General features: G+C 31.5%; 5 protein-coding genes across 6 annotated transcripts; 3 read left to right on the top strand and 2 right to left on the bottom strand.

The window, feature by feature from the left end:
• Positions 1-1064: 1064 nt before the first annotated feature.
• LOC139510490 (ctenidin-3-like) lies at positions 1065-3999 on the bottom strand. The gene is made up of 4 exons (XM_071297064.1): positions 3988-3999; positions 2989-3055; positions 1618-2055; positions 1065-1225 (listed from the first exon to the last, which is right to left on the bottom strand). Exons 2-4 carry the CDS (start codon positions 3047-3049, stop codon positions 1212-1214), a joined length of 513 nt encoding a protein of 170 aa, XP_071153165.1. The 5' UTR covers positions 3050-3055; positions 3988-3999; the 3' UTR covers positions 1065-1211.
• Positions 4000-6190: 2191 nt separating this feature from the next.
• LOC139510489 (ctenidin-3-like) lies at positions 6191-9055 on the top strand. Its single transcript, XM_071297062.1, has 4 exons — positions 6191-6270; positions 7180-7246; positions 8171-8554; positions 8950-9055. Exons 2-4 carry the CDS (start codon positions 7186-7188, stop codon positions 8961-8963), a joined length of 459 nt encoding a protein of 152 aa, XP_071153163.1. The 5' UTR covers positions 6191-6270; positions 7180-7185; the 3' UTR covers positions 8964-9055.
• Positions 9056-57796: 48741 nt separating this feature from the next.
• LOC139510734 (keratin-associated protein 19-2-like) lies at positions 57797-62126 on the top strand. The gene is made up of 4 exons (XM_071297258.1): positions 57797-57814; positions 60377-60443; positions 61216-61743; positions 62113-62126. The coding sequence occupies exons 1-4, from the start codon at positions 57797-57799 to the stop codon at positions 62124-62126; spliced, it is 627 nt and encodes a 208-aa protein (XP_071153359.1).
• A 5564-nt stretch (positions 62127-67690) lies between these two features.
• LOC139511506 (uncharacterized) lies at positions 67691-74095 on the top strand. The gene is made up of 2 exons (XM_071298298.1): positions 67691-67986; positions 72556-74095. The coding sequence occupies exons 1-2, from the start codon at positions 67735-67737 to the stop codon at positions 72664-72666; spliced, it is 363 nt and encodes a 120-aa protein (XP_071154399.1). The 5' UTR covers positions 67691-67734; the 3' UTR covers positions 72667-74095.
• Positions 74096-76204: 2109 nt separating this feature from the next.
• On the bottom strand, positions 76205-129188 carry LOC139511530 (heparan sulfate 2-O-sulfotransferase 1-like). 2 transcript variants are annotated; one of them, XM_071298347.1, is made up of 9 exons: positions 128772-129175; positions 117548-117624; positions 115943-115966; positions 111764-111937; positions 105355-105440; positions 94713-94851; positions 83938-84035; positions 82552-82709; positions 76205-81423 (listed from the first exon to the last, which is right to left on the bottom strand). In XM_071298347.1, exons 1-9 carry the CDS (start codon positions 128914-128916, stop codon positions 81203-81205), a joined length of 1122 nt encoding a protein of 373 aa, XP_071154448.1. In that variant the 5' UTR covers positions 128917-129175; the 3' UTR covers positions 76205-81202. The 2 variants fall into 2 exon arrangements, with proteins under 2 accessions (XP_071154448.1, XP_071154449.1); XM_071298348.1 differs by lacking the exon at positions 115943-115966 and having other exon boundaries at positions 128772-129188.
• Positions 129189-144179: the final 14991 nt, after the last annotated feature.

The following is a 144179-nucleotide window of genomic DNA, read 5'->3' as shown; positions in this document are numbered from 1 at the left end:
TTTTTCAATTATTTCATCCTACTTCTGTACCAAACGTCAAAGCTTTGCAGCTTTTTATAAAACGGCTTGCATTTTGATGTTTAACTATTTATAAAAAATTTAAAAAAAAACATGTTAACATGACTGATTACTAGTATATATTTTTGACATCATATTCTTAACAAAATGAAAGTGTATATTTCAAATATTTGTCACTGCCCAAGCATGTCAATTGTTGCAAAATGCATTTATATATCCTCTTTGATTCTCAGAAATCCGTCATCACAAGTATCTAGGACTAGGCATTTATATCGATTGGAAACAGCCAGTACCAAAGCTTTTTGTGCTTCAAGAGTATAAATGTTATTAACCCACCTTCAAGTAGTTTTCTAACTAGAGTTCGCGAATATAATTTCAGGGTCTTTTTTTTTCGTATAACAACTTCTTAAATATGTGTCTTTCAAGAAGATTATAATGAAAAATAATTCTTGTTCAGGTCAATCGCAGCAACAGCTACTATTTATTCTCTGTTTGCTTTATCTATAATTCTAGTTTCATCCTCAGATTTTAAAATGAAAACGGCAGTTTAGAATTGTTGATTTTATTTAAAATTAAAAAGTCATCTACAGTCCTTGAAATAAAATGAGTAATTTCAAGTAATAATCTGCTTAATGTAAAAAAATGTAAACGATCATACACACCATAAATCTACAACCACTTACCATCGACTAGGAAAAGGCGTTACATAAGGTGGCCGGGTCAAAATGTTTGCGGCGCACAAATCTGACCTTCCAAATAATCTTGGACAAGATTAAGTTTGTTTCAGGCACGTACAGAATAAAGCAGTGTTAAACTAGTTTACTGGCGCCAAACGATTGATTGTTTGACGTCTGACAGCAAAGTAATACGTACAGCAAATACCAATTTCAAAGTTTTCGGTTTGAACTGTTCAAAAAAACAAAAACAAAAACAAATAGCAAAAATTACGATTTCCCAGGAAATCCATTACGGAAAGTGTCGTTCATCACATGGGGAAATTAAAGCCTGTAACACATCAAAAGAATGTACAGATGACTCCCCCAGCATGTTACAACTCGACCACAGGGGTAGAAACGGTTAGAAATAACATTAATAACAAGGTGTGTTGCAAAGTTTACTAATATCTACTAGTATATATGGTGTATATATAAAAGGGAATTCCATATCTTCTGTGTCTTTCTGGATGGACCAATCTAGTAAACACTCGCTGTAAAATATAAGTATTGTTTCTAAATATGTGTTTATGTTACGTCACAGGGACTCTTTTCAAAAAAAACCGTAGATAGAAAATACTCGTACGAGTCATGAACATATTTCTATAAATTACGATCAATTTTTAATTTTTGTCTGAGAATTTTTTGTGCAGAGTCCCAGACTTTTAAAGACGCCTTACACATATCTAATGAAACATGAATTGTTTATTTTCTAACAAAACAGAGCTTTGTCATTTATATTCTTGCTTTATTTTCTTCTAACCTTGTTTCATTTTAGATTTTTTCTTTCTGCATGCAAAACTGTTAAAAATGTAAGTAGTTTTTCTGGAGTATAAATAATAACGACGAATAGACTACAAAAAAATAAATTAAGACCATACTATACCTTTTTTAGTGCGTGGCCAATATCCTCCATATTTTCTTCCGCCCATTCCTCCATATCCACCCATCATTCCCCCGTATCCTCCCATCATTCCACCGTATCCGCCCATTCCTCCGTATCCACCCATCATTCCACCGTATCCACCCATCATTCTTCCGTATCCGCCCATTCCACCGTATCCACCCATCATTCCTCCGTATCCGCCCATTCCACCGTATCCACCCATCATTCCTCCGTATCCGCCCATTCCACCGTATCCACCCATCATTCCTCCGTATCCGCCCATTCCACCGTATCCATATCTACTGCCTCCATACATCATTCGTCTGTATCCACCGTATCCCATTCCCCCGTATCCGCCGCCCATTCCACCATATCCCATTCCCCTGTATCCGCCGCCCATTCTACCATATCCCATTCCTCCACCATACCACCCTCCTCCTTTTCAAAATGTAAAATAGTTAAATTATAATAATCATCTAATCTCAAAATGTTTTTTTCAAATACTATAAACTGATACAACGACATTTAATAGACATAATATCAATACACTTTGAAAAATTGATAATTTAGAACCAGTTTAGATATTGATAAGTTCAAGGATGTAGTCCTGTTTGTAAAATAAATGTCTTGATTGAATTGAACAAATATTTGATATATCACAATAAATGTCCTTTACCTTCCAATTTAATAACAATATATAAGAACTCCATCAACTTGCGACTGATAACTATAAAAAGGGGGTGTCTGATATCTAAATCAACAGTTTAATCGCTGGAGCTTGTTTCTGTACTGCATGTAAGCCATCTTTGCTAAAAGACACTTCGTCCATATTATAGTCGAAGACGCAATCTATTCAAACGTATATCTGATTTTAGTTCGTTTTGTAGTTTCTGTCTCATTTACATCTTTTAAGATTTCTTTTGGTGAATTCTTTTAATTTCTTGCATCAAATATCAACTTCTCTCAATATTTTGTGGTTTCAAACAATAACCAAAAGAAATTACAATTTGCTCCTTTATTATTTTAAACATTTTCGTCGTTTGAAAATTCATTAAAAGATAATGTATAGAAAATATATTTTGCAAAGGCTGATGAGCGCGTGGATGAAGTGCTTGAGTTTAAAGATTTTATCAAATCTTTGAATGTACTCAGGAAAAGTAAAAGTTATTGGATACCGACAAATCGAAAATATATAAATAAAAGTGTTATTCAACTGTTCTTCATTCCAAAGTCATTAACCTGGCAACGATAACAAACGATACGAACATATGATCTATAGTATGCATTTTATTTAGAACAGAAAGGGGATAATATCATAAGATCAATTTATTAAAATCTTGAGAAGTAGGTAGTTAGTCAAATATTATTTACCCATTTTTCCATAATTAGCAGCTGCAACAGCTATGGTGATTAAAAGAATTAGCAGCTTCATCTTTATCTGTAAATAATTAACGATACCTTCAGTGAAGAAATACAAAACACAAAGACGTAAAGCAATTGTATTTACTTATATCAACGTTATTATTGACTGATGTATAATGTTAAGAGAGTGATCAAAGCTACGTTAAGATAGTATTTACTGAATTTGGTTTTGTTTGTTGAGGTTTTTTTTATTTCGATTTAAGACGAAATAATATCAATGAAAATATAAGGTAAAAATCCGAATCAGCTTTTTCCTGCCATTTAAAAAAAACCAAATATCTTGAAAAGGAGCTTTTTTTTATTTGAAACAATGACTAATAGGGGAAAATAAATGGTGGTATTACACCTAAAGGTATTTTTTTTTTCTGTTTAACTAATATCGAAATATAAAAAGAACTAAATTATAGAAATGGCTAAAATTTTCAATTCATTAGTTTAAGTCACTGACAGCTTATTTAAAAATAATAATATAGCGCACCGATGAGTTAAAAAAGATATTTCAATTTTAATGCGAAAAAATGGAATTTTCGCACCAAAGGCAGATGATTTGAAGCTTTTTAAATTATATGAACATGTTAAAATTCATCTAGGGCCAAAACGAAATCGATTTTTTTTTGTTATTTTTTGTTCCATATCAGAAAGTAACAACTACTAGTGTAACAAATAAAATTTGTAATGAAAAATAAAATGTTTAAAATTTTGCTGAAATTTTTCTACCCTCGAGCCTCCATCAGAAAAATAAAATCTATTGACTTATGATCCTCAATGTTTAATACCATATTACCTTATATAGTGATAAAAAGATCCCCCCTTTTTACATACTAACCAAACAAACAAACAATGACAAAAGAACACCAACGTATAATACAATAATCCTCTGCCGTTATTAAAATAAATTATTAAAGTTTCAAATATTTGAAGAAATTAAAGAAATTTAAAGAAACCTACCTTCTATCTGTGAATACGTTTTCCAGAGAAGTTCGTGTTCAGCAACATTGCAGGATCCTATTTATATACCTCAGATCAGGAAATATACTTTAAAATACACAATTACGTTTGACATTAAAATTTGTTGACACAAGTTTTCACAATTTTCAATGACTTGATTCAATTTTAATGGACAATACTGACAAGACAGTTCATGTTTAATATAATTAATATCATATTTATAAACCACATTATCTTGTGAGTTTATAAAAATGATTGACAGCTTTTAAAAACAAATTCTATATTTTGTATAATTTTAAAAATATATATCATTATTTTTGCAATATTACAGATCTTATTTCTGTTTTTATTTTTGAAAACATCATTTTTTTCATCTCTTTTCGTTTGAGAAGTAATTAAATGTAACTTCCGTTAATAAGAATTTCGGCAGTAAAAGATATGAACATTTTCGCCTTTACTTGTTTTTACTAAAACGTTCAGGAACAGCGGGCACATGAAACGTAGTGGCATTTTGTTTTAATTTTATAGCAAACCATCTAAATGTTAAAAGTATTCATGTAGATGTATTTCTTAATTATTGTGTTATTAACCCCTATGCTTTAAAAATAAATGATTTACAACTGAAAATAAATCCGTTTGGAAAATTCGAATTTTATATGTTGTAAATATTTTATGTGACGTAACCGTACCGACTAATTAAATGCAATGTATATAGATATAAGAAGATGTGGTTTGGGTGCCAGCGAGACAACTCTCCATCCACGTTAAATGTACATGAAAGACAATTCATAGCTTAAGTTTCGATAAACATTTGGTTTTGGTTTGGATTACTCTTGATATTAATTTTTGAGATAAATACTTAAATGACAAAATCTATTGTTCAAACGGTTTATTATTAAGCCATCCATACTTCATTATAATTTCAATTTATGTTAGGAACCTTATATACTCTGATGAGATCAACCTCAGTTTTTGGTGGGATTAGTCTGTTTTCTGTACTATTATTTGTCTGTTGGTCTTACAGGCATTTACTGAGTACATAATATCACTGCAAGAATCGCATAAATTTTTCATACTTATAAGATGGTAAGTGTTTTTCTAATATACCTTTATTTTTTACTTGCATCTTGATATTCTGAAATGCGTCTAAAATTGAATTAGACATATCCCGTAATGGTGGTATGTCGTGCACGTAAGGACATTTATTTTTATTTTTCTGTAGACTTAGTTTTTTTTTTTATTACTATGTACTGTCAAGCTTGGTCTAATAATTGTTTCTCAGTCACTGAATGCATGAATATCGTTTGTTTTCCGAAGTTTTTTCTTCATTATGGATGATGTTTTTTTCGCGGGAAAATCGCGTAAAGACGTAAGGTGCTTGTCATTTTGTAATTCTTAAATGTACGATTTGCTTGGACTGTTAAATCTGCTATCAAGATTGATGACGCTTATTGGAATGTAAACAAAGCAATGGAGGCCGGAAGAAGGGTTTTCTGAAGTCCGGTTTGAAACGGCCATTAGAAAATTGGCATTTTTGTACTATACTTAATAATAACAACGAAAACATATCTTTTTTTTTAATTTAGAAGAGTAAACACGTATTATGCACTAATTTTAAGAATATACGTAAAATCTACTAATACTTTCTTTTTAAATATGAAAACAACAAAAACGATCCAACAGAACAAAAAGACTCAAGCATATTTGCACAGGTAACACACATGGACTTTTCTATCAAGCGACATGCTGTTGTTAGAGTGGAACCTTTGGTATCAAAGAGGAAAAACGTAAAACAGGAATACAGGAAGTGTGGAGTCACAGAGGAAACTTCTTTCTTTTGGAGGTTGTGGACATAACAAATAATAATTTTTAAAAAATAAATTATTAATTACTTCTCAAACGAAAAGAGATGAAAAAAATGATGTTTTCAAAATTAAAAACAGAAATAAGATCTGTAATTTTGCAAAAATAATGAAATATATTTTTTAAATTATACAAAATATAGAATTTTTTTTTAAAAGCTGTCAATCATTTTTATAAATTCACAAGATAATGTGGTTTATAAATATGATATTTATTATATTAAACATGAACTGTCTTGTCAGTATTGTCCATTAAAATTGAATCAAGTCATTGAAAATTGTGAAAACTTGTGTAAACAAATTTTAATGTCAAACGTAATTGTGTATTTTAAAGTATATTTCCTGATCTGAGGTATATAAATAGGATCCTGCAATGTTGCTGAACACGAACTTCTCTGGAAAACGTATCCACAGATAGAAGGTAGGTTTCTTTAAATTTCTTTAATTTCTTCAAATATTTGAAACTTTAATAATTTATTTTAATAACGGCAGAGGATTATTGTATTATACGTTGGTGTTCTTTTGTCATTGTTTGTTTGTTTGGTTAGTATGTAAAAAGGGGGGGATCTTTTTATCACTATATAAGGTAATATGGTATTAAACATTGAGGATCATAAGTCAATAGATTTTATTTTTCTGATGGAGGCTCGAGGGTAGAAAAATTTCAGCAAAATTTTAAACATTTTATTTTTCATTACAAATTTTATTTGTTACACTAGTAGTTGTTACTTTCTGATATGGAACAAAAATTAACAAAAAAAATCGATTTCGTTTTGGCCCTAGATGAATTTTAACATGTTCATATAATTTAAAAAGCTTCAAATCATCTGCCTTTGGTGCAAAAATTCCATCTTTTTTAACTCATCGGTGCGCTATATTATTTTTTTTTTAAATAAGCTGTCAGTGACTTAAACTAAAGAATTGAAAAATTTAGCCATTTCTATAATTTAGTTCTTTTTATATTTCGATATTAGTTAAACAGAAAAAAAATACCTTTAGGTGTAATACCACCATTTATTTTCCCCTATTAGTCATTGTTTCAAATAAAAAAAAGCTCCTTTTCAAGATATTTGGGTTTTTTTTAAATGGCGGGAAAAAGCTGATTCGGATTTTTTTCCTTATATTTTCATTGATATTATTTCGTCTTAAATCGAAATAAAAAAACCTCAACAAACAAAACCAAATTCAGTAAATACTATCTAAACGTAGCTTTGATCACTCTCTTAACATTATACATTAGTCAATAATAACGTTGATATAAGTAAATACAATTGCTTTACGTCTTTATGTTTTGTATTTCTTCACTGAAGGTATATTTATTTATTTTCAGATAAAGATGAAGCTGCTAATTCTTTTAATCACCATAGCTGTTGCAGCTGCTAATTATGGAAAAATGGGTAAATAATATTTGACTAACTACCTACTTCTCAAGATTTTAATAAATTGATCTTTTATGATATTATCCCCTTTCTTTTCTAAATAAAATGCATACTATAGATCATATGTGCGTATCGTTTGTTATCGTTGCCAGGTTAATAATGACTTTGGAATGAAGAACAGTTGAATAACACTTTTATTTATATATTTTCGATTTGTCGGTATCCAATAACTTTTACTTTTCCTGAGTACATTCAAAGATTTGATAAAATCTTTAAACTCAAGCACTTCATCTACGCGCTCATCAGCCTTTGCAAAATATATTTTATATACATTATCTCTTAATGAATTTTCAAACGACGAAAATGTTGCAAACTGCAATTTCTTTTGGTTATTGTTTGAAACCACAAAATATTGAGAGAAGTTGATATTTGATGCAAGAAATTAAAAGAATTCACCAAAAGAAATCTTAAAAGATGTAAACGAGACAGAAACTACAAAACGAACAAAAATCAGATATACGTTTGAATAGATAGCGTCTTCGACTATAATATGGACGAAGTGTCTTTTAGCAAAGATGGCTTACATGCAGAACAGAAACAAGCTCCAGCGATTAATCTGTTGATTTAGATATCAGACAACCCCTTTTTATAGTTATCAGTCGCGAGTTGATGGAGTTCTTATATATTGTTATTAAATTGGAAGGTAAATGACATTTATTGTGATATATCAAATATTTGTTCAATTCAATCAAGACATCTATTTTACAAACAGGACTACATCCTTGAACTTATCAATATCTAAACTGGTTCTAAATTATCAATTTTTCAAAGAGTATTGATATTATGTCTATTAAATATCGTTGTATCAGTTTATAGTATTTGAAAAAAACCATTTTGAGATTAGATGATTATTATAATTTAACTATTTTACATTTTGAAAAGGAGGAGGGTGGTATGGTGGAGGAATGGGATATGGTAGAATGGGCGGCGGATACGGGGGAATGGGATACGGTGGATACAGACGAATGATGTATGGAGGCAGTAGATATGGATACGGTGGAATGGGCGGATACGGAGGAATGATGGGTGGGTACGGTGGAATGGGCGGATACGGAGGAATGATGGGTGGATACGGTGGAATGGGCGGATACGGAGGAATGATGGGTGGATACGGAGGAATGATGGGTGGATACGGTGGAATGATGGGTGGATACGGAGGAATGGGCGGATACGGTGGAATGATGGGAGGATACGGTGGAATGATGGGTGGATATGGAGTAATGGGCGGAAGAAAATATGGAGGATATTGGCCACGCACTAAAAAAGGTATAGTATGGTCTTAATTAATTTTTTTGTAGTCTATTCGTCGTTATTATTTATACTGCAGAAAAACTGCTTACATTTTTAACAGTTTTGCATGCAGAAAGAAAAAATCTAAAATGAAACAAGGTTAGAAGAAAATCAAGCAAGAAGATATATGACAAAGCTCTGTTTTGTTAGAAAATAAACAAATCATGTTTCATTAGATATGTGTAAGGCGTTTTTAAAAGTCTGGGACTCTGCACAAAAAATTCTCAGACAAAAATTAAAAATTGATCGTAATTTATAGAAATATGTTCATGACTCGTACGAGTATTTTCTATCTACGGTTTTTTTTTATGAAAAGAGTCCCTGTGACGTACCATAAACACACATTAAGAAGCAATATGTATATTTTACAGCGAGTGTTTACTAGATTGGTCCATCCAGAAAGACACAGAAGATATGGAATTCCCTTTTATATATACACCTTATATACTAGTAGATATTAGTAAACTTTGCAACACACCTTGTTTTTAATGTTATTTCTAAGCGTTTCTACCCCTGTAGTCGAGTTGTAACATGCTGGGGGAGTCATCTGTACATTCTTTTGATGTGTTTCCCCATGTGATGAACGACACTTTCCGTAATGGATTTCCTGGGAAATCGTAATTTTTGCTATTTGTTTTTTTCGTTTTTTTGAACAGTTCAAACCGAAAACTTTGAAATTGGTATTTGCTGTACGTAATACTTTGCTGTCAGACGTCAAACAATCAATCGTTTGGCGCCAGTAAACTAGTTTAACACTGCTTTATTCTGTACGTGCCTGAAACAAACTTAATCTTGTCCAAGATTATTTGGAGGGTCAGATTTGTGCGCCGCAAACATTTTGACCCGGCCACCTTATGTAACGGCTTTTCCTAGTCGATGGTAAGTGGTTGTAGATTTATGGTGTGTATGATCGTTTACATTTTTGTACATTAAGCAGATTATTACTATTGAAGGCTGTACGATAACCTATAGTTACAAACTACTACGAAGTTTTGTTCACTGGTGGAAAGTTGTCTTATGGGTAACTATACAAGGATTATAATTAAGTACACCAGACGCGCGTTTCGTCTACAGAAGACTCACAAGTGACACTCATATATCCTAATATTTTAGCCAAACAAGTACAACGTTGTAGAACATTGAGGATGTTATATATTGTAAGTAATATCCTTTCAAACGTCATCAGTTTCTTGACGGACACATACTTTTATTGCAGATTCTGCACCACTATTTTAGGTTGTTATCACCCTTGATGGGGACCGACACATTTTTGTGATGTGGGATATTAAGGACGGATGGGGTTGAAAAAAAGTCGGATCTGGGGAAAAGTCGGAAGTTGAATCCATGATTTTGGATGCGGGGGAAACCCCAAAAATAACAAAATAACAAAATGCATGAATGGTCATGATGTGTCTTTACCATTGAGTCAGCAGCATGATGTTAAACGAGGACATTACTTTTTTAACATTGGTAGAAATGGGGTGATCTCTAACATCAATTGCAGACTTTTGAAACCGATGTCAGTGTTATCAAATATGACACATGTAGTCCACATTTCATTTCACTTTGACATAGCCGCATATATTTCACTGAAACAAAGTCCAGCCAAGTAAAGGGTATTGACGAAAAAAGGAGAATTTCATCATGAATGGACTTGTTTTCCTTGATACGAGACAGAACGGTTCCTCAAGATACACTTGTGGGAACTGTACTTTTTTTTATATTGTTTTGGTCATTCGGGAGACTGTCAAGCGGGGCTCCTACATTCTAAAAAAACCAAGTTGCTTGATGAAAAGTTTGATGAACTCTAATGTTACTATAAAGCGTTTCTGCTTTTAAGTTATGGTAATCAACACATTCTATATATAAATATGAACCAATCATATAATAACAAAAATGTGTCCATAGTACACGGATGCCCCACTCACACTATCATTTTCTATGTTCAGAGGAACGTGAAATTGGTGTCAGAATATGTGTACTAAAAGAGGGACGAAAGATACCAGAGGGACAGTCAAACTCATAAATCCAAAATAAACTGACAAGCCATGGCTAAAAATAAAAAAGACAAAAAACAATAGTAAACATGACACAACAAAGAAAACTAAAGAATAAGCAACACGAACCCCAACAAAAACTGGGGGTGATCTCATGTGATCCGGAATGGTAAGCAGGTTCTGCTCCACATGTGGCACCCGTCGTGTTGCTCATGTTATAACAAATCCGGTAAATAGTTTAAGTTTATTGGACTTCATCAAAAACTACATTGACCAAAACATGAAGCGGGACAGACGAACGAACGGGCGCATAGACCAGCAAACATAATGCCACTCTACTATCGTAAACAGAAAGGGTACATGTGAAAATTATGATAGCAGCGATTGGTATTTCGAGGTCGCTTTTGTGCAGTTTTGATCGATTTACTCGGAGCTCCAACCAGTCTAAGGAAAAATATTTAGGTGCATGTAACGTAGATGGGGCATAAAAACGATACATGCATCTAAATGTCATTATTTTCACATGTACCCTTTCTGATATATCGTCTTTCATGTCTGAAAGTTTAAAAGCCATTTTCCCAGTAGAAATCCAAATATATACATTTTCTCAATGTCGGATATTTTTAAAATTATTGTGAAACTGCCTATTCTAGAGGTGGCGTGAATCAGATGTGGATACTTAAAAATTCCAAAGATCTTTTAGAGTACATACAATCGAACTCTCTTTCATCTTGTAACAGTATTAAAACATTTGACTTTTCTACTCTTTACACAAGTATTCCACATTCCAAACTAAAAGACAAATTGAAAGAGTTGGTATTACTTTGCTTCATAAAAAAGAATGGCCAACGTAGATACAAGTATCTTGTCTTAGGGAGGGATAAATCATAATTTGTAAAGAATCACTCTGATTCAAACAAGAAATTCTCTGAAACCGATATTATCAAGATGCTTGATTTCTTGATTGACAACATATTTGTAACGTGCGGAGGACGTGTTTTTCAACAGACTGTCGGCATCCCAATGGGAACTGTGCCCCTCTACTTGCCGACTTGTTTCTTTATTATTATGAGGCTGACTTCATGCAGGAACTTCTTAGGAAGAAAGATAAGAAGTTAGCAATATCCTTTAACTCTACTTTCCGCTATATAGATGACGTTCTTTCACTAAACAATTCAAAATTTGGTGACTATGTGGAACGCATCTATCCCATCGAATTGGAGATAAAGGATACTACAGATACAGTTAAGTCGGCTTCATATCTTGACTTACATCTAGAAATTGACAATGAGGGTCGGTTGAAAACAAAACTTTACGACAAAAAAGATGATTTCAGCTTTGAAATTGTGAACTTTCCATTTCTAAGTAGCAACATTCCAGCAGCACCTACATACGGGGTATATATCTCCCAATTGATACGATATTCCTGTGCTTGCATTTCCTATCATGATTTTCTTGATAGAGGGTTACTGCTCACAAGGAAGCTATTAAACCAAGAGTTCCAAATGGTGAAGTTGAAATCATCTTTTCGTAAATTTTACGGACGCCATCACGAGTTGGTTGACCGTTATGGAAAAACCGTTTCACAAATGATATCGGATATGTTCCTTACGTCGTAACTACAATCCCCTTCCCTTTCATGAATGTGACCTACCGAATTAGACTATTTACCGGATTTGTAATCACATAAGCAACACGACGGGTGCCACATGTGGAACAGGATCTGCTTACCCTTCCGGAGCACCTGAGATCACCCCTAGTTTTTGGTGGGGATCGTGTTGTTTATTCTTTAGTTTTCTATGTTGTGTCATGTGTACTATTGTTTTTCTGTTTGTCCTTTTCATTTTTAGCCATGGCGTTATCAGTTTGTTTTAGATTTATGAGTTTGACTGTCCCTTTGGTATCTTTCGTCCCTCTTTTAATGACTAAAATCGCTTGCGAGTTTACTGTACAATGAATTCTGAATGTGTCAGATGCAGATTTCCCCTATTGCCTCTTGAAAACATTATTGAAAAAAAAATATTGCATCTAGTTTTAGAGCAGAAGAGCACAATATGAGGAAATTACCTATTTTCAAAGCGTAGATCCGAAGAGGCATGCTATTTGTTAAGATAGACTAACACCTTATGTAGCTTGGAATATTGTAAAAAAGAAGAGCTGGTTTGTACATGTATATAGAAAAAAATAATTTGTATATTATAAATATAAATAATTGATATATTTATCATTGCCATAAAAACGGGAGGTTTGGCATGCCACAAAACCAGGTTCAAAACACCATTTTTGTCTTCATTAAAATATCCTGTACCAAGTCAGGAAAATGGCCATTGTTATATTATAGTTCGTTTCTGTGTGTTGCATTATAATGTGGTTTTTTTTTTTGTTGTGTCGTAGTTCTTCTCTTATATTTGATGCGTTTCCCTCATTTTTAGTTTGTAACCCGGATTTTTTTTCCTCAATCGATTGATGAATGTCGAATAGCGGCATACTACTGTTGCCTTTATTCATGCGTGGCGCTAAGATGAAAGTCATCTGGAGTGTATCAAATTTGATGAAAATGTGTTTAAAGACATACAAACAAAACTAGACATATCTTACTTTTATAATTTCCTTTAAACATTATTTAAATGTGTATCAGATGTGAATTTACTGGTATTAAATTTGTATTTCACAACAGGAGTTTTAGGATGGTATTTACCAGGAAATTATCTTATAACTGTAAATTGAATTAAAGAGTGGGGTTACAACCTTTTAAATAATTGGTTTAGATGGGTCGGTAAATAAGTTTAAATATTCACTTGTTAAATAATATATATGAATGAAAATAATTTAAAATCAAATATTTTAATGGTTAAGGAGTAACATTGAAATACAACAGCATTGGCACACCTGTTAGTTACTTTTCTCAAATGTTAAGGGCGTCTTCCACCAGGAAGGTGTGGTTTGAAAGATAAATGTCAAATATATTTTTCTCCTTTAATGTTAAGAGGAAAAAGTCAGGTTTCCCCTTTTAAAAATTATGATTGGTCAGTGCCTTAGTAAATTTTTGTTTTGCTTGCAAAGAAAGTTTGTTAAACAGTATTATTTTTATATTCCTTTAATGTCGTTCGCAATAATGAGCATCAGTTGATCAGGGCAATCAATTAATTGTATGATGGAAATCGAACAGAAGGAACTGAGGCATTTCTAAAAATTCCATATAGACCATTGGAAAATATTCCAAACAAAGATATTCAAATTATTGTTTGGTACAATTTCAATGCCTAATTTATGAACTTAGAAAAAACTTGATGAACTAATTCCAGGTCCTCGAACGAATTTCAGATCTGTGGCCACTGCAATAGTTGACATTTTGCGTAAAAAAAGCAGCCTGTTAAGTGTTATCAGTAAAAGTCGGAGCTTCTGTGATTTTTATCCGAAATAATTCAGGCCTGTATAATGGATGCTTAGGACACATTCCGTCCATATCAAATAAATCCATAGTTGTCAGTTTTAATGGGAAGCTAGTTCAAATGGAAAGATGTTTTTATGTGTATAACCCAGCAACTAAAACTATTTAAGCATCAAGAATGTAATATCCATTGAGGTAAGCTTATGTTTTAACAGTGCACAGGGCCATTCGCCAAAGTATCAAATACGTCGATATAGACTGCACCCGACCAATTCGGAGTAGCTATAAAACGTGCCATATCAACAGATGGTTAATGTATTATGAACTACAATCCCTTGGCTGCTGTTATGTTAAAACATGGCGATGTTGTATGATTTTGCAAATTAAATTATCATTATTTATATGATTTAAACAGTACACCACTACTTTTTACAGTGGTGGCAAGGTAAAAGGATAGACGTACAGTTGAAAAATCGAAGATGAAATATTAAATTTTGATGACAATGTAATTTTTAATTTGAGCAAAAACACAAAGAAGATGATGAAGAAAACCCGGATTTCCTCAAATTATGTATGTGGACAGTTAATCAGCAACAATCATTTAATTAAAAACCTGTAAATGAAGCAACAACAAATTCTACTGGCTTAAGTAAATTGAGATATTTAGCTGAAGACTGTATTTTCAAGATAATGAAACGGCTTAGAACTTCAGTACTGATAAAACTTGGTAAAAACAAAAAAATGGAACGGCAACTGGCATGTATTAAGCAAAAATCTCAATATTAAGAATATCTGAGGATGAAATAACATTTACAACCAATTTAGCGTCGCCACCACAGTGTGGGTATATACTTTCAAAAGTTGTCGACCTGTTACTATTGCTTTAAACTGTTTTGGCTTATCAAGGACATAAAACTAATAAAAGTTTACAACCTGTTTATAACTGTATTCGGGTACAACATAAAAGTTTTGACACTAGTAATAAATTATACTATAAACTTTATACGACATTATATGATACTCAAATGAAGCCCCAAGAGGATACATAGAACTTAAAAAATCATAAGATTTATCGATATCCTAGTTAAGTTGATATATTTTTGGTGATGTGCAGTGGCACCTGAGATTTAGATAACGTTACGGTAAAAATGAGGTGCTGTTGTCCCAAGGTTTATAATTTAGCTATAAATGGTCATTCCTAAAAAGTATCCCATTTTCTCCCTAGCTGGCAGCAAGTTGTGACAGAAAGATATACACTCAATAAATGGTGCCATCTTTATGTTGTTGACAATCAAGTGTTCTGTTAAGCAATTACAGGAATGATGTTCTTGCACAAAACGTGTTTATGATAGCTGGACATTGAAAACGAATGATAATTATTATCACCAACTTAAGATGCAGCTTGCTGTAACTGGGTTAAAGTGGTGCTATTTTTATGTGTACCGCTGAGATGAAAATCTAGAGTGTATCAAATTTGATGAAAATGTGTGGAAAGACATGCAAACCAAACTAGACATATTTTACTTTTATTATTGCCTTTAAACATTTTTTTAATATTTTCAGATTTTTTTGGGATATCTTAAAGAAAAAAAACTCAAAAGTTTTAGTTGAAATCACTAAAACATATTATACCTACAAAGAAACTTTTATTCAGGTGGAAAATTGTATCTATAACATAATTTTTGTAACTTTTGTACACAAGAAGAACACTTCTTTTTACTTTGTCCGTATTTAGAACTTTTTGGAACAAACTAAATGAAGTGTTATAGATGAGTAAAATTACTTTTAAGATCAAATTAAGACATTTGATATTTGGTTAAAAAACTTATATTTTGACTTTCAACTATTTATTAACAATTGTTGGTTTTTCAATTTACAAAACCTATTACATATCAGATCAAAAAACAAAAAATGTCAATGTTTTCTCAATTTTTCTTAATGACTTGTTTGACAATTAAAAGTAATGTTTTAGCAACCATAAGAAAACATATGAATAATCATTATGAGTGAAATTATGTATAATATATATTTGATGTAATATGATTTTTAAAACTAATTAATTCCCTAAGTGATTAGTGGATTGTAACAGTGGACATCAAGAGAAACTTGGACTCCTGGGCCCAGTTTCACGAAGCTGTCTTAGGACTAAGACATGTCTTATGATGGTCTTACGACATATCTTAGTCCTAAGTGGGTTTCACAAAGCGGTCCTAAATTAGGACATCTCTTAAAGTTGGTCATAAAGTTAGGACAACGCGAGAGGTGTCTTATGATGGTCTTAGGATAGTTATACGTTTATTTATATAAATTACACTCATTTTTTATATTAATTTTGAAAAAAAATACCTTATTATTATCTAATTATCTATTCTCCTGTTTCTGCTTAAAACATATATACATTGACGGATTATCAGGATTTGTCAACCATGAAAATTCGATGTATTGATATAAAAATTGCACGATTTTATCTCTTAACCTTTTATAACCAATAAAGTCGAAATTGAATTTAACTCACTTGTACCAAAACAATGTCATAATTTTTTATTCTTTTTTCTTAATTTTGCATTGAAAATTTCATATTTATATTGATGTATTGTTTAAAGATATAAATTTAAATATAAATTACTTTTATTTTTTTTTATATTTATTTTGCAAATTATGTCATTATATTAATCAATACGTTTAGAATTTATGGTAAGACATACTACATTTACATGTTTTTTTTTCCGTAGATCATATTTTTATTTGAAAATTTAAAGAACTTGCGACATGTTTAGGATGTCTTAGCTAAGATGATCCTATGACAGCTTCGAGACGAGGTCTGAGATATGTCCTAGGATAGTCATAAGAGGATCACAAGACATGTCCTAAGATATGTCTTATGACATGTCTTAGGATAGCTTCGTGAAACCGGCCCCTGGTGAAAATTGTAACAAGCAAGCCATTAATTGAAATAAATATTTAATAATGTTGTTAAAAAATGTAGTCTAGATTACAATATTAATCATTCGTCACCTTAACTTCTCTTATTATTTTTACGAATTTATTATTTCTGACAGAAAGGGATTGTACTTTGTGAGCCTGACGAGAACGAAAGGAAAGCGAGGGCACAGGAAGAAAAGAATATGGAAACAGAAATCTTTCTTACATTGGTAAAAATAGAAGGCAGACGGAGGAGAATAATCAAACTATAAAGAAGAGGAGAACAGAAATATACAACATATTAAATTACGTTGCTAAAAATAGAAGACAGACGGAGTAGCATAACCAACCTAAAAAGAAACAAACAAAAGATGGACCAAACATTAAGAAGAAACCCACCTTCCGAGATTTCACCGGATTGTTGTTTTCCTGCTTCCGAAAAACTAAAAAGAAGAATCACTGTGATAAAACAATTTTAATTCTTTATACTGGTCGTTTCTTTTCTTTATTTTACTGGATGAATTAATGTTTATTTTCAAAAAAAAAATAATATTGAAAACACTTCCTTCGTAAGTTCAAAAATAAAAATGAACAGCTGGAATTATGGTAAAAGGCCAAGGATGCCATAGTGCCACATACAAAAACTTGTGTTATTCAATTATACACAAAAATAACTATATGCTCAGTAGAACAAAAAAATATTCTATTACACATAATCATGTGCAGTAAGTATTATTAACAATATACATACTCTTAAATCCCATAACCTCTGAATACATGATTGGATGCCACAGGATTGTGTAAATTTGCATGAAAATATACATTTGTAATGGTCTACTCGCCACTATATGCAATAAAAATTTAATAATATTCACCTTCATTCCCTTTACGTTGTGATTAATCATTTATTGGTTTATTTAACCGGATAATTAATTTTGAAGAAGGCGCCGTCAGGGATGGAGTTACATGATCCAAAAAATACTTCAAATCTTAAAACTATTTGATCTTTAAAGAAAGGTGTGTATTATGTCACTGGTTGAGACGTACTTATAAACATATTTATTTCTGTGACTGTATCTTACATTTATTTGTAGGATCCTTTACTATAGATAATTTAGCTGATCTGTTAAAATAATATCTTCATGCTTATATATCATTTAATACTGTAGTACGACGCTAAATTAAAACTGACGTGGAAAGGTAACATCCTTAACGAAGCTAAATAAGTTATCACGAAGAGTCCCAATGGAAGGATGAAATCGATTGAACTGGAACTGTTAACTTGTTACTTATTTTACTAATTATTTTATGAATATATATATCTGCACATGTGAAAACATTTTTTTTACGCCTATATATATATAGAAGAGTAAAACTACTATTAAGATAAAATTAAGACATTTGGTATTTGGTTATAAAACTTCTGATGAAAAATATTTTGACTTTCAACTATTTATTAACAATTGTTGGTTTTTCAATTTACAAAACCTATTACATATCAGATCAAAAAACAAAAAATGTCAATGTTTTCTCAATTTTTCTTAATGACTTGTTTGACAATTAAAAGTAATCCTTTAGCAACCATAAGAAAACATATGAATAATCATTATAAGTGAAATTATGTATAATATATATTTGATGTAATATGGTTTTAAAAGCTGATTAATTCCCTAAGTGATTTGTGGATTGTAACAGTGGATATCAAGAGGAACTTGGACTACTGAAGGATATTGTAACAAACAAGCCATTAATTTAAATAAATATTTAATAATGTAGTTAAAAAAATGTAGTCTAGATTACAATATTAATCATTCGTCACCTTAACTTCTCTTATTATTTTTGCGAATTTATTATTTGACAAAAATGGATTGTACTTGGTGAGCCTGACGAGAACGAAAGGAAAGCGAGGGAACAGGAAGAAAAGAAGATGGGAACAGAAACCTTTCTTACATTGGTAAAAATAGATGACAGACGGAGGAGAATATCGAGCTAAAAAGAAGAGGAGAACAGTAACACATAACATATTAAATAATGTTGATAAAAATAAAAGACAGATGGAGGAGGATAACCAATCTAAAAAGAAACAAACGAAAGATGGACCAAACATTAAGAAGAAACCCGCCTTCCGAGATCTCATTGGATCGTTGTTTTTCTGCTTCCGTAAAAGTAAAAGGAATGACTGTGATTAGACAATTTATTTATTTATATTGGTCGTTTATTTTCTGTTTTTTACTGGATGAATAAATGTTTATTTACAAAAATAAAAATAATCTTCAAAATACTTCCTTACTAGGTCAAAAGAAAACTTTACAGCTGGAATTATGGTAAAAGGCCAAGAATGTCATAGTGCAAAATAAAGCAAAACAAATGAAAATGATATTCAATTAAACTCAAAAATAACTATATGCTCAGTCGAACAAAAACATTCTATCACACATAATTATATGCAATAAGTATTATTAACAATATACATACTCTTAAATCCCCTACTCTTTGAATACAAGATTTACAGTAAATGGCCGAGGATGCCACAGGACTGTGTAGTATATTTTTCATGAAAAATATACATTTGTAATGGTCTACTGACCACTATATGCAATACTGAACTCTGAGGAAAATTCAACACCAAAAGTCCCAAATCAAATAATAAAACTCATCAAACGAATGGACAACTTCATTCTTTTTATGATTAATCATTTATTGGTTTATTTATCCAGATATCAAATGGCAAAAATCAAAAGCTCAAACACATCAAACGAATACATTACAACTGTTATATTTCTGAATTGATACAGGCATTTTCTTATGTAGCTGAATTGAACCTGGTTTTATAGCGCTAAACCTCTCACTTGCACGACAGTCGCATCAAATTCCATCTATTGACAACGATGCGCGAACAACACAAATAGACAAAATTGGTAAACAAGTCAAAATAAGGGGTACAGCAGTAAACATTGTGTCATGATCTTAATCACAATAAAAACAAACAAATATTTAATAAAGAAGCACAAAAAGGCATATATCAAATTTAACAACCTCATTTATTGCTAAATGTTCGGAACTTCATCGAAATCAACAAGTTATGTTTCGCTCTCCAGAATTTCGTTGTTTTTCTAAAATATTCTTGGAACGGCGCTCCAATGTCCTGCAAGTATGGGTTTCAGCTTCAAATCCATCCTAGTAACGGCGCCAATATCGTTAAGGAAAAACCCCAAGGTTGACTGGAGAAAGAAATACGGTCACTTGGTCTTCTTCCAACCGGCAGTAAAACGCTTGCCAAAGTGGGGCGTTCGTTTGGCTGTGCGGGATGTATCAAGTTTGCAGCCACGTCCGGTCAGAATGGGGACGTTAAATCCGATGCCTCGTGCAAGGAGAATGCCACACTCTTTGAAGGTAAGGAACCCTTGCAACTCTTTGAGGGGTCCGTAATTAACCTGATGCAAGGCAAAATTTTGTCCCTATCCAATATACCCTAATTTTTCAGTGGCAGTCAAAATCATCCCGGATGGCCTCTATTGCAAAATCTACCGATTACATTTATTGTTAACTTGTTTTCGTCCTGAAAATGCATGTAATATTTGCCACTGGCAACCAACCATTAATCAATCAATCATTCAGTGTGAAAATCGGGCAACAGTATGGCTAATAATAACAAAGGAGTCTACAATGTATGGATCTCTATTTAACGTCACACCTTAAGTGACGTTACAATGAAAAGCCGCAGCGGGAACTTTTTGCTGTTTTTGGTTATTTCCAACATCTTTAGTATGTCAGAAATATGCCAGGACTGTTGGTTTTTTTAATCTTAGTCCTACTTTGCCTCGTCTTTTTAGATGACAATCTTCGCCAATAAGATATTAGAACCAGAAAAGAAAAAGCGAATTTCTAAGCTCAAGAATGAATCGATTACAAAAGCTGAAATGATGTTCTGAACAAAGACCCAACAATTCCAAGACTTTTACTGGAGATAGTACCAAGATCTGTATAGAAACGGGTCTTTAATTTCAAATAAAAAATAACTAATAACTCAACTAAACTGGATAAAATAATATTTTGTGTAAATGTCCATTAGAAGGTCACTATAGAAACAGCTTTATTTATATTTAAGGTAGCCGATTAACCAGCTGTATAAGTAATATTTACTTTCTTTTTCGCTATAGTTTTAAAATCTGCAGACGGTTGTGAACTTTATGAGGATTTTCTCATGGCATCGTAATAGAATGACATATTTTTTTCTAGACCAAAATTTTTCTAATAAGTGCTGTAGCTACAGATCTTTTCATCAAAATGAATTGCCGTAGCATCTAAACTTATTGCATACTTAGATACTAGCATCTACCGTGAAATTAAACAAGACATACAAGGAAAAAGTAGACGGAATAAAATTAATGTTAATAACGACCACTAAGTGTCCGTTGGTTTTTTGTAGTTGGGTCGCTGTCTTATTGACGTACACCGCACAATTTTATTTTCATATCAGTTCTTTAAGATTAAAACAGTACATGAGGTCGGGGGAAAAGATGTGTTTTGTGGCTTCGTAAAGGTTAGTCGATACCATTGTGTTGTCATAGTATCCGCAGTAAACTCATTAAATCAATAGATACACAAAGCATTGGAGACTAACAGGATTTTCAACAACAAAAAAATAACCAAGTAAACGACAGATAGTTGCTTTTACAAAACAATTGACGAACACCAACCAGTGTCAAAGTTCACAATAAAATGCAATGCCTCTCTAATAGTGTAAAGGACATACCAAGCTGTAGATAATGCTACGCTTAATACGTAACTTTTCATATGCAAAAATCAAAAGCAAAAAAGAATATCGTAATGGTATATTGTCGAAAAAAGCTAGAAACTGAACATGGTCGGAAAAATTAAACTAAATTATCGGAAGTTCAATCATCAAAGGAATTGGTGCTAGAAAAATGCAACATGTGCTGATATACAAACAAACAGGAGCGACAGTCCCAATATAACCGAACAATATAAGAATGTCTAATTAACAACATTATATAAGTATACTTATAGTTCTTGGTGAAAATGATGTCTTGTCCAGATTTCAACCAGAAGCCTGAAGAGAGAACTCATTCGGGCTCACCTGATATTTTACAGTAATTAAAAAAGAGGGACGAAAGATACCCGAGGGATAGTCAAACTCATAAATCGAAAATAAACTGACAACGCCATGGCTAAAAATGAAAAAGACAAACAGACACACAATAGTACACATGACACAACATAGAAAATTATAGAATAAGCAACACGAATCCTATCAAAAACTAGGGGTGATCTCAGGTGCTCCGGAAGGGTAAGCAAATCCTGCTCCACATGTGGCACCCGTCGTGTTGCTTATGTAAAAACAAATCCGGTAAATAGTCTAATTCGGTAGGTCACATTCATGAAAGGGGATTGTAGTAACGACGTAAGGAACATATCCGATATCATTTGTGAAACGGTTATTCCATAACGGTCAACCAACTCGTGATTGCGTCCGTAAAATTTACGAAGAGATGATTTCAACTTGGAACTCTTGGTTTAATAGCTTCCTTGTGAGCAGCAACCCTCTAACAAGAAAGTCATGATAGGAAATCTAAGCACGGGAATATCGTATCAATTCGGAGAGATATACCCCGTATGCAGGTGCTGCTGAAATGATGCTACTTGGAAATGGAAAATTCACAATTGGAAAGCTGAAATCATCTCTTTTGTCGTAAAGTTTTGTTTTAAACCAACCTTCATTGTCAATTTCTAAATGTTAGTCGAGATATGAGACCGACTTAACTGTATCTGTTGTATCCTTTATCTGAGTCAGACAGTATCAAAAACAAAAAGTGCGTTATTCTTTTAAAGGATAATTTATAGGAAAAAATAAAAAAATCACTACAATAAAAGAGAAAAAAACTAACGAAATATTGTATTGCTCGAAAAGAACTATTAGAAACTTAGCAAAGTTATATATTTTACTGTCAAAAAGACGGAGGCATAATTTAGATATTTGAAATTTTAGCTTCTTATTGTATGTTTATAAAAGCACAAGGGGAATAACCAGAACATTTAAATTCAGTTTCCTATATTTTTTAGGATCACTGTGTTTGTCAAAGTTGAAACATGATACATTGTTTTATAAATATACATTAGTGTGTCTTTCTTTTCTCTTCATTGTCATCATTGATATAATTGTATTCAAACCATTGTATTCATTATTGTGCCTGTAATGGACGTCTTTAATGGACAATCAAATATATTTGGGTTTTTTATTTGTATCGCGTCGAATCACACTTGGCGTCACAGGCTGCATCATCGGAAGTAAACATGGCGTTCTCTTAAACAAAGTGTTGAAAATAAATCATTGCATGCGTTTCATTAGTTCTGCTTTGGACACTTTAATAGTAACATACCGGAAACTCATTTTTTTTTTAATTTTTCACAAAGCACAGAATGAGAAAATATGAATCAACTGATTTATCATTGTTATAGACTGGGACTTCTCATGACAATCCTGGGATATTTCAGGTTTACTAGTCCTAAAAAGTTTTTTTTTTTTAAGGGTTTTGAAGCCACTGAAGGCCCAAGAAGCTATAGAACAAATGATGCAAAATCATTGCCTTCTGGATGTTCCGAAAAACCCTTTTATAATCTGAAAATGCAAGTTTGTTTTTTTTATTTTTTTGGACCATATTTTGTTCTCAAAGCAAAATGTATAAATTCAGTGTAAGACTTAAGTTTTAGTAGCATCAAAATGATAAAGCTAAAAAGGAATTCACATAGTTAAGTTTGTGTCTGCTGTTTTTTTTAAACTCGTGATCAAGTTCATAACAAAATTACTAGATTACAAAAGGAATGCAACACTAACAGAATACAGAAGGACAATCAATGAACAAAAGACAAATAAATAAGAAACATTGATCCCGAAAAATCAGGGCTACGTCTGAGGGAAAACAGAACTTGCTTCTTGCAAGGCACTCGCAGTGAACACAATTTGATATGGAGACAAGCGTTTGGTTTTGAAATTTCCTACATGAGGCATTTGCCTCAATGTAGTTATGGCGCTGTTAAAATAAAAGTGAGGTAAGGTTTCCTGAGAAAATATACATGTACCTCAAGTTAAATGAAACCAATTTTTTTTAGACATTTCAAGTCTATTCAAATAATAATTATACTTTTATTATTAAAAAAATTGGGAAGTGTTTCCCGATTTTTTTTGGGAAAAAATATGAATTTATGAAGAATCTGGTGCCATCTCATACTTTCGATTAGACCTGCTGAGTTATTTTTTTTCAATACATTGCATGTCAGGTAATTTATTTTCACATCTATTTTTGTGATTATCAAGGCTGAGTTATGTATTTTCGTTTGATCCATTTTTAGGGATATTCTTTTGGTGTTGCTCAGTACTTATACATCCAGCCGTTGTGTTATCGTGCTACAGTAATTTTTGTGCTCGTCTGTTTCATTTTCGCTCATGTTCTTTGTCTATATGCCGTTTATTTGATTTTAAAAGAATAGTATTATGAAACAATGTTGATTGCTCCACCCAAATAAGGACTTATTTACACATTATTCCTATTAGTTTTTTTTACATAAGGAAATGTCTGTTCCAAGTCTGGAATATAATTTATGACCGTTCTTAGCAATTAATTTGATGTGCTTGAGAATTTAATTACATATTGCCGTTTGCGAAAAGACTCCGTATTCAATTTTTCCTGGTGTTTTCGTTATGAGGGATATGCATGTCTTTGTTGAGAAATAGTTATGCTGTTTTAGAATTTCAAATGTGACGCCATTTTTTGTGCTTTTTTACAATTTCAAATGTGACGTCACTTTTTGCGTTGAGGCCTTGACTAACTCGGGTGTGTCTATTTTTTTATGTTGGATTATGTAATGTATCCGGGTTTTTTTTCTGTAATTAGTTTATACTTCAGTTTTATCATACATGTATATCTTTTATATAGTAATTTTATAAAATTTACTGTTTGCAAAAGTTTGCGCGGTTCAATTTTGTACTTGTTTTGGCTTTCGAACTTTTGTATCTAGGCGTAACTAGTAAGTCTTATGTGGACGAAACGCACTTCTGGGGTATTAAAATTTAAACCTGGTACCTTTTGTTAGCTATTATTCGTGTTTCTTTGCCCAATATGTTCTCATATTTATATGTATTGTAGTCCTGTAATGTTATGTTGTCATTTTAATGTTATATTTAGCATTGCCATTAAAACGGTAGGTTTGGCATGCCACAAAACCAGGTTCAACCCACCATTTCTTTCTTTAAAAAAAGTCCTGTACCAAGTCAGGAATATGGCCATTGTAATATTATAGTTCGTTTCTGTGTGTGTTACAGTTTAACGTTTTGTTTCTGTTGTGTGGTTTGTTTCTTCTTATATTTGAGTGTGAATTCACATTACCATAAGACGTGTCACGGTACTTTTCTATCACAAATTCATGTAATTCGTTTTTATGCTATATTTGTTATTCTCAGCGGATTTTGTCTAATGCTTAGTTCGTTTCTGTGTGTGTTACATTTGTTCTCTTATATTTAATGCGTTTCCCTCAGTTTTAGTTTGTTACCCGGATTTGTTTTTTATATCGATTTATTAGTTTCGAACAGCGGTATACTTCTGTTGTCTTTATTTGAAATTCATGTTTTATCTGAAATAAGCTACATTAGTTTTCTTTTCAACTAGACATGCTGCTGGCTTGGCTATATAGAAATACACAATAGTTAGCATAATCAATATATTTTCGCACAATAACAATTCCGATTTATAATGATTTCGAAAACACGAAACACTAATTTCCTTTCAAACAAAGGACAACTGTATAGAAATGAAATCGGGTACGGATATCTATATTTCCAGTTTCGTGTATGAACGGCAAATTAATTTTATTCAGTTTACCCATATCAACGCGTTACCCATATAAAAAAAAACTCGCAGTATTTCGGTTTCAAATTTAGGTAATAAGTCTTATAATACACGAGTTACCGAAGAATAGAACATAGTTATTACATAATCGACAAAAGAAATATTGACCAGGAACATCGTCCGCCATCTTTTGATATATGTAACTGCAGAAACGGATACCGCTTTTACCCCAGTGCTTAATGCATTTATAAGTGTGACAATTTTATGGAACAAAGGTGTCGTCATGTCCTTTACGAAAGTAGCTTTACACATGAATTTGGATGGGACATTCCAATGCCAGGGTTATTAAATATTGAAATAAACGCTTGCAAAGCTCATCTTTGAAATGAATTGGGATATAATTTTGGAAGATTTCTGTATGAATCTTGGATTCAGAACACCTAAATCCTAGATTATGCTAAGAGGTATTGTGACTATCGTAAAACATTTTTAGTTCTAGAAATCATGTATGTTGGTGTTTCTGGTGAGCTTTTAGTCCCTTTTGTCAGACACTAAGGAAAATCAGGAAATCTAATTTCCAAACTACTGGGCATGGTCAAATGAAATTAACGATCCAAATTATGTCTACATGCAACAGATGATGTTTGCTTTCTCGCATGCAACCATGTTGTTTTGAAATAGTTGTGGGAAGGGAAACCGTGATGCTCTTGTTGCAGGCAGAGATAAACTATCTCTCCTATTGTATGCTAGACAATCCTCGTTATCAACGAATCTTAGGTTTGAATAAATACATATCGAAACTGTTGAGCCACCAGGGGTTAAAGCGATTGTTCAGTCCTCATAAAGTATTAAACCGAACTGGTAACAATGGCCATCAAGGGGGCGATGCATGTCTGGAAGAAGCAAACAAAGAGGCTAAGCATTAATTTAAGCAGATTGGTGATCCTTGGTTGAAAGTCTTTAGGAACTTAGACAAGTAAAAATAGGAATATATACTCAATAATTGATTAAAAAATGCTTTACTATACATATGATGGAATTCGATATGAAATCGAATCATCTGAATTAAAAAAAAATATGACCATATGATATCAATAATTAAAATACACCTCACATTTATGTTGTCAGGTGAGGTTTTGAAAATTTGACACCTCAGTTTTTTCCATAAAAAAACATGTTATGGTTTTGCCCCATGGCACCCACTTTTCTATTCATAGAATTAACACTTCAATTGCTCATAAAAGATCATTTAACAAAACATTAGCTGATTGTAGGTTTTCTTACTTAAAACCTTATTAATTTTAAACTGAAGCTTTTTAAAATTGAACCGGACTACATCCTTAAAAAGTAATGAACAGAAGGAGTTTTTGTCATAATTAGAGATGCTCAGGACAAAGAAATGGAATAGTCTTGGAACTCTGAAGTTTTTTAACTGTGATGTCGGCACACGAATCATGAGACCACACATCACAACTATCTGCATCACAGCCAAGCCATGCTGCTTCCTATCTGCCATGTTTTTCTGAAAGTTTTGTCACCAGCAGGTTCGGATATTATGCGGCAAAAATTACATTTTATTTTATATATAATTATTGACGACAACACCAGGAAGCATACTAATTTCCTTCCGTGACGACTGTCTCTGTACAGGTTGTTTCTTCTTGTCTTTAACAGTCTTTGGAGCTACTGGAAGTTTCTCCAAAGAAAGTCCAACTTGTGTAGTCACAGTCCTGTAAGTGGTAGTTGTGGGCAGAAACAATTTGTTTGTTTTTCTTTTGATTTTGATCAGTCTGTTATCTGCACATGGAGTTTAGTCTTCTGCCCTACAAAGTACAATAATTAAACATTATATAATTGAAATTGCACAAATATGTGTTTTAAGGATCGAGGGCTTGGAAGACTTTTTTTTATTCGTGATTGGTTTTTGATTATTCTGTTTGAGTTTTGAACTTTCATGTTTCTGATAAAGAAAAGAAAAAACAATTAGAAGATGCATCAAAAAAATAACCAACTGTTTACTGTGTGATGTCCAGATTCCTAATTGCTGTCTCAGCTTATTTGTTATGTTCCGTACGTTTTGTCATTTTCCCATTTCATCCTGCTTCTTATCGAAATGGTCTTGTTGATATTAGGCTTCATCTTGTTGATTGCTGGATTTTAGTTTCACGGATACGGTCCCAGATTGAACGTTGCCGGCTTAATTTGCCATTACTTCATCTAAAATATATGTACTAAAGAGGAACTGATATTTATTCGCACATGTTTAATCCCATGACAAGGAAAAGTCGCAGAACTGTGAGTGTCTTGTTTTTAAATTTTTAATGCTTCCTAAAAAGTTAATTGAAATGGGTTTTCTTAATTAATAAGAAACGCTTATTGTTAGACAAATCAGGAAGATAACAGATGCATTCTAACTAAACAATTTCGCAACTTTTACCAAATGTTTTGGTTTTGACCGGTGTTCCTGATTCAATGTGGGTTTTTTTTGTCTAGAGATTTCTTTTATTTCAGTGCTATCCATTCACTATCACTAACTCACTTTCATCTAAGCATAGTAATTATTTTTACCAACCTAGATCTTTATATATGAAGCCTTCTCCCTCTGAAGACTTATATTCCCCTCTCATCTGTTCAATTTGAGTCCAGAATTTTAACTCTGACGTTGTATGTGCCTCTTGTTTAGTTAACATCTAAGCATAGTAGTTATTTTAACAAACCTATTTCTTCACATATGAAGCCTCCTCCCTCTAGAGACTTATATTCCCCTCTCATCTGTTCAATTTGACTCCAGAATTTTAACTCTGACCTTGTATGTGCCTCTTGTTTAGTTAACATCTAAGCATAGTAGTTATTTTAACAAACCTATAGCTTCACATATGAAGCATCCTCCATCTGGAGTCTTGTATTCCCCTCTCATCTGTTCAATTTTGTTCCAGAATTTCAACTCGGACGTTTGATGTGCTTCTTGTTTAGTTATCATTTAAGCATAGTAGTTATTTAAATAAAAAAAACTATATCTTTACATATGAAGGCTCCTGCCATTGGAGACTTACATTCCCCTCTCATATGTTCAATTTGAGTTCAGAATTTCAACTCGGACGTTGTATGTGCCTTTTGTTCAGTACATTCCCCTCTCATCTATTCAATTGAAGTCCAAACTTTTAACTCTGACGTTCTATGAGCCTCTTGTTTAGTTTACATCAGAGCATTGTAGTTATTTAAACAAACCAATATCTTAACATATGAAGCCTTTTCTCTCTGGAAACTTGTATTCCCCTCTCATCTGTTCAATTTGAGTCCAAAATTTGAACTCTGACGTTGTATGTGCCTCTTGTTTAGGTAATATCAAAGCATAGTCGTTATTTTATAAACCTATATCTTCACATATGAAGCCTCCTCCCTCTGGAGACTTAAATTCCCCTCTCATCTGTTCAATTTGACTCCAGAATTTTAACTCTGACTTTGTATGTGCCTCTTGTTTAGTTAACATCTAAGCATAGTAATTTCTAACAAACCTATATCTTCACATGTGAAGCCTCCTCCATCTGGAAACTTGTATTCCCCTCTCATTTGTTCAATTTGAGTCCAGAATTATAACTCTGACGTTGTATGTGCCTCTTGTTTAGTTAACATCTAAGCATAGTAGTTATTTTAACAAACCTATATCTTCACATATGAAGCCTCCTCCCTCTGGAGACTTATATTCCCCTCTCATCTGTTCAATTTGAGCCCAGAACTTTAACTCTGACGTTGTATGTGCCTCTTGTTTAGTTAACATCTAAGCATAGTAGTTATTTTAACAAACCTATATCTTCACATATGACGCCTTCTCCCTCTGGAGACTTAAATTCCCCTCTCATCTGTTCAATTTGACTCCAGAATTTTAACTCTGACTTTGTATGTGCCTCTTGTTTAGTTAACATCTAAGCATAGTAATTTCTAACAAACCTATATCTTCACATGTGAAGCCTCCTCCATCTGGAAACTTGTATTCCCCTCTCATTTGTTCAATTTGAGTCCAGAATTTTAACTCTGACGTTGTATGTGCCTCTTGTTTAGTTAACATCTAAGCATAGTAGTTATTTTAACAAACCGATATCTTCACATATGAAGCCTCCTCCCTCTAGAGACTTGTATTCCCCTCTCATCTGTTCAATTTGAGTCCAGAATTTCAACTCGGACGTTTCATGTGCCTCTTGTTTAGTTATCATTTAAGCATAGTAGTTATTTAAAAAAAACTATTTCTATACAGATGAAGCCTTCTCCCTCTGGAGACTTGCATTCCCCTCTCATTTGTATTATCAGAAAAAAATAGTATACATGTAATAATTCTTATATTCTTTTATATGACAATGAGTGAAACAGCCTTAATTTTTTTTTCATATACCATTGATACTCTATAAATAATAATATATTTGAAATGTGAACTAAAAAGTTTTAGGAGAACCTTCCAATTTTAATAACTCCATTCTGTCTCCAAATCACTATTTTAATCCTTGGGGAAAAGTTTATATACTAATTTAAATATATAACCACAACCAGTAATCTAATTATCAGCATGGCCTGCTTGAACTGTAGTATTTCTGTGTAAAGTTATCCTCCATCTGGAGACTTATATTCAGAGAAATACATGTCAAATAAAGTTTTGACCCTGATGTCATGATAATACAGTGCACTTTTTCAGCCTCCTGCTTCCCGGATTGTTGGTTAAAATGTAAACGGGAATCCACAGTTTGCATCCTGGGCAACTGAGGAAATTGTAAATAGGAAATATTTGGAATGAACAAGTATCAATTTAAAAAAAAAAACAAAGGCTGTTTCTCAGCTACAATCTCATCCAAGGGCCAAAGCAATAAATCCAATAAGGAGAAACAGACTAGAGTTTGAAACACAATGGGTACTATGTTTATCACCTGTTTTCTTAGGCACGGTCATTGACTTATTACATCATATAATTGTCTTTTTACTCAACTGAGAAAAATCATTTCACTTAAGGATGTACTTAGGTGAGGTAAGGTGAAAATTAATAAATCAGTAATTTAAAATTGATACTATAAGCTGGTAGTGCATTCTTTAAGGATAAAAATAAACTAAAATATTGATAGGTCATGGACCTCCTTTTCGAGATATTTGAGATTGAAAATATGGCAGGAAAAGGCTGTCTCGGACTTTTACCTTATAATTCCTTGGTATATTTGGGTCTCAAAACAAAAGAAAGAAAATCAAGAAACTTCTAAAATTTTGGTAAAATTACCTTTCATGAGCTATCAAGTTTCTATGAAACTAGAGGCTCTAAAGAGCCTGTATCGTTCACCTTGGTCTATGTGAATATTGAACAAAGGTCAATGATTGTAGCCAAGTTTGGTTTAATTTGGCCCAGTAGTTTCAAAGGAGAAGATTTTTGTAAAAAAAACTCATCATAGATACCAGGACTAAATTTAGTATATACGCCAGACAAGATTACTAAGACTTACGAAAAATGGTTAAAAATTGACTATAAAGGGCAACAACTCCTTAAAGGATCAACTGACCATTTAGGTCATGATGACTTCTAAATTTAGTATATACGCCAGACAAGATTACTAAGATTTACGAAAAATGGTTAAAAATTTACTATAAAGGGCAACAACTCATTAAAGGGTCAACTGACCATTTAGGTCATGATGACTTATTTGTAAATCTTACTTTGCTGAACATTATTGCTGTTTACAGTTTATCTCTATCTATAATAATATTCAAGATAATAACCAAAAACAGAAAAATTTCCTTAAAATTACCAATTCAGGGGCAGCAACCTAACAACGGGTTGTCCGATTCATCTGAAAATTTCAGGGAAGATAGATCTTGACCTAATTAACAATTTTACCCATGTCAGATTGACTCTAAATTGGTTTAGATATAACCCAAAAACTGCATTTTACCCCCTATGGTCTATTTTTAGCCATGGCCGGGTCACCGGACACATTTTTAAATCAAGATACCCCAATGATGATTGTGGCTGAGTTTGGTTTAATTTGGCCCAGTAGTTTCAGAGGAGAAGATTTTTGTAAACGTTAACGACGACGGACGCAAAGTGATGATAAAGGCTCACTTAGCCCTTCGGGCCAGGTTAGCTAAAAATAAATGGGTGTTATGGGGCAAAATATTTTACCTTGTGTTGTATAGAAAAACACCAAGGAGGCAGAACATTTGACACAAATTTTAAAACCTCACCTAAGTACATCCAAGTACGTAGCATAATAAAAGAATTATAACAAACATTATTACATTTTCATTCATAGAAAAACTGCATCACCAAATGTGATCAACCTGGGATTATCCTCAAAAGAGAGTATTTTTAGTTGTGATACCAGACTCAACGACGTGTCGCAGGAAAAAGAAATAAGAAGAGGAAAACGTGGACATGGGTTGGAGGAGTCTCAAAATGAGGATGTAACATGAGTGCTACTCTTTCGTTAAATATTGATGAAAAACTGCATCACCAAAAGTGATCAACATGGGATTATCCTCAAAAGAGAGTATTTTTAGTTGTGGTATAGTTTTTAATTCTAAAAACGCACATATGCGAAGTTCGTTTTCTTCAACATTTCGAAATTCTCTACTATCTATAGTATATCTTCAGTGGAATCATTATTAGATATATTTTCGATTAGTTGCCCTGCCACCAATCCCTAATGTTTAATTATTGTACTAGTGAGTTATTGCTAGAACTTTTTAATTTATTTTTTGGACAGATTTTACTTGTGCGGGTTAATTTTGTAGGGCCCGCAATTGTGTATACTCTATGTCATGTATGTGTATAAATTATTTGTTAATGCCCGCGTCACACTGTCCCGATTTTTATATACGATGGACACCCGAATGCGAAAATTGTAAGTTCGTACGAAGTTGGTCCCGATCTCGTTAAAATACCAAAAAAGTGACCGAAGCAAGCACGATGAATAACGAAGTCTATACGATGGTGCCGAAATTATATACGATAGCAAAAGATGGACATACGAAGGTTAACCGAAGACGGGTATTTAAGCTTCATATCACAGCCGAAGCCTACACGATGGATCACGAAGGCTACACGATGGATTACGATGATGGCGCGATGGCCATACGATGTCTAAAAGAGTGTACAGCTTACGATGCATTTAAATTATACACCGAAGGCATCACGCGTTTTAAATTGTTTGATCAATTTTGAATATATATTATATTGTACATTTAGTTTCTGGTTTAATCATAAGACGGAAGACCGTGGGATTGAAGGGTAAAACTTGACTCTGATTCTGCATATATAATGCCACCAAAATCAGGGAGAGGAAGAGGAAGAGGGAGGGGTATGAGTTGCGATTTTAACCACATTTTGGTATATTGTTCCTCCTTTTTGATCTGACATTTTTTACGTTCAAGGCCAAGGTCATGCAGATGGACTTGTTTTTTCTCCTTGAAATAGCATAATACACCGGAAATTGGTTGCTCATTTTTTTACCTGCTGGTTCTAAAGAAGGCATTTGCAGTTCTGAATGTTTTGGTTGATTTCTAAAAAAATAGTTTATGTATCAAATATGCATATTCAATTAACCATTTTCTGCATGTGTCATATACAAATATAGTGTCCATATTTGTCCCCAATATGTTACATACGAGGGGATGGCACGCTCGGCATTGCCTTGTTTGAACTGTAAAATGTGTCCACTAGTCTGAATAATCACCCATAATTATGCCCATGTTTACTGATCTATCTTTAAGGTAAGGTAATGAGTTCGTTGATCCCTTTTATTCAAAAAGAGCTCTTTCCAGGAGAATATCATAATAATATAGACCAAAGGAAGGATGTGGGGAAAGAAACAAATGCGGCAAAATATGACATATAGAAAACAAAATTGTTATGAAGTAAACAACTCAGACGATACATAAAAAATCAGAATAATGAAGAAAAAGTTGGTTTCCCTATATACGTGTACCTGCAGTGTTGGTGTACGAGGCGCGTTTATGATTTTCATTATGTTACTTGATATGAAAAATTGACAAAAAATAATATTTTACTTGTAAAAGTAAATCCTGAGCCTGTAATATCTGCTCTTCTTGTTCAATTTGAATTAATAGAAACAACGATGTCGCCTTTCTTGTTCTCATAGAATCATATGATATGAGCTCCATGTTTTGTGAACGTCTTTCTTAACTGTCGTATTAGACTGACCAGTGCATATCGCACATGGCACTTTAGATGTATTTTAGCGCGAAAATTAACTTACATTTAGCTTGATTTATTGCCGTCGTAGTTCCATCTTGTCGCCTTCGTACTTTTATTCGATGGCAACACGACGGGATTACGAGGTCTTCACGAAGTCGTGTTGTCATCGTAAGACCTTCGGGTAGCTTCGTGATTCGTTCGTGTAGACATCGTAATGTAAAAACTGCCCGATGGAAAAGATGGAAACACGAATGCAATACGATGTTCAAAGATGCATTCCCGGCGACATTACGATGGCGAGGTGGTGATACGAACTCAATACGAACCCTCAACATCGGACGCACCTTCGGAGATTTTTTAACATGTTAAAAAATTTAGAACCCTTCCCGAAGTTTTCCCCGAAGGCTAGAAAATGTGGCCGATGGTTAAAGATGGCACTACGAATAGCTCGATCTGGATACGATCAGTCCCGATTTTGAAAATTTCCATAATCGTGTTGCCATCGGCGTAAAAATCGGGACAGTGTGACGCGGGCATTAATGAACAATAATTTTTAAGAAGAAGAAAACATGGACATGTTTTGGAGGAGTCTCAAAATGAGGATGTAACATTGAGTGCTACTATTTCCTTAAATATTGATGCTAACATCAGCCAGTATACCATGAAGAGAGGAAGTTCTGTAACCATCCAAGAAAATGAGCTTGCTCAAATCGATGATTGGTTGCAATACTTGAATGAGAATTAAAATGTAGGTCCAAACATAATACCATGTGATCATTAATAAAGATTGTTAAACACCTTCTGCTAATGAATTGTTATACTTTAAAAAAAAAAAAAAAATTAAAATTCTGAGTTGTATACTGATATAAAAGGTGTACAAGTTCCAATGAAACAACTCTCCTCCATCCAACTCACAATTTATAAAAAGTAAACCTTTGTAGGTCAAGGTACGTTCTTCAACACGGAACCTTGGCTCACACCGGACAGCAAGCATGATTTAGAACAATTTTTATGAATCAATATTGTGTTATCGTCGCCAAATACTGCATATTCCTATATGCACAGACAATCACATCAATGTAATTTGCAAGAATAAACGGGACATTCGGAGTAATAACTATTGAAAAAAACAGACAATAACAGGTACAAACAGAAAACGATTAAATACTAAGATTTGTTTGTGTTCATTGTTGTATTATAAATCAAGACGTTGTTCATTTATTTTTTTCATTTATTGATCAAAAATGGGAAAGTCATCACTTTCGTGAAAAAAAACAAACAATATCTAATTTAAAGAAAGACAATACTTTAAGAAAACAAGGAATACAAATCTGGCAAATATGACACACATATTCCTGCTGACAGAAGGATGGAGTTCCTTGTTAAAAGAAGTAAAAACAAAAAACATATAAAAATGCAGACAACTTTTCGAATCTTATTAGTATTACGTTATTAAAACATTCCAACAAGTTCTTTGAGGCAGATGAACTGGCTACTCTAACACATTCAAGATATATAAGACCTTTAAAGACTAGACAGACACTGCTCTACTGCTTCATTTAATCGATATAGCGATCCACGATGTTATAAGAATATGACGTGCTTTCCAATCCGGAGCACCCGGTTTTAACTTGGTTCGTGTTTTTCAGTCTTTACTTTTCTCTGGTGTGTTTTGAGTACTGTTATTAATCTTTTGGTAGTTTCTAAATTTTTTTGGCCATGACGTCGTCTGTTTGTCAACGTCATACGGGATTGAATATCGTTTTGGTATATTCCACCCATTAAAAATTAAATTGAGAATGAAAATGGGGAACATGTCAAAGAAACAATTCAACAACCCGACCATAGAGCACTAAACAGCTGAAGGCCACCAATGGGTCTTCAACGCAGCGAGATATTCCCGCATCCGGGATACGGAAGTTGATATATAGATTTAGGAACAAAGTCACATTATTGAGGAAAATCTTTGGAGCGCACATTCTATTAAGGTTATCCTCGTATATAGTTATGTATACAACTATTATTTTTTTCGTGTGCTTATGAAAAGAACAAGATCCATCAAATATTGAACAATTGAATACGTTTGAAGAAGATAAATAAATTATAATTGATGTTGGAAGAAAAAAAGGATGTTTATTCTAAAATTACACATGGCCGATACACTTGAGGAAGAGCTTGATTATATCCATCCAGAGCGTTTCACTTTTGATGACGCAAGAACAAGCTTAATTCATTGAAAGAAACATTCAAAGGTGTACAACGAACAGAGGGAAATCAAGCAAATAACACGCAATTCAATAATAGAAAAATTGAATAATTTCGTAAACAAGACAAATATCCGAAAAATGTCCCTCATCTTAACAAGGTAACAGTGGCAACAGAATTCTTAAAACATATATTTAGAGTCGCTTGGTGAATCTTTTTTTATGGACAATACATAGTAAATTTCCGAATTAAACCATATCGACAACCAGGCCCACACCAGAGACAATGTTAGTCATCGACTATTCAACCGGAGAAGGTGTTTTTGGTACGGTAGAGATCACCAGGCCATCATTGATACAGGTGATATGAAATTTGTTTCTAAAATTTCAAAAGACCAGCTACTGTATTTGACTGGATTAACTGATGTAAAAGTTGTGTATTCAATAGATATTCCATGATCAAGATGTAAGCTGAATTGGATGACCTAATTAATTATCACCTATAAACTCCAAGTTTGATAGTCAAAGTTAACTTTGAAGAAAATCAAATGAGAAAGACAAAGGGTGATACCGCTGCAAAACTAGGAAAACATAACAACCAGAATAACTGTAGCTTGATCATAAACAGAAATAATATATATGTTGAGAGCTACGAAATACAATGAGCAAGTGGTCCTTAGAAGGAGATAAGACAAGCTGGTGACATGAAACAGGGATATCACGCTAATGCTAAATAATTATTCAATGGAATCAATACCTATTGATAATGACAGCGAAATAAACAAAAAGCTTCCTGTGGAGCAGGATCTGCTTACCCTTCCGGAGCACCTGAGATCACCCCTAGTTTTTTATGGGGTTCGTGTTGCTTATTTTTTAGTTTTCTATGTTGTGTCATGTGTACTATTGTTTGTCTATTTGTCTTGTTTCATTTTTAGCCATGGCGTTAATTGTCAGTTTATTTTCGATTTATGAGTTTGACTGTCCCTCTGGTATCTTTCGTCCCTCTTTTATGCGTTTTTAAGTCTTTTAGCATGAAATCAATTTTTCGAGGGTATTGTACGAAAGTATGTCACAGTTTTTCATGGCGGATGGGCGATGAAAGTGTTTTTACAGAAAGAAAGAAAACATGTATTCAGTGTGGTGTAGTACAAAAGTATGTCAGTTTTACATGGGGGATGGGCGATGAAAGTGTTTCTCTAGAAAGAAAGAAAACATGTATTTAGTGTGGTGTAGTACGAAAGTATGTCACAGTTTTACATGACGGATGGGCGATGAAAGTGTTTCTATAGAAAGAAAGAAAACATGTATTTAGTGTAGTGTAGTACGAAAGTATGTCAGTTTTACATGCCGGATGGGCGATGAAAGTGTTTCTCTAGAAAGAAAGAAAACATGTATTTAGTGTGGTGTAGTTCGAAAGTATGTCACAGTTTTACATGACGGATGGGCGATGAAAGTGTTTCTATAGAAAGAAAGAAAACATGTATTTAGTGTGGTGTAGTACGAAAGTATGTCACAGTTTTACATGGCGGATGGCCGATGAAAGTGTTTCTCTAGAAAGTAAGAAAACATGGATTTTATGTGGTGTAGTACGAAAGTATGTCACAAATTTACATGGCGGATGGGCGATGAAAGTGTTTCTATAGAAAGAAAAAAACATGTATTTAGTGTGGTGTAGTACGAAAGTATGTCACAGTTTTACATGGCGGATGGGCGATGAAAGTGTTTCTATAAAAAGAAAGAAAACATGTATTTAGTGTGGTGTAGTACGAAAGTATGTTACAGTTTTGCATGGCGGATAGGCGATGAAAGTGTTTCTCTAGAAAGAAAGAAAACATGTTTTTAGTGTGGTGTAGTACGAAACTATGTCACAGTTTTACATGGCGGATGGCCGATGAAAGTGTTTCTCTAGAAAGTAAGAAAACATGGATTTTGTGTGGTGTAGTACGAAAGTATGTCACAAATTAACATGGCGGATGGGCGATGAAAGTGTTTCTATAGAAAGAAAGAAAACATGTATTTAGTGTGGTGTAGTACGAAAGTATGTCACAGTTTTACATGGCGGATGGGCGATGAAAGTGTTTCTATAAAAAGAAAGAAAACATGTATTTAGTGTGGTGTAGTACGAAAGTATGTCACAGTTTTGCATGGCGGATAGGCGATGAAAGTGTTTTTCTAAAAAGAAAGAAAACATGTATTTAGTGTGGTGTAGTACGAAAGTATGTCACAATTTTGCATGGCGGATGGGCGATTAAAGATTTTATATAGAAAGAAAGAAAACATGTATTTAGTGTGTAGTACATTTTTGACACTCCAAGATAACACATTTGTGTCCAATGTACGGATATACAGCCCGTAACAGAGTAATGATCGAATTCGCGTTTCTTTACCGTCAGAATAAGTTACGTTACCGACAAACTTATTTCAGAAGTGACATAATTTAATTTTCTTCATCGACAAAATATTTCATGTCCAACGTGTAAGTTTTCATTGTTGAAGTCGAAGTTTTTTTCACCCAGTAAAACATTTTTTATAATCAACCTCTGTCATTGGCATTTTCATTTTAACGGTTAAGGATCAAATACGGGAGGGATCTCCGAAATTTCTATCATTTGTTACGAGGAAATCATTATTCAATCGAACATATGTCTTTGTTCATGACACATATTATGAAATACCGAGGAGTTGAAATGATCAAATACTTTCGAACTGACGGAAACACAAATACATAATCTAGAATGTGTGTTCTGTCATAAACAATGGCTTCGTTGTGCGAATAGACGATATTATGTTACATGTAACTGATCTTAGCTGTAGAAACAGTTGGTGCGAACTCGATAAAATCTTTATCAATTTAATATAAGTGATAAATATTCATGACTACAATGATAATGAATTTATTGGAGTCACATCCACTGTTTCTACTGTAAACATGAACTCGTCGGTTAGTGCAATGAAGAAAAAAGTAAAATCACAAAATTACTGAACTTAGAGGAAGATCAATAGGGAAAGTCCATAATCACATGGCAAAATCAAATAACAAAACGCATCAAAAACGAATGGACAAGACATGTCATATTCCTGACTTGGTACAGGCATTTTCAAATGTAGAAAATGGTGGATTAAACCTGGTTCTATAGCGCTAACCCTCTCACTTTAATGACAGTCTCATCAATTTCCGATATGAAAAGATTGAGATTGTTGGTTTATTCTTTACACCTTCGAGGTATTAAAATTATTTCAGTGTTTATTTAAAGTTAAATTTATTTTCAAATCTCTTCTGTTGAAAATTATCGAAACTTCCGTTTAAGATTTCTGTGGTAAACTATCTATTGTATAGTTAGGACCATTTTATAATAAATACCCTTTTGTACAAGAATACTTTCTTTATAGAAGTATAGATCTGTTGGTTATAGATTTTTTTTTATAACTTTCATTTTTGTGACGACGCGCTATGAAATTCAGATTAATTTATAAATGAAGTTGTATATAAACTTTTGGTCATAAACACAAATCTTTTAAACAGTTCGACGAGTGCGTCAATGTTACAGTGGTCTGTTTACTGTAAGTAACTAAGCTTGGTCCGATTCATCTGTCATTTATGGAAACTAATTCACCACTTTCTGAGACATTCATTTTTATTTCACCATCAGACATGGAGCTACATTTGTAACTAAAGGAAAACTCTCAAATTAAAGAAATTTGACATGATATCAAGGCCGTAACTACCCTTGAGGCAAGTGAGGCAATTGCCTCACTAAAATTTTGACACTGATTTTTTTTTATAACACATATATAAATATTATAGTCATTTGTTGTTCTGTCTCAACCTTAATTTCTATAACTTGTCATCATTCCATTCCTTTTAAACTATTCTTCCTGGATATAACCGGCTCAGCATCTCAACGGGTGATGTTTCTCAATTACATTAACCTAGTAACGATAATCATCATGGATCTTTAGTTAAAAACAGGCTCTTGCAGAAAAAGGAAAAGCGACACTAAAAGTAAGTAAGGAATAATTGTAGTAAACTAGTTTTTTGTGAACAGAGTCTGAGTATTGCATATAACTTCATTAGGATAAGTAGACTGACAAATCAAATACAGTGGTCTTCGGAAGGGGGCAGTCCTGTCTGCGTATTCATTTCACGAACTTTAATCTTTCTCTCTACAGATAAATAAATTTAAATATTATGAAACATGAATGCATGAATTAGCTTTTATCCATAATGATGTTTCTTTAACCTTTAAAATTGAAAGTATATTCCATATTCCAATTTAATATTATTGAGGAATGGTAGAACCTTTAACACAGGATTTTGTCTTTACTTATTTGGGACTACGGAATTTCGTTTCTTTATATTCGGGGTTTCGGAATCGGACATCCCCAACCCCTAACCCCTAAATTTATATATTCTGGAACTAAAATACCACCAACTATTTCCAGAAATAATTTGAAATTACGGAACTAGATGTAAACGTCAAAAACTCCATTCCAATTCCCCTGTACCCATATCATATATACTTACTCTATAGATAGAATCATATACATGTATCTTATCTCATTCTATCCCTAGTTTGTCTACTCTTTGTTAGCATAAAAACGAGTTTAATATTTTGTAACTGCGACTGTATGATGATGCGTACAGGAAAGCTTAATTCCCTTTTGCAACCAAAACTGTTACTACCGATGCTGCTACCGAATTGCTGATGGAGAAGGAATTGGAAGAAGACATTGATCATTATGTTGATAATAATGTGCTACCTTTAGAAACACAGACTGCCCTGAAACGACTGAAAACTTGGAAAAGGTCATGCATGAGTGGCGAGAGATTGTGCGGTCTTGCCAAGCTCCATGTTCATCGCGATAAGGATATCAGCAGACCAAATTATGATTCTAAAACGATTTGACTGAACCGGCCATAGAAAAATTTGACAAACTCTACTGAATCGATGTGTGTTCTATGTTCTAGCAGCAGACTCAAATCAGTGATATTTGGATGATTATCTTACATAAAAATTTAAATAAAGTTGTTAAAAGTTAAAAATTTGGTGTTAGTAATTTTAAAAAAAGTCTTAAAAATATGAAAAATTTATATAAAAAGTGTTAAAATTCAAAACATTATCAAACTCTCTAAAAATGCCTAGAATGCAGGATTTTGCACCATTCATTTCATACCCTTCAAAAAAAAATTATTTTGCCTCACTAAAATAAGATGCCTAGTTACGGCCTTGGATATACTGAAACTTTCTTATAATCAATTAAACGACTGCTTTTCTTAGATATGTGATTTTTCATGGTCAAACTTTTTCATTGTTAACGGACATTTTGAGATTTTTTATTGTAAAAACATGGTGTTTTTTTTAAGAAATCAACATTCAAAATTTAGAACTTCATGAACATGTACAGGAAGCTGAATTATTGCACATCTATGTACTACTCAAAATTGTACTTCGATCTGTTGCGTCCTTAAAAATTTTCTCTGTGTGTGCCATTGCAAGAAATAGTTTTGTTCGTTATTTTGTAATATTAAAAAAATTCTTAACAAAATTTTCCCGTTTAAACTGTACTAGAAAAAAGTTTGGCATGTGAAACGGACGAAGACATATTCTAACAGAAGTACAAATACCAGTCCTCCCTTTTGTGTATACATATGAAAAAACATTTCAAAGTTATTGATTGAATTCAAATCCATCACACATACGGTACAAATTGTAGTCTGAAAAAATAAAGGACTTCATTCCTATCAAACACCTTTTTAGTTGTTTACCAGTATATTTCTTTTAGTTTTGGGTAAAATTGTAAAGGAAATAATAATATCAAGACTCTTTTTTTTTCTGTTGTGACTTTGAAGAAATGACTACTTTTCGCCCACTCGAAATGGTGCATGGACATATTTTGTTTCATATTATTAGAATTATTTTCAATATTATCTAAAGTATTAAACTTGATTATCGACACATGAAAGTTTGTCAGCATTGTCAATCTTTTTAACGTTAAAGTACCAATAGTTCGATCACTACTCAATTAAGTTTGTTGATAACGTAGCTAATTTTGACGGTAAAGAAACATCAATTCGATCACTTCTCTGTTACGGGCTGTATCATACAAGTTTTAGACCAATATTAATTTTGTATGCCTCTGAGCTGTCGAAGAAATACTAAATTCCAAAGCTTTCGTTACACAAAGTTTTGTCATGATGACAATATTTCATCATGGAGCGTTATAACAGTTAAACCTGTCTGGGAGTTTTTATCTGAACCAGACCTCATGTTGGTCAATATATAGTTTTCACTGTTTGTTCGGTTTCTTCTTTGACGGTGCGGAAGGTATTTTACAGAATAGAGAAGTTCTACACGATTTATCAATCTAGTACTGAATCCGAGGTTTGGAGTTACACACTGTCAGGAGAAAGGTCTATTGATTTGAGTAGTGTGAACCAGATTTATATATATAAAAAACGTTTGGGCATAAGTTGTTGTTTTTATTATATGATCTTATATTAAAATATTTTTTAGTCCAATGGAAATTTACGTTGAACAAATTGTTCCAACATGCGTAGTTTTCAAGAATTTGCTTTGTATTAAACATAAAATAATGGATCTTTGGGCAACGTTTTAAAATTTCCATTGATTTGTCCGTTTAGAGTTAAAATTGAAAAATAAACGGCGGAATACGGGAGTCTTCGGACAGAGACCAACAACATGTCAACACCAAGAAGATCAAATTTTCAAAAAGACGAACTAAAGGCACTAACTGGTGGAATAAAGACAAAAAGTGCTATTTTTATTTCCATCTTAATAATACAGATACATATAGCAAACAAACGCGGCTGGCAATAAATTGTAGAAGAGATAAATGTTGTATCTCAAGTAAAAAGAACCAAAGAAGAAATAAAGAGAAAGTGGACAAATATCAAAAGTGAAACCAAGAAAAAAAATCACAACATAGAAAATCTATGAACAAAACAAGAGGCGGACCAGTAAATTTAAGTTGGGATCCAGATGAGACTGAACTTGTTGTCTTAGGAATTCTCGGGCCTACAGCCATCCATGATATTAGTGGTTTAATAGAGTCGGAAGATTTGCCGAATAAAATGAAAGAAGAGGCGAGATAAGTTTTTTATTATAATTTATAAGGTTCACTCCGGATCCAGAGTGTTAGTTAAATCCATAAGGGGTGAGGTCCGTAGGGGTCAGTAGTGAACCGTATAACGAATTCATCGCACGCATTACTTTTTCTGCTGTGTTTTGTAGAAAAATAAACAATGAAACACAACATAAATATATGACGTCCCCATTCACAGTAGACGTGAAGTCATAAACCCCTATGGAAATTACATCAATTGGAAATACAACTTTAAAATTTTGATGGATTCAGTCGAGGATTATGCCAGGCAATGGGCTAAGCGCGAGAAGGTAGACGTAGACACTCTTTTAGAATGGATTAAGGCAGTGAGGTCGTTGATACAAATCAGAATTAAGAAACCCAAATTTAACTCCTTATGAATATTTTGAGAAATTCATTAATGAAGATAACAGTTTGTTTGATATAATAGTATAAAAAAATAGGTATGCTACAACCCCATCACACGCTAATGAAGAGGAAACAACTTGAAACCAGTTCATAGCAGGAAATCAGTGTTTTTTTGGTTTTATGTTGGCAATTAGAATTGTAAAGAAACCTTCCTATGCTTAATATTGGGAAAACAGATATCGAAATGTACGGACATACACACTGATACTAAATAAAGGCAACAGTAGTATACCGCTGTTCGAACGTCATCAATCGATTGAGAGAAAACAAATCCGGGTAACAAACTAAAACTAAGATAAACACATCATTTATAAGAGGAAAACAACGAAATAACAGAAAAAAGTAAAATCACAAAAATACTGAACTCCGTGGAAAATTCAATCGGAAAGTCCATAATCACATGGCAAAATCAAATGACAAAGCACATCAAACGAATGAAGAACAACTGTCATATTCCTGACTTGTAATGTGCATTTTCGAATGTAGAAAATGGTGGATTGAACCTGGTTTTTTAGCGCTAAACCTCTCACTTGTATGACAGTCTCATCAAATTCTATTATATTTACAACGATGCGTGAACAAAACAGACATAATAAATAAAGTTACTGAAGTGCAACAAAAAACCAAAACGACAATACATTTTTTATAGCGAGGACAAATAAATTTTATATTTTACTGCACTGTAAGAATATTGTTGGTCTTAAAATCATGACAATTATGATATCTAACTGTGATACAATCAGTTAATTATTTTCCTAAAATAATCTGTTTTAATAATTTACTCTTTTTCATTAAAGTTTGAAGAGACAAACATTACTCAGACAGAAATATGGACTACCCTTTTTACAATGCCGTTGAGTTGCCTATAGAAAGTTAGCTTCAACTAGAAGGTTCTGCTGATCATACCTTTATAGGAAGTTTTGAACTATCAAATGGAGTTTTACTGGAACTTGCATTTTTGGGATAAAACAAATCAAACGAATGGGCAACAACTGTCATATTCCTGACTTAATACAGGCATTTTCAAAATGGTGGATTGAACCTTGTTTTATAACGCTAAACATCTCACTTGTATGACCGTCGCATCAAAGTCCATTATATTTACTACGATGCGTGAACAAAACAGACATGCAAAGTAAAATTGTCAAAATAATGGTACAGCAGTCATCACTGTTAATAAGCTCTCAAAAACACAAGACTTATTGGTATATTCACACAAAAAAAAAGTTAAAAAGTACTCAACAAACGCTCATATCAAAATATTTATAAAGCCAAACAAGTACAAAGCTGAAGAGTATTGAGGATCCAAAATTCCGAAAAGTTGTGCCAAATACGTGACGTTGTGCCAAATACGTTAACCGTGACGGTACAACATGACGCAAGATAAAAATTGTTCATACAATAACATTAGATTCTGGTATAAATGTAATGAGTTTAGGGTTCAACGGAATTGCACATTAAACTGCAGCAACCAGAAGGTTACACAAGGTAATTTGTCCGAGTAAGCTTATTTAATAAAATGTTGCAAATAAATCTATCCCCCCCCCCCTAAATATGCTGAGTGTGTGGCTCGTTCATTGAATAAACTTACATATACAATGATTGATAGAACTAGTAATGAAAAACTTGCAAACACATTGTTGAATGAATGGCGCGACGAAATATTGCTGATCTTTGAACTTAATGGTGACACGCAAACTATTTACAGTTTTCATTGTATGGCACATGTGTTGTTAGGGTTCCATAGTTATGTTAAACCTGAACATAAACAATATGAAACAAATTTTTATATGGCAACTCATCTTAACAGGAGGAAATTCCTTGCTGTCGAAGCTGTTAAAATCTTTTTTTATATTTATAAGAAAATAGTTAATAGTTATCAAAGGAACCAGGATTATAATTTATAGTACGTCAGACGCGCGTTTCGTCTACATAAGACTCATCAGTGACGCTCATATAAAAATATTTATAAAGCCAAACAAGTACAAAGTTGAAGAGCATTGAGGATCCAAAATTCCAAAAAGTTGTGCCAAATACATCTAAGGTAATCTATGCCTGGGATAAGAAAATTCTTAGTTTTTCGAAAAATTCAAAGTTTTGTAAACAGGAAATTTATAAAAATGACCACACTATTGATATTCATGTCAACACCGAAGTGTTGACTACTGGGCTGGTGATACCCTCGGGGAAAAAACGTCTACCAGCAGTGGCATCGACCCAGTGGTGTAAATAGTTATCAAAGGTACCAGGATTATAATTTATAGTACGCCAGACGCGCGTTTCGTCTACATAAGACTCATCAGTGACGCTCATATAAAAATACTTATAAAGCCAAACAAGTACAAAGTTGAAGAGCATTGAGGATCCAAAATTCCAAAAAGTTGTGCCAAATACATCTAAGGTAATCAATCTATGCCTGGGATAAGAAAATCCTTAGAATATGGGTACAGCAGTCATCACTGTGTCACAATCTCAAAACAAGCAAATATTTAACAAAAAAGCATCTATCAAATGTAACAACCACATGCATTGCTTCGCGTGTTTGACGTCATGAAATGTAAACGTCACACATAGAAATATAAAATATTTTTGCCGTTTAATGTTTTTTCTTAAAAATAATAATTTCACATGGGGAATGGTGGTATACAGGGTTAAAAAATCAAAAGTATGTTAGAATTTATTTAAGAAACAGACTGAGATTTAAAATTATCCAGAAATGTTTATTATTTATAAGAATCAACATATGTTTTATGAGACTGTCATCAAAGTGAGAGGGTTAGCGCTTTAAAACCAGGTTTTATCCACCATTTTCTACATTTGAAAATGCCTGTACCAAGTCAGGAATATGACAGTTCTTGTCCATTCGTTTTTGATGCGTTTTGTTATTTGATTTTGCCATGTGATTATGGACTTTCCGAATTGATTTTCCTCGTAAGTTCAGTATTTTTGTGATTTTACTTTATATCCCTACACGAGTAAAATATAATTTGTGTTGTTCAAAGTATTTTCAACTTTATAATAGAACAATAACACATTGGCGGGATCTATAAATGTACAGAGTCATGTCATATGAACCAAGGAAACACAAAAAGTTGTACATATAAACACACCAGCAAAAATGAAAGATAATACAAACACATTGATGGGATGTATATGAGTACCGAGCCACGTCAAATGGATATCACAGAAAACAGACCAATCTGTCAAAGTAATACTAATAACACTTTTGGGGATATAAAATTAGTTTAGTGCTAAAGGAAAATATTCACTGAATCGATTCATATAAGGTAGGGATTTTTTGCATTAATTAAAGGGTACAAAAAGCGTCCGAAGCGGAGACTGTCGTGACCTTAAAAAAAATCGTTAGCCACCTTTTTATATTTATATGGATAGTAGACCTTCCTATGGATAGAAACAAGTGCCTGTGAAGCTTATCCATGGAAAATTTTTAAAAAATGTTAAAAAAAAAACGAAACAAAAGAACAATACCTTTTGATACTTTTTTTCAATTACTCATAAACATTGATGCACATGTAGCAAAATCATTTAAGGTAGCACAATACAAAGATTTTTCATCCCCAATTAGACAACTTTGAATTGATGTAATTCCTATTGTCCTTCTTTAAATTTTATAAATGAGGTACCAACAGAAAGAAGAAGGAAGAATCATTATGACAATTATTACATAATTAATTGTTATGTAATTAGATGCTTTATTGGGATGTCCACACTTGAATGAGCTTCATTGTTATTCATAGGCTATCATAGAATCTCAAAATATTTTATATATTCTTGTACAACAAAGCTTGACCTCCAAAACCGTGTCTGTCATTTTAAATAGTGGAATAAAAAATTCATTTCCCTAAATCACAGGAAATAAATTTATATGATTGACAATGAGACAACCTCTACAAGAAAACAAATGACACAGAAATAAACAATTATAGGTCACCATACGGCCTTCAACAATGACTAAAGACCATACCGCATAATCTGCTATAAATTGTCCGAATCGACAAAAGGTAAAACAACTCAAACGAGAAACATAACGCCTTTATTTATGTATAAAAAAAAAATAATTAAAAAAAATACCGGACCGGTAACCAATGAATTACAGGCTCCTGACTTAGGACAGGCACATACAGAATATGGCAGGATTAAACATGTTAGTAGGTGCTCAAAACTCACCTAACCTGGAACAATAGTGTAACAATTCGACTTAAGAACATACTGTTAAATTAATCAAAAAGGCTTAACTCATCACATGGATACAAATAAAAAGGCATCTTACATCAACAGAGTGGATGTGGGAATCATCATCCCAACAACAAAAAGACAGATCTAAGAGTACTCGGAGTTACTGATGGCTTGTTCAAAGCCAATAACACTAAATAAAAAAAACTCATGAATCTAAGACTAAATTACTATCCGACATCCAATGAATTTAGTTAAAAACGTCATAAACAGAATACATGATGATCATGTATAGATTATAGGTACTAACTTTGTTTATCATTTTAATGACGTGTTGTGTTCTTTTTTATTTGTCTGTTTATTTGTAATCTTTACTATTTAGTCAATATTTTGTGACTATTCTTTTGGCGTGGCACGGTACTTATACATTCCGCCATTATGTTATCGTGTTACAGTCATTTTTTTTACTCTTGTCTTTTAATTTCGCTCATGTACTTTGTCTATATGCCATTTTGTTTTTCTTGGTTGTAAACAGTTATTTATTTTATAGTGATTAACATTATAAAACAATGATGGCTGCTGTATCCTAATGTTAGACATTTTTACATTTTAACGTTGTGTCGTTTGTTTTCTCTTATTTTTGAGTGTGAATTCACATTACTATAAGACGTGTCACGGTACTTATCTATCCCGAATTCATGTATTTGGTTTTGATGTTATATTTGTCTGTCTCATAGGATTTTGTCTAATGCTTAGTCCGTTTCTGTGTGTGTTACATTTTAATGTTGTGTCGTTGTTCTCCTCTTATATTTAATGCGTTTCCATAAGTTTTAGTTTGTTACCCCGATTTTGTTTTTTTGTCCATGGATTTATGAGTTTTGAACAGCGGTATACTACTGTTGCCTTTATTTACCAATTGTGTCTGCTTGTTTTGCTCACACATTGTTGTAAATATTATGTCATGTTATACGTCTTTCATACAAGTGAGAGGCTTAGCAAGCTATAAACCAGGTTTAGTCTACCATTTTCTACATAAGGCAAAGTCCTGTACCAAGTCATAAATATGACAGTTGTTATTAATACGTTTGGGCTTTACATTTTGCCATTTGTTAAAAGACTTTCCGTATTGAATTTTTAAGTTAGAAAAAAATCACCCATCTCATCGCGTTTTATTTTTTTGCTTGTTTTTTTGGACGGCCGATTTCTCAATTTAGCAGTTGAACTATGCAGAAACACAAAGTATTTCAGATTCAAATTAAGTAAATTATTTTAAAAAGACACGAAATACCGAAGAATAATACTTAGTTATAACAAAGTCGACAAAAAAATATTGACTAGAAACGTCTTCTTCCATTTTAAACTGCAGTTATGGATATCACATTTACCCAAGTTAATATTTACAATTAGAAAAGGTTCTCTTTTTGTAGTATGTTATGATTGCCAATGATAAAAACCTTACCTTTCGGCCTTCAACAATGAGCAATTGCATATCGTATTTTAACCACACGTTAGAATAAGCCATTAAAAGTTAACAAGTGACAAAATGTAAAACAATTTAAACGATAAAACTTGCGCCAAATGTTAAAAACAAAAACAAAATTATGATAGACATCGACCAACGGCAACCACTGAATTACAGGCATTGCAGTTCAACATTCATCATGTGTATTGATAACAAGGATTCATTGCAAAATAGTAGTGTATAGAAAATGTAAAATCTAGTTATTGAATCGTTCGGAAAACCAACAAATGGGAAAAACCTACGATTTGTCTGCACAAGAAAGCGTATGCAGCTTGGATTTCACGTTTAAAATGTTTAGAGTATGATTGTTTTTGGCTTAACAGTAACTGTTTTATAGTCCACTTTATGTATTTCAGGTGGACTGTAGAAGAGGAAATCAACATTCCGAGATTTAATAAAATCACTTCTGTCCGGTGTTAAAAGACCTAAACATGCTAAAACAGTAGAAGATCTCTGAAAAGACGTTAATATTTGTTATGTCGTTTAATTCTATATTACACTTGTTCACTTTTTAAATAGATGATTACTCTATAATATATATGTAAATATTTGTTTTGAATAGAATAATGATGTGTAATGTGTAAAACCAAACAGGGAACAAAAACACTGAATTCAATTATAGGTTGTGTCTTTTTAAAATTTATATGAACACGAACTGGTCTCGGGGAGGGGGGGAACAATTAGTGATATATCAACTTATCAGGGTAAATAAGAAAATTTCAGAGGTAAAAAATCTACCCCTTTATTCAATTCATTTCTTTCAAATGTAAGGTGTTTTTTTTCGTGTACAAACGATTGGTTGATCGACGATTGGGGACTGTCGGAAAGTATTACATAAATCAAATACAAGTCGTTTTACCCGAAATAACCTACGTCTTCCTCCACAAACAAGACTAGCATGTTACCATGTATTCCATAATTTGGTAATAAAAAAACGGTAAAAAATAACAACACAATAATATGTGTTGCAAAGTTAACTAATATCTACTAGTATATAAGGTGTATATATAAAAGGGAATTCCATATCTTCTGTGTCTTTCTGGATGGACCAATCTAGTAAACACTCGCTGTGAAATATAAGTATTACTTGTTTAAGATATTAAGTGATTTAAAAATTACGAGATCTTTACAAGTTTTTATGGTTTGACAAAGTTTCTTTAAAACTTTCACCAAGTATCTTTTACTTGACGCAAAACAAAACAAAGATTTATTTCTTTTTCTCGTGACTTATTTTTTTCTTTACACTTATTTTTTTTTCTAGTCTTGTTTTACTTCAAAAATATGGTGTAAATAATTTATTGAGAAGCAATTACGCCGCATTATCAATCATGTTTATGATGTGACTACGACTAAAAGAATTATTACGATAGATCGTACTATTTTAGAAGGGTTAAATATTTCGCAGTAGTGTCTTGACATGGCTTTGTTTGGACTTGTTTGTTTGCTTTGTGGCCTTGAATGTTTGTCCCTAATATTTTATTAACCGTGCATTTGCATTCAGATATCGCAGATCAAATTTATTCGTGCATAGTGTATTAATGTACGTTTTTTGATTGAGTTAAGCCTGCCAATTGATATTTTATCGCGTGTTTTTCTATGTTGTGAAAAAGGGAGAAAGGTTTGGATCAATTAAAACGTTTAATCCCGCTGCAAATGTTTGCACCTGTCCTAAGTCAGGAATCTGATGTACAGTAGTTGTCGTTTGTTTATGTAATTTATACGTGTTTGTCGTTTCTCGTTTTTTTTTATATAGATTAGACTGTTGGTTTTCCCGTTTGAATGGTTTTACACTAGTAATTTTGGGGCCCTTTATAGCTTATTGTTCGGTGTGAGCCAAGGCTTCGTGTTGACGGCCGTACATTGACCTATAATGGTTTACTTTTTTAAAATTGTTATTTGGATGGAGAGTTGTCTCATTGGCACTCACACCACATCTTCCTATATCTATATACCTTTCTTTGGGCGCCACCAATTACCACCTCCAATTCTTCTACCATATGTCAACCAATATTTACTACTACCTGGCCAATATCCTCCATACCCGCCTCCAATTCCTCCGTATCCACCTATCATTCCTCCGTATCCTCCCATTCCACCATATCCACCCATCATTCCTCCGTATCCACCCATTCCTCCATATCCACCCATTCCGCCGTATCCCCCCATTCCACCCATTCCTCCGTAACCCATTCCGCTGTATCCATAACCCATTCCCCCGTATCCGCCGCCCATTCCTCCGTATCCCATTCCACCGTATCCCATTCCTCCGTATCCCATTCTACCGTATCCCATTCCTCCGTATCCCATTCCTCCGTATCCCATTCCACCGTATCCCATTCCACCGTATCTCATTCCACCGTATCCCTTTCCACCGTATCCACCGCCATATCCTCGACCTTTACAAAATTTAAGACAATTTTAATTATGGATGAAATTATCTAAGTAAACTTAAAGTGAAACATATAATCTCAAATTGTTTTTGAATACTAAAAGTGTAAAAACGATATTTAATATGCATAATAGCAAACTTCTTTGATAATTAATAGGTAAGATTAAGTCCAATGGTTAATAAAATCTATAATTAAGTTCATTTTGATAAAACAAATGCCCAGATAGAAGCAAAAAATATATAAAATGTCGCAAAAGTATCGCTTCTCTTCCAATTTAAAAACTTTAAATTAGAATTAATATTCATAAAGTTTTTCTTCAGATGACATTTCTGGCTTTAGTTTTAATGGTTTCTGTCTCATTTACATATATGGTACCTCTGTTAACTACTATAACAAGCATATATAACAGAGGGAAAGAGTAAATAACATATTATTTTTATAACAACTCGAGGAGAAAGTGTTTAGTAAAAATATTTTACCCAGTTTTCCATAATTAGCAGCTGCAACAGTTATGGTGATTAGAAGAATTAGAAGCTTCATCTTTATCTGTAAACAGAAAAAAACATGACCTACAGTAAAGAAATAACGTCAAAACCAAAAGCTCGAACACATTAAACGAATGAAAAATTTATCTCCTCTCTCTCTTTATATGCTATAGCGGAAATGAAGAAATCATCTTGTTCCTATGTCATTTTTTCTCTGTTCTTTCCGTTCTTATATTCATCTGAAAGTGTATGAAATCTTTTTATTGAGCAATTTTGTCCTCCGACATTGCTAGGTAGATTTTAGTGAAGTTCAAAGTTTAAAGTGCATTTAAGGAAATTGTAAAATATCAAAAATACTGAACTCCGAGGAAAATTCAAAATGGAAAGTCCCTAATCAAATGGCAAAATCAATGGATTGTTTTTCATAGTACACTTAATAAAATAGAGTTAAAATAGTAAGCACTTCAAATTTAACAGAACATACATGCTTATCAGCTATCTCATAAAGTCAATACCAATCTAAATAAAATGTAGATCTCGGATTTTGTTATTTTCATAAGATATGAAAGCAGGCGAGTCATGATAGATCCGAATTTTATTCAGATCGTTTTAACCTATGATGTTTACACTTAAACACACCATTTTGTACGGTTTGTTTTCATGTCAATTAATATCACTTATCATTGTTGTGAAATCTTCGAACATTTAGAAACCAAAACAGAAAAAATGTGAAAATAAATTGAGAAAAAAAACAAACAAATCGATGTCAGATGAACAACAAAGGGCTTAGTGCAAAATGTATATCTACTTAAATTATTTTTAAGTTTAGATAACATAAAACCAATTGAAAACCAGAATGTGTCCAAAGTACACGGACGTCCCATTCGCTCTATCATTTTTATGTTCAGTGGACCGTGAAATTGGGGTAAAAATCTAGTTTGGCATTCAAATTACAGGGATCATATCTTAGGAAACATGTGTATTTAGTTTGAAGTTGATTGGACGTCAACTTAACCTCAAAAATTGACCAAAACTTTAACTTGAAGCAGAACAGACGGACGGACGATTGGACGAACGAACGAAAGGACGGACGCACAAACCAGAAAACATAATGTGGGGCATAAAAATAGATAGATTCAACCAAAAATTTTAGTTCTATTAATTGTTTAAATTTTTTAGAATAAAAAAATCAATTTTAGTCATTCATATACATTCTTAATGTACATGCAATATCTTCAATATGCCAATGTTAAATCATTGCTTGACAGATGATATATTAAAATAGCGCTCTGTTTTTAATGCCTTAAATGAAAGTATTATGTAGCATATTTACATTGAAAGTTTAATGCAAACCATGCATTGCCAATTAAATCAAAATAAAAGTGGTTCAAATACATTTATATTCCAGTTTCAATTCAGCAATTTTATTTATCACATGTATCTGAAGAAAACATTAATATCTCAAATACTCTGTTTGGGAAGATGTTTTGATGAATAACAATTGTATCACAGACAAAAAGGTTTTCGCGCATTTTTATCATTTTCACTGAAAGTGCTGGAAAATGGCGCTACTAATCTAACATATTTTCATACTTCAATACACAGTATTATAATTCAGAAGACAAAATATGTATAAATGCTGAAATCTTGTAAAATAATAAATTTTCTACCCTTTTCATTGTGATTTGACGGAAACTGCACCATACAAATATTTGACGACCGGGCAAAAAAGATAGTACAAATGATGTGCTTTCGTATATTATGTCATTAAGCCGTATGTTAGGTGGGTGCATTACAAACTAAATTGTACTGTTAATGTCACTCGTCTATAATGACATGGAAAATAATTTATGCGGTTATTTACCTTAACTTTGTTTATTAAAAAAAAAATGTAAATTATTTTCAAAAGACCACGTTTTTTCATCTTCAGACGTAAATGACGGAAGCCAGAATTAGAACAATTGCTTTTGGATTGTTGGTTTTCAATACACTCTAACTTCAGGGGAGTTTTACCTACCACTGGTTCTAATTTTTAACATCACGGATGAATCTTGTAAAGAAAACAATGCACGTCTGGTTTATTAAATCATAAATGTTTTTTTTTTTTTATAACATACTAAAACGGGCAGGCTAGAGATGCCGTAAACCGCATAACTTTGGGTTGACCTGACGTTCACCGAAATAGTTCCTATATTCTAGTTTTAATTTATTTGACTCGTCATTTCAATTTAAGAATACAAAACAAAGCGTAAAAAATAACCATAGGAAGTTTTGATTAAAAACAACGCGACTATAATAGAATGATTTATTAAGGTAAGATTACACGCGATTCTGATAACTGTGTTTGATTGACACGTGTTCTATCAAACTCGGTGAACAATGAAATCGACATCAAATCATTTTTGAACTACAAACAATAAAAGTGTTTTCGATATAACCGTTGGAACAGGTTGAGAAAAAGTACAATCTAAGCGTTGATATGTATTTGGGAAATAAACTATTTTTTGTATTTCTTTACTGTAGGTTATGTTTTTTTTCTGTTTTTACAGATAAAGATGGAGCTTCTAATTCTTCTAATCACTATAGCTGTTGCAGCTGCTAATTATGGAAAATTGGGTAAAATATTTTTACTATACACTTTCTCCTCGAGTTGTTTTAAAAATAATATCTGATAATGGAATTTTTCTTGGAGTTTTGTATTTTTTTATTTGTTTGAAAGAAGGAAGAAAAACACGAGAAGGCAGTCTCAGACTGTAGTCAAAGTAAAATGGGTTACAGTTTGACTAAGGCGAAAATGTGGGACAGACAAACAACACTCCTTAAAACTCTTCTACACTACATAAACCCATTGGTAGTCGCATTTTCTTTGGAAAGGAATACAATCTTCAACATTACATATGTTCAGTCATATTGATAAAGCAACTAATAAAGTATATAAGAATTCACTAAAAGTGTCATTGAAAAGCGAATGATACAAACAGTTGTCATTCGTATATTGAACGAGAATAACCTTCGTAACATGTCTTTCGACATCAAAAACCTATTATTCACTAAATATATCTTCCTTGAAAATGTTCCTCAGGTACTTCCTTAACCCTTTTTAAAATGTGGTTTATCATTTTCTGTCGATATTGACATGATTATCTAGCCAAAAAAAGAAAAATGATCCCTATTTGCAGATGATTGCTTTATTGTGCAACTGCAAAAGCGTCGTTAGGAGGCTGCATCCTGACTTATATCATATCAATCTCTGATTAAAATGACTAGAAAATTCCATTGGCCTATAAAGGATAAATCGATTCTATTTTTGACACATATAGATATTCAAATCTCAGGATACATTAGGCTTTTATTGCAATTTTTCATTTTGGAAGTTTTTCCAAGAAATGCTATTTTCTGTAAATATTAGACAATCAACAGTGTAGTCTGAATTATATTTGGAATTATGATATTTTGCTTTATAAGATTCAGATATTTTTTAGAAAAAGTATATCATACAAGAATCAGAAAACTGCATTTTGTTTAATTCTAGCAATATTTGGGAATGCTCATTAATTGCCTTTGAACTTGATTGAACGAAAATGCTACCGTACGAATGATTGACGACCGGGGAAAATTAAAAATAGAGGTAAAAAGCTTTCCAATGATATATGATATAGCCGTATGTTAGGTGGAAGCATTAAAGATGTTTACTAAGCGTTCTTTTGAGAACTGTCATATTGACTATTATGCTGACCCTCTATTGATAGACATATTTTGGAAGTTAAATAAGAGCTTGTGTACAATTAATTACTAGGTTTTAACAAGAATTAAGTTATAAAACCTAGGAAGTTTATATTTCATTCTTTCTTGCTGTCTTTAAAAATAATTAAGTTTTCTAATTTATAATTAAGAAACCTTACCTACTAACTGAAGATACCATTCCCAGGAAAGTTGGTGTTGAAACTACATTTCAATGCCATATGTATATCCCTTATAAAAGAAAAAAAAACTTTGAATTACATAATCAAATTTGACATTAAATTTGTTAACACAAGTTTTCACAAGTTTTAATGACTTATAACAATACTAATGTACCATTCTTACAACACAGTTCATGTTTAATAAGATTTATTTATTATTCATAGACCACAACATCTTATGAAATTATATAAATCTGATTGAAAAACTGTTTTGGGGAATAATTAATTTCTAAAGTTGTATAATAATGTTTGAAGCAACCGCTAGTTTTTGTTGGGTTTTTTTGACAATATAACATATACTTATTCAGTTAAATTCATTTTTTCTTTCTTTTTTTCATTTTGTTTGACAACACAAAGTTTTATACAAATTGATTGTTAAAGTACTATGAAATTGTAAAACAATACATATCTGTCGATACCTGTATATTGGCCTTGCACAAGGTCATGTTATTCTGACTGTTTGTGACGTCTTTACGCTAAATCCATAAGATGTTGGATGTGTGCTGATTGACAACTAATTTTAAATGCATGGTTTTTTTTTATATTAGATGTGAGTGGCTTTGAACTAGCTGTCAGTAACTGCGAGTACTCTCAGATTAGTATTTAGTGTCTTTTCGTTGTTGGGTTAAACAAGTACCCGGCCACGTCCACTCTATGTGATTGTTAGATGTATTTCTATTTGTATCCGTCTGATGAGTTAAGCCTTTTCAACTTTTTATGATAGTTCGTGTTTATGTTGTACTGTTACACCACTGTCCCAGGTTAGGGGAGGGTTTGGATCCCGCTAACCCCGCCACTTGCTGTATGTATGTGCCTGTCCCAAGTCGGGAACCTTTAATTCAGTGGTTGTTGTTTGCTGATGTGTTACATCTTTAGTTGCTGATGTGTTACATCTTTAGAAGATTTTAGAAGCCAGGTCATTTAATTTCACATTCAGATATATTAACGATGTTCTTTCCATTAACAATAAAAAAAACTTTTCTTATTGGGTTCCATTGCTCATTTTTAGACTTCTACCTCGAATTTGACATACACTGACATCTAGTACCAGAATCTTTGTCAAACGAGACGATTTTCATTTCGAAACTATCAAGTTACCCCACCCTAGTAACAATTTACCAATTTCACCTGCATATGAGATATACAGTTCCCAACTTATATGGTATTCAAGAGCATGCAGCAACTGATCAGACTTTGTAAATACATCCCGTCATTGTGTTATTGTTTTATGATAATTTTTGTAATCTTGTCTTTCATTTTTTCTTATATGCTTTTTCTGTATGCCTTTTTTGTGGTTCTTTGTTTAATATTACGGTGCTCTATGCCACCATTGTGTTGTTGTGTCATGTTAAATGTTTGTTTATATATCTATTTGTTTTTAAAGTGATTAAGATAATAACACAACGTTGACTGCTGTATCCTTTTTTTTACATTTATCCCTATTATGTCTGTTTGTTTTGTTCAAACATCGTTGTCAAAATAATGTAATTTTATACGACTGTCAAACAAGTGAGAGGTGCAGCTAGCTAAAACAAAAGTAGCTTTATCCAACATTTTCTACATGAGAAAATGCTTTTACCAAGTCAGGTATGTGACAATTGTTGTCTATTCGTTTGGTAATATTTAGCTTTTGATGTTGTCATTTGATTAGAGACTTTCCGTTTTCAATTTTCATCGGTGTTCAGTATTTTTCGGGATTTGGCTTTGAACTGCTGCACCCCTATTTTGTTATTTTACCAATTGTGTCCGATTTGTTTTTTACACATTGGTGTCATTAAAATTGAATTCATTCGACTTTATTTCTATTCATAAAGCAAACTTTTTGTTATCTGTTTTGCTTTGATATTTTGATAACAGGCGGAATTCTCAGTCATAGAATGTATTGCAAAACTTACTTAGTTAATTATTCATTCTCTTTCGCACTTCTCAATGTTCTCAATATAATTGGTGTGAAGCAATGAGAGAAATGAAAAAAATTAAATACATTTTTCAGCATTGGAATTCTGTATTTTATTCAGGGCTTCAAATAGTAAATTGTTCATCTATCGAAGCAATTGCTTGATATAATATCAACTTTAAATACAGCCTCAGATTTTAAAGTATCTGGAGTGAAATATTGAGGTTTATCCTACAATTAATTTGATTGGTTACACGAGTCTTTTTTTACTCCATATCCCCTGTGAAGAAAACAATATATCGAAATGATTTGATTTTAATTTTTCTTGTTTTAACGCCACTTTTAAGCACCGCATTAAGGCTATTTTGTGGCTGTATGTTTTTATTTGTGGAGGAAGCCGAGTGTCCGGAGAAATCCACCAACCTTGGAGTCGAATGCACCCGCACGAGCGGGGTTCGAACTCACAACCGCAGTGTTGACTGGCTAGTAATTACAGTAGTAACTACTTAGACCACTCGGCAACCGCGGCCCCCTTATATGTATATCAAAATAATAATAAGCGTTGAAGTCAGAACACTCAAATATAATGTTAAACATAATTGTTACTAGATTATTTCATATCATCTTGTTAAGATCGATTTTTCATTTCGCTTTCAGTAACTAGGTGCATTATTATAAACAACATGATTTTTTATTACTCTGTTTGCAGTTGTGCCTCTATTCTTTTTCTCTGTTGTAATAGACTTAAAAGATTTCCAGGTGCTAATTTTAGATTTCCAGGTGCTATTGTTACTGTTCATTCATTAATGTGAATATTTTGTCTTTCTGTAACCATGTCAAGAAAGGAAAACAATATTATCTGAAAATACAAAGTAAGTACATATAAAAAGTAGTTTGACAACAATAACTTACGACATTCATATAGACTTTCCCAGTTGTTATTTGAAGAATAAACTTAGTTTTATTGTACCATTAGATTATTTTTTTGGCAAGTAATTGTCTCTTCTTGATTCATTGTTTTATTCTAACACTGATGTCGCCTTATTTCGTGTGATGGTAAAGATTTAAGAATGTCATTGATGCAGTGACGATGAAGATGTCCATATCTTTACCTTACAACCAACCACGACCTTGTTAGGTGAGACCAATTTTTGTATTTTGTCATATCCTAATAGTACTCTTTTTCTACATATTACCTGAAACTGAATAATTGTATTGCTTTACAATTTACAATACTTCTTTGACAATCAATTTGTATTGAATTTTGTGTAATCAAACGAAATGGAAAAAATAAAAAAAAATTGAATTAGACTGAATAAGAACCTGTAATATTGTTACACAATAAAACAAAAAAATAGCCATTGTTTTAATCATTATATAAAATTAGAAATTTATTCTTTCCAAAAAATAGTTTTTCAATCAAATTTATATAATTTCATAAGATGTTGTGGTCTATGGACATTAAATAAATCTTATTAAACATGAACTGTATTGTAAGACTAGTCCATTAGTATTGTTATAAGTCAATAAAATTTGTGGATACTTGTGTTAACAAATTTTATGTCAATTTTTTTTTATTATGTGATTCAAAGTGCATTTTCTTTATAAGGGATATAAATATGGCATTGAAATGTAGTTTCAATACAAACTTTCCTGGGAACGGTATCTACAGATAGATGGTAGGGTTTCTTTAAATAGATATGGTTTAGAAAATTTAAAAATGTTTGAATTATGTTAAAGACAGCAAGAAAGAATAAAATATAAACTGCTTAGGTTTTATAAACTTTTTTCTGGTTTAAAGCTATTAATTTTAATTGTTATTTCACTCGTCTATTATGACATGGAATACAATTGATGCGGTTATTTACTTTAGATTTGCTTTTTTAACAAACAAAAATGTAAAAATCTTTTAAAAGATTATACGGTTTTCCATCTTCAGACGAAGATGACCAAAGTCAGAATTAGCAAAATTGTTTTGGGATTTTTGGTTTTCAATACACTCCAACATCCGGTCGTCAAGTATTCGTAATGACACATGTTCTATCAAACTCGGTGAACATGAAATCAACTTCATAGCATTTTTGAAGTCAAGTACAACTAATAAAAGAGCTTTCGATATAACCGTTGGAACAGGTTGAGAAAAAGTACAATCCCAGCGTTGATATGCATTCGAGTAATGAACCATTTTTTTTCCATTCAACGTTGTGTTTTGTATTTCTTAACTATAGGTTATTTTTTTCTTTTGTTTACAGATAAAGATGAAGTTGCTAATTCTTCTAATCACCATAGCTGTTGCAGCTGCTAATTATGGAAAATTGGGTAAAATATTTTTACGTATACAAAATCATGTTATTCACTCTTTCCTCTCCTGTTTAATATGCTTGTTATAGAGCATATGTGCGCTTTAGGTAGATTACACAATTCTACTTCAATGCATTTATATGTTTTTAATTGGCGATATTCAATAACTAAGTACACAGTCTGTATTTTCAAATCATTTTAATTATAATTATACAAACAAGCTTCAGATGCACTTCCCTGAAAATCGAGATTGTCTATATATTACGATGAAATTGTCTTTTTTTTTAGAAAAACAATTATCTGTTTTGTGTAAAAATAATGAAAGAGCAAATTGCTTTTCCATTTGTTTATTGTTTATAAACAGAAAATGTGGATAAGAATTGATCTCTGATATTTGGAGAAATACAAAATAACAAATGAAAAGAAATCTGGATATAAGTTAATGGGACAGAAACCAGAAAAACCAAATATGGCATCTGAAGAGAAACTTTCTAAGTATTAATTCTTATTTACAGTTTTTAAATTGGAAGGGTAGGATACTTTTTGTGATATATTTTTTTTTACTTCAATCAGGACATTTTTTTATCAAATTGAACTAAATCGTAAATTTTATTAAAAACGATTTAACTTAATATAAATTATTAGTTTTTAAAGAACTTGACTATTATGCACATTAAATGTCGTTTTTATACTTTTAGTATTTTACAAAACAATTTGAGATTATATATTTCACTGTAAGTTTACTTAGATAATCTCATCCATAATTAAAATTGTCTTAAATTTTGTAAAGGTGGAGGATGGTATGGTGGATATGGCGGCAGATACGGAGGAGGCATGGGATACGGTGGAATGGGGTACGGAGGAATGGGCGGCGGTGGAATGGGATACGGGGGAATGGGATACGGAGGAATGGGCGGTGGTTACGGGGGAATGGGATATGGTGGATACAGACGAATGATGTATGGAGGCAGTAGATATGGATACAGCGGAATGGGATACGGAGGAATGGGTGGATACGGAGGAATGGGCGGATACGGAGGAATGGGTGGATATGGAGGAATGGGCGGATACGGAGGAGTGATGGGTGGATACGGTGGAATGGGAGGATATGGTGGATACGGTGGAATGGGAGGATATGGTGGAATGGGTGGATACGGTGGAATGGGAGGATTCGGTGGAATGAGTGGATACGGAGGAATGGTAGGTGGATACGGTGGAATAGGTGGCGGATATGGAGGATATTGGCCCGGTAGTAGTAAATATTGGTTGACATATGGTAGAGGAATTGGAGGCGGTAGTTGGATACGCCCTAAGAAAGGTATAGTACGATCTAACTTGATAATTTTATTTTAGTCGTAGGCAAATCTTAAATACGATTTATAACGCAGCGAAATTGCTTCTCTTGATTTTTTCATTTATATAGCTATAATTTAGAAATAAAACAAGACTAGAAGAAAAAATAAGTGGAACGAAAAAACAAGTAATGAAAAAAAAAGTTGTTTTTTTGTTTTGAGTCTTGTTAAAAAATAAACAATATATATTTCAATAGATACTTGGTGAACAGTATTTGAGAAAAATTGACGAACCATAAAGACTTGTAAATATCTCATAATTTTTCGTTGATAACACAATACTTTTCATTGTATATCACTTAATTTCTTAAACAAGTAATTCTTATATTTCACAGGGAGTGTTTACTAGATAGGTCCATCCAGAATGGCACAGACGATATGGAATTCCCTTTTATATTACATCTTATATACTAGTAGATATTAGTAAACTTCGCAGAACACCTTCTTGTTTTTTTGTTTTTTTTTATAATTGTGTCTTCAAATACGTGAGAACAAATTTTCCTGTTATATATTGTTTTACAAATATCATTTTGGGGCCCATTATAGCTTGCCGTTCTGTGTGAGCAATTTTAAAATATATGAGATAAAAAGATTAACAAAAAGGTAGTCGAATTTTTCACAGGTAATTGTCTCTGAAAATTTGTATATTATCTTAAATAAACAATAACAAGCGTTTATGTAAAAAAAACAATTCAATAGTCTGATAAAATTTTCAGTGTTTTATGAACCGCTTAACACAAATGGATTATACAAGCACACAGTCTTTTTCTCGCATATTTCTATCATAGTTCCATGACTATAGTCTTATAATAAGCATTGATACATATAATATCATAAGAACACCGAAAGACTCTATATGGATTTGAATTTGGTACAAGGAGAATTAAAACCATCAAAGTATCCTTATTTCCAGCTTTAGGACAATGAAAGAAAGAAAGATTCAGAAAGACAAATAAAAGAATACTATAACACGTTATTAAGATTGAAACCATAGTTATTATCTAGATTCTTGACTTCAATACCATCGTGTAGTATATGCGAAGTTGATATGAAATATTTATCAACAAGGTCTTGGTGTCTTCCGATGAACTTTTTTAGAAAAAGGATGTGGCATTCTTTGGCATACCCCTGTTTCATCAACTATCTGCTCATACACTTGTGACACTTTACAAAGTCTGAGTAGCATCTGCAAGCTCTTAATTACGGAATAAGTTGGGAAATGTATGCAGGTAAAGTTGGTATATTGCTACTAAGGTATTGATAATTTCAAAATAAAAATCGTCTCGACTGTTATAGATTTTTGTACTGAGATAACTGCGAGTACTCTTATATCTATACTTTTATGTATTTTATAAATACCCTGTTACGGGAGATGGTTTTACTATTGTAATATTATGCTGTTTTTGTTAGACGTTTTTTTTTTTTAATTGGTCTGGGTATAATTCAGTATTTTTTTCAGAATTGGAATTCTACTAATAGGTGCAAATAATCGTCTAGTTTCAACTATTTTTCGCTTTTCTTCACATTATATACTCTCTTCATTATTCGGAACATAATCCTTCATTCTGACCAGGGGTGGTGTTCTCGAAGCTATCTTAGGTAGCAATACACAGTTAGGAAAAAACTTAAAATTGACACTCATAGTTTTTAAACACCCTCTTTCCCCTCCTGTCTAACAAAGAAGGCTTTATGTGTGTGTTATGCATGTATATACTTATAGAAAGAGAATCTTCCATAGATTTGATTTCTGGTGGTCATAAGGGTGAAATATAATCCCTTTTGGGTGTAACCATGGCAACAATCTGCATTTCTTAGATACAAAATATAGCAATAAAGGGGGGTGAACATGTCACAAAAGTCTCCAAAATTTGGTCTAAAGGAAAATTTCAATCAATTGCAGTGATACCTTTCCGGAATCCATAGGTTTATATCTATCAAGTGGTCAAAAAAAATCATATGCCTATCTGCTCGTTTTTCCATAAAATTGAATTGAAAAGATCGAGCGCAAAATCTTTGTTGATAAACACTACAATAATTTATGGACCTAAGGACGGTACGGATAGGAAAATACGGACTGTCAGTCATATAAATGGCCTATAAAACATGTTAAAAACAATCTAAATGTTCATATAAACCCACTAAGAAGGCTATATTATTCTTCAATTATCTAAAAATCAATTTTATTGTACAAAAACTTTTATATTTAAAAAAGGGGCCATAATGCGAAACTAAACTTCTAACTGTGTATTGCTACCTTAGGACTAGGACCTAAGTCCATCTTATGACAGGTATTTATCCTAAGTCGTGTTCTCGAAGCTCTCTTAATTTACAATATATCTCAGTTTTCGTCCTAACTTTATTTAGGACACCTAATTAGGTGTATTACTTATGATCATCCTATCTTCATCATAACATAATAAAGTTTGGATTTCGCTTTTTGTTCACTTTTTTACCTGAAGATTAACATGAAATGAAACGCACCATCGGTTTTGACTCGTATATAAAGAAATAATGCATGATTTTAAACTTTGAACTTCGTTTTTACGATTACACTACCAATTCAATTCTCATTTCAAAACAAGTTGTTTTCCAGTTTAAATTACAATCCTTTTTGGTATAATTTAAGTATTACATTTAAAATCATGGATTTAATTCTTTAATTGTAATTATAAAATTCCTAAACAATTTTTAACCGGATTTTTGTGACAAAAATGTCGGTTATTGATTTGGGGATGTACGGCGGGCGGCCGGGCGGGCGGTCGGGCAGTCGGGCGGGCGGGCGGGCGGCAATCAAATGTTGTCCGTGCATTTACTCATGAACCGTTCGACCAAAGCTTTTAAAATTTTAATATGTTGTTACTGACAACTAAATGAAGGTCAAGTTCAATAATGGCGATTTTGACTTTTACCGTTCAGGAGTTATGGTTCTTGAAAGATTGAAAAATAAAGTTTCCAGTCATGTCCCTGCATTTACGCATGAACTGTTCTACCAAAGCTTCCCAAATTTTAATATGTTGTTACTGATGACAAAATAAAGGTCAAGTTCAATAATGACGATTTTGACTTTTACCGTTCAGGAGTTATGGTTCTTGAAAGATTGAAAAATGGAGTTTCCAGTCGTGTCCGTGCATTTACGCATGAACTGTTCTACCAAAGCTTCCCAAATTTTAATATGTTGTTACTGATGACAAAATGGAGGTCAAGTTCAATAATGACGATTTTGACTTTTACCGTTCAGGAGTTATGGTTCTTGAAAGATTGAAAAATGGAGTTTCCAGTCGTGTCCGTGCATTTACACATGAACTGTTCTACCAAAGCTTCCCAAATTTCATTATGTTGTTACTGATGACAAAATAGAGGTCAAGTTTATTAAAGACGATTTTGACTTTTACCGTTTAGGAGTTATGGTTCTTGAAAGATTGAAAAATGGTGTTTCCAGTCGTGTCCGTGCATTTTCTCATGAACCATTCAACCAAAGCTTTTGAAATTTTTATATGTTGTTACTGATGGCAAAATAGAGGTCAAGTTCTATAATGACGATTTTGACTTTTACCGTTCAGGAGTTATGGTTCTTGAAAAATTGTAAAATGGTGTTTCCATTCACGTTGTTGCATTTACTCATGAACCATTCAATCTAAGCTTTTCAAATTTTAATATGTTGATACTGATGACAAAATGGAGGTCAAATTTGATATTGACGATTTTCACTTTCACCATTCATCAGTAATGGTTCTTGTGATATTGCCAGGACACAAATAAATATTAATAAATCCGGTTTGCTGTCGTTGTGACAGCCTCTTGTATTAATTGGTTTAGTCATTATTAAATGTTTTATCAAAAAATAAATTTGAGGATTTAAAATTTCGACTTAGGATATGTTTATGACGTCCTAACATAAGATACGTCTGAGATAGCTTCGAGACACAACTTAAAGAGTGTCCTAAATTGATCATAAGTCTATCCTAAAATTGGTCTTATCTATGACTTAGGACGAATCTTAGGATACTTTCGAGAACACCACCCTGAGTATTTTACATTTCCTTGTTGGTTTAATTCCCCTCTCTTTCGATTTTGCCAATTTTTGGATATCCACTATCGTCACCGTTTAAACTTTTTAGCATTTCTTTAATTATTGCTTTTTGAGGGAAGTACCTAGCTTTACTGGCATTTTGCTCTCCGAAACGATCATAAGCGGTCATCACATGACCAGAATCTATGCCGGTTTCGATTTTTGAAATTATCGATTTTCCCCCACCTCAGTATCAATATACCAACTTCTCTTGCATTTGGAATATACATTTTCCAACTCATTCGGTATTTAAGAACTTGCAGTTGCTACTCATAATTTACAAATAAAGTCATCATAGATACCAGGACCAAATTTAGTATATACACCAGACGCGCGTTTCGTTTACAAAAGACTCATTAGTGACGCTCAATTCCCAAAAAGATAAAAAGGCCAAATAAAGTACGAAGTTGAAGAGAATTGAGAACCAAAATTCCTAAAAGTTTTGCCAAATACGGGTCGGCTCGTACAAAACAAATACAGCAAATACAAAACGTCCCCAGTATCTGAGCAGTAAGTTGATGAACCAGGATCATGTCACAAAAATGCTCTTCCTTTTTTCTAGAAAAATTCATCGGAAAAACCATGGAAGTATTATATTGACAGGGTCAATATAATACTTCCATGGAAAAACCAAGACCTTGTTGATAAATAATACGCATCAACTTCACAAATAGTACATGACGGTCTTTACTAAAGTTTCTAGGTCCTCATATGGTTTGTCATCCTAATTACGTGTTATACTATTTTGTTTGTTTAATATTAATCTTTAGTGTTTAATCCATACGCGTGGCTCGGTACTTATGCATCCCGTCAATGGGTTGTACTGCCAGTTTGCTTTTCTTGCTTGACATATGTATCTGATTGTAAAGTTTCCTTTCATTTGAAAATTTAACCTCGTTTATGTTACTACAAACTTCTTCGATTGGTTTCTCATGATTTGTCCCTATGTTCTTCTCTTCTTTTTGGGACCTCTTTATTATCAGTGGGTTTTGTTATATTTTCCTGCTTTCGATTGATGGAGGTCAGATTGGGTTAAGACTACACTTTGTAGGAAATCTCAGAAAAAGACATCAAAACTTTGTTTCTTTTCGTAGCATGGTTTTCTTTGTATTGGTTTAAATGTACGGGTTATGTTCTTCTCTTATATTTTATAATGGTATGATAAAAAAAAACTGTTTTTGTATAAACACAAAATGTATATAAATTAGACCGTTCGTTTTCCTGTTTGGATAGTTTTTCACTTGTCTATTCTTTTTTTGGGACCTTTATAGCTTACTGTTAACGTTGAGCCAAAGCTCCGAATTGAAGACCGTTTTAAAAATTATTTGACCTCTACTGGTTTACTTTTACAAATTGTGACTTGGATGGAGAATTTGTCACATTGGTACTCATATTACATCTTCTTATATCTATCTTAGTAAAGGTAGAGAAGTCGAATGGTTTAAACCAAATACTACGGAATAACCCGCGGTGTACACTTGACAAATATCTTGAAATTGAAAATGGTCAATCAAATGATCTAAAAGGACACAAAACGGCTATGTTTCTTTCATGTTTAGCTTTAATCTACATATGATAATGAAGTCTTGTATAAATTTATTTAGGTTTTCAAGCAATGGGGTGTTTTTTTGTTGTTTTTTTTTTTTTTTTTGCTGTACATCTTTTTAACGTCAACACGCCGAAATAGGTCAAAGCAAAACAATGTCAAAAGGTGATTCGGAGTAGTTCTTGGGTCATTCGGAGTCAAAATTCAGCTAAATACCAAAAGTGTAAAATACTTTTATTGTTACACTATATTCAGTACATTTTCGTCCTTGTTGGTAAATAGTAACGTAAAGGTACTTGGGTAAACTTTATTTGAAGCGTTTGTGTGACCAAGATCGTATCTATGACATTTGAGACGCTACATTGCAATATGGCGGGAGCAGGTGCTAAAACTTTTGTGGACAAAAAGCTAGCCCAAAGAAAAGTTTTATTGTTCTCTAAGTCAACTGACCCTGATTGCAATGTTGCAAAAAACATTTTTACAGAATTCAACTTAGGACATGATATTTATGAGGTGGTTGAAATAGAAAAGAGGCAAGATTGCACACAGATTGAGAACTATTTCCAAGTTTTATGTTTGTCTGATACTCGAGAGGTATGTGTTATGGGATTATATGTCAGACTAACAAACAGCACCAACTTTTTGATTTAAGTTAACTAGCTGACATCATATAGAAATGAACTACTCTAGCACGGACTGAAACTCTTACAAATTAAATGACATCCCAAAATTCCTTAGGCTAAAGGTCAAGTTTTAGACTCGACCTTTTGAAGACAAATTTGGTAAAATTTTGTAAACTTGAACAATTTAGATCTTTATACTATAATATGAGGCATGCATTACCTGTGAAAGGGGACGAAGTATGTATGAAATTTTTTTTGTAACTTCAAAATCTGTTAAAAAAGAAACAGAAATACCGTAACGTTTCCGATTTTGGTTCTGTTGTTAGGGATTTTACTTGTGACGTTATTTAAGTTATGTCGTCATGTTCAATGTAAACAAAGAAACAGGATCATCAGGTAACGTTTATTCATACCAAAGACAAAGAATTAAAAAGGAAATTAGTACTGTGTTCCTCTAGTTCCTATATTTAACTAGACTACTCAAAGTCTCGTGACAAGGAGACCGGAAGCAATAAGTAGATTACTGCGTTCTGGGCAAATGCAGGAATTAAAAAAAGTGACCCAAAAAAAATTAACCGCCTTAATCCACACCTGACAAGAATCTACAATCACCGCAATTAACAAGAAATATGTTAGCTTCTATTCATTGAGACTACCCCAATATATATCCAATAAAACGGGACTGAAGACAATAAGGATAGAGGCAGACAACGATTTTGAGTTCATTAATTTAGTACAACAATTACATGTACAATGAAAATTTCGGGTTTCCAGAAGAAAAAATTTTTTATTGATTTTTCTGCTGTAATAGGGGACTTTGTCCCCTTATTAAAAGAGGGGCGAACGATACGCAGAGAGACAGTCAAACTCACAGATTGAAAATAAAATGACAACTGTCATTGGAGTTCAATGCTAAAAATGAAAAAGACAAACAGTCAATAATAATATAACAAATATACAAAAATATGGAATACAAAAAAATTGACAATCTATGTTTAATTGTATTCATAAATAGGGCAACGTCGGCAGTTTTCGACCACTTAACGGTAAATTCGATTGTGACGTCAGAGAAAAAACAATGGTCATCTTCACGTTCCAAGTGAACATCTTTACATATTGGACATTATTTTCGTCGAAGAAACAATACTTAATTTTTGATAATTGCATTAGTAATGACTATTTTGACGTTGTTAAATATTCGGGTATGTTCGACCATGTTCGGGTATTTTGACCACGGTCGGACATTTTCGACCATGGTCGGACATTTTCGACCACTTTCTAATTTCCTTCTGTCATATCACTGAAAACATTATATTATGGTTCGACCCCAGAATCAATTGTTCATGAAGTGTTTAATTGATAATTATTTTGCCATCGTAAGTGGAGATAAACGGCCATTTAACTTCTCAAAGTGATACCGTTTCGGTAATCACACGAACGTTACAAGTTTTGATCAGCAACTGATATTATTCAGGCATGCAGGCTTTAAGAAAAATCAATGTTGTGTTTCTGAAAATTTCGAATTACCTGTTTTAAGCGGATTTCACAAGAAAAAATGAACCTCTACAACTGCTTGCACGGGATTTGCAAATTTAAATTAATTGTCGTGACCTGTATTGATAAGATCACATTGTCAGATGAATAAAATAAGTGTTTCTTTGTGTGAATAATTATAGTGGTGCACGTGATATTGTTCATTCAGTGTGCCCTTTTACGGTCCATATAATTGTCTATACAAAAAGAGGGACGAAAGATTCCAAAGGGACAATCAAACTCATAAATCTAAAACAAACTGACAACGCCATGGCTAAAAATAAAAAAGACAAACAGAAAAACAATAGTACACACGACACAACATAGAAAACTAAAGAATAAACAACACGAACCCCACCAAAAACTAGGGGTGATCTCAGGTGCTCCGGAAGGGTAAGCAGATCCTGCTCCACATGTGGCACCCGTCGTGTTGCTTAAGTGATTACAAATCCGGTAAATAGTCTAATTCGGTAGGTCATATTCATGAAAGGGAAGGGGATTGTAGTTACGACGTAAGGAACATATCCGATATCATTTGTGAAACGGTTATTCCATAACGGTCAACCAACTCATGATGGCGTCCGTAAAATTTACGAAGGGATGATTTCAACTTCACCATTTGGAACTCTTGGTTTAATAGCTTCCTTGTGAGCAGCAAACCTCTATCAAGAAAATCATGATAGGAAATGCAAGCACGGGAATATCGTATCAATTGGGAGATATATACCCCGTATGCAGGTGCTGCTGGAATGTTGCTACTTAGAAATGGAAAGTTCACAATTGGAAAGCTGAAATCATCTCTTTTGTCGTAAAGTTTTGTTTTCAACCGACCCTCATTGTCAATTTCTAGATGTAAGTCAAGATATGAAGCCGACTTAACTGTATCTGTAGTATCCTTTATCTCTAGTTCGATTGGATAGATGCGTTCCACATAGTCACCAAATTTTGAATTGTTTAGTGAAAGAACATCATCTATATAGCGGAAAGTAGAGTTAAAGGATATTGCTAACTTCTTATCTTTCTTCATCTAACAAGGTGCCGGATTTCGTTACGTCATTTATATTGTGACGTCACTGTAGCCTTGAAAAACGTAAACAAAGCGTCCATAGTAACACAAAATATACACAAGACTGGTCGAAAATAGGCGAAATACATGTGAAAGGGATATAAGTTGATTATCGGCAAAATATTTTTTAAAATGCGTCTGATTTATTCATTCGTGTGTTCATTTTTATTCCCAGGAATTTAGCGAACAGTGTCATCAGGTTTTCATGCTTGAACAGTAGGTGTTTTTTACTGAAATCATTTGTTGAAAGACAGATATTTTTTAACACATGACGTAATACTTGTTTTTAGCATGGCAAGATTTTCCACGACAACCGTTACAAATTATGTTACTTACTACTTCTTTCAGTGAATTGCAGCTAACCTAACCTTCCATGACAAATATTTAGTTCTGCAGATCTGCACGCGGAAAGGATGCGGAAACAACGCCTCGCGTGCATGAAATCGCTCCCGAAATGTTCGGTGGTCGAAAAACTGCCTCTGGTCGAAAATACCCGACAGTACTCTACATAAATTTGGAAAAAAAATTATCAGGCATGTGCTGGAAAGTAAACATCAGTACAGTTGTATGTTGATGGTTTTCTGAAACTGAAGAAGAACGGACAAATATTAGTACAAAAGACACAACATAGAAAATTAAACTAAGCAATAATGACCCCACCAAAAACTGGGGGTGATCTCAGGTACTTTGGAAGGGTAAGCATATCCTGCTCCACATGTGGCACCCGTCATGATGATCATGTTATTACAAACCCTGTAAATAGTCTAATTCGGTAGGTCACATTCATGAAAGGGAAGTGGATTGTAGTTACCATATAAGAAACATATCGGATATCATCTGTGAAACGGTTATTCCATAACGGCCAACCAACTCCTGATGGCGTCCATAAAATTTATGAAGAGATGATTTCATCTTCACCATCTGACCTAACCTAAATAATTCAGTCGTTATGTTGTTGTTTTTATGACAATGGCTGAATTAACGCATGGAGGAAAATCAAAGACATTGTCAAAAATGTTCAACTCGCTGAAAATCGAAAAAAATAATATATTTACATGTACACTGTATCTCTTTTATTTTCTGAAATATTGCTTATTGACATTTTTCACCAATCAGGCAATGGGGACATTTGTAAAGAGCTAGCTATATAGAGAGCACATAAAGTTGGTGATAAATGTTCTTAAATTTGCCTTTAATAAATCATCAAATCTCCAATTTTAAATTCATAATTTTTAATTTTAATGGTAGCAAAAATCATATTTGTTGAAACTGTTCAAACGAAAAAAAACTACAGTCTATATAATATATGAAAAATACAATAAATGAAAAACAGAAAAGCAGACCCAACCAATGACAACCACTGAAGTACAAGCTTCTGACTTTAAACAGACACAAACAGAATGTGACATTTTGTAATTACAGTTTGTGTTCACCACTCTTGTAGGGACATATTAAACAGGGAGAGGAAACACCTGCTGTGGCTCCCCAGATTGCAGGAATCTATATATAAATTATTACATTGCTTTTCGTGTGATAATGTATGCAATCTATGATTTTATTGTTCCAATGAGCTTTCTGACAAATTTATTTAAATTTTGGAAAACCACATGGAAAAAAGGTAAAGAAATTAATAATAAAAAAAAATATTCAGTCCCATAATTTCAAAGTCATCTCAACCAAATGTATCCTACATGTATATCTAGCAATTTATAAAATCATATTTATATCATATTACCAGTGTATAATATAAAAGCGCAGGGAATTTTAACTTGGCACTAGAAATTAAGACGTGGCACACCATCACGGCTAAAAAGATTGTGATCCCTGTGTCAAATAAAGGACAGTTTGTATTTATGTAAAGTAAAAAAATGTACTGTTTTATCACATTGGTTGATGTCCAATGTAATTTCAAGTATATTAATGAAAAATTGTCTTTTTCAGGTTCCACAGCTATTTATAGATGGTAAATACATTGGAGGATGGCGAGAGATTCCACGACTCCATAAGTCAGGAAAACTGGCAGAAATGGTATACAACTGGAAAAAGAAATGAAAGCACTAATTCTTGTTCTAGTAGCAAAATTATATGACAAAATATGTATAAAAACCCATTGTACTCAATTTATAAAGCAATTTACTATTTATTTTTATATAAGCAAGGTGATATTGTGTTTTTAGATGTGTATCATTGTTAAGACTTACGGTATATAACTGAAAGTGATATTTGTATGCCACTAATGCATTTAAAATTTCTGTGGTGAAGATTTTTTACCAATATTTTATATAGAAATGTGTCTATTTGGTAGCGCTTTTTAACAGACCATGCAATGGCTGTATAGGGCTATAGCCAGTCAGGTCGTTAAAAACATCCATAGTCGTGCTTTTTATTTACAGTGTCAAATGTTTTACTATACAATTTATTGTATTAATTACTGCACATTATTTTATAAGTTCATGATATTATTGCTCATAAAAATATTACTCTTCTTTAAAATATTTAATTCAAAGCGGTATTTTACAGTAGTTTGTTGATCAGCCAAATTTGTTTTAACTACCATTATAGTGCCAAAATGAAAAGTATTAAGATGAAATAGTTATACTATTCTCATGATAAAAACAATTGTGACTAATTTAATGATCCTGGAAACAGCATTAAAAAGGCACTTACAGCCATACATTTTATTTTGTAAAAGTAATGATAGTAATTACTGAAGAGTCATTCCTAAGACAGGACTGTTATATACATGTATAATTGACATATGAACCATTGCGAGTTTGCTCTGCTAAAAGCTATCAGGAATCAATTAAAAATCACTAAAGGATAGATGCTATTGTAGGCTGTATACATGTGTTTTAATTTATTCCTATTAAAAATATTTTTGTTTCACAAAATAAATTATATTTGCAGTTATCACTAGTATATGTACATGTAGTGGTGTACAATGTACATGTAGATATTTAAATGATAACTGTTTTATGGCCAAAATACTTGAATTGTTCTATCTTGCAATTTGTCATCTTTTTTTTTGGAAATCATATTTTTTGCTTAATTGTTTTACACTTTGAAGAAATTTCAGTGTGCATTAGATGGGAGATATTTGAAGACTGGTAAGCCTATTTTAATATACACTTCTTTAAACTGTTTGTACCAGTGTAAAATAAACAAAATGATGTATCCTTCCAAATAATAATGGTTCACAGAAATTGTTTTGTTTTGTCTTTCATACCTTGAGCATTTAGTTTGTATTATTATTTATACTTAATGTTTGTTAGTTACACATATTTGCAATATTTTCAAATATTCAGAGTTCTGTTTTTTTATGAATGAGCAATATTATGTGTAATACAAGTAAATGGACACTTTAGTACATTTATCTTCACTTTTTGAATTTATATATACATGTTTGCTTTTATCATATTTGAAAATATTTTTGTAGTAGACTATTTTTCTTGTTTATTAAGAAAATAAATTTTATTTCACACTTTTTATTTATTTTTACAACTGCTGTCATATTTTTAAAGGGATATACTTGTCTCATTCAGTGAGGTCTTTTTGCAAATTATACAAAAAATGGACTTGTTGATAAAAAAAATTCTGGAAGTATTTTCAACTAAAACATTACCACTATCATCTTGGAAGATGCATAAAATATTTTATGGTCCTGATTTAGATATGAAAATAAGAAGATGGGGTAGGATTGCCAGTGAGACAACTCTCCATAAGAGACCAAATGACACTGAAATTTACAACTATAGGTCACTGTACCACTTTCAACAATGATCAAAGCCCATAACACATAGTACAGAAAACTAAATAATGAATGAAAAGCAATGTTACACAGCAACAAATGACAACCACTGAATTACTAGGCTCCTAACTTGGGACAGGTGCATACAGAATGTAGCTGGGGTTAACCTGTTTGGAGGCACCAACCCTCCCCTTACCTGGGACTGGTGTAACAGTGCAATGTTACAACAACTTATAAAAGTAAGTTGAAAAAGGCTTTACTCATCAGATGGATACAAGTAGAATATCTTGAATTTATCTTTACAAAGATGTTTTACATGACGTCTAAGTTTTTGTTCACATGAATATAGATGCCTTAGATTAGAATTTAATTTTAAAAGTTGCTATCAACATTTTACCTTTAGAATAACCGTCAGGTACACTTCAACTAAATTTATTGCACTGTGCACAGAAGTATTTCACATTCTCCAGTTGTAGCTGACAATTGATTTTAATTATTTGGTTGTTTTAATTTTTTTTATTCAGTTTCAAATTCACAACCTATAGTCATCCTCTTGCTTATAATCAGAAAGAAATTAACATTACAAAAAATCCCAACTATTTTTAAGTAGTCACTGAACCATGAAAATGAGGTCAAGGACAATGAACATATGGTAGATGGAAACTTTATAACATGAGGCATCTATATACAAAGTATGAAGCATCCAGGTCTTTCACCTAAAATATAAAGCTTTAGAGAACTAAGTCAACACCAATGCTGCCTGATCACTATCCCTATGTCCAGCTTTCTGCAACTTCTGCTAGACAATAAATTCATCATAAAGAAAACAAATCCTACTGGTGTTATTCTCTTTTCCCAAACTGCAGCATTTTTTAAGTCTTTTAATCTTTATTTAAAGCTACAATACTAATATCACAGCTACCTTAGTTGCTTCCCGAAGAAACGAGCACATTTTGAGGCTCCTTTTCGATATTTTCTGTCATCTTTTATTTCCTTGTTCAAGTAAGTGGTTGTTCTGTTAGCTGGTGTAGATATTTTATAGTGTGTTTTACTTAAATAAGTACTTTTAGGGTCTATATAGACAGAGGGGGAATCTGTGCATATAAACTGGTTAAACCCTACCAAATGTTTGCCTGGACCATGGTTTTGTCTTCATTTGTACTCTTATTTAGGAGTCTGGTCATGTGATGCCTGTTGTACAGTACAATATTTTTTGGTAATTCCAGTTTTCCTCTTAATTTCAATCTTAATTAAAATTAAATCGAGTGCAGATATTTAATTTTGATAAGGTTGTCTTAATTTACGTGTATTATGTGATTTTCTAACAAACAACTTGGCCTATTTCTGAACACGAGACCAAATTTTAAGATTTAAGTTGACTTATAAAATCCTGTCTTCCAGTACTTTATATCATGAAATCTACTCTGATGTACAGCAACTTAATATCCCAGTATAGGACATTATGGTTTATATCAGCAACTTTAGTATTTTAAGTTTGTTTTCAGTTATTTCTAGCATTGTTTAATATGACATCTTTTAGGGTTGTTTTTTGTTTGTTAGTGTACTGTATAAGTTGTGCTTTTCATTGAATTTATGTTTGTTTGTCTACTGAACCAGGGAGAGGGATAAAAACCCAAAATACAAGTTAAATCTATCAATTGTTTGTGCCCATTATCAAGATAGGAACCTTGTCTGTGATTAAACTCCTTTCACATCTTGAAGAAATTTTTGGTCATTTAGGAATTTTGTTGAAGGCTGTTTGTTAAACTATAATTTTTCATTTAAGTTGAACCACTACTGACTTTTTTATGCATATGACTTTGATTTAAAAAAAGAAACCAACAGTTTTTATCAAGTTTATTGCACACTTCATTCATAACAATACAACTAACTTTTACATCTTGTTCTTGTTCCCCAAAAATGACATAAATTAAATCACAACCTATGTATACATACTAGTGCATACAACAACCATCACACACATTCTAGACGTCAGGATCAACTGACTTCAATTATCCATTATATATTTCCTTATTTTCATTTTCTTTATGCATACTTCCATTCATCATTTAAAACAAGAGTTATCATCTTCGCTAGCTAAGGATCTAGTCCCTCCTCTATGGTGAGGCAAAAATACCATTTAGTCCCCTCCCCTCTGGTGAGCCAAAGATACAAACCAGTCCATTCCTTTCAGGTGACACAATGATAACAATCTAGTCACATTCTGTCTAGCTAGGCAAGAGTTAAGATCCATTCCCCTCCTCTCTGGTGAGGCAAAGAGAAGACTTGATCGTAATTCTAAATTAGCGAAGATGAAGAGTTATATACAGTTATCATTTAAATTATACACACATATTTATCGATAGATTTTTTAAAAATGTAAGAAGTTTATATCCAACATAGAAAACATTGTTAAGTGTATTTAAACTGATGTATTTTGTAGGACAGTGAGGGCAATGCAATGTTAATGAAAAATAGTTGAACTTTCCAATATGAAAACTGCAATTTCAGAAATTCTTCATTGTCATAAAAATTACAGCAGCGATAGATTTTGAAAAATTAAAACTGACAGTTTAATTTGTTTTTGGCATTTTGTTGAAATTGCATTAATTAATCTTAAATTTTGTTCCGTGTTTAACAACTACTAAACTAAATGCACTACTTTTTTATCTTTAATTTACAGTTAAAAAGAGATGTGAGGTATAACACTAGGTGTATAGAAAATGTTCACATTCACATAATTTTTTGCATTTAACTTTTCATATGTTTATAAAATCATGCATTATTTAATGCACTTATCTAAATCTATAGACAGTTAACATTTAATATATAAGAATACTTCATACTTTTGAAGCCAGCTAAAAAAAGACCTGATTTTGACTTAGATTGAACTAAAGGTTGTTTTTGTTTTAATTTAAAAATACATTACAAGTGTAAAGTATATTATGTAAATATCTACAAACTAAGGTCATGTATGTTACAATTCAGTATGATATACATAATAACATGTATCTAACCAGTATGTTCACATGCTGACAATAATCATTAGTAGACATTTAAATATTTTACAAATAAAAAGTAATACCTGTTACCAAAGAAGATACACTGTACAATAAAATAACTATACAATTTTCTATTTTTTACATATGGCACGTAAAAAAGGCAAGTCTTATTTTGGCTAAAAAACATACACCAGTTCTACACTACTTGAAATAGAAAATCAGAGAAAATAAATTTAATGATACTAAATGGTGTAATTTATGTGGCCATTACAGCTGAGTGATTTTTAAAGTAAAATCTAGAGACCACTTTCTCATTCATGAATTTTCCTATACATATCTAATGTCACAATAATGCTTATGTTATTATATCAGAGTAAGAGTTGATTAAAAAGGAACCAGCAATTGGACCAAAAAAAGGTTAGACTACTTCCATGTGTTGAATACATTTTAATAGAGGTTTCAATACAAGTATCATAAGGGGTCATCCATAATTGTCTGTTATTGTCAACCATTTTCCAAAGTGTGTAAAACGTACACTTGGGGGAAGGGGGTTAAAAAATCAACATTTTTACCGTACGCTTTTTTTTTTATTTCCGGAATTTATATCGTTTCCGTAGAAAAAGTCGATTTATAAAACCGAGAATTGGCTTGGGTGTGTTTCTCTTCTTATTTCTTCTTTATTATTTTCACTTGATATTTATTTCGATATTATATTTACACAAAATCGATAGAAACACTAAATTCTTTGAATGTTTTGATTTTGACAAGCCGCCATTTTGTGAAAAGATTTTAAACTGGTCCTTCGATTAATTTCCTTGTAATGCATTCCAAAATAGTAAACCAGTAAACCAGAAGTAAACTTATTTTTCTTAGTATAACCCTCCTTTAATTAGGAGCACCTCAATATGAAGTTTAACCTTAACTTAAAAAGTATCCAATATATGTACACGTTACAGTATATATACATAAACAATAAAAGTGCCATGAATGGCATATTTACAGGGATCGACCGGACCTTTTAAATAGAAATACAGGCGGGAAATTTAAAAACTCAAAATGTTTTAAAACATTACACTTTTATTGATTGCTGTCTTGAGCTCTGATTCTATCAACAACTGTCAGTCCATACTTTACCAATGCAATATAACCATGTATTTCCCTTTCTTTGATTCTTAATAGCATAATTTATGTGCCCATTTGTCAATCTTTTGCATGCTCTAGGTGCCCTTTTTTTATTGGAGTTACCATTCCCACTGTGTGATAGGGGAAACACTTATCTTTGTATTCTTTATTCTGACAAAACACAAGCATCACAGATAGATGTCATCAAATAAAACAGTCAGATATGTTTTAGTTTTTTTCAATGCAAATTTCTATATTAAACTAAAATATAAGAGACAGGATTTTTATTAAGAATGACTGATTCTTCTCTTGAAATCTGAAAATGGTTGATGAACACTTTTTGAGGGAGGGTGGGGGGTCTGAAAAAGTGTATGTTTTGTACACTTTGGAAAATGGTTGACAATTATGGATGATCCCTAACATATACTTTATTTGCATTTCAACCATTTTTGAATTAGAGTTATCTTTCTTTTACCAGAAAAAAAGCATCATGATAACACAAGCTTTTGAAATTAAGTGCAAAGGTAAATAAAAGAACTTGATAGACATCATGGTTTCATGATTCTAGCAAAAAAATGTAATTATAAGTATTGAATGTTTCTTTTTGTAAATTTATAGGGTTGTAAAAGCGTTGACTGAAGTACATTTTGTATGAAGCGCTAAAGCTCGTGTTATTATGAATGTTATATTTTATTTTGAAATTAATGTTAATTTCAATATGACACGAGATTGCTGTTAGCCAATCAAAATAAAGTATTATAATGAAACATCTATGGTAAACCAATCTACTTTTTTATATTGCTTATATTCTATTCATAATTTCTCTAACATTCAGTTCAACTGCAGATTTAAAATAATTTCACTTAATCAATGAAGAAAATAAATAAATCTACACTTAACAAAATCACTATCTACATGTAATAATAAGGTGGTGCAATGCCTCAACAAAATAATGCTAAATAACTATGAATTATATAATATATGTTTGATTGATTTTTCACCAAAAAAAAATAAAACATGAATTTTTACACTGATGTACAATGCTGTTCAAAATGAAATGATACAACAAAAAAAACTTTTATCCAATTCCTTTCTAAGTGAGGCAGATAATATAAACTGACAATTTTATATAATTAAAATATCTCAAAAGCAAAACTGAGCACATTTTCACGTAGTTGAATGATTTTGAAAATATAATACAATGATAATAAGAGGAAACGAAAGTTGAGAAAACGCACATAGAACAAGCTAATTTGAAACCTGATAATAACCTTTGTATGGCATTTTTAGACCATTTGTAAATACAATATACAGGACATCTTAAACTATTTACCTATATAAAAAGATTCAATGACATCAATATATTAAATAAAATCTACAACAATTTCATATGAGCCTCTCTTCAGGGAAACACACCAAACAATCTACCGTTATCATTTGTCAATTTCCAGATGACAGCATCAAACACCATTGTCTTAGCTTTTTTGAAAAATATATATAATAAAAGACAAGCTAATATATTGTAGTGCCATTTTGAAGGAACATCACAGTCATTTTAAACAAATATGTTTATGCAGCGTGCTTTGGTAAAACTTTTGTCAGACTTTGGTAAACCATGAGATTTGATCATGTTTGAAGGCTATTGACTCAATGTTATAGGTACATTGTAGAGTGTGGTGAAAGTAAGGCCATGGAAAGATGTTTATCTGTTAAGAGTTCAGTATCCTAGTCGGTCAAAAATAGTTGGGCATATCTCCCCTCTGCAATTCTATTCAAGGCCAAAAAAGTTGACTATCTTCTGGAAAATTCATTTTACAATCAGAAGATACGATAAATAAAAGAAAAGACATATTATCTATTTATAAATTAATCATTTAAATATGTTTTCTGTACACATAATCAGCCGGTATTCAGACCAAAAACAGCCCTGTGCAAACCCTTCATCTTAAACCTGTTCCTCTCTGTAAAATAAAATTTTTTAATTTCTTTCTTTTTATATAACATAACCCTAAACATTTTTTTGGTTGAATTTTTGGCCTATAACTGAGATAAGTGAACTGAACGTAAGAACCTGAGATTATTTATCAGCAAGAATATGTCTAGTAATTAAAACTGATAAGCTAATTTAGATAATCTCCCTTTCATTGCAGGAAGTATGTAAATCAAACCTGAAACACTGTTAGGTAATTCAATTATTATGAAAATTTAGCTCTCATAGCCAGCATGGAAGCTTAGAACTAATAACTTCATGTTAATACAATCAGGTACTTGCCAATAAATAAATTGCACTGATAAAATTTAACAAACATGTTTTTCATTATTTTAATATATAGCCCAACAATCTTATTTTTCAAAATTAATGGACTTTATGGGCATTTAGTTCTATCAAAAGTCATTTTAATCTTTTAATTTGTAACACTTTTTAATGCAAGAGTTCTCTCCACTTGTGATTTTTTTTTTTTAAATAATTGCAGAGGGCACACTAATCTAAATATTTTTCTTTTCAATAGTTTCTTCTAAACAAAAAATCTGTTTCCAGGTTAAATGATTGAAAAAATATAAAATATAAAGTAAATTTGAACAACTGAATATGTTTGCAAAAAGGGATAAAAATATAGGAATATTCTTGATTTACTATAATTTTAAAAAAGTTTACATGTTTTCAATTGTAAGATATGTTCTTGTAAACAATCATATATTCAAATTATATACATTCTCATCTTGGCCGTATTTTCTCATAATGAAAAAGATTTCCTTTCTCCACATAAGCACCGTCAACTATTTCAAATATTTGGTTCTTTGTAAATTCAAAATGCTCCTGTACAAACTCATAAAAAGCTTGTTCCATTTTCCACACTTGTGTACTTTGAAGCCTTTTTACTGTCTCTGGCTTTGGTGGAATTTTATGAGAAGTTTTTCTTAGATGAGACTTTCGTCCTGCAAAAGAAAAAACAGCTTAATACACCAATAATCTATTTCATAAAAATAACTCTGGCTTACTGTTTCAATCTTAGAATCATATACTTTAGAAGTATAATCCACTTTAACAAAACTAATTGTAAACCTCAATTTAATAGTTCACAACCTTTTGGAAATTTTGAAAGGATTAAAAAGTCGAGTCAGAAATACACATAAATAATGGAAGAATGTGTCTATGGACACAAATGACCCCGCTAGAGCTTGCCAATTTTTCAAGTTAAGGAAGCTTGCTTGTCATGTTTTGGAATTTTGGTCAGATTTTCGGAATCCTCTGGTTTTATCCATTTGAATGCCTTAACAAAATTTGCCCGGTGACCCCCATTTTTCTTTTTATAATTCTTTATGTATAATGATAAGCTGTCTGTTAAAGTCTTATAAAATTTTAATAACTTTTTAATAGTTTTTGAAGACTTAAACTTGTCAATGATAAAGCTATGAAAAGTCAAGAGAGAACATTTTCCCGCCAAAATTTCAATGGCTAATATCTCGAAAACAAGCACAGTAACCTATATAATTTTTTTGCTCTTTTGATTCCTTTATTAATCCCCTATCAATATATGCTAGTGTTTTGAAAAGTTATTTCTTTGAAACTGAGAAGCCAGCTCCCATAAAAAGGGCCATAACTCTAGAAGAGTAAATGACTCACTGATTAATAACTGTTTGCTTGATGTGGTTCTTAAACATTGTGTATCAGTTTCATAAAATTTGGATGAGGCAAACTCGCTTGAAGTGCAGAAACCAAATGGGACATAAAAAAGGATGGACAGTCAAGGGTAAAACTTATTGCACCATTCCCTAAGGCATAAAAAACAATGTGGACAACCAATTGAAAAATGACTAAAAGACCTCAATGTTTTTAGACAACATTGTAATATCAGCCCCAAGGAAAACATTGATTTGCATATTTTTTTTTTAATCAAAAGTATTGCTTATATTTTACCTTAAAATGATTCCTGATACCGCAGAAAAACTTTATACCAATTTTGACAACTAAATGATACACTTTACAAAACTATAGTATAAAGTCAATGCCTAGAACTGTGATTATTTTTTTAAATATTTAAGCTTAGAAATCTGATTGCTCACCTTCGTTAAATAATGCTACAGCTCCCCTAAAGAAACGAGGTAATGTGGCTTCAATGACAGCAATAAAATCCCCTAACTGTTCTGTAACACCTACGACTAGATAATTTTGGAGTATATTGTATTTTGCTCTCTCTAGAGCCCAGCTACTACCAGGATTCCTGAGAAAAAAAAATGTAATACATGTTATTTGAATGTTCAAGGACCAACAAAATAATAGATCTTTTGTTTGGATCTTTTTATAAATATCTTACAACAAATGAAGACATGATATCACTAATAATGTTATTTTCCATATAATTTCTTTTTCAAAGGGCCATAATGCCTGTAAAATAGTTAGCCTGGACTCTCTATAAATATTCAACAAGAAACGCTAATTCATTAATTGTGTAACATAAATTACATTTCAATGAGAAATACATTGTAGCAGTAAGTGCTGATTTTTTAACTCACCCCAGAAATTGTTGATATAAACTTTTGATTTAAATTTTATAAACATCTGGGAAGAATTGTATCCATGAGAACACTTACAAGACTGATGAACACACATTATTTCTATGACAAAAATAAGTTAGAGAAAGGGTGAGACCTAGGTTTCACACAAGCATTCTCATCTCGTTTTTCGCTTTTAAATACATCTGGCGTTTTGTTTTCACTTAATAGATTGCTGTTTGGTGTGAGCCAATGCTTTTTGTTGAAGACCATACTTTTACCTATAATGTTTTTTTCATTTACAAATTGGATGGAGAGTTGTCTCATCAGCACTCATACCACATCTTCTTATATCTAGCTATCATAGTAAATGAAGACAACACTATAGATGAGATAGGTATGGTAATGTATACATGATTTTTATAGTTCGTTCTTATGTTGTACTGTTATACCACTGTCCCAGGTTAGGGGGAGGGTTGGGATCCCGCTAACATGTTTAACCCCGCCACATTATTTATGTATGTGCCTGTCCCAAGTCAGGAGCCTGTAATTCAGTGGTTGTCGTTTGTTTATGTTTTACATATTTTTTTTTCGTTCATTTTTTTACATAAATAAGGCCGTTAGTTTTTTCGTTTGAATTGTTTTACATTGTCTTATAGGGTCCTATTAAAGCTGACTATGCGGTATGGGCTTTGCTCATTGTTGAAGGCTGTACAGTGACCTATAATTGTTAATGTCTGTGTCATTTTGGTCTTTTGTGGATAGTTGTCTCACTGGCAATCATACCACATCTTCTTTTTTATATGTACTTTTTCAGATGTCTTTACTCTTTAATAAGTGACAGAACTTGGAAGGCAGTTTTCAGGAATCAGGATGACCTAATATTATCAAATTTTTTAATCAATAAAAACATCACCAAAACTGTATGAATAACCAGTAATTACAACTGTTACCTACCAACATTCAGCATCCTGACCACAGAAGAATGGTATTTGTAACCATAAATGTACAGGATCACAGTCATTACCTCCCTTGGCTACACATTCATCAAAGGTCTGAAAAGAGAAAAAAACAAAAAAATATAATACAATAAATAATTAATTAGAATATATAACCATACTCTTAACAGAGCCTTGGTGGCTGAATATACTAGTAGTCTAGTAGGCTGGTCAACTACCTCAATGGTCTTATTACAGAGTTTTAGGTTCAATTGTTCAGCATATATATATGTCCAGTATAAACCACATTTCACACCAACATGGCTTTGTACAAACAACAGCAAATTCAAATTCTACATTTTTTTTTAATCAGATATAGAAAATTACAATGGAAGCCAACAGCCTTTAAAATCCTTTATAACTAAGATACAATTTCATGTGCAATTCTTTCTGAGGACATTAATGCACCGCATGTATGAAATAATTTCTTAATTCTGGAAACCTTTTACTCTTAATGCTTTAATGTATTTTTCTTTGTCCTAATTGGAACTTTAAATGTGCATCAGCAGGTCTGAATGTGTTTAATATCCTTATTTCTTGTAAGGTTTTAATCAGATTTAACAAATTAAAAATTGGTAACTCACAGCTATGCTACTACTTTGTAAAGAAAACACATTTTTCAAGGACATCAGAACCAAATGTTTTTTGAACATATGGATTGGAATCCCATTTTACACTGAGCAACAACAGATTGTTGCAAGGCAAATTGAAAGAACAACTATTTTTATCATTTTATGGCCATCTGAAATCCTAGTGATGATGGTAAAGACAAGAGGCTATCAACAAATACAACATAGCGTATATAACCAAACAATGCAAAAGACTGTCAATCAATACTAATAAACAAATAAACAAAACAATGAAAATTTTCTGTGTTTTGCAGTTTCATCATTCATCATAGCACCAGACAATCGTATTTTTGACATTTATCCTACAAATATATCTAATTGATAACTAACTTCAAAGCTATGGAAAAGTAAACTACTAATTACTGTAATTACAGTTAGTAAGTGTTTTTACATATTACAAAATGTTACTGACTGATCTCTTAATCAACATGACATACCTAGTAAGCCTGGTACTTGGGTACATTACCAGTAAGTCTAGTACATTACAATTATAGACCTTTCTCAGATGCCTTTTGATACATTACATTTTAATGAGATAGGGAAATTTTCTAATTGCCACATTGGCTAACCAGGTGCTCCGCAGGGCGCAGCTTTATACAACCGCAGAGGTCGAACCCTGAACAGTTGGGGCAAGTATGGACAAAACATTCAAGCGTGATACAGCTCTGAATTTGGATTGTGATCAAATTTTTGACATTACATGTTTTTTTTTTACACAAAACAAATGTCAAGATTTTACAAATCAATTAAAGATTTCTTCTTCAAACTTTTTAAATCTAAAATTAAATAGTTGACACAGAATGAATGTGGTCTAATGAACTTAAAATATTTTTTTTGCCTTTGAGCAATTCACTATGCTGTTGAATATTAATCCTCTCAAAAAAATGTTTGAAGAAATTTTCTTTTTATTTATGAAATCTGAAATGAGAAAAATTTAAACCCCCCCCTTTTTTTCACATCCCCGTTTCCCTTTTTCCAAAACTGATATCAATTCAAATTTCTAATGGAGTTTGCAACAATAACTACTCTTTTAAATACATCATAAAATATTAAAATGTAAAATAAAGTGCTTGTTATCACTGAATGGTAAAGATTGGTTGGTAGTAAAAGTGAATATACATTGTTTATTGTATAAAACAATAAAAAAAACTTCATCAGCAACATTTTATATTGGCAAATTTCCAATGAAGTTATTTACATAAAGTTATTGGCAAATAAAAATAGAAAATGACATCATAGTCATGTCTGGCAAATGTCCAACATACATTATCTAAAAACATTTTAGATAAGATAAGGAAAAAAAGCTTCATCAGCAACATTTTATATTGGCAAATTTCCAATGAAGTTATTTACATAAAGTTATTGGCAAATAAAAATAGAAAATGACATCACAGTCATGTCTGGCAAATTTCCAACATATATTATCAACTTCTATTCTATACAAAGAAAGATAACTCCAATTGAAAATTAATTGCTATTGCACAATATTGTGCAATTAGATATTTCTTGCTATTGTGCAATACTGTGCAATTGAAAATTTCTTGCTATTGCACAATACTTGATATGGAATCCTGATTTGGACCAACTTGAAAACTGGGCCCATAATCAAAAATCAAAGTACATATTTAGATAAAGCATATCAAATAAGCCCAAGAATTTAATTTTTGTTAAAATCAAATTTAGTTTAATTTTGGACCCTTTGGACCTTAATGTAGACCATTTGAAAACTGGACCAAAAATTAAGAATCTACATACACAGTTAGATTTGGCATATCAAAGAACCCATTTATTCAATTTTTGATGAACAAAGTTTAATTTTGGACCCCCATTTGGACCAACTTGAAAACTAGGCCAATAATTAAAAATCTAAGTACATTTCTAAATTCAGCATATCAAACAACCCCCAGGATTCAATTTTTGTTAAAATCAAACTAAGTTTAATTTTGGACCCTTTGGACCTTAATGTAGACCAATTTGAAAACGGGACCAAAAATTAAGAATCTTCATACACAGTTAGATTCGGCATACCAAAGAACCCCAATTATTCAATTTTTGATGAAATCAAACAAAGTTTAATTTGGACCCTTTGGGCCCTTTATTCCTAAACTGTTGGGACCAAAACTCCCAAAATCAATACCAACCTTCCTTTTATGGTCATAAACCTTGTGTTTAAATTTCATAGATTTCTATTTACTTAAACTAAAGTTATTGTGCGAAAACCAAGAATAATGCTTATTTGGGCCCTTTTTTTGCCCCTAATTCCTAAACTGTTGGAACCAAAACTCCCAAAATCAATCCCAACCTTTCTTTTGTGGTCATCAACCTTGTGTCAAAATTTCATAGATTTCTATTAACTTAAACTAAAGTTATAGTGCGAAAACCAAGAAAATGCTTATTTGGGCCCTTTTTGGCCCCTTATTCCTAAAATGTTGGGACCAAAACTCCCAAAATCAATCCCAACCTTCCTTTTGTGGTCATAAACCTTATGTTAAAATTTCATAGATTTCTATTCACTTTTACTAAAGTTAGAGTGCGAAAACTAAAAGTATTCGGACGACGACGACGACGACGACGCCAACGTGATAGCAATATACGACGAAAATTTTTTCAAATTTTGCGGTCGTATAAAAACAAAAGGTCCAATTTTGCAGATTATTTGAAGTTACATCGTAGTGCAGTCTGAACATATTTTTTGGCAATAATTTAAATAAATCATTCCTAATCATGATTGTGCTCATTCGTTGGAAAATGGGGTTTTACATACTGGTTGACGAAATGGGCTTGGTGCCCTTAAACATTTATTATTCCAACTGTAAAAACTAACAATCTTTTTGGACAGGGTTGTATATAAGAAGTAAAACAGAATCATTCAAACCTAATTTGACTCAATAATTTGGACACTTATCTCTCTTTAAACCAGATGCTCCGCAGGGCGTAGCTTTATACGACCGCAGAGGTTGAACCCTGAACGGTTGGGGCAAGTATGGACACAACATTCAAGCTGGATTCAGCTCTAAATTTGGATTGTGATTAAATAGTTGACACAGCATAGGTTTCTGACACAGAATGAATGTGTTCTAATGAACTTAAAATTTTTGTTTTCTCTTAGAGCAATTCACTATGCTGTTGAATATTAATCCTCTCAAAAAAATGTTTGAAGAAATTTTCTTTTTTATTTAAGAAATTTCAAATGAGAAAAATTGAACCCAATTTTTTTAATCACATCCCCCTTTCCCTTATTCAAAAACTAATCTCAATTAAAATTTCTAATGGAGTTTGCAACAATAACTACTCATTTAAATACATCATAAAATATTAAGATGTAAAAAAACTGCTTGTTATCACTGAATGGTAAAGATTATTTTAATTTATCAGTTGGTAGTAAAAAGTGAATATACATTGTATATTGTATATAACAAAGATTTAAGTTGATTCTGGACAAAGAAAGATAACTCCAATTAAAAAAAATCTTGCTATTGCACAATATTTTGCAATTAGATATTTCTTGCTTACTATTCTGGACAAAGAAAGATAACTCTAATTAAAAAAAAATTTGCTATTTCACAATATTGTGCAATTAGATATTTCTTGCCATTGCGCAATACTGTGCAATTGAAAAGACTTGCTGTTGCACAACACTTAATATAATAATTTTAGATCCTGATTTGGACCAACTTGAAAACTGGGCCCATAATAAAAAGTCTAAGTACATTTTTGGATTCAGCATATCAAAGAACCCCAAGATTTCAATTTTTGTTAAAATCAGACTAAGTTTAATTTTGGACCCTTTGGACTTTAGTGTAGACCAATTTGAAAACAGGACCAAAAATGAAGAATCTACATACACAGTTAGATTTGGTATATCAAAGAACCCCATTTATTCAATTTTTGATGAAATCAAACAAAGTTTAATTTTGGACCCCGATTTGGACCAACTTGAAAACTGGGCCAATAATCAAGAATCTAAGTACATTTTTAGATTCAGCATATCAAAGAACCTAACTGATTCATTTTTTGTCAAAATCAAACTAAGTTTAATTTTGGACCCTTTGGACCTTAATGTAGACCAATTTGAAAACGGGACCAAAAGTTAAGAATCTACATACACAGTCATGACAGTTAGATTCGGCATATCAAAGAACCCCAATTATTCAATTTTGATGAAATCAAACAAAGTTTAATTTTGGACCCTTTGGGTCCCAAAACTCCCAAAATCAATACCAACCTTCCTTTTATGGTCATAAACCTTGTGTTTAAATTTCATAGATTTCTATTTACTTATACTAACGTTATTGTGCGAAAACCAAGAAAAATGCTTATTTGGGTCCCTTTTTGGCCCCTAATTCCTAAACTGTTGGGACCTAAACTCCCAAAATCAATACCAACCTTCCTTTTGTAGTCATTAACATTGTGTTTAAATTTCATTGATTTCTATTTACTTAAACTAAAGTTATTGTGCGAAAACCAAGAATAATGCTTATTTGGGCCCTTTTTTGGCCCCTAATTCCTAAACTGTTGAAACCAAAACTCCCAAAATCAATCCCAACCGTTCTTTTGTGGTCATAAACCTTGTGTCAAAATTTCATAGATTTCTATTAACTTAAACTAAAGTTATAGTGCGAAAACCAAGAAAATGCTTATTTGGGCCTTTTTTGGCCCCTAATTCCTAAAATGTTGGGACCAAAACTCCCAAAATCAATACCAACCTTCCTTTTGTGGTCATAAACCTTGTGTTAAAATTTCATAGATTTCCATTCACTTTTACTAAAGTTAGAGTGCGAAAACTAAAAGTATTCGGACGACGACGACGACGACGCCAAGGTGATAGCAATATACGACGAAAATTTTTTCAAATTTTGCGGTCGTATAAAAATCTACAAACAAAAAGTGTGACAGACAGAGGGACAGAAAGACAAATACAGGGAGGGAATCCAATGGATGGACATGATGATTCCTCTATATACATAGAAGAAATAGGGGAAATAGGAAGAACTATATTCATAGATAGCAAAAACTAAAGGAGGATAACTCTATACTTTCTGTGTTACAGTGACTTGACTGTAAGTGTTGCTATCCACCAATTGCAATTCATTCAAAATTTTGACCAAATTGCAATTTGTTTTATTAAACCAAATTGTTCAACTGGTCAGAAATTTGAACCAACTGCTGTAGAAAACCACAGTCAAGTCCTGAAAGTGCAAGGTGATAAAATAAAACATACTTACAATCCTATAAGACTTTAACTCCACTTTATTGATGGTATTACTAAATCAGTCTATCAATCTGTATAGTTATATTATAGCCATTACCATACTAAAGGTGAACTGTTTTATTTTTAATTGCTATAAAAATGTCCAAACTAAGCTTTTATATAGTTTTTCTTTCGAAAAGTATTCTATATTCATAAGAATCACACATTATGTGAATAAAAACATTTCATATTCAGTAAAATATTTGTGAAATTGCAATATGTTTGTAGGAAGGGGAGATAATCTTTTTTGGTTTCAAAACATCTTTATTCAAAAGAATAGTATTTTAGGTTATCTCCCCAAGGAAACTTTTCAATAGCATATTGTTATATCACACGTATTTTACTGAATATATGATGTATTATTTACAATAATATATGATTCTTATAAATATAAAATCCTTTTCGAAAGAAAAACTATATAAAAGCTTAGTTTGGACATTTTTATAGCAATTCAAAATAAAACATTTTACCTTTAGTATGGTAATGGCTATAATATAACTAATCAGATTGATAGACAAATTTAGTAATAACATCATTAAAGTGGAGTTAAAGTCTTGTAGGATTGTAAGTATATTTTATTTTATCACCTTGCACTTTCACATTTTGACTGAACAATTTGTTCAATATTCTGACCAGTTGAACAATTTGATTTTATAAAACAAATTGCAATTTGGTCAAAATTTTGAATGAGTTGCAATTGGTGGATAGCAACACTAATAGTCAAGTCACTGTAATTATTCTCTCTCATATCTAATCATTCTCAATCATTTTAATTTTTTATCCACTTCAGATACATTGAATCCTAAGTTATTAAAATGTATCTAGTTATTAATTATGCACTTCATATCACAATCTATCTAATTACCAATTTATGAATATAAAAAAGAAACATCACTGATAAACACAACAGAAAACACTCTAATCAAAAGATATCAGTGAAATAAACATGCATTATATTAATAACTTACTAATTAGTTTTTGTTTACATACGATAGATAACATCTTGGCGAAATATGTATCTTAAGTGTGTGTTAATAACTTTACTCTATAAAAATCATTCCATTAATTACTAAATAGATTGCTAAGATAATCAGACCACATCAGTAAGAATATTATGCTTCAAAGATCTCCCTATGATACTAGCTCAATGATTGAAATGGACAGCTAAAAGCTTGAAAATTACATGATTCTGACCTCTCAAATGTCTCCTTGACTTTCCAAAGATAATATTTGCTTTATCAAAGGACAGATTAACCTTCCCATTATTGAATTGTTTGCAAATAAGCACTTAATTATTACTTATAACTTTAAATCCTTCATTTTTTCTCTCCTTCTTAATCAGGACATCATTAATTACCGATATCAATGAAAATATCTTAACAATCAAGATGATACTTTTTTAAGAGCCTTTTTAAAGTTTAGAAGAATATTTTTGAGACCTGACACCAAACTAAGGTCTTTTGGCAAATCATTTATGAATGACTGAGGTATTTAAATGCTCCAGTGAGCCTCTAGTTTAGTTAAAATTTCAATTATTTATTACCACATGATACTCCTGAAATGATGACAATAAATTCTTTCTAAGTACTTGGTATTTCAAATAAAATTATCTAATTTCAAGGTCACTATAAGGTTATCTTACTATCAGGTCTAACATCTTGAAAAAGTAACCTATCCTACCAGCTACAATCTAATTTATTTTCCTGTTATTTGGATCAGAAATAACAAAACAGATCATAAAAATAAATTGTTCATGGTCTTCAGCATATCAGGAACAATTTTAGAAGGCCATTCAAAGACTTTTTTTTCTTTAAATATACAGGCCCTGAATTAAGAACCTCACAAAAAAAAACCATCATTCCTTAAAAAAAATGTTCAGGGATAAGTCAAACTCTGTGTCTGGCCTGCAATGTAAAACTGTTATGTTGACTGCCAAAAACTAAATCCATTTATTAGTAAAAGAGAGAGGTGAAAGGTTCTTAATTCAGGGCCTGTCTATTTATTAGTAAAATATATACTTTGTCCTTATTTTGCTCTGGATACATTCTTATGACACAAATTCTTGTCAAAAGTTCAAAAAATTCTATGAAGGTTTGAAAAGCTTTTGGTGAATAAAAAAACCTCAACCAGACTATTATAACATTTTCAAAAATATTTGTTAATCTTAAAAGCTTTTATCTATGTAAAACATATATTTAGGAATAGATATAATCTTCCCTTTATTCAGCAGAATTAGATGCTTATTGCAGATTTATATCAAGTTTCATCTTGTGTCTGATAGGATATCAGCACAATATTTTATTACATAAAATACTTCATATTTATTTGTGTTTATTGTATTCAAATCTTTGGTCAAACCTTAATTGGAGTAGTAAATACAGGGTAGATTGTACTCAATATTTTTTACCCAAAGGCCTCAACACAACAAGCTGTGTCTTATCATTTTTTGCTCCTTCTGGCTGCTATCTGAGCTCTTCATACTGTGGTTCAGAAGCATTGATTTTTGTTCTTTCAGTGATGCAATGCACATAGACAAGCAGTATAGAATTTAAATTGGGATTCAGTTTCAAAATTAAAGAGGTTGACATGCTATAAAACAGATTGTTCTTAACATGTATATCTACCCTGAAGCTTTCCAATAGTTATGGAAAAATTTTCATACAATCAAACATTATTTTAAATATACGTCAATATTTTGAATTGGTAACAGCTGAATTGGATATCTCAGTGCATATTGCGTAATAAAAAATCAGAATAAATATGAAATGTCAATAAAAAAGTTATGTTACATTAGAATTTTGTAATTATTTATCTATTTTATTAGATGCAGTTCATCTGAACAACCTATTAGAGATATATAACTATGATTAATAAAACTTGCTACATACATTTGATTTCCATAAATAATATGCATTTTAACAAAAATATGCTGACTTCTTACTTATCAATCATACTGTGGTTTATCAGGATCATTTGTGAATGCTTATCTAATTCTATTTAAGGAAGTTTTAACACCAGAGTCAGAAAATTTGAGAATTAAATTTAGTGGGCATGGGGTAAGCCAATAATTTAGGGAACTCTCAATGACTTTAACTAATTCTGTTATGGTATGTGACATTTTACTAAACACTGAAGAAAGCCAGAAAACTATGCATAAAACCGTACAGGCTTTCATTTTTTCATGTTAGATTTTGTGAATCACCATGTAAGATGATCAGGACTAATTATAAATATATTTAAAAAAAATATATTTATTTCTAAATACAGGTACCTCTTATTTTCAAAAAGCTTGTCCGAACTTTAAACATATAGGGTGATCTTTAAATTAACTTTAACAAGTAAACCATGTAAAATGCACATTAGCAGAAAATAGCTTAAGTCATTTTTCTTTAAAGTAAAACAGACAAAAAGATCGTAGTTTAGATCACCCAGCAGTATTATGACATGGTAGTGTTATCTGTGACAAGAGATCAGAAGTGTCCTATTCAGGCAGAAGACAGGTACATACAGGTGTTTAAATAGGGTGGTGTACCTGACATGGTGGCGTGCGTCACAAAAAAATAATTTGTAAAATCATACAATGAACCAGTATTTAACACCCTCGAAAAAATGTATGTTTTACATAAAGTAAAATAAATTATGAATAATGACTTTGGTACAGCTCAACTCAATTCTTAAGACTGATGTTTTAAAGGGGCATAACTCTAGAAAGATAAAAGTGACAACTACAAAATTCAACCTTAATCTGTGTTTTGCGGTTATTAGTATTGTGTACAAGTTTCATAACATTAGATTGAGTGAAAGTAAAGTTAGAGAATTGAAACCAATTTCAATGTATAGACGGACAAGGGTAAAACTTAATGCCTCCTCTGTTACGGCAGGGGCATTAAAAGCTTTTATGAGAAAAAGATTTTGAGTAAAAGAATTTAGCAAACATGTATTTGTATAACAAACAAGACATTACAAAATCTTAAATTTTGATATTTGCCACAAAATTTTATCTTTATTTTTCAAATTTTTTTTTGCAATGATGTCTTTATCAGAAGCCTGAATTATTTCATAAATGATCACTTTACCAAATTATCTACTAACATTGATACATAATATACACCTGTACAGACATTTATGGCATGTAAATGTATTTTGTTGCATAAATAGTCATTTGTGGTCACTTATGTGGTTTTGAGTCATATCCACAGTGTAATCCCTCATTTCACATGTAATCTCATATTTTGTTTGAAAGTCGGTATGTATGTGGTTTTCATCACGCATTCAAAACATTTAAATGATACTCCTGTTTAAAGGTAGATTTGTAATAAAACCTGTTCTAACCAAACCCTGCAGAAACTAGAAACCTCAGCAATCTGGACAAACAATAAAAACTCTTAATGCTAATTTGGTCATAAATATTAATCTGAAAATGTGAAAATGTGATATAAAACAACCCAATGGAGTTAAAATGAAATGGTAGTAGTATGCATATTAGCAGTTATAGGCCACCATATGGTTTTCAACAAGTACAAAAATATTAGACCATTGGGAAAGAGGCAATCCGTATTGGTCTGTTTCAATCAAGAACATAATTCCATAAGTTATTTGGTGTCTTGAAAGAGGAATAGAGACAATATCCCCTGACTTTTTGTAAAGTCCTTTGTGGTCATAATATTTTGATCTATCCCTTCTGTTTTTATTGTCAAATTTGAAAACTTTCGAATACTTCCACTGCATTATGGTTAACTTTCTTTTTACCAATAATGTTATGTTTACAAGTATAGTTTATTTTTTAAATCTAAAAACACAAAAATATAAATATTTGTTGTTTAACTTTTTACTTGGTATATATCTACAATATACCTCTGTATTTCCTGCTTTTCTTCTCCGTAGACTTGGTCTGAAATCATCCCCATATCTTACAAAGTAATAATATGACACCAATCGATCCAGTGGCTTCCTTATAATGTTGATGTATAATGGCTTCTTTGCAACACCAAACCTAAAGGATAAAAAGTAAACTTTAGATTTATAAACCTTTGGGATTTCTACTACAAATCACAGATGCCTATGAATCTTTTTGTCTCAGCAACTCATTTCTCAAAAAAAGAAACACTTGTTAAACAAGAACATTTCAGTTTACCTTACTTTTAATTCTATTTGTAAGATTTTTGGTGAAAAGAGCACCAGATTCTGAAATCAATATATTTCTCTCATTACAGCATCTTATCTGTCTCATTGTTTCCAGTCTATAACACTTAACACTTTAGTAACAGTATAAAGTACTACATTTACAGTTACTTAATCATTTGAGATAAAACTAAAAGAGAAGACAAAGAACAAATCATGTATTTACAATCAAATATATATATAGAGAGGGGATTTCTACCTAATCTATTTGAGGTTCTGTGTCTGGAGGGATTTTCTGAACTGCATCTTTTTTAACTTGAGGCTTTCTATAACAAACTGTTATTAATTCATGATTTAATTTTTTTCAAGATGATACTTTTTTTATGCTTATGGTATTAATTTAGTTTAATTTCTTATCATATGAATTTTATACATATTTTCTGTATGCAAACCAGATCTCTTAAAGGGGCACTAGCTGTCAAATTCATTGTAACCGATTTGACTCAAATTCTCATATTTGGTTTATAACAATGTAAAACATTTATCCAAACCATCAAAAGTCTAAAATAAACAGTTTGGGGTAGATAATATATAGGTTCGTTTCGTGTGTATTTTAGTCCAGACGCTATCTAATTAACTATCGATTTGACCTCAGATGACCATATAAGCGATGTAAACAAAAATAAAGATACGAATAGATTAAACCAACACGTGCAATTGGATTTTTATAGGTCTGTTTGATTTTATTTTATAGATTAAAAATAGATGTTTCTCATTGTTTTTAACCGTATAAGAATGATTTTATGTGCATCGAATTAGCAATCAAATGATTTACCGTAGTTTCACTTTCATTGTTGACATTCTTTTTCTTTAAATAACCAGTACACGTACAATGCATGCGTTGTCAATCTCTAGCAAGGGGTTAAATTGAAGTTCACATAAATACCAGTTAGAATGAGGTTAACTAATTCACTTGCAAGTGAATGAGTAAAAAATTATGCTTAATCGCTTATTTTAACAAAATTAAAGCAAATTGATTGCTAAAAGCAAATTATTATTTCATTATTCCAATTTGATTAATGATTGATCTAAAAAAAATCATACTTTATTTTTTTTATATATATCGTAGCTAGTGCCCCTTTAATGTGTATTTCCTTAATTACAAAAGGTCATCAAGTCTACATGTTCAATATAAAATAGAACTCAGAAGTGGATAGATAAAACATTTACAGGGAATGACTGAATTCCCTCAGGAGAAGACTTTAACCCAGTCAGCTACAAAATATGGAAGTTAATACATCTTTACTGACATATACAGTCATATTTGATGTAGAAAATTACAACATTTTATGAATATAGAAAATAATTGCCTAGCAGAAAAAAAACCTTAGCGGTTAATCAAACAGCAAACAAGATTAAATTGCCAGGTCAATATTCGTATCATGTCATCTACTCGTTCATAATTGGATCAGCAATCCTCCATTAATAGTCAGTAGTATGATAATCAACACTTGTGGTATAGACAGACAAAATCAGGATTGGTTTTTATTAACTGCAAGATTGAAGAATGACCATTTAATTTTCTAGCTTGACTTATAACCAGAGAATTGACCAGCATCACTTGCATTAATCATCTTCATTAATCAAATCTTGATTTATTGGCATAAGCTATGATCTTTTGTATTGTCTATATAAAATTTGTCAAATAAGTCATTTTTTGTCAAAATTCAGTAGTTTTTCTCCAAGAAAGTTTTCTCCTCAATTAAAAACTGGCCCCTATGACATAGCTAAGTGTGCTTTAAGTGGGGTTAAACACCAACAATTAATCAATCATATGATGTTCATTAGTAGTTGTTTGCTAATGTGGTTCATAAGTGTTTCTGATTTCTTGTTTTTTATATAGATTAGACCATTGGTTTTACTGTTTGAATGGTTTTACATATGTCATTTTTGGGGCCCTCAATAATTTGCTGTTGTCAGTGTGAGCAAAGGCTTCATATTGAAGACTGTACTTTGACCTATAATGGTTTACTGTCACAAATTGTGACTTGATATGAGAGAGTTGTCTTATTGGCACTCATACCACATCTTCTTATATCTATTGTATATTACATTGTTGTGATATAGATTATTTGTGCTGACATGATGTTACAGATTATTTGTGCTGACATGATGTTAAGCAACCATCAATCAATCAATTATTACACATGTGTTCAGTTGTGGTATTTACAAAGTCCTGCAAATGTATGAATGACCGATATTTTTCCGTGTTACTTACTAAGAAGCTACAGGCTGCTTAAAGGTGTCAATGAACTATCAATTGTCTGACACATGATTCTTTCACATGTACTAGCTAAGAGGCAAAAAGTCAAGCAAAAACAATAATGCATCATAAAATGGTTATTGTGTTCGACAAAAAGATTAAATTACAACTTGAAAATGCAATTTACTTTGAGATCCAGGAATTTGCTAAAAGCATTTCTGGATTCTTCCATTAAAAGTATTGAGTTGTAAAACAAAGATACATTGTCTACAACTTCAGGTCACTGTATGTATGAATTAAAGGCTGAATTCAAAATACAGAAGCAGAAGACAACAGTTGCTTCTGACCAATTAGAAACATGCATGTGATGATATTAAAAGGTTAATACATGTACTCAGTTTATTTCCCTCCAAAGTACCACTGTATAAAGATTCTATGGCATTTCAAATTCATTATCCAATTTGTATTAATGATTTCTTTTATGATTAAATGCCATGGCATAGAGGCCATGCCAATATTCACAGTTCTAATTTCTAATTCTTCGCTTCTTCAGTCTGTAATCACGATCTTAATCAATAATTAACCAATCAATGACAGTTTTACAATAAAATCTAACTTTTATTCCCATGAGAAAGTAGATAAATCCATTGTCTCCATAATACTGTATTTCTAAACTGAAATTCATGGCAAGTAATACATTTTAAAAACAGCCTTTATGCAACCATTTTTATTAGAGTAATTTCACCTTATTGTAAAAGCAATTTAAGTTTTAATTAACATAAAACTAAGGCATCTTGTTTAATTTGAATGCTACAAAAAACAGGAATGCATACTGAAATGATCATAATCAAAGATCTATGACAATGAGGTCAAGGTCAGATAAACCCTACAAGAAGGATATGATACATGCCAGACTGACATGTACACCTTACAATCATTCCATATACCAAATATAGTTGACCTCTTGCTTATGCTTTCTAAGAAACAGACTTAACCAGGAAAATATAACACTAACCAATGAACCATTACAATTAGGTCAAGATTGCCAGACAATTCAGTACACCAAATATAGTTTACCTGTTATCCCCTACCATTGGCTGCTAAAGGCACCTAGCAGGTCCACTCTAGGGCAAAAACATTTGTCATAATTTTTGCTAAATTAGATTATATTTGTAGGAATTCAAAAAGTTCATTTCATTAGTAATTTTCTTTTCTCTTTCTTTCTTTTTTTTGTTGTTGCCCCAAAGGAAAATAAGATAATCACATTCCTTTAATGTTCACTTTAATAAGTCCTAGTCATCTATCATAAGATACTAAATACATTTCTATCATTGCAGCTGAGTCATTTCATTAACTGACTTTCCATTTCAAAGAAATATCAGATATTTTGTGCAACTAAAAATGATATAATTTTATCTGATTTGAAATCAAATGGCATGAAAAAATAAATGCTTTAATCATACTAGTTTCTTGTCTGTAATTCTGTATGATATCTCATAGACTCTTAAATTTCATAATTGCTGGCATCTCACTAATGACATTTTTACATTAAAATATCACTTACAATGTTAAGATAAGTGTGTCAAGATTTTGTGCATTAAAGTTCTGTATATTTGAGATATGAAAACACTATTGCACCTTCTAAATGTTGAAAATAGATACAATGATTAAAAAATAAATCAATCACCCTGCTCTAATAATTTAAGGTGATTAACATTTAAATACTATGAATGAACTACTTTAAATTTAATTTAAGATTAAAATCAAAATCTACTATTATTTTCTAAAAACTATTTAATAAGAAAAATTGTAAAAATTTGAGATTGATTTTTAGACATAAGTAATTATTTTTCTATTAAGACTCTACAAATTAATAGGATTACATCTTATTTTCTTCAATGGCAGTTAAACATGAAATTGGTGTACATGGTCAGGTATATGAAAGTGAACACAGGTCGAAACACCTGTCAGTTTTGAGTTCCTCATTTTCAACCATTGCCAACAAAAAAATCAGCAATATTTCCATTTGTAAAGGGGCATAACTCTAAAACAGTGAAATGGTTCCACCAAAATTCAATCTTGATCTGGATTTTGCTAATAAGCATCATGTATAAGTTTCATAACATTTGGCTGAGGCAAACTAAAGTTAGAGAACAGAAACAAAAAATCAAGCTTTTCTTCTATTTCTAAAGGGACATAACTTTAGAATGGCAAAAGTGACGCCACCAATATTTCAACCTTGATCTGTGTTTTTTGTAAACAGCATTGTGTAAGTTTAATGACATTAGGCTTAGGCAAACAAAAGTTAGAGAACAGAAACAAAAAATTTAGTATTTTTTTTTCCATTTGTAAAGGGGATTAACTCTAGGATGGTAAAACTGATGCCACCAAAATTCAAATTTAATCTGTGTTTTAAGGTCAATAAAAATTGTGCATAAGTTTCATAACATTTTGTAGAAGCAAACTGAAGTTAAAGGATGGAAATGAAATTTTTTATCTTTTTTTTAAATCTTCCAAAAAAATTTCATTTTCACAAAAATATTATAGAGAATAGGTAAGCTTCAAAATTACCATAATAATTCATGACATTAAGTATTAAAAATTTAGAAAAATGCTAAGATTGTCACAAATTGGTGTGAATATTCACATAAAACATCATTTAACTGATACTGCACAAAATATATTAAGGTTACAACCCGTTCATAATCCATGTATACAAAGTATAATATCTAAACTTGGAAGGAAAAATTGTAATTTATGAACTTGTGAACTAAATATAAATAACATTTAAATTCTCTCTCAATTAATCTAAGCACCCATCAAAAGAAAAAGGAATAAATCATTTCTGGCAATTACTTCAAATACTGAATTTGCATCACTATGAAGGTTAACATGACTTCTGGGAAATGTTTAGATATTGTTTCTAAATGTTAAAACACAACCATATATTCAACACATTTAGTGCCTTATAATAAGTATTTAATAATTGAAAATATCAAACAAATGAGAAACAGAATTACAGTGAAACCTGTTATAACAGTCACTTCTAGAAAGCAAAAACACTGGTCTTATCATGCCCTCCCCTGTTTTATGTCCCACAGTAGTTATTCCTAAGCATTTTGAACTTCAAATAAAAGGTCATCATTCTTTTAAGGCCAGTTTTCTTTTATCCAAAAAGTGACCTTCAATCACAGGTTTGACTGTATATCCATATTAGAATTTGATTTCCGATTTCATAATGTTTTTGCCTTATTTCAAAATATGTATTTGCTGATGACTGACAGTGCTTCTTGGTAAAATTGTAGATGAAAAAATTATACCTTTTCTGTTAACATTTACCGTACATACAGTTTAGAATGTATTAATATAAATTCAGAATATTTTTTGGGGGGATAAAGTACTTGTTTTCAAAATTCCAATAGGGATAAAGTACTGTTATAAATCCAACAGGATTTAAAAGATTCAAAATTATTGATATTTCCACAGCAATATTTATCTACAATTGAACATGTATCAGAATTGCATTAATGCATCTATCATTATTATTCATTGTGCAAGTTTTGCATGAATACATGCATGCATCAAATCGTGAATTTAAAGTATTATTTATATATAAATAAGCTGCTGGGTATACTTAGGACAATGGCTGCCAATTTATCTCAATCAATTTTCCACTATTTCTGCATTATAATGTATACAATTAAACACTTATTCATCTTCATTTTAAATGTTTATTGAACGACAAAGATAAATTCTCTGTGATTGTCATGCACCTAGACTGAATGGGTTTTCTGTTTGTGTCTACAATTTCCATATAATGCTTTATTGTTTGCTGCTTCATGTGAAAGTGTTGTGAAATTGATTTCATGAAATCATAGTGCATAATTTAGTATCGGTTCTTTGAAATGTCAATTGAGTAACACTAAAATTGCCCACACAAAAAGGAAAAATAGTAACTGTAAAATTAAATGTAATTGGAAAATTGCAATGAAATAAACAAACATTTTACGAAATTGATGATTTCATTGAACCACAAAATTACTGTTGCATCATTTTATGTAATGTTTAATTGAGTAAAAGGTGATTCAACCAGGGCAGCTTCTTTAGGCCAAACAAATCTTATTTTAGAAGGTTTAAGTTTTCCTAAGTATCGTAAAATACAAGGTATAACTGGACATTCAACTATTGGCAAGAAAAATATATTGAAAGCATATTTAACCAGGTGCTCCGCAGGGCGCAGCTTTATACGACCGCAGAGGTCGAACCCTGAACAGTTGGGGCAAGTATGGACAAAACATTCAAGCATGATACAGCTCTGAATTTGGATTGTGATCAAATTTTTGACATTACATGGGTTTTTTTTACACAAAACAAATGCCAAGATTTTACAAATCAATTAAAGATTTCTTCTTCAAACTTTTTAAATCTAAAATTAAATAGTTGACACAGCATAGGTTTCTGACACAGAATGAATGTGGTCTAATGAACTTAAAAGGGTTTTTTTGCCTTTGAGCAAATCACTATGCTGTTGAATATTAATCCTCTCAAAAAAATGTTTGAAGAAATTTTCTTTTTATTTATGAAATCTGAAATGAGAAAAATTTACCCCCCCCCCCCCTTTTTTTTCACATCCCCGTTTCCCTTTTTCAAAACTGATATCAATTCAAATTTCTAATGGAGTTTGCAACAATAACTACTCATTTAAATACATTATAAAATATTAAGATGTAAAAAAACTGCTTGTTATCACTGAATGGTAAAGATTATTTAAATTTATCAGTTGGTAGTAAAAAGTGTATATACATTGTATATTGTATATAACAAAGATTTAAGTTGATTCTGGACAAAGAAAGATAACTCCAATTAAAATAAATAGTTGACACAGCATAGGTTTCTGACACAGAATGAATGTGTTCTAATGAACTTAAAATTTTTGTTTTCTCTTAGAGCAATTCACTATGCTGTTCAATATTAATCCTCTCAAAAAAATGTTTGAAGAAATTTTCTTTTTATTTATGAAATTTCAAATGAGAAAAATTGAACCCAATTTTTTAATCACATCCCCCTTTCCCTTATTCCAAAACTAATCTCAATTAAAATATTCTAATGGAGTTTGCAACAATAACTACTCATTTAAATACATCATAAAATATTAAGATGTAAAAAAAACTGCTTGTTATCACTGAATGGTAAAGATTATTTAAATTTATCAGTTGGTAGTAAAAAGTGAATATACATTGTATATTGTATATAACAAAGATTTAAGTTGATTCTGGACAAAGAAAGATAACTCCAATTAAAAAAAATTCTTGCAATAAGATATTTCTTGCTTACTATTTTGGACAAAGAAAGATAACTCTAATTAAATTTTTTTTTGCTATTTCACAATATTGTGAAATTAGATATTTCTTGCCATTGCACAATACTGTGCAATTGAAAAGACTTGCTATTGCACAATACGTAATATAATAATTTTAGATCCTGATTTGGACCAACTTGAAAACTGGGCCCATAATCAAAAATCTAAGTACATGTTTAGATTCAGCATATCAAAGAGGCCCAAGAATTTAATTTTTGTTAAAATCAAACTTAGTTTAATTTTGGACCCTTTGGACCTTAAGGTAGGCCAATTTGAAAACGGGACCAAAAATGAAGAATCTACATACACAGTTAGATTCGGCATATCAAAGAACCCCAATTATTCAATTTTGATGAAATCAAACAAAGTTTAATTTTGGACCCTTTGGGCCCCTTTTTCCTAAACTGTTGGGGCCAAAACTCCCAAAAATCAATACTAATCTTCCTTTTATGGTCATTAACCTTGTGATTAAATTTCATAGATTTCTATTTACTTATACTAACGTTATGGTGCGAAAACCAAGAAAAATGCTTATTTGGGTCCCTTTTTGGCCCCTTATTCCTAAACTGTTGGGACCTAAACTCCCAAAATCAATACCAATCTTCCTTTTGTGGTCATAAACATTGTGTTTAAGTTTCATTGATTTCTATTTACTTAAACTAAAGTTATTGTGCGAAAACCAAGAATAATGCTTATTTGGGCCCTTTTTTGGCCCCTAATTCCTAAACTGTTGAAACCAAAACTCCCAAAATCAATCCCAACCTTTCTTTTGTGTTCATCAACCTTGTGTCAAAATTTCATAGATTTCTATTAACTTAAACTAAAGTTATAGTGCGAAAACCAAGAAAATGCTTATTTGGGCCCTTTTTGGCCCCTAATTCCTAAAATGTTGGGAACAAAACTCCCAAAATCAATACCAACCTTCCTTTTATGGTCATAAACCTTGTGTTAAAATTTCATAGATTTCTATTCACTTTTACTAAAGTTAGAGTGCGAAAACTAAAAGTATTCGGACGCCGGACGACGACGACGACGACGACGACGACGACGACGACGACGACGACGACGACGACGACGACGACGACGACGACGCCGACGCCAACGTGATAGCAATATACGACGAAAATTTTTTCAAAATTTGCGGTCGTATAAAAATATGAATTAAAGGTACTACAAAAAAAGTGCTTCCAAATGCATGTTGGTGAACTCAAAGTTCATGAGGGCTTAAGTCTCCTGAGAGGAATCATCTTAACTTATATCATGCAATATGTGGTTCTACCCTGAAAATCTTTATTTACTACTCTTTCGAATTTATTAAATTATAAAGCACATAGTGAAATTATCATACAAAAAATATTTTCAAATCATCATTCCAAAAGATTCCTGGATAAAACTTTATGAAACTATAGCTGTGAAGTGTGTTCATGTTCAAGTTTCAAAGCAGAAATTTTCTTAATGCAATTTTACAAGTAGCTCAATTAACGGGTTTTAAAATTTCAATTGCATCTGCATATTGCTAAGAAAAACATGTACATTCTTTTAAATTTATTGATGGCAGGTGTATTAGCATCAAGCTAAGTTGACATGCCTGTTTATCTCGTTTTATATTACGAATCTTATAAAAAATACCTCATCAAAATATTGTTTATCTGTAAACAAGGATGGCTACATGCTGTGCTGGTGACAACATCATGCCAGTACACAGCTTGTTTAGTATGCAACACCCTATTTTTACTAGTTTTTCACCAATTATCATGAGAAAATTTTTAAGTAGTACAGAATAAACTTCCCAACAGTTTTATATTTTTACAGACTAAATATTGACCTCTACATGTTGGTTTAAATGTGCTGTTGGATTGCTGACTCATGAAGTTGTGGATTCAATACCAATTTTTACGGATGAAAAAAATGTACATTAGTTGTTATTAAATTTAATGGATTTTTTAAAATCAGAATTCAAGTGATCTTCGTTGAACATCAAATTTGAAATGTCAGCTAAAAAAACTTCCGTTCTAATATGAGAACTTTATTTCACATTTTGTATATTCAGTTCAGTTCAATAAATTGCAGATTTCAAATTAGCAAATTTATTATAAAGAGGAAAAATATTGAAATAAAAAAGAAATAAAAGACCTATATATGACGTTTTCTGACCCCCAGCTAGATATAAAATGTCTTATCCTTCATCTGCATATGGATTTTGTAACAGTAAAATAGATACTATCAGAAAACTGTCCTGCCATACAACATAAAAACAAGTAATAAAAGAGAATAGTCTCAAGCGATTCAGTCCAAATCCATTTTAAGTGTAATAGATTGTAACTTCCTGCGGGAATTACGCCATAAAAGGCAAGGAAATTAAAGTAAAATATGGACAATGAAAAAGTGACTATTTCAAACATCAAACAACACTATGTGTCATAGATACTATTATCTTTCATGTTCAAACGATTCATTTTCCATTTAAAATCAATATACTGTTTGCAATGAATTTCAATGCTGGCAAACTCAGTCTAGATCTGATATTCAGCATTTGTTGAGCTGCACGTAAAACCAGGCTGGATTCATTAAAGTTTTTCTGTAACTATTTAAAAGGTGCCTAAACCATATACTTGAAGAAATATAGAAATGACAAGTGACAAAGGTATATTGTTGGTTCATACTATTGTTATATATTACATACTTTGCAGAATTAAGAAAGAGCAATTGACCATGGTCCATAGCTGATTTCATTTTTTCAATAAACCACTTACTTTGAGAAATCTAGGAAAGCCAAATGACCATGATACATGGCTGGTTTCATACTATTCCATCTTGTCACATTCTGTACAAATCGTACCTACAATATATATAAATGACCATGATACATGGCTAGTTTCATACTATTCCATCTTGACACATTCTGTACAAATCGTACCTACAATATATATAAATGACCATGATAAATGGCTAGTTTCATACTATTCCATCTTGTCACATTCTGTACGAATCGTACATACAATATATATAAATGACCATGATACATGGCTGGTTTCATACTATTCCATCTTGTCACATTCTGTACAAATCGTACCTACAATATATATAAATGACCATGATACATGGCTGGTTTCATACTATTCCATCTTGTCACATTCTGTACAAATCGTACCTACAATATATATAAATGACCATGATACATGGCTGGTTTCATACTATTCCATCTTGTCACATTCTGTACAAATCGTACCTACAATATATATAAATGACCATGATACATGGCTGGTTTCATACTATTCCATCTTGTCACATTCTGTACAAATCGTACCTACAATATATATAAATGACCATGATACATGGCTGGTTTCATACTATTCCATCTTGTCACATTCTGTACAAATCGTACCTACAATATATATAAATGACCATGATACATGGCTGGTTTCATACTATTCCATCTTGTCACATTCTGTACAAATCGTACCTACAATATATATAAATGACCATGATACATGGCTGGTTTCATACTATTCCATCTTGTCACATTCTGTACAAATCGTACCTACAATATATATAAATGACCATGATACATGGCTGGTTTCATACTATTCCATCTTGTCACATTCTGTACAAATCGTACCTACAATATATATAAATGACCATGATACATGGCTGGTTTCATACTATTCCATCTTGTCACATTCTGTACAAATAGTACCTACAATATATATAAATGACCATGATACATGGCTGGTTTCATACTATTCCATCTTGTCACATTCTGTACAAATCGTACCTACAATATATATAAATGACCATGATACATGACTGGTTTCATACTATTCCATCTTGTCACATTCTGTACAAATCGTACCTACAATATATATTTCAAACATTTCAACCTCACTTTAATCACTAAAATCTCTTTAATAATTATATAGTTATAATCACTGACTGTTATCTGACATGAAAACAAAGAAAAAAATCTCCTAGGAAAACTTTTTACATGTATTCTACTTAGGCCAATTAAAATTAATTGATAGATTTTCATCCCCGCCCGCCCCTCAAAAATCGTCCCGCCCCGATTTTTTTTATTTTAACAAATTTACGATTTCCGGATTTTGTTCATTTCCGTCACCGATAACCGTCGATAATTTCGTTTCAATCAAAACTTCCTTGTTTCAAATTTTGGTTTTCGTATTTTCTTCAAGTAATCTAAACAAAATGAATAAGTCGACATACTGCTCAATGATGACAACATCATCTACCCAGAAAAGGGATTGATTACGAGAACGGCATGAACCATCAATTTCGGGTAACGAGTAATACGCTGTGTTAAAGAAATGCAAATCGCAGATAGAAATTCAGTGATAGGCAAACTGTGGACTTTTCTTTTCTTTTTGTGGAACGACTAATGACATTGTGTCAGGAAATATCTTTGAATGATATCCAAACACAATAACTGTGGAACACATTGGTACAACAAATTTCTGGATTAAAGAAATTGACACAAGCACAAACTTGTTAGATTTAGTGCTGTATATTCAGTTCAAAAAGTTGACAAACAAGCGCAAAATATAGCATTTAAGCTCTTAGATCTACCCATGGCTGACAAACAGCATACACCTTCTGTCATAATACCCCCCGATAGAGTCATTAACCAACTTCTTCTTTTTTGTTAATATAAAAAAGAAGGTTTGGTATGATTGCCAATGAGACAACTCTCCACAAGATACCAAAATGACACAGAAATTAACAATTATAGGTCACTGTATGGCCTTGTAATTAGTCGTTTCAGAATCTAATGCATTCTGGGTAACATATTGAAAAAAGCGTACACCAAATCGTTTTGTTTGGTTAAAAACGTTCTAAACAATTGAAATTCAAGCAATGACGTAACGTAATTTTCATTTTGGTTTACGAACAATGGGATTTCCCTCTAGTTTCTGAAAAGGCGAATTATATGTGCACCTTGCATAATTAGTTAATAAAGCACCAACCCTATTTTTTTCAAAACTGTTTTTGAGTTTACATTTTATTTTGTACTCATAACACTTGTTTTGCATACAAATGCATTTGCTGCATTTTATGGGGACTACAAACCATCGCTTAGATAGCAAAATAAATTTGGTGTAGGTAGCCCAACTGCTTTTTTTCTTATATATAAAATAGGTTCTAAAGGGGCAATTACATGAAAAACCGTGGTTGCCAATCAGAGATATATTTTTTTTTTAGTTTTAAAAATTATGTACCATTCCTTTTACATGTATATACATGATATAAGTTTATTATTACACTTGCAGATATGAAAAACACGTCACAAGCGGGTTTTAAATGAAATAAAATTTTAAAAATAAAATCCTCCCACCCACCCCATTTTTTTCAAAAATTTGGATGAAAATCTACTAATTAATTTTAGTTGGCCTTATCATGATTAAATTGTAGAACACTAAATTTTAATAAACTATAGTCTCATGCATGGTTCTTGTCATAAATTTTCATGTGTCTGTCTCAAGATAGGAACCTGGACAGTATGATGAACATAGAGTTGTCTTTAGTTTTATGATAATATGTTGCTTTTTTTGTTATAATTTTGGGAAGCATGTTTTGAAAGTCTCTATTAAATTTCAAATTTGAAGGAGATTTGAAGCTGGGATTGACACTTAGACATCCAAAAATAAGGTTGTATGCACTAAAATGAGATTAAACAATCAGCAATCAAACAAAACATTGTTGACCTAAGATTTGTTGTTTGGTTGCTGTCCAAGATATTCACTCCAGATTTCTTTTCATTCAATTATTTCAATTTCCTAAACCCTCAGCCTAAACCCTGGTACAGAAAGCAGTTGTGTTACCTAATTTTGACTTGAATTCCTTTGGGGATAATCAAAAATCTTCCAAAGAAAAACAAGTCCATGAACATGTTGAATCTTATTTTGATCTTGACAACAGAAAAACTCAAAATTGTATCTCCTATCAATGATATATCTCAAGAGGTTCAATAGTTGACTTTTTTTACATGCTTGTGTCTACGAATACATTTAGAGATGTTTGATTGTTAAATTCACAATAGCAACATTTTCATCAATGAAATAGTTATTGATAGATGCATTAAATTCATGGAAAAATTCAAGTGATTGCTTCAAGCTTAAGAGATACAAGCATTTGAAAATATATTTTTTGGGTAAAACAGAATGAATGCCTCTAGATTTTTCTTTTAAAAAGTTAAAGTAGAACTCAATAGTAAATTTTAGGACAAATAACAGATAAAAGGTAGATGGGACATGGCCCAATTTTCATCTAACACAATCTAACTTCTGTTTAGTAGAAAGTGTCATTTATGGAAAGCAACAAGTAGATCATAAGCTGCATAAAGATCTTTGGCCAAATTGGTGTCCTTGAACTTGTGGTTTATGTGACACTTTCTCAGTGAATTGGTAACAATTATGCCAAGTATCATTAATATACTTCAAAGGATTTTGTAGACAGACAACAGACAGGTGACATTTTGAACCCTGCACAATATAGTAACCTAATAGCTTTTTTAATTTACTTATTTATTTGTTTATTTTCTTGTATTTATTTAGGTTATCATTTATATAAATTCATTTCTGTTGAATCAACCTTTTATACATTTTCAATTTTGACCTTTGTTCAAATATTAGCCTAGCAAATACTACTTTCTGTACAAATATATATAAAAAGTATTGTTAACACACAAATCTGAACATATGTAAACAAGCAATTATCAACAGACAACAATCAAAGCCCTGAAGATTTTGAAATGTACGCTTTCAACCCTGAACTTTTAAATCAAAAGAAAACGAAGCAGGTGGCAAATTGGTGAACTCTCTTATGTTAAAGTCAATTATGTTATCTTGATTTTGTTAAAGAAATAGCAAAATTATAAACAATAACATTGTAAATAGAAATAATTGTGTAAAGAAGGAATAGATTGATTGTAGAGGAAGAAAATCATAAATTATAACAAGGAAATTCATTTATATCAACACAGGGCATTAGGGTCTCCCTTTCTGAAATCTTAGATCTGCTACGTACTGAATATTCATATATTTACACCAAGATATTAATAGAAGTTTTATCATACTTTATTCAAAATATGGCCCACTTCATTAAAGAGCCCCCTTCTAAGAAATGGTTTTTGACAGCTATCATTAACCATAAAACATTAACTTGTGAATGAGATATATATGTAATTTATGTGTGCATAACAAGAGAGTTTTTACTATGACATGGCATTTATACATGATGTTTTTACAAAAGATTTTTTTTAAAACTGATTTTTTTTTAAGAAAACATCATGTTTCTATCATTTTCATATTATAAAACTTTTACTAGTTGGAAACTAATCATGTGTAAAATTCTAACTATAGAACAATTATAAATTTTACATTTAATGCAAAATTGCAGTCCTTGGTGGCCTAACAGATGCATGTCTAATCTCTTATATCAAGTTAATAGCTTTTTTATGTAATTTCTAGAGCATGTATAAAACACATAAATAATAACAATAGCAATCATTCATAAAAACTTCTTTCTTGATAAATTATGCTCACATATTAAATCAATAAATGTATAATAAATTTTCTAAAATACAATATAACTGCAGATTAAAGTTAGAGGTTATTTAAATATAAACAGTTCAAAAGTGAATGATGATGTTTTACATTGTGTAGGAATCGACATGCTGGTTTTAAGACATATCATGGTAACCATCCATCATTCTGTAGCAGAAAATAGACTTGATATCTTCCATTTTGCTGATAATTTGCAATTAAAATAAGATTTATGAGCAATATGTCCAAATTCATTCTTGAGAAAAGGTTTCAGACATATCCAAAGTTTTTTTTGTTTAATGGACTTCAACTCAAGGTCATTTTTTGTGTATTCAACAATTTTACAGTAGACAATTTTGTTGCTCAGCTAGCTGGCCTAATTACTTTGTAGTTCTTTTTACAAATAAAAATTGACCAATAAGAATGATCGTAAATTATACATAACTGTTCATGACTTTTTGATGGATGACTGTTTAGCGTCCAGTGGCAAATTAAATGCATAATCAAGATATTTGACTTTTTCAGAAATGTCTCTTTTTTAGAAAATCCTGACATTGACTTTTGGATTAACTTCCAACTCTCAAAACTTAATTGTCCATCAAGTGCACTTTCGATAGACAACAATAGATGGGACCCTTTATAGCTTGTTGTTCGCTGTGAGCCAACAAGGCTCTGTGTTGAAGTATGTACTTTGACCTATAATGGTTTACTTTTACAAATTGTGACTTGGATGGAGAGTTGTCTCATTGGCAGTCATACCTCATCTTCTTATATCTATTGAACAACTATGGTAGCTGCATTAGTCTACCCTTATGCACAGTACATTCAAAATCAAATATCTACGAAAATACATTTTTCTCAATTCAAAAAAATTGGTACTCATGAAAATAAATGAATTCACAGTATGAAAAACATTTGAAATATATTCATCTTCCACTGATTTCGTGTTTAAGAGTCTGAATCAACAGCTTTTATTCAATTAAACTACAAATTTTCCTCTCATATTTGTTTTGTAATTTTTTAGATAAAATAAATTTTAAATCTAGTAAAATTCCTACAGTTATATCTCTTACAAATTCTTCTAAAATTGATTACAAGATGGTAAATTGTTTCCACCAAGGGGTTTAACAACAAGTTTAATCAATTCTTCTTAAATGTCAATGATGAAATATCTTGAACGATTTAAGATTTAACCTTTTTTATTTAGAAATTTTAAAGTTTGAGGGTGTTCTAAACTAACAAAGATGTTCAATTGTCTTTGAAAATTCACAAAGTGCACAAAAAAATGAAGATTGATCATTGTTGAATAATCATTTGTGAATATATATAATTTATCTTTAAATTCTACAATATATCGTGAATTTGGATGCCAAATCCATTTGTTAAAGTACAGAAGACACCAAAATCTTGAAATCATTAAAATAGTAAGATAAGAAATATTTTGTGAAAGAATATATATATGTACAACCAAAAACAGTAAAATTGTGGGAAATCCAGTAAATAACAGAAAACTTTCAAATGCAAAGGATTTTATCCCATGTTTGGAGAAGGACATGTTCTCAGTACTGTGTACACTTAAGAACCTTTGCACAAATACTTTACCTACCTGATCAGATAAAGGCAGAACATGGATATTCTTTGTAGTATTTACATGAAGAACATGGAATTTATTTCTGAAGCACAAATCATAGGCAATGCCTGCAAAAGATGTGCTGCCTGTTTTTGGTACTCTATTGTAGATTATCACTAAATCTTCATCTGTTTTGCCCGTCAGTTCAACCTGAAAAAGTTTGATTGACAGAATGATTACAACTTAAGTCAAGTAAAAAAGAAATGACCTGAATAAACAAACAACAATCTTATAATTATGTAATATGTTTGGAAGAAACATTTCCAGTTTTATAATTCAGAAGATGTACTACAGAATGAAGCAATTAATCAACTGATGTTCCCTTTTTATGTAAATGTCTCTTATTTGGTTGAGTCTACAGACAAAAATCTGTCATTTGATAGACATTCCGATTAATGCTGTCTATAAGAAAATTGATATCTCCGAATTAAACAAGATGAATCATATTTCAGTAATTTGATATTGACCTGTTATTGGCACTTTCTTTTGAAATATTAACCATATATAAGAAATTTATCATATTTCTATTCTTGAACAATATGTTATTAAATACCAATTTGTTATAAATGACACATTGTATATGCCTTTATCAACCTTTTAATACACTTTCTCGTTTATCCTGAAACTATACATACATCTTTGTTTGCTTGGGTCTAAACTTTTTATATTTAATTATCAATTATCATTTCAAAAATGTAAAGAATTATGGCCTTCTTTATTTTTTTATGCCAAAATAAGATATGGTATGTTTGCTTTCAGTTGTGTCAAATTTATCAACCATTCAATTTGACTTTGTGTTCACTTTTAAAACCAAGGATTTTGGTGTTACAATGGACTTGATGGACTTTTTATGTACATAAGGGGATTTTGGTGTTACAACGGACTCGATGGACTTTTTATGTACATAAGGGAATTTTGGTGTTACCACAAACTCGATGGACTTTTTATGTACATAAGGGTCCCAGTATATTCTTCCAATTATAAGAAACAAATAAAGGTCGAACCAAGAAAAAACCTGGCGAAATGATGCCTCTTTTTTTACTTTTAGGGGGAGAAAAGCCTCAGAGTCCCAGACTGTTGATTTAGCATCCACATTTAGAATGGATTGAAGCTTGTTACCTTGAAATGTTTTACTACTAAGGAAAAGAAGATATGTGATGAACTGCTTAGGGACAACATCAAAAGATTGATGTAGGATAAAAAACTTACATCAAATAGTTTGGGGGTGGGGGGTCAACATAGCTGCAAGTTTTATTAATCCACAATCAACTTTACATACAACCCTATTGGTAAATCAATTTTTCTCAAATTAAGTTAAGAGGGGGGATGTGGGGGTCAGTGAAAAAAGTATGTGAATTAAGTTTTTTATCTTACATTGAACTTTTGATGTCGTCCCTTAATTTCCAAAATGAATAAATAATATCAATATGGATCACATACTGTCCAACAAAGTGATCTCAAAAAGTCTATCCAAACTATGCAAAGAACTCCCCTCAAGCAGGTGATAGACGATATATTAAACTTGCAGTACAGTAAGAGTTCTGCTCTGCTTTGAATGCCTTACTGTGACTTTGAGATGAAGAACAACAATAAAAGGGCTGTTCCTTTGCTTTTTGAGTTTTTTTGTTGTGCATGTACTGATTCTGTGTCATGGATGGACACCCCATATCCTTTGTTTTTCTATTAGAAAATTCTGTAGCATACATTTGTACATTTTGTAATATGAAAAATTATTTCACCTTTGAATAGTTAATATTTCACTGAAACAATGTTACTTTCTTTGACTAAATAAAAGAAACATTTATTATAAGAATAGTTACACATTTTTATTGAAACAATGTAAATTTCTTTGAGTATATGATAGTTATAGCTATAGTAATTGGCTGCAGGGACAGAGTTACTATATAAATGACAAGAACAAGAAATGAAAAATGGATGAACTTCAAAGGTTCAATTTTTATCTTCTCCATAAATTCAAACTGCCAAACTTAACAAAAGGATCAAATCTTTTAATGATAGGTCCTACAGGGTTCGACATTTTATAATGTGGGGTGTACAAAAGGTAAACTGCCGAGCGATGCACACTAATGTGTCACAACATTTAATCAAAAGTAACAAAATACTGCGTAAAATTGTTACAATTCAGTATAGAATGGATTGAGTTTCCTGGATCAAATTGGGATGAAATGGGATATAATATCAGCTTAAAAAATTACATTCCTGGCTGAGAAATCAAGTTAAAAACCTATAAATTCAAAATGATTTATAATCAAATTGAACTTAGCCAAAGTATGCACTGAAAATAAATAATAATATATCACAGACCCTAGTAAAGAACTCCACCCCACTTATAAAAGTAAACAAGTCAATTGTATCCTTTATAAACAGTTTGATATAGTAGGCAATACTCGTAAAATTAAAATATATATAAAATATAATTCATGTACAATGAATTGCAAAAAATGATGCATGATGATTTCAATGACAGACTTTTATCAAACAAGTCCATAAAATCAATCTGTTTAGCCCTTTCCAAAATCTCAGAATCATGAATAAAATTAGATGCAGGCTATTCCCCATGTTGAAGAGAAGAACGGTTTTGCACCAAAGAAGAGTAGCTGTTTTTAATCACTGGTTAATAGTAGGGACATATACATCGAGGATTCATAATTTTCATAAAATACCAATTTTCCTGGGTACCTTTTTATTTCTCATATCAGGGAAATTAATATATCAAGAGTATTTAGAGATTATTATTTAATGTCTTTTTAATTTGCTTCCATCATACATATACTTGAATACAATTATATACAATTATAATGCTTGAAATGTTTGTTTATTAAAGCTACAGATAGTTTTCTATTAAACTTCTTTCTATGTTTAAGAAACTGCAGTGAATCAGTATTTCCAAACAAGGGGAATTACTTGTAAGTTGTATTCAATAAGCATTTTAAAATAAGATTCAGGCTTGTTAAAAGGGAGTTAATTTTTTTTTTAGTAATTTTATAATGCAATGCCAAACAATAATTATATCAATCTAAGCTAATGGCATTCTTGAGCCATTCATTAAAGACTAAATGCTCTAAACAGTACAGACAAGTGATTTTGTTAAAATAAAATCACTCCATTCACATTGCTTGTTAGTGATTCACATTAAAATAATCTCATTTAATTATTGTATATGAAAGGATGTAGTCTTATCCAGTATCCTCCCCTTTTTCAACCCCCTAAAATAATAATAAATCACATTGTTTCAAAGTGATTCAGTAAAAATCAACGTTAAAAATATTGAGTTTTAACTGAATCACAGTGATTTGTTTTGATTTTTTTTTTGTTATGACATATTTCTGTCATTTTATAATAGTATTTTCTCAATGTAAAATACTGTTATAAAATCTGACTTGACATGGACATTTTTTTGAAATAATGAATACAATTTGTACATATACATCATCTTTTTTCCCACTAGAATAATATGCTAATTAATTCTTAATCTTTACACCTACGATGCCATAGCAACTTTTTACAAGATGCATTGAAAAAATTCAGGTAAGAAATTCAACATGCTATAAAAATGCAAATGTATTAAAAAAAACATGCTTTTTTAAAATCTTTTTGTTTTGAACTAAAATATTTTAAATCAACTAAGCATTCATGCTTCATTTTTAAATAGTTGCCAACTCCATAATGACATTTATTATTGTATAAAAATTATCTGAGTTAATTATACACTTTCAAAATAAGACTACATGTATAGTGAGGTCCCCATGCATTGGGATTACACTAAAAGATACTGCTCATAATCCAACATAATCCCTTTTTCAGAGAAGCAAGGGTCATAAATCTAACATAGTAACTGTAAAATAAAAATCAAAAGTTTTTAGTCCAGCAGAATTCTGCTAACTCGAGTTTAAACCAGAAAAAAAGATTTAAAAAAAAAATAGCAAGTTCCTTTCCTCTCCTGACCACCCACGACAACCTGCCTTTAACCATTGATTCCTGGCTATATTAGCATACTACTGTGAGTTCTTAAGTCATTTCTTTAATGCAGAAAAATAAAAGTTCATCACTGATTCATTCAAACATGCAAGAGACGTGATCATCACACTATACATCACCACTGCAGACACATTTATCATTCGTACATGTACTTACTTTATATTCAAATTGGCCAAGAATCTGTTGTGGAAATATCATCAATTATTTATCTGCTTATTCAATAATCATGTCAAAGTCATATATATATCTATTTTTTTCAAATCCAAAATTTTGACTCCAATAAAAATCAGGAACTTTTTACAAGTTACATTTCATACTGTACAATGTCAATATATACCAATCAAATTTATGATAAGACCATTCAAATTATCAAATAAACAAAACTTGGTCTATTTTTTTCCCCTAATTCTTCAAAATAAATCTTGTCTTTGTCTACCTGTACTTTAATGGCAAGAATTTGAAAGTTAATGACACCCTCCTCCTCCCCTCCCCCCCCCCCCAAAAAAATAATTTCTATGCAAGATAGCTATAGAGTTCTGCAAGAAACCCCAGAAGATTTTCACTTTCTAAAAAACACTAGCCCTGGATTTACAAAAATAACAGGAAGAGCATAAGGATCAAAAAAAGTAATTAACCTTTTATTTGTTAGAAAAGAAGTGCATTGTTTGGCATCTTTTTGATAGAAGACAGACATCAATGAGTTTCTTCTATCAATCACTTTTGTTGTATACTATATTTATTTTACTGATAAACATCTCTAACAAAATCTACCTACATTTATACATCTATTTTGAAATTCAAATTGGCCACATTGCCTTTTGGCAGATGTAGGAACACGACCCTATCAACAATAATTAAATATGCAGATCTGCATTTCCTCTAATCAGGGCATCATATACCAACAGTTATTTCAATCAAAATAACACAGCAGGAAAAAAATGATGTTTAATAGCAAAGCTGGTTTTTTTTCACTTATCAGAAAATTCTTTCAAATATATCATTTACTTGTTTACTATTTATTAGATTATACATGTTATAAGAAAGAGCTGGGTTTTTTTTTTAGGATAATGACAACATAACTTTATTAACTGTTTGAACCTTCTTAAATCAACTTATTGCAGTAAATGAAAGTTGTAACTTGATCATTGTAAATTTTCATATACCAAGAAATGTCTCAAATTTGTACTTTCAACAAATTAACTGCAGAAATTTCAATTCATAATAAGTGTTCCATGAAAAAATGAGATCATCTTTATTTTTTCCAATCTATATTAGTCTACATGTAGGATCAAAATAAAATCAGTTGCTAATGTAACTAACTTCAATTAACTATCTTATTAAAACCATACTATTCCTGGATTTTCAATAGAATATTGAATGTTTCTTATCATTTCTTTAAATTAAGTGTCAGGAATTCAATTTCTACATTCATTTTAACCCACTTTTAACAGTATTCCATAAACACTAATAAATTTATCCATTTTTGTCAAAGATTGTGATTTTTTAATGCCAGAGTTAGGGTTCTTGTTGCTCATGCTTAAGTTTTTATGTTGTGTTTTGAGGCATGTGGTTTTGGCTGTTGTTTTTTTTCCCATTGCATTGTAGTAAGTTTGTTTTTCGACTTATGAGTATCTAATTGGTATCTTTTGCCTCTCTTTTAAGTTCATCCATTTTATTTTCTGTAACACTCTGAAACTTATCTGCATTTACAATGTAGAATTACAGTTTACAAGTGTTTAACTACTTATGAGACAAGCATACCTGATCACTGGCTTGAGATAAATGTCGTGGATGACCGACTGCTACATCAGTACCTTGTATATCTGCTACAGCTCTCTCTGAAAGAAAAAATCAGTTCAAATGTCATGAAATTCAAGTTATGTGATTTTGAAGGGCAAAAATTAGCATTTCAATTGTTCACTTATTTGTAGATTTACTAAAGGACAGACATCATCCTGAAAACTAAACCCGATCAACATCGGCGATTACTGGAGCATGGAATTGAGGTCAAGGCATCAGACAGACAGACATTATACTTCTCACTATCAAGTCATACACCAGTTATTTCTGACCATCAAGCTATCATGTACACCTTAAGCTTCTGAGATACAAACCTAATCCTGAAATTATTGCACCAAAGGACATTAAAATCTAGGACTATGGGTAATGAAGCTGTGATTTGTACAGTAAATTTTGGTAAAGAATGGAATCTTTTGAAAATTTCCCTTGTAATATATATGTAGCATAAATTAAAAGTAAATTAAATATATTGTAAACCACAATGATATGCATTCTATTCTATCATTCTTTCTAACTCTATAAATAAATGCATCAACAATAAAATGCACTTTGCAATTTTTTTAACAAACCAGTGACAAATAAAGATAGCATATGAACTTTACTAGTACATCGATATGTAAAGATGTATTGATACTAAAATACTAAACCGCAATACACAAGATCCAGCCTATTGTCTAATGTACTTTATCATCTAGATCTTATATATATCATAATCTAGTATAATATAAAAGTGTTTTATGGCTAGGATCTCCTTATCTACTACATAACCATGCATAAATTACATGTTATTTGAATTATAAATATAAAATTGGAACAGGTGATGGAAATGACTGAGCAAAAATTTACTATTGAAATTTTTGTACTTTTTAAGACATTTCAATATCATACATGTATCTGACCTATAAACTTTTTTCTGTAGGATTTTGACTCTACTATTGGTTATGATTGACCCTCTGACTAGTTAAACTTCAAAATGAATGTTTGCTTTAAGAGAATGTGACAGTATTTTTTGTTTTCTAGTTAGGTCCATATGAAACCCTTTTAACAGTGAGCTCCCTATATAAGCTAGCTACAGATGTTATGTATTAAGTTCATCAATCTAATATAAATCCGCTTTTATCGTGTGAACATCATCACAAACCCTGATATTAAATAATTTTACAAAACTGCTCTTATGCTATTTTGGTGATACACAATGACATGGACCATATGCACTACATCAGTTTGTGTATTACAAGCTTCCATGTCTGTCTGACATGTTATAGTCATCCTCTATTATATGTATTATGCTAATTTCTTTTCTTCTCAATTTTTTCACACATGTATCTACTGATAATATACATAAATTCCATTAGTTTTTGATAGTCATTTCAATTCTTAAATGAAATTTTAAACCAAATTTAAATGAGATCAGCAACTTGAAGTGTAGAAAAAATATATGTCTAATATAAGTAAACATTCCAACTACTTTTATGAACTTTTTTGGACCAATTATCAATGTTTCAATAAGGAGATGTGGTATAATTGCCAATGAGACATCCACCAGAGACCAACTGAAGATGTAAACATCTGACTATGTGGTATGTACTTTGCTCATTGTTGAAGGCTGTACTGTGACTTACAATGTATAGCTGTTAATTTCTATGTCATATGGTTTCTTGTGAAGTGTATTCTCATTGGCAATCATACCACATCTTTTTTACATTTGATATTGACCAGTATATATAACATACTTTTCTGGAATAACTTACATCAGTTGTGATCAAGTAATCAGCTGGTTACATGTAATTATACCCTGATCATTTCCTGTATAAAATCTATATAACAATGATTTCAGTGAAACACAAAATCATTTAACATACTGACAAACATGTATGTAAAACAAGGAAATAAACTGGAACCTATAGTTCTATGACTTCTATCAAAACTACAGAAATGGGGTACATTACAGGCATTCACCATGAACATTATGAAGGCCGAGAAGAACAAACTAACTGGTTTACAATTTTTGAATTTGCTGTCTGCTCACTGTGTGTAGCAGAAAGGGACCAGCCTACCAGGAAACTTTAATTACATACAAAATGTAACACAAATCTATCTTTTTCAACTGTTTTTCTTTCATTTAAGAATTATCCCAGGATTGAATGTTATCTTAAGGCAGTGTGCAAGAATCCTTATTTCCTGCAAAAAAATCTGCTAGCAGACAGGATTTCCATCAATGCAAGCAACAAATATCCCTTATCAAAATACAGACAGTCTGGAAATCATATCAGAAATTATTAAAACACAATTTGTTTTATAAACACACAAAAAACTTATGAATTTTAAATCTGGTTAAATTTTTGAATTTTTAACAGCAACAAATATGTGTAAATTTTTCCTTGTACTTCTGCAGGGATCATTTAAACAATTTTTATATTTATTTTAATTTTTAATTTTCATTCATTCGTTCAACCAAGAAAAATCTGAACATGTGTCAAATCTCAAAAACCCTATTTACATGTACATGTACATTCCTACATGTATCTCCTGTCATACCCCCAGAAAGCCAACAACTTGATACTGCAACTTAATTCTCATAAGTTAAGAAACAGGAAAAATATTCCTCATATTTCTTGAATACAGACATTTGTGGGGTGCATTTATAAGAATTAAAATCTATTATATAAGAATTAAAATCTATTATTTTAACAAACACTTTTTGCTGTAAAAATAAGAAGACGTGGCAGGATTGAGAATGAGACAACTACATGTAAATACAAGAGACCAAATCGAAATGATGTAGAAGTAACATTTCATACATTGTACATGTAGCTGCTAAAGGTCACCGTATGGTGAATCACAATGAACAAAACCCAAACTAAAACTTGGGACAGGCGCAAAATGCAGCGAGGTTAAACATCTATTGTCAGATCTCAACCCTCCCCCTTTACCTATAGCCAATGTAGAATAAAGAAACACATAGGAATGCTTACAGTAAAACTCAGTAAGAAGTATGAGTCTGATGTCAGAATAGGTAACAAAAGAAACTAAGCAAAATGACAATGATACATTTTTACATACATGAACAAAGGACTACTAGCAGCTACTGACATGCTAGCTCCAGACCTCAATTAAACTGACTGAAAGATTATGTCTTCATCATATGAAAATCAAGTACAATCCCTCCAATTAGGGGTTTAATATCATACTATCACAAAATATATGAGAAGAACATAACTCTTATCATGCCAACAATACCCATTCTTATTTTTTTATCCTATTGAGTATTGTCTTGCTTGTTTTACAAACTTTGATATCAAAATCAAATCCAGTTACCATTGTGAAGCATGTGCCACAATAATTATTCATTACCTACTGTAATAATGTTTATATTAACTACATGTAAATGCTTTATGAACTTATACTTATTATGCTGATTGCAAATGCATATGTTTTAAAATTTAAATTTGCAATAATAAATGCAAATTTATAACTTTCAAACTGTATGCATATATTGTACATGTACATGTAAATGTATGAATGCAAGTTTAGGGAGATAGCACATGTACATTGTGCTTAATAGTAGAGGGGCATTTTATTTTAAAATATGTTATGTTATTTGATTTCTTATCATTTAAAACTTTATAAAATCAACAATCAAATTTTAAAATGAGTAGTTTTTATTTCAGCTGCATAATTTTAACTTGAAAGTTATCTGATCTTCCTACTTCAAAATCACAGTATAAACACTGTACGTAATGGAGTGCACTCAAAATAAATCTTCTTTCTGGTGCTTTGAAAATAAAAAAATTCTCTGTAAAATATACCTTCAAGTTGTAGTAAACTCTACTGATTTGTCAAATTCATATTTGTAGAATTTGAACACAAATATTTCTTAGTAAAGATCTAAAATTATGTATTTAGAGACAACAAAGTAACAGAAGTCTCATTACACAGAATCAGAAAGGCAAATTCAACAGCAATAGAAACCCCTATTTTCTGATTGTGAGAATTATTCTAAAATATAAGTTAACATGACAGGACATTATGGTATCAAAGACATGGCAATAACCAAGAATACAGCTACTAAGTAAGTCCATGAGTCCTGGACTCATCAAAATCTGTCTGGACTCATCATTTTCAAAACTTGCGAGTCCAAATATGCATCAAAATTGTAAAATGCTGTATCAACTGAGCACATACATGTACATATATCACCATTTTATAACAAAAGTTAAAACACAATCTAAATAAGATGTCCTTTCCTTGCTCTATTTTGTCATGGAGACTAAAATCATATGATCATATACATGTATTAATAAATTTCATCTTCACTGCATGTACATGTATCAATAAATTTCGTCTTCACTGTTTGACTTGCCATGGCCAAAAATCCTGACTGCTTGAATTGACTTGCAATGGCCAAAAATGCTGGGTCCCTGGCCAAGGACTGGCCTTCCAAAATCCTAAGTGGGAACCCTGAGCTACATGTACAACAGAAGCCTACTAGAACTTCTAAATATAGCAGTAGGGTCTTTGACAAAAGAGGGGGGTAGCTTAGGTTGTGCATGAAGTATAAAATGCACCCACAATGGTCCTCAATAAGCATGTAAAACAACAAACAGTAAGTAAAATATGACAGTTCACTATGTTGACAAGATGCAATATTTCTCATATATATCATGTATATTATATTTGTTAGTTAGGATCTCCCTTCCCTAAAGCAGTGTAAGATAGCAGGTAAATTACAATATCTATTAAACAATGTCACTTTTTCTTGATAAAAAAAATACCTTAGAATCTTTTACCAGTTTTAACAAGGATGCACCATATACACATTAGGCCAAAAATTGAGTTTAGAACCCTACATTTGTATACATGTACATGTATACATCATTTACATTTGTACCTTACACTTAAAGTCCACCTACAATTAAGTATACATTACATTTAGTTTCACTGGTAGTGTACTTTGGATGAGGCCATAAAAAGGAATAGGTTTGTTTGCCCTAACCCTATAGGGGGGTCTCACTGGGGGGTTCTGATCCCGGATTCTGCTTACTGTTTTGACAGATTCCCGCATCCCGCTTACACTATATACTAGTACATAAGATATTTTCATTTTTTTGTAATTTTCCGTGTCCCGTTAGACTTCATTTCCCGTTTTCATGGCACAATAATTTCACTTTCATGTGTCACGCTTAAAAAATTCGGCAATCCTGTGTCACGCTTAGACCCCAATGAGACCCACCTATAGCAACCTACCCAGAAAGTAGCTTCCTACTCAAAATCTTTTATTGTCCCAATTTGAATTTTTTTTTATTCAGATAGGCATATACATGTATGCATCTTATACTTAAATTTCTCTTTTCCAAAAAAAAGAAAATACCAACCTACAAAAATGTACCTACCCACTATCTCCATGTTGTGTAGGGTTTGGGCAAACCAAAATATTTTTAAGTGTGGCCTGACTAGTGTAAATTTCATTTATTATTAGTGTACCTTACATTTAATGTGTACCTTAAATTAGCCAAACACCCCACATCCTGTTATTTTCCCTAAATCTGCCTCTGAAATGACAATTTCCAAACACTTCGAACTCATGTCCATAAAAGAAAAATAGCAAAAGAGATACATAATAGTTTTTGGTTATTCAAAACAAGAGGCTCTCAAGAGCCTGAATCGCTCACCTTAATTCTTTTGGTTAAATCTCTCATCAATGATTATTTTGGCTTTTCAATTTATTTAAATGTTTTTTGGATCGTCCTATTTTCTTCAAAAGCCAAAAAAAATAATCATTTTCTCCTATGTTCTATTTTAGCCATAGGAGCTATGTTTCTTGACATACAAGGAAATAAAATATAAAATTTATACTAGATATTCTGAAACTCATTTAGCCTAAGTTTGGCTGAAATTGATACAGCAGTTTCAAAGGAGAAGATTTTTTAAAGTAAGTCAACATGATGAACAAATTGTGAAAAAAGTCTTTAAAGGGCAATAACTCCCTAAGGGGTCAATTGACAATTTTGGTCAATTTGACTTAATTGAAGATCTTACTTTGCTGAACATTATTGCTGTTTACAGTTTATTTCTATCTATAATTATATTCAAGATAATAAACAAAAACAGCAAAATTTCCTTAAAATTATCAATTCAGGGGCAGCAACCCAACAACAGGTTGTCTGATTCATCTGAAAATTTCAGGGCAGAGAGATCTTGACCTGATAAACAATATAACCCACGTCAGATTTGCTCTAAATGCTTTGGTTTTTGAGTTATAAGCCAAAAACTGCATTTGACCCCTATGTTCTATTTTTAGCAATGGCGACCATGTTTGTTGATAGATCATAACTTCGGATACAATTTACAAACTAGATACCCTAAGGAACATTCAGTTAAAGTTTTGAAGTATTTGGCCCAGTAGTTTCAGAGGAGAAGATTTTTGTAAAAGATTACTAAGATTTACGAAAAATGGTTAAAAATTGACTATAAAGGGCTATAACTCCTAAAGGGGTCAACTGACCATTTCCGTCATGTTGACTTATTTGTAAATCTTACTTTGCTGAACATTATTCCTGTTTACAGTTTATCTCTATCTATAATAATATTCAAGATAATAACCAAAAACAGCAAAATTTCTTTAAAATTACCAATTCAGGGGCAGTAACCCAACAACAGGTTGTCTGATTCATCTGAAAATTTCAGGGCAGATAGATCTTGTCCTGATAAACAATATTACCCCATGTCAGATTTGCTCTAAATGCTTTGGTTTTTGAGTTATAAGCCAAAAACTGCATTTGACCCCTATGTTTTATTTTTAGCAATGGCAACCATGTTTGTTGATAGATCATAACTTCGGATACAATTTACAAACTAGATACCCTAAGGAACATTCAATTAAAGTTTGGAAGTATTTGGCCCAGTAGTTTCAGAGGAAAAGATTTTTGTAAAAGATTACTAAGATTTACGAAAAATGGTTAAAAATTGACTATAAAGGGCAATAACTCCTAAAGGGGTCAACTGACCATTTCCGTCATGTTGACTTATTTGTAAATCTTACTTTGCTGAACATTATTCCTGTTTACAGTTTATCTCTATCTATAATAATATTCAAGATAATAACCAAAAACAGCAAAATTTCCTTAAAATTACCAATTCAGGGGCAGCAACCCAACAACGGGTTGTCTGATTCATCTGAAAATTTCAGGGCAGATAGATCTTGACCTGATAAACAATATTACCCACGTCAGATTTGCTCTAAATGCTTTGGTTTTTGAGTTATAAGCCAAAAACTGCATTTGACCCCTATGTTCTATTTTTAGCAATGGCGACCATGTTTGTTGATAGATCAAAACTTCGGATACAATTTATAAATAAGATACCATAAGGAACATTCAGTTAAAGTTTAAAAGTATTTGGCCCAGTAGTTTCAGAGGAGAAGATTCTTGAAATAGTTTACGACGACAGACGACGGACGACGACGGACGCCAAGTGATGGCATAAGCTCACTTGTCCCTTCGGGACAGGTGAGCTAAAAATGTAAAAGTACAAAGTGTCATATGATATTTCAGTGACAATGTCAGAAGACACTTTATTAGGATGTTACATAAGGTACATGTAAAGTATTTGATAAGCTTTGAGTTTATTCTATCAAACAAACTTTTTTAAATCATTATTTTTCAAATATTCTTTATGGGTAAAATAAATACATTATAAGAACGCTACATCATGCTCTTAAGTACAGCCAATGGCCATATAATTTATGACTTTAAACTCTTAAAATATTTGTGGTTAAAAGGTTTCCAGCTATTAATCACAGGTTAATCATGTTAATTATGTCAATTTAAGCTCTAATATGAAAGTCTTTAATAGGAGAAATCTATGCAGGTGTTCAATGTGTGTCTTGTACAATGTACATGTATACATTTGTAGCTTACTGGTACATTGTACAATCAAAGTGAACAAAATCACTGAAATATGTGTATGTAAATTCAATCATTTTTTAGTTTTCTATTCATTGGCGGATCCAGGGGGAGGGTTCCTGGGGTTGGAACCCCCCTTTTTTTTGGACGATCGATGCATTTGAATGGGAACATATAGTTGAACCCCCCTTTTTAATATGGCTGGATCCGCCTCATGTCATGATTGTGATATATATGATATAAAAAAAACTTGATATACAGGTAGCACCATTTTATATATACATGTAGCTCTGCATGCATTACTGCAATATTAATTTGTCCAAAGATTTATATCACATTTTTTTTTCATTTTTTCATATGATAAAAATTAAACGAGCTAAAATGCATTAATTTCTGATAACAATTTCTGTAAAAAATTGAAAACTATTTACATATCTTTTAGTGGCCACTTTTTCCATATTTCTTTATTTGATATATTGTTTGCCAAATTGATGCCAATTATTTTCTATTCTCTAGGCGGGTCTCTGTTTAAATTAAAAACAATATGTTTTGTCCTCATCCTGTTCAGAATTGTTCAAATCACTTAAATGCTTCAAGTTAAGCACTAAAATGAGGAAATTTCCCCTTAAAATATCATGTAGCCTTGTAAGTAGGGCACCTCAAGTTATAAAAAAAGACTAAAAACATGGAAAATGGAGTAACTTATAAACATGTTTAACCCTGCCGCATTTTTGCACCTGTCCCAAGTCAGGAGCCTCTGGCCTTTGTTGGTCTTGCATTGTTTTTAATTTTAGTTTCTTGTGTACAATTTGGAGTTAATAGTATGGCGTTCATTATCACTGAACTAGTATATATATTTGTTTAGGGGCCAGCTGAGGATGCCTCCAGGTGCAGGAATTTCTCGCTGCATTGAGGCCTGTTGGTGACCTTCTGCTGTTGTCTGTTCTATGGTCGGGTTGTTGTTTCTTTGACACATTCTCCATTTCCATTCTCAATTTCTGACAACATATACAATGTATTACTTGGAAAACATCATGTGTAAACAATGAGTGTGGAAATCACCATGAGAACTACAAATGTAATTATCCAGTGACCAACTTATCAGACTCAATAGACATGATAGAGTATGGGAAATACAGTTGTACTGATAAAAAAAACTCAAATTTATACCGTATAAACTGTGAGAATATATATAAAGACTGATTTAGAAAAAATCACTTGTAACACCAAAAAAAAATTTTGATTCAAGTAATGTTCATGCATTGTGGAACACCTTTAAAATTGACCATGTTACATCAGTAGAAAATAAATGGGGAATATGTCCATGAGACACAGATGTAGCCCCTGCTGGCAGCTGGCTGCCAGGCATATCATATAAAGGTATAACATGTATAAAGGGTCATATAAACAATGTAACCATGATTATTGATAACCCAAATATGTGCTTGATCTAAGTTTTGTGGTAATACAATGTAGGAGTTGTTTTTAAGTTTCATACAGTAATATTTCCTTGTCAGAGGCAAATTATTAAAGTTAAGATTAGAGACACGAAACAAAAAAATCAGCATTTTTCTGATTTCTTTTGTAAAGGGGCATAAATCTTTTGGACTCTCTAAAAAGAAATTTTAAAATATCAAACACGGACATTAAATCCAGAGCATATCAAGCAATAGTCAGACCTACATGTACAATGTAAACTAGAATATACATGTACATGAACAATGATTATGGAAGCTATCTAATTAAATTTATTTTTAATATGATTATATTATAATGTATTCCAAAGTATTCTTAAGACGTATCATATACTGAGTATTCACATCACTAACTTGTAAATTTTTACTATGTCTTATTCGCAATATATCAATAGTATAACAATGCCATACATGTACATGTCCTGTCATTCACTTATCATAGTTATGTCTTGTAAAAATGTATGAATGCACTGTAGTTTGAACACCAAAAAGATCAATAAAACATTTTAAAAAATATAATTCTAATCACTTTTATGTAAAATATGTTGTACATGAACATTGTGAAAGGAGTACATTTGTAGGTTCGATAAGGCCCTAAAATGGCCCCCTTTTTTAGCCTAAATTTCAAATTGGGATTTATTGACCAATATTACAATGATTAATACATGTAGCTAATACAGTGACTTAATAGGAAATAAGTCTTTTTGTTGCAGATTTATGTTCCTGTGTTTCATTCATGACATCACAAATAGTACTCATTTTGATTTTCCACGAAAAAACAATGAAAATGGGTAAATTTCAATTGAATATTTGGACAGGAAACATACATGACATAGAGCGCATACGTCTACAAAAAAGATCTTCAACAATAATGTTTGTAATGACATTTTACATGTCTTACATTTTGTACTTGAATATTTAGGTTGTCAACGGCTTCGCTCTATGTTTCCTGATGTTAAATTTGGCTGAAATCATGCCAATTTTTTCAAATTTCGTCAAAATCCCTTATTTTGAACTAACTGGGATGTTAAAATCAACGTTTTAAAATAAAACTATGACAGAAACTGTTCTATAAAATTTTCTCACATGTCTTCAAGTCAACTTAAAACATTTTGTATCTTGTAGCATTGAACTTTATATTAATTGAGGCCAAATATGGCCCTTTTCAAACTAACCCCTTTAAATACTTTTTTTTTCAATAACAATGCAAGAGAATTAACTTTTGGTAAGTATAAGGCATACACAATCAGAATCAACCACCAAGTAGTCTATTTGTCGACTACAACTGAATTAAGTACCACAGTTGCGAATTTAACCAGGTGCCTATTCAACAAGAGCTGAAGTAAATACACCTTATTGTTATTTGTCTGCTATTTATGAACATCACAAACATGACAAACATTCCCATAAAATCTTGACTTCATAATTACAAAATATCTGGAAGAGTGATTGTTGTATGACGTTAAAACTGCACAGATTCTTGGGTCAACTGGCGAAGATTTCAAAATAACAATAAGGTACAATGTATATAGAATTCACCATTACAGCAAATACCTTAAAAACATTTTATATAGCGTAGCCACAAATAAAAAGATATTGTGGCAGTTCAAGTTTGCCAAAATGGTGGGTCTACTCCACTTGTGGTCTACTCTATTGTTTCAGATTTTCAAATAATGATTTTTGTCAAATAATTTATATGTCTACTAAAAGCATAATTGCATACCTTGCCAGTTTTTGGTAACAATATATATATTTTATGTTATTAAATATGTTATTTACGGTTTAAGATTGCTATATAATATTTACCTAATCGTTCTCTTGCATTTTCAAGTTTGTAAACTTCTCCTAAAAGATGTAAACAAATAAGTCCCATCGACACAAAAATCACACCAATAACAATAACACTTTTTCTCCTGTTTGGAAATGTCATTATCCGTTTACACCATTTCATCTTACATTCTAAAATCAGGGCATGAAAATATGTAATCCAAATCACAGTCAAGAATGTTTCAATACATAACTTTTCGTCTCCAACAGCTCAAGTTGTCCAACTTCTCAAATCGTGTCGGACACAATTTTTTATGTAAAGTCAGGAAAATAACCTTTAGTTTCGTATTAATGCAGGTAAATGAAAGTAAAAATTCAACAAATAACTATCTTGTCGGTATTTTCTTAGACAGCAAAATATGAACAATATTTAGTTTTTGTTTAATCTTTATTTATGATACCAAAATAAATCACGAGAAATCAAAGCACACAAGTTCTTTAAGTAAGACTTTCTTATGCGCTTGAACTCATTCGTCTCAACTAGGCCGAGAGGAGGGGTTCGACGACTTACAGAAAAGAGCGACGATTTACAGAAAAGAACCGAAAAGGACCGAAAAGGACCAAAAAGAACCGAAAAGGACCGAAAAGAACCGAAAAGGAGATCGAAGTTTTTTTGTAATCGAAGAAAATTAGCAAATTACAAAATTATATATGTCTATTATAAATAAAAAGATATTTTTCACAAAAGTTTATTCTTAGGTTTGGAAACCTTATACCGCGACAGGACTACATATAATAACTTACTGTACATGTAGGGTCGATTTTTTGTGGAGGTGTGCCTAAATTGACAGAAGATAGACAATACAGATGCCTATCTTATGGAATAGAGGAGTAGCGGATTCTACCGAGGAATGCATTCGTTCTTTGATATCAATACACAGTTAAACTAAAAATTGACACTCTGCCCTGATTTAATGCTTTACTCTGGCATAAATATTTTAACTACTTTTCAAGTTAATAAAGTTCTATTTTTCAAAACACATGACATGGTTACAGGGAAAACGGTAGCATTAAATTTTCCCAGCATTAGGTTGGCCTTTTGTGTACCCAAGGCAGGTGAAGGAAGTCAAATTAGGAGCGCTGTGATTGGATGTAAGGGTACAATATATTTTTTTATTTATCTATGAATAACTGCAGTGTGTATATTTACAATATAAATTTTAAAACCTATTGAAATATTTTCTAGAGAATTATTCGAAAAGACTTGCAAAATTTCATAAATTTGGTGCAAAATGACGGTGGGCATGGATAACATAAACAAGCTCCGTTGGAAGTTGGTCATGATACTATTTGGCTTTAATTTTTAAAACAGAATAATAAAGTACTAACACAGCATATAACTGTTTTATCCAGGTTTTTATCTTAAAAAGTGGTAAATTTAGAAAATGTTAACATTGTCGCCTATGGCAGAATAAATAGTACCGTTTTCCCTATACTGAAGATAGCAAGGGAAATCAAAGTCACTCAAACTTCAATTCTTTTATACTATTTTGAAGCTTTTGATTAGTACATTTGATTTTTATCACAAAGAATAGAAATTTTTCACTGAGAACAATACTGTGTTGAGAAAAGTGCTGAGTCATCATGATAGGTCAAATTGATTGGTAATGATATAAAACTTTATTCTAGGATGTCAATACTAACTATATTGTGTAAAATGCACCATATTATAGTTCTTTTGTATTTGATTTCACCTTTCGCAATGATTTTTTCAATTGGAAACACCAGAATTCAAATCGCGACAAATATTTTTTACTGAAATGTTTGCCTTTTTTGCTGCATAATTCCCTAAATGTATAACTTGGGTATTTCTGTAAACATAATCTATTAAAATGGGAAATTGTCTGGTTTAGTTTGTACTGTTTATGGAATTAGGCAATATTTGGTCACATTGGAAGCATTTTCAGTGTTAGAATTGTTCATCTAAGAAAAAAAGAGGCCCACTTGAGGCTAAATTTCCATAGAATTTATACTCTCCTGTGTAAAGAATTGTTCACATTCTTGATAATTCATGCAGCAAATATTTCAAAAGTGCTTCATTTTGTAGTTTCTTTCTTTTATTATATCAGACATAAATAATTTTTCATTTCCTACTGTTTGAAAGGACTTTTGTTGGAAATTAATACTCCCAAGGGACATAATTCAGCTTTTTCATTGATTAATACAGGCAACAAAGGCAACTTAACAGCTGAGTAGTTTGCATATTTAATGTTTAAAGTGTCTAATATCTTTGTTTTCATCATCTCAAGACAGAATAATAGATTTTATAACAAGCTCTGAAATTTTGAACCACATTATGGCATATACTAAAGCATGGAATGGAGATTAGTATGAAAAATCTTGAATTTGTGCATTTGTTGTAAATTTTTGATTAAATGAATACAAATTGAATGGAACTGTCCATTTTATCTGTTTAAATGGAACTATTTATCATTCTTTTTAAATAAGATAAGATATGATTGGATACAGGTTGTTTATTAAGGCTTTTCTGAAAGAAGTAGAGAATGAGGTAAACCAGCATGTAGGGGTGGGGACATAAAATGATCTATGTTTCTTTAAGTAATGGGGACATACAAGTATTTATTATAGCCAAGGTTTTCACAATAGCCCAGTATTGCATTAATAATGTCATAAGAATTCTTTATATCTTTATGTCACAGTATAGGGAAAACGGTAGCATTAAATTTTCCCAGCATTAGGTTGGCCTTTTGTGTACCCAAGGCAGGTGAAGGAAGTCAAATTAGGAGCGCTGTGATTGGATGTAAGGGTACAATATATTTTTTTATTTATCTATGAATAACTGCAGTGTGTATATTTACAATATAAATTTTAAAACCTATTGAAATATTTTCTAGAGAATTATTCGAAAAGACTTGCAAAATTTCATAAATTTGGTGCAAAATGACGGTGGGCATGGATAACATAAACAAGCTCCGTTGGAAGTTGGTCATGATACTATTTGGCTTTAATTTTTAAAACAGAATAATAAAGTACTAACACAGCATATAACTGTTTTATCCAGGTTTTTATCTTAAAAAGTGGTAAATTTAGAAAATGTTAACATTGTCGCCTATGGCAGAATAAATAGTACCGTTTTCCCTATACTGAAGATAGCAAGGGAAATCAAAGTCACTCAAACTTCAATTCTTTTATACTATTTTGAAGCTTTTGATTAGTACATTTGATTTTTATCACAAAGAATAGAAATTTTTCACTGAGAACAATACTGTGTTGAGAAAAGTGCTGAGTCATCATGATAGGTCAAATTGATTGGTAATGATATAAAACTTTATTCTAGGATGTCAATACTAACTATATTGTGTAAAATGCACCATATTATAGTTCTTTTGTATTTGATTTCACCTTTCGCAATGATTTTTTCAATTGGAAACACCAGAATTCAAATCGCGACAAATATTTTTTACTGAAATGTTTGCCTTTTTTGCTGCATAATTCCCTAAATGTATAACTTGGGTATTTCTGTAAACATAATCTATTAAAATGGGAAATTGTCTGGTTTAGTTTGTACTGTTTATGGAATTAGGCAATATTTGGTCACATTGGAAGCATTTTCAGTGTTAGAATTGTTCATCTAAGAAAAAAAGAGGCCCACTTGAGGCTAAATTTCCATAGAATTTATACTCTCCTGTGTAAAGAATTGTTCACATTCTTGATAATTCATGCAGCAAATATTTCAAAAGTGCTTCATTTTGTAGTTTCTTTCTTTTATTATATCAGACATAAATAATTTTTCATTTCCTACTGTTTGAAAGGACTTTTGTTGGAAATTAATACTCCCAAGGGACATAATTCAGCTTTTTCATTGATTAATACAGGCAACAAAGGCAACTTAACAGCTGAGTAGTTTGCATATTTAATGTTTAAAGTGTCTAATATCTTTGTTTTCATCATCTCAAGACAGAATAATAGATTTTATAACAAGCTCTGAAATTTTGAACCACATTATGGCATATACTAAAGCATGGAATGGAGATTAGTATGAAAAATCTTGAATTTGTGCATTTGTTGTAAATTTTTGATTAAATGAATACAAATTGAATGGAACTGTCCATTTTATCTGTTTAAATGGAACTATTTATCATTCTTTTTAAATAAGATAAGATATGATTGGATACAGGTTGTTTATTAAGGCTTTTCTGAAAGAAGTAGAGAATGAGGTAAACCAGCATGTAGGGGTGGGGACATAAAATGATCTATGTTTCTTTAAGTAATGGGGACATACAAGTATTTATTATAGCCAAGGTTTTCACAATAGCCCAGTATTGCATTAATAATGTCATAAGAATTCTTTATATCTTTATGTCACAGTATAGGGAAAACGGTAGCATTAAATTTTCCCAGCATTAGGTTGGCCTTTTGTGTACCCAAGGCAGGTGAAGGAAGTCAAATTAGGAGCGCTGTGATTGGATGTAAGGGTACAATATATTTTTTTATTTATCTATGAATAACTGCAGTGTGTATATTTACAATATAAATTTTAAAACCTATTGAAATATTTTCTAGAGAATTATTCGAAAAGACTTGCAAAATTTCATAAATTTGGTGCAAAATGACGGTGGGCATGGATAACATAAACAAGCTCCGTTGGAAGTTGGTCATGATACTATTTGGCTTTAATTTTTAAAACAGAATAATAAAGTACTAACACAGCATATAACTGTTTTATCCAGGTTTTTATCTTAAAAAGTGGTAAATTTAGAAAATGTTAACATTGTCGCCTATGGCAGAATAAATAGTACCGTTTTCCCTATACTGAAGATAGCAAGGGAAATCAAAGTCACTCAAACTTCAATTCTTTTATACTATTTTGAAGCTTTTGATTAGTACATTTGATTTTTATCACAAAGAATAGAAATTTTTCACTGAGAACAATACTGTGTTGAGAAAAGTGCTGAGTCATCATGATAGGTCAAATTGATTGGTAATGATATAAAACTTTATTCTAGGATGTCAATACTAACTATATTGTGTAAAATGCACCATATTATAGTTCTTTTGTATTTGATTTCACCTTTCGCAATGATTTTTTCAATTGGAAACACCAGAATTCAAATCGCGACAAATATTTTTTACTGAAATGTTTGCCTTTTTTGCTGCATAATTCCCTAAATGTATAACTTGGGTATTTCTGTAAACATAATCTATTAAAATGGGAAATTGTCTGGTTTAGTTTGTACTGTTTATGGAATTAGGCAATATTTGGTCACATTGGAAGCATTTTCAGTGTTAGAATTGTTCATCTAAGAAAAAAAGAGGCCCACTTGAGGCTAAATTTCCATAGAATTTATACTCTCCTGTGTAAAGAATTGTTCACATTCTTGATAATTCATGCAGCAAATATTTCAAAAGTGCTTCATTTTGTAGTTTCTTTCTTTTATTATATCAGACATAAATAATTTTTCATTTCCTACTGTTTGAAAGGACTTTTGTTGGAAATTAATACTCCCAAGGGACATAATTCAGCTTTTTCATTGATTAATACAGGCAACAAAGGCAACTTAACAGCTGAGTAGTTTGCATATTTAATGTTTAAAGTGTCTAATATCTTTGTTTTCATCATCTCAAGACAGAATAATAGATTTTATAACAAGCTCTGAAATTTTGAACCACATTATGGCATATACTAAAGCATGGAATGGAGATTAGTATGAAAAATCTTGAATTTGTGCATTTGTTGTAAATTTTTGATTAAATGAATACAAATTGAATGGAACTGTCCATTTTATCTGTTTAAATGGAACTATTTATCATTCTTTTTAAATAAGATAAGATATGATTGGATACAGGTTGTTTATTAAGGCTTTTCTGAAAGAAGTAGAGAATGAGGTAAACCAGCATGTAGGGGTGGGGACATAAAATGATCTATGTTTCTTTAAGTAATGGGGACATACAAGTATTTATTATAGCCAAGGTTTTCACAATAGCCCAGTATTGCATTAATAATGTCATAAGAATTCTTTATATCTTTATGTCACAGTATAGGGAAAACGGTAGCATTAAATTTTCCCAGCATTAGGTTGGCCTTTTGTGTACCCAAGGCAGGTGAAGGAAGTCAAATTAGGAGCGCTGTGATTGGATGTAAGGGTACAATATATTTTTTTATTTATCTATGAATAACTGCAGTGTGTATATTTACAATATAAATTTTAAAACCTATTGAAATATTTTCTAGAGAATTATTCGAAAAGACTTGCAAAATTTCATAAATTTGGTGCAAAATGACGGTGGGCATGGATAACATAAACAAGCTCCGTTGGAAGTTGGTCATGATACTATTTGGCTTTAATTTTTAAAACAGAATAATAAAGTACTAACACAGCATATAACTGTTTTATCCAGGTTTTTATCTTAAAAAGTGGTAAATTTAGAAAATGTTAACATTGTCGCCTATGGCAGAATAAATAGTACCGTTTTCCCTATACTGAAGATAGCAAGGGAAATCAAAGTCACTCAAACTTCAATTCTTTTATACTATTTTGAAGCTTTTGATTAGTACATTTGATTTTTATCACAAAGAATAGAAATTTTTCACTGAGAACAATACTGTGTTGAGAAAAGTGCTGAGTCATCATGATAGGTCAAATTGATTGGTAATGATATAAAACTTTATTCTAGGATGTCAATACTAACTATATTGTGTAAAATGCACCATATTATAGTTCTTTTGTATTTGATTTCACCTTTCGCAATGATTTTTTCAATTGGAAACACCAGAATTCAAATCGCGACAAATATTTTTTACTGAAATGTTTGCCTTTTTTGCTGCATAATTCCCTAAATGTATAACTTGGGTATTTCTGTAAACATAATCTATTAAAATGGGAAATTGTCTGGTTTAGTTTGTACTGTTTATGGAATTAGGCAATATTTGGTCACATTGGAAGCATTTTCAGTGTTAGAATTGTTCATCTAAGAAAAAAAGAGGCCCACTTGAGGCTAAATTTCCATAGAATTTATACTCTCCTGTGTAAAGAATTGTTCACATTCTTGATAATTCATGCAGCAAATATTTCAAAAGTGCTTCATTTTGTAGTTTCTTTCTTTTATTATATCAGACATAAATAATTTTTCATTTCCTACTGTTTGAAAGGACTTTTGTTGGAAATTAATACTCCCAAGGGACATAATTCAGCTTTTTCATTGATTAATACAGGCAACAAAGGCAACTTAACAGCTGAGTAGTTTGCATATTTAATGTTTAAAGTGTCTAATATCTTTGTTTTCATCATCTCAAGACAGAATAATAGATTTTATAACAAGCTCTGAAATTTTGAACCACATTATGGCATATACTAAAGCATGGAATGGAGATTAGTATGAAAAATCTTGAATTTGTGCATTTGTTGTAAATTTTTGATTAAATGAATACAAATTGAATGGAACTGTCCATTTTATCTGTTTAAATGGAACTATTTATCATTCTTTTTAAATAAGATAAGATATGATTGGATACAGGTTGTTTATTAAGGCTTTTCTGAAAGAAGTAGAGAATGAGGTAAACCAGCATGTAGGGGTGGGGACATAAAATGATCTATGTTTCTTTAAGTAATGGGGACATACAAGTATTTATTATAGCCAAGGTTTTCACAATAGCCCAGTATTGCATTAATAATGTCATAAGAATTCTTTATATCTTTATGTCACAGTATAGGGAAAACGGTAGCATTAAATTTTCCCAGCATTAGGTTGGCCTTTTGTGTACCCAAGGCAGGTGAAGGAAGTCAAATTAGGAGCGCTGTGATTGGATGTAAGGGTACAATATATTTTTTTATTTATCTATGAATAACTGCAGTGTGTATATTTACAATATAAATTTTAAAACCTATTGAAATATTTTCTAGAGAATTATTCGAAAAGACTTGCAAAATTTCATAAATTTGGTGCAAAATGACGGTGGGCATGGATAACATAAACAAGCTCCGTTGGAAGTTGGTCATGATACTATTTGGCTTTAATTTTTAAAACAGAATAATAAAGTACTAACACAGCATATAACTGTTTTATCCAGGTTTTTATCTTAAAAAGTGGTAAATTTAGAAAATGTTAACATTGTCGCCTATGGCAGAATAAATAGTACCGTTTTCCCTATACTGAAGATAGCAAGGGAAATCAAAGTCACTCAAACTTCAATTCTTTTATACTATTTTGAAGCTTTTGATTAGTACATTTGATTTTTATCACAAAGAATAGAAATTTTTCACTGAGAACAATACTGTGTTGAGAAAAGTGCTGAGTCATCATGATAGGTCAAATTGATTGGTAATGATATAAAACTTTATTCTAGGATGTCAATACTAACTATATTGTGTAAAATGCACCATATTATAGTTCTTTTGTATTTGATTTCACCTTTCGCAATGATTTTTTCAATTGGAAACACCAGAATTCAAATCGCGACAAATATTTTTTACTGAAATGTTTGCCTTTTTTGCTGCATAATTCCCTAAATGTATAACTTGGGTATTTCTGTAAACATAATCTATTAAAATGGGAAATTGTCTGGTTTAGTTTGTACTGTTTATGGAATTAGGCAATATTTGGTCACATTGGAAGCATTTTCAGTGTTAGAATTGTTCATCTAAGAAAAAAAGAGGCCCACTTGAGGCTAAATTTCCATAGAATTTATACTCTCCTGTGTAAAGAATTGTTCACATTCTTGATAATTCATGCAGCAAATATTTCAAAAGTGCTTCATTTTGTAGTTTCTTTCTTTTATTATATCAGACATAAATAATTTTTCATTTCCTACTGTTTGAAAGGACTTTTGTTGGAAATTAATACTCCCAAGGGACATAATTCAGCTTTTTCATTGATTAATACAGGCAACAAAGGCAACTTAACAGCTGAGTAGTTTGCATATTTAATGTTTAAAGTGTCTAATATCTTTGTTTTCATCATCTCAAGACAGAATAATAGATTTTATAACAAGCTCTGAAATTTTGAACCACATTATGGCATATACTAAAGCATGGAATGGAGATTAGTATGAAAAATCTTGAATTTGTGCATTTGTTGTAAATTTTTGATTAAATGAATACAAATTGAATGGAACTGTCCATTTTATCTGTTTAAATGGAACTATTTATCATTCTTTTTAAATAAGATAAGATATGATTGGATACAGGTTGTTTATTAAGGCTTTTCTGAAAGAAGTAGAGAATGAGGTAAACCAGCATGTAGGGGTGGGGACATAAAATGATCTATGTTTCTTTAAGTAATGGGGACATACAAGTATTTATTATAGCCAAGGTTTTCACAATAGCCCAGTATTGCATTAATAATGTCATAAGAATTCTTTATATCTTTATGTCACAGTATAGGGAAAACGGTAGCATTAAATTTTCCCAGCATTAGGTTGGCCTTTTGTGTACCCAAGGCAGGTGAAGGAAGTCAAATTAGGAGCGCTGTGATTGGATGTAAGGGTACAATATATTTTTTTATTTATCTATGAATAACTGCAGTGTGTATATTTACAATATAAATTTTAAAACCTATTGAAATATTTTCTAGAGAATTATTCGAAAAGACTTGCAAAATTTCATAAATTTGGTGCAAAATGACGGTGGGCATGGATAACATAAACAAGCTCCGTTGGAAGTTGGTCATGATACTATTTGGCTTTAATTTTTAAAACAGAATAATAAAGTACTAACACAGCATATAACTGTTTTATCCAGGTTTTTATCTTAAAAAGTGGTAAATTTAGAAAATGTTAACATTGTCGCCTATGGCAGAATAAATAGTACCGTTTTCCCTATACTGAAGATAGCAAGGGAAATCAAAGTCACTCAAACTTCAATTCTTTTATACTATTTTGAAGCTTTTGATTAGTACATTTGATTTTTATCACAAAGAATAGAAATTTTTCACTGAGAACAATACTGTGTTGAGAAAAGTGCTGAGTCATCATGATAGGTCAAATTGATTGGTAATGATATAAAACTTTATTCTAGGATGTCAATACTAACTATATTGTGTAAAATGCACCATATTATAGTTCTTTTGTATTTGATTTCACCTTTCGCAATGATTTTTTCAATTGGAAACACCAGAATTCAAATCGCGACAAATATTTTTTACTGAAATGTTTGCCTTTTTTGCTGCATAATTCCCTAAATGTATAACTTGGGTATTTCTGTAAACATAATCTATTAAAATGGGAAATTGTCTGGTTTAGTTTGTACTGTTTATGGAATTAGGCAATATTTGGTCACATTGGAAGCATTTTCAGTGTTAGAATTGTTCATCTAAGAAAAAAAGAGGCCCACTTGAGGCTAAATTTCCATAGAATTTATACTCTCCTGTGTAAAGAATTGTTCACATTCTTGATAATTCATGCAGCAAATATTTCAAAAGTGCTTCATTTTGTAGTTTCTTTCTTTTATTATATCAGACATAAATAATTTTTCATTTCCTACTGTTTGAAAGGACTTTTGTTGGAAATTAATACTCCCAAGGGACATAATTCAGCTTTTTCATTGATTAATACAGGCAACAAAGGCAACTTAACAGCTGAGTAGTTTGCATATTTAATGTTTAAAGTGTCTAATATCTTTGTTTTCATCATCTCAAGACAGAATAATAGATTTTATAACAAGCTCTGAAATTTTGAACCACATTATGGCATATACTAAAGCATGGAATGGAGATTAGTATGAAAAATCTTGAATTTGTGCATTTGTTGTAAATTTTTGATTAAATGAATACAAATTGAATGGAACTGTCCATTTTATCTGTTTAAATGGAACTATTTATCATTCTTTTTAAATAAGATAAGATATGATTGGATACAGGTTGTTTATTAAGGCTTTTCTGAAAGAAGTAGAGAATGAGGTAAACCAGCATGTAGGGGTGGGGACATAAAATGATCTATGTTTCTTTAAGTAATGGGGACATACAAGTATTTATTATAGCCAAGGTTTTCACAATAGCCCAGTATTGCATTAATAATGTCATAAGAATTCTTTATATCTTTATGTCACAGTATAGGGAAAACGGTAGCATTAAATTTTCCCAGCATTAGGTTGGCCTTTTGTGTACCCAAGGCAGGTGAAGGAAGTCAAATTAGGAGCGCTGTGATTGGATGTAAGGGTACAATATATTTTTTTATTTATCTATGAATAACTGCAGTGTGTATATTTACAATATAAATTTTAAAACCTATTGAAATATTTTCTAGAGAATTATTCGAAAAGACTTGCAAAATTTCATAAATTTGGTGCAAAATGACGGTGGGCATGGATAACATAAACAAGCTCCGTTGGAAGTTGGTCATGATACTATTTGGCTTTAATTTTTAAAACAGAATAATAAAGTACTAACACAGCATATAACTGTTTTATCCAGGTTTTTATCTTAAAAAGTGGTAAATTTAGAAAATGTTAACATTGTCGCCTATGGCAGAATAAATAGTACCGTTTTCCCTATACTGAAGATAGCAAGGGAAATCAAAGTCACTCAAACTTCAATTCTTTTATACTATTTTGAAGCTTTTGATTAGTACATTTGATTTTTATCACAAAGAATAGAAATTTTTCACTGAGAACAATACTGTGTTGAGAAAAGTGCTGAGTCATCATGATAGGTCAAATTGATTGGTAATGATATAAAACTTTATTCTAGGATGTCAATACTAACTATATTGTGTAAAATGCACCATATTATAGTTCTTTTGTATTTGATTTCACCTTTCGCAATGATTTTTTCAATTGGAAACACCAGAATTCAAATCGCGACAAATATTTTTTACTGAAATGTTTGCCTTTTTTGCTGCATAATTCCCTAAATGTATAACTTGGGTATTTCTGTAAACATAATCTATTAAAATGGGAAATTGTCTGGTTTAGTTTGTACTGTTTATGGAATTAGGCAATATTTGGTCACATTGGAAGCATTTTCAGTGTTAGAATTGTTCATCTAAGAAAAAAAGAGGCCCACTTGAGGCTAAATTTCCATAGAATTTATACTCTCCTGTGTAAAGAATTGTTCACATTCTTGATAATTCATGCAGCAAATATTTCAAAAGTGCTTCATTTTGTAGTTTCTTTCTTTTATTATATCAGACATAAATAATTTTTCATTTCCTACTGTTTGAAAGGACTTTTGTTGGAAATTAATACTCCCAAGGGACATAATTCAGCTTTTTCATTGATTAATACAGGCAACAAAGGCAACTTAACAGCTGAGTAGTTTGCATATTTAATGTTTAAAGTGTCTAATATCTTTGTTTTCATCATCTCAAGACAGAATAATAGATTTTATAACAAGCTCTGAAATTTTGAACCACATTATGGCATATACTAAAGCATGGAATGGAGATTAGTATGAAAAATCTTGAATTTGTGCATTTGTTGTAAATTTTTGATTAAATGAATACAAATTGAATGGAACTGTCCATTTTATCTGTTTAAATGGAACTATTTATCATTCTTTTTAAATAAGATAAGATATGATTGGATACAGGTTGTTTATTAAGGCTTTTCTGAAAGAAGTAGAGAATGAGGTAAACCAGCATGTAGGGGTGGGGACATAAAATGATCTATGTTTCTTTAAGTAATGGGGACATACAAGTATTTATTATAGCCAAGGTTTTCACAATAGCCCAGTATTGCATTAATAATGTCATAAGAATTCTTTATATCTTTATGTCACAGTATAATAGGGAAAACGGTAGCATTAAATTTTCCCAGCATTAGGTTGGCCTTTTGTGTACCCAAGGCAGGTGAAGGAAGTCAAATTAGGAGCGCTGTGATTGGATGTAAGGGTACAATATATTTTTTTATTTATCTATGAATAACTGCAGTGTGTATATTTACAATATAAATTTTAAAACCTATTGAAATATTTTCTAGAGAATTATTCGAAAAGACTTGCAAAATTTCATAAATTTGGTGCAAAATGACGGTGGGCATGGATAACATAAACAAGCTCCGTTGGAAGTTGGTCATGATACTATTTGGCTTTAATTTTTAAAACAGAATAATAAAGTACTAACACAGCATATAACTGTTTTATCCAGGTTTTTATCTTAAAAAGTGGTAAATTTAGAAAATGTTAACATTGTCGCCTATGGCAGAATAAATAGTACCGTTTTCCCTATACTGAAGATAGCAAGGGAAATCAAAGTCACTCAAACTTCAATTCTTTTATACTATTTTGAAGCTTTTGATTAGTACATTTGATTTTTATCACAAAGAATAGAAATTTTTCACTGAGAACAATACTGTGTTGAGAAAAGTGCTGAGTCATCATGATAGGTCAAATTGATTGGTAATGATATAAAACTTTATTCTAGGATGTCAATACTAACTATATTGTGTAAAATGCACCATATTATAGTTCTTTTGTATTTGATTTCACCTTTCGCAATGATTTTTTCAATTGGAAACACCAGAATTCAAATCGCGACAAATATTTTTTACTGAAATGTTTGCCTTTTTTGCTGCATAATTCCCTAAATGTATAACTTGGGTATTTCTGTAAACATAATCTATTAAAATGGGAAATTGTCTGGTTTAGTTTGTACTGTTTATGGAATTAGGCAATATTTGGTCACATTGGAAGCATTTTCAGTGTTAGAATTGTTCATCTAAGAAAAAAAGAGGCCCACTTGAGGCTAAATTTCCATAGAATTTATACTCTCCTGTGTAAAGAATTGTTCACATTCTTGATAATTCATGCAGCAAATATTTCAAAAGTGCTTCATTTTGTAGTTTCTTTCTTTTATTATATCAGACATAAATAATTTTTCATTTCCTACTGTTTGAAAGGACTTTTGTTGGAAATTAATACTCCCAAGGGACATAATTCAGCTTTTTCATTGATTAATACAGGCAACAAAGGCAACTTAACAGCTGAGTAGTTTGCATATTTAATGTTTAAAGTGTCTAATATCTTTGTTTTCATCATCTCAAGACAGAATAATAGATTTTATAACAAGCTCTGAAATTTTGAACCACATTATGGCATATACTAAAGCATGGAATGGAGATTAGTATGAAAAATCTTGAATTTGTGCATTTGTTGTAAATTTTTGATTAAATGAATACAAATTGAATGGAACTGTCCATTTTATCTGTTTAAATGGAACTATTTATCATTCTTTTTAAATAAGATAAGATATGATTGGATACAGGTTGTTTATTAAGGCTTTTCTGAAAGAAGTAGAGAATGAGGTAAACCAGCATGTAGGGGTGGGGACATAAAATGATCTATGTTTCTTTAAGTAATGGGGACATACAAGTATTTATTATAGCCAAGGTTTTCACAATAGCCCAGTATTGCATTAATAATGTCATAAGAATTCTTTATATCTTTATGTCACAGTATAATAGGGAAAACGGTAGCATTAAATTTTCCCAGCATTAGGTTGGCCTTTTGTGTACCCAAGGCAGGTGAAGGAAGTCAAATTAGGAGCGCTGTGATTGGATGTAAGGGTACAATATATTTTTTTATTTATCTATGAATAACTGCAGTGTGTATATTTACAATATAAATTTTAAAACCTATTGAAATATTTTCTAGAGAATTATTCGAAAAGACTTGCAAAATTTCATAAATTTGGTGCAAAATGACGGTGGGCATGGATAACATAAACAAGCTCCGTTGGAAGTTGGTCATGATACTATTTGGCTTTAATTTTTAAAACAGAATAATAAAGTACTAACACAGCATATAACTGTTTTATCCAGGTTTTTATCTTAAAAAGTGGTAAATTTAGAAAATGTTAACATTGTCGCCTATGGCAGAATAAATAGTACCGTTTTCCCTATACTGAAGATAGCAAGGGAAATCAAAGTCACTCAAACTTCAATTCTTTTATACTATTTTGAAGCTTTTGATTAGTACATTTGATTTTTATCACAAAGAATAGAAATTTTTCACTGAGAACAATACTGTGTTGAGAAAAGTGCTGAGTCATCATGATAGGTCAAATTGATTGGTAATGATATAAAACTTTATTCTAGGATGTCAATACTAACTATATTGTGTAAAATGCACCATATTATAGTTCTTTTGTATTTGATTTCACCTTTCGCAATGATTTTTTCAATTGGAAACACCAGAATTCAAATCGCGACAAATATTTTTTACTGAAATGTTTGCCTTTTTTGCTGCATAATTCCCTAAATGTATAACTTGGGTATTTCTGTAAACATAATCTATTAAAATGGGAAATTGTCTGGTTTAGTTTGTACTGTTTATGGAATTAGGCAATATTTGGTCACATTGGAAGCATTTTCAGTGTTAGAATTGTTCATCTAAGAAAAAAAGAGGCCCACTTGAGGCTAAATTTCCATAGAATTTATACTCTCCTGTGTAAAGAATTGTTCACATTCTTGATAATTCATGCAGCAAATATTTCAA

This window comes from Mytilus edulis, chromosome 2, assembly GCF_963676685.1.
Source record: "Mytilus edulis chromosome 2, xbMytEdul2.2, whole genome shotgun sequence".
NCBI classification, from domain to species: domain Eukaryota; kingdom Metazoa; phylum Mollusca; class Bivalvia; order Mytilida; family Mytilidae; genus Mytilus; species Mytilus edulis.
Note: the sequence above shows the minus strand (reverse complement) of the source record. Positions and strands in the feature narration are given on the sequence as shown.

Excerpts from the sequence above, each read along its gene's own strand:
- LOC139510490 (XM_071297064.1), bottom strand. The coding sequence starts at position 3,049 with ATGAAGCTGCTAATTCTTTTAATCACCATAGCTGTTGCAGCTGCTAAT. Across the intron at positions 2,056-2,988 it reads TGCTAATTATGGAAAAATGG|GAGGAGGGTGGTATGGTGGA; the intron begins GTAAATAATATT and ends CATTTTGAAAAG.
- LOC139510489 (XM_071297062.1), top strand. The coding sequence starts at position 7,186 with ATGAAGCTGCTAATTCTTTTAATCACCATAGCTGTTGCAGCTGCTAAT. Across the intron at positions 7,247-8,170 it reads TGCTAATTATGGAAAAATGG|GAGGAGGGTGGTATGGTGGA; the intron begins GTAAATAATATT and ends CATTTTGAAAAG.
- LOC139510734 (XM_071297258.1), top strand. Across the intron at positions 60,444-61,215 it reads TGCTAATTATGGAAAATTGG|GTGGAGGATGGTATGGTGGA; the intron begins GTAAAATATTTT and ends AATTTTGTAAAG.
- LOC139511506 (XM_071298298.1), top strand. The coding sequence starts at position 67,735 with ATGACATTTGAGACGCTACATTGCAATATGGCGGGAGCAGGTGCTAAA. Across the intron at positions 67,987-72,555 it reads GTTTGTCTGATACTCGAGAG|GTTCCACAGCTATTTATAGA; the intron begins GTATGTGTTATG and ends TGTCTTTTTCAG.
- LOC139511530 (XM_071298347.1), bottom strand. The coding sequence starts at position 128,916 with ATGAAATGGTGTAAACGGATAATGACATTTCCAAACAGGAGAAAAAGT. Across the intron at positions 82,710-83,937 it reads GGTCAGGATGCTGAATGTTG|GAATCCTGGTAGTAGCTGGG; the intron begins GTAGGTAACAGT and ends TTTTTTTCTCAG. Across the intron at positions 81,424-82,551 it reads TGTAGCATTATTTAACGAAG|GACGAAAGTCTCATCTAAGA; the intron begins GTGAGCAATCAG and ends TTTCTTTTGCAG.